At 39.6% G+C, this 144,179-nt stretch overlaps 6 protein-coding genes and 1 long non-coding RNA gene across 16 annotated transcripts in view; 3 read left to right on the forward strand and 4 right to left on the reverse strand.

The window, feature by feature from the left end:
* Window positions 1-19,292: 19,292 nt before the first annotated feature.
* chac2 (ChaC, cation transport regulator homolog 2 (E. coli)) lies at window positions 19,293-23,414 on the forward strand. Of its 5 annotated transcripts, none has more exons than XM_067576196.1 (4): window positions 19,298-19,431; window positions 20,357-20,392; window positions 20,595-20,718; window positions 22,850-23,414. In XM_067576196.1, exons 3-4 carry the CDS (start codon window positions 20,599-20,601, stop codon window positions 23,243-23,245), a joined length of 516 nt encoding a protein of 171 aa, XP_067432297.1. In that variant the 5' UTR covers window positions 19,298-19,431; window positions 20,357-20,392; window positions 20,595-20,598; the 3' UTR covers window positions 23,246-23,414. The 5 variants fall into 5 exon arrangements, 4 of the variants coding, with proteins under 4 accessions (XP_067432297.1, XP_067432296.1, XP_067432295.1 ...); XM_067576195.1 differs by having other exon boundaries at window positions 20,598-20,718; XM_067576197.1 differs by lacking the exon at window positions 19,298-19,431 and adding an exon at window positions 19,689-19,705 and having other exon boundaries at window positions 20,598-20,718.
* An 875-nt stretch (window positions 23,415-24,289) lies between these two features.
* psme4b (proteasome activator subunit 4b) lies at window positions 24,290-65,126 on the reverse strand. The gene is given in 48 exon segments (XM_067576187.1): window positions 24,290-25,169; window positions 28,272-28,405; window positions 28,627-28,765; window positions 30,448-30,603; window positions 31,908-32,036; window positions 32,237-32,322; window positions 33,657-33,859; window positions 34,100-34,149; window positions 34,152-34,233; window positions 34,448-34,539; window positions 35,663-35,767; window positions 35,878-36,030; window positions 36,807-36,932; window positions 37,030-37,096; window positions 37,572-37,725; window positions 38,087-38,168; window positions 38,965-39,094; window positions 39,487-39,540; window positions 39,675-39,811; window positions 39,911-40,120; window positions 41,979-42,110; window positions 42,318-42,413; window positions 42,533-42,595; window positions 42,689-42,787; window positions 42,897-42,952; window positions 43,064-43,120; window positions 43,258-43,313; window positions 43,414-43,509; window positions 43,835-43,992; window positions 45,757-45,960; window positions 46,809-46,876; window positions 48,201-48,270; window positions 48,674-48,772; window positions 49,290-49,440; window positions 49,678-49,742; window positions 50,367-50,456; window positions 50,836-51,022; window positions 51,378-51,464; window positions 52,978-53,156; window positions 53,472-53,564; window positions 53,662-53,784; window positions 53,878-53,952; window positions 54,547-54,610; window positions 55,437-55,586; window positions 55,805-55,849; window positions 58,903-59,019; window positions 61,475-61,615; window positions 62,336-65,126. Coding segments are annotated over 48 exon segments (5,448 nt in total). The 5' UTR covers window positions 62,539-65,126; the 3' UTR covers window positions 24,290-25,034.
* A 632-nt stretch (window positions 65,127-65,758) lies between these two features.
* LOC137171963 (thrombospondin-2-like) lies at window positions 65,759-79,646 on the forward strand. Of its 2 annotated transcripts, XM_067576188.1 has the most exons (22): window positions 65,759-65,867; window positions 66,034-66,293; window positions 66,418-66,483; window positions 66,645-66,781; window positions 67,458-68,222; window positions 69,203-69,296; window positions 69,389-69,553; window positions 69,865-70,041; window positions 70,126-70,299; window positions 70,611-70,741; window positions 72,707-72,841; window positions 72,941-73,159; window positions 73,271-73,378; window positions 73,492-73,651; window positions 74,195-74,313; window positions 74,392-74,626; window positions 74,975-75,202; window positions 75,310-75,440; window positions 75,784-75,924; window positions 76,106-76,203; window positions 78,394-78,533; window positions 78,663-79,646. In XM_067576188.1, exons 2-22 carry the CDS (start codon window positions 66,131-66,133, stop codon window positions 78,668-78,670), a joined length of 3,594 nt encoding a protein of 1,197 aa, XP_067432289.1. In that variant the 5' UTR covers window positions 65,759-65,867; window positions 66,034-66,130; the 3' UTR covers window positions 78,671-79,646. The 2 variants fall into 2 exon arrangements, with proteins under 2 accessions (XP_067432289.1, XP_067432290.1); XM_067576189.1 differs by lacking the exon at window positions 65,759-65,867 and having other exon boundaries at window positions 65,910-66,284.
* Window positions 79,647-79,775: 129 nt separating this feature from the next.
* LOC137171965 (potassium channel subfamily K member 1-like) lies at window positions 79,776-85,550 on the forward strand. The gene is made up of 3 exons (XM_067576193.1): window positions 79,776-80,796; window positions 83,020-83,424; window positions 84,374-85,550. The coding sequence occupies exons 1-3, from the start codon at window positions 80,445-80,447 to the stop codon at window positions 84,673-84,675; spliced, it is 1,059 nt and encodes a 352-aa protein (XP_067432294.1). The 5' UTR covers window positions 79,776-80,444; the 3' UTR covers window positions 84,676-85,550.
* A 224-nt stretch (window positions 85,551-85,774) lies between these two features.
* Window positions 85,775-103,788, reverse strand: entpd1 (ectonucleoside triphosphate diphosphohydrolase 1). 3 transcript variants are annotated; one of them, XM_067576190.1, is made up of 10 exons: window positions 103,612-103,788; window positions 95,704-95,831; window positions 95,122-95,239; window positions 92,903-93,053; window positions 92,393-92,552; window positions 92,068-92,271; window positions 91,626-91,883; window positions 90,633-90,746; window positions 90,353-90,490; window positions 85,775-86,366 (listed from the first exon to the last, which is right to left on the reverse strand). In XM_067576190.1, exons 1-10 carry the CDS (start codon window positions 103,625-103,627, stop codon window positions 86,160-86,162), a joined length of 1,494 nt encoding a protein of 497 aa, XP_067432291.1. In that variant the 5' UTR covers window positions 103,628-103,788; the 3' UTR covers window positions 85,775-86,159. The 3 variants fall into 3 exon arrangements, with proteins under 3 accessions (XP_067432291.1, XP_067432292.1, XP_067432293.1); XM_067576191.1 differs by lacking the exon at window positions 103,612-103,788 and adding an exon at window positions 103,466-103,553; XM_067576192.1 differs by lacking the exon at window positions 103,612-103,788 and adding an exon at window positions 96,984-97,103.
* An 11,463-nt stretch (window positions 103,789-115,251) lies between these two features.
* LOC137172406 (uncharacterized) lies at window positions 115,252-119,252 on the reverse strand. Its single transcript, XR_010924972.1, has 2 exons — window positions 117,787-119,252; window positions 115,252-117,437 (listed from the first exon to the last, which is right to left on the reverse strand). It is a non-coding gene; the product is annotated as an uncharacterized lncRNA (long non-coding RNA).
* A 9,058-nt stretch (window positions 119,253-128,310) lies between these two features.
* ptprea (protein tyrosine phosphatase receptor type Ea) overlaps window positions 128,311-144,179 on the reverse strand; it is a 53,051-nt gene continuing 37,182 nt past the window's right edge. Inside the window, exons 3-21 of one of the 3 annotated variants that reach the window (XM_067575704.1) lie at window positions 139,665-139,742; window positions 138,951-139,044; window positions 138,421-138,494; window positions 136,644-136,780; window positions 135,777-135,867; window positions 135,115-135,191; window positions 134,731-134,767; window positions 134,541-134,638; window positions 133,670-133,789; window positions 133,209-133,372; window positions 132,752-132,887; window positions 132,399-132,548; window positions 131,310-131,403; window positions 130,984-131,060; window positions 130,720-130,854; window positions 130,372-130,497; window positions 129,648-129,799; window positions 129,390-129,525; window positions 128,311-129,224 (exon numbers count right to left, since the gene is read on the reverse strand). In XM_067575704.1, the coding sequence (XP_067431805.1) occupies window positions 129,150-129,224; window positions 129,390-129,525; window positions 129,648-129,799; window positions 130,372-130,497; window positions 130,720-130,854; window positions 130,984-131,060; window positions 131,310-131,403; window positions 132,399-132,548; window positions 132,752-132,887; window positions 133,209-133,372; window positions 133,670-133,789; window positions 134,541-134,638; window positions 134,731-134,767; window positions 135,115-135,191; window positions 135,777-135,867; window positions 136,644-136,780; window positions 138,421-138,494; window positions 138,951-139,044; window positions 139,665-139,737 (2,046 nt within the window). In that variant the 5' untranslated portion in view covers window positions 139,738-139,742 and the 3' untranslated portion in view covers window positions 128,311-129,149. Of the gene's footprint in view, window positions 129,225-129,389; window positions 129,526-129,647; window positions 129,800-130,371; window positions 130,498-130,719; window positions 130,855-130,983; window positions 131,061-131,309; window positions 131,404-132,398; window positions 132,549-132,751; window positions 132,888-133,208; window positions 133,373-133,669; window positions 133,790-134,540; window positions 134,639-134,730; window positions 134,768-135,114; window positions 135,192-135,776; window positions 135,868-136,643; window positions 136,781-138,420; window positions 138,495-138,639; window positions 138,798-138,950; window positions 139,048-139,664; window positions 139,743-144,179 lie in introns of those variants that run through there. The other 2 variants (XM_067575703.1, XM_067575705.1) reach the window with 2 other exon arrangements.

Genomic DNA, 144,179 nt, shown 5'->3' on the forward strand with positions numbered 1-144,179 from the left:
CGGACACCCCTGTCCTCATACTTTTAAGTACTATTTTTCATGGTTCAAGCTAGGCCTCTTAGTTCCAATTAAGAGAAAATCTTAATGTGACATGATTTTTAGACAGTAGTGTGTTTCCAACTTTGTGGCAACAGATTAAAGGACAGGTTCACTATAGGCAGGTACCCAAATGAACATTGACACATGTTTACAATGCTGTAATCATTCCTGTTGTTCACCCTGACAATTAAGAGATCTCTTTATGATGCACCCTCAGTCTAAGTGATGAGGGACACAATCCACAGTTGTTTTGTGCAAAGATGTATTTAAAAGCTTACCTGAAGCTAATATGAAGCTTCAGCCATCCAAACAAGTCATATCATGTCAATATCTTTCAAAGTTACTGTCGTTCTAGTGCTGAGTTCCCTCTTTTTGTTATGATATCCAGTTTATTTAACTAACTCAGACAGCTGAAGCCTTATATTATCTTTAGATAAACTTTAAAATACATTTTTGCTCAAAATGAGCAAAAAATGAGCAAAAATCTGGCTCAAAATGAGCAAAAATATAGATTGGATTTTGTCCCCCATCACTTAAATTGTAAGTGCATTATAAGGGTATGAACTGGAGGAATGATTACAGTGAGCAAAAACTGTTTCAGTATTCATTTGGGCACCTGACTATTGTTTTAAGACAGATTTGATAAACTGAGAACCTATCCTTTAAGGTACGCCCCCCTGTTTCTACATGACAATCCCTCCCATGCACATAGCCAGGTCCATGAAGAAACAGTTTTTCAATTTGATGTGGACAAACAGATCTCATCCATATTCAACACCTCTGTGAGATGAACTGTAACTCAGACTGGGGGCCAGGTCTTATCACCCAACATCAGCACTGAACCTCACTAATGTACTTGTGGCTGAATGGGAGCAAATCCCTGCAGCCAGTTAGCCATTAAATGTATAAGACCTGATTGAGGTTTGTGATTTGTGTGTGTGTGTGTAACGAATCCCCTTCATTTGATCCCTGTTAGGTACATCTTTCTTCAGGCAGTCGGACAATCAGATACGGGTGTTATGTTCAAGTGTCCACATACTTTTGGTCATGTAGTGTATTTACATTCATGCTATATTGCTACGTGTACAAATTTCGTAAATATGCTGTACACACAAACCTGTGCAAGATCAGCAGCAAACACACACATGCAGATACACACACAAACACACACACACACACACACACACACACACACACACACACACACACAGGGCTGTTTTCCAGCCTGTCCCAGTGAGGCACTCCAGCTGTGTTGAGCCCAGCTCAGAGGTGCTCTCCCTGGGCTCCGTGGGCCAGCTGCTGCTGCTTCACTTTCTCTCTCTTTCTTTCTCTCTTTCTCTATCCATCTATATCTGTCTGTCTATGACTAGCCAGCACAGCTGCTTTACTCTGTTTACTCTGCTTTACTGCTCACCTTCATCGAGTGCTGTAGCTGAATGACGTAGAATAGTAGAGCTGAAAAATTCGCAACCGAAGGCTAAGGCCTCCTTTAAAAAGAACAACCGTGACCTGATCGTAGATGTTGATTCGAGATGCACTCTGCAAGAACGATAAATAGAATGGCATTTTATCTTAGTGATGTGCAGCTGTCAACTGCACAAACATACATTATTCCTGTCTTTGTACAGGAGTTGTCATCTTTATCTGTGTGTGTTTGCAGGGAATTGTACAATCTGTATCAGCTGTTGGGTGCTATAAGATATCTGCTTAGGTACATATTTACTCCAGCAAGGCAGGCAACTAGTAGAGAGGGAATTTTAATGGCTGAGCTACAGTATATCTGTATGACCACACAGCTGGAACATGAAACAGATATTCAACAGATATTAAAGCAAACTGGGATGACCACTGAGAGCAGTACTGGGATGAAGAGGGGAGGTCTGTGCATGCAGTTCTGCACACGGTTTTGTGTGCGTTCTTATGTGTGAGGGGGGTGTTAGAAACAGAAGAAGGGAGACAGAGACAGGGAGGAGGAGGTGGAGTTACTATGGAAACTATCTCAGCATCAGCACCTGGTTTCCCATTGGACTGACCACCACCACCACCACTCCTCATAGCTCTCCAAACTGTACTCCTCTCTTGCCTCCTCCCCATTCTCTCTCTCTCTTCCCCCATCCCCAGGCCAAGCTGACCTTTTGGACCAAATGGCATTATCAAATAATAACGTTCTTCCATCTCTTCCCAGTGAAATGAAAAACACCAGGGAAATTTTTGGTAGAAACACATCTTTTCAGTGTAGAGGACGAACATGCACAAACAGAAGGTAAAATTCACATGTACAAGATATTATTATCTGCTCTGACAGAATGAATGTCACATTTAACACAGTAAGATATTCTAAACTAAAAAATTTTGCAAAAATATGGATCTTATCAGGTAATTTTTTTCCGTTATTGATCAATAAATGTGTTCTTTTCTTCAAATGTGAAGAATCTGCCAGTGCAGAAAGATTATCCCAGAGAATTTTCAAGCGAAAATTGTAAGTATCTTGAAAGAAGAAAGTGCAAAATCACAGCATTACAATCAAGAAGAAAATACACTTGACAAAAACATTTTATGACTCAATAATGAGACAAAAAATACTTGATCATGTATGAACATGATTTTAAGATATTCTAAAATACAGCATATTCACATTTGGGGAAAAAATAGCCACTCTGGGAAAGCGATTATTAAATTACAGCAAAACTCCTTAATGGATATCCTTTGTGGCCTTTGTTGGAGTAACCGAGGCCATAATTATCTGCAATAATTCTAAAAGACTGAGCAGTGAACTTCAGGTAACTGTTGTTTTTCAAATGGTTTTTGGAATGAAACTTCTTTGTAGCCGATTAAGATATAAACGAGCAAAATGGTCAGGCATAATGGAGGCCTGATCCAGCATGCTGCAGAGCAGGTTATCTGTTTCTACAAGAGCCATCAAGGCGTGATGTGATGCATCATCAGTCTGTAAGAGGCACAGGAAAATGCATTATACCATGAGCATTTTAAATTGCTGCGACTCTATCAGCCAGCATTAACCGTGACAGATATGGGCCGCCTCTGATTGCATTAGTCTTTATTGAATGATGAAGCGGAGGAACTCCATTCTGTACATTCCTCCAACCATGTTTGCTCTTCCTCTGCCTCTCCTCACTTCCTCTCTCCCTTCCTCTCTCTGACAGGCTGACAGCAGGCAGTGACCCCTGACTCTTTGCCTACTCAGCAGAGAGAAGGTCACTGTGTATGTGTGTCTGGGTGTGTATAGATATTTTCTTTATATATGTGTGCGTGTGTGCAGGAGCGCTTGTGCAGGGGGTAATATGTGTCTGAACTGCCAGCAGAGAGAATATACAGCCAAAAATAAAAACTCATCTGTCAGCATCCAGTGTGTGTGTGTTTGAGTTTGTGTTTGTGTGCCCATATTTTTGTGCTTGCATTTATGTCAGTTTGTGCTACAGTGTTTGGAGCTGAGCTTGAGACGATGAGGTTTACCTAGTTTGTGCTGTGAATGGTGACAAACGAGGCAGAGGGGGGTGAGGAAGGGAGGAGCTGAAGTGCCACATGCAGAGAAATGTCAGGTTTTTAAAGGTGATATGATATAAACAGTAGAATTATGTATGTAGAAGACTTTGTATTTCAATTTAAACACAGTATTTACAAGTGCAGTGAGAGCATATGATTAGAAGGGTGTCATATGAGTCAGAAAGACACCCCTGCTGTCATTCCTACAGGGAGGGTGGTCTTTGTGTAGATACAAATGTGTGTATCTCTGTGCATGCGCATAAGTGAGTTAGTGTGTGTACGTGAGTGTGTTTGACAGGCAACCACCCTTTTCTAAATGAGATTAAATGGGAGGTTTGTCTCTAATCGTGTTGTAATGAGTTTCTGTGTAGCTCATACATTTACTAATTCTACTTGCCAATAGTGCAAACAGCCACGTGCGCATGTGTGTATACGTGTGTGTGTATGTGTGTGTCTCTGTGTGTGAGGTGGGAGAGGTCACCTCCCTGCAATCTTACTCTCATTTATAACAATAGCGCTGACCTGTCCTCATCAAAGGATTGCAATTTCTAAACACAAACAACATTATGTGCGCAAACATGCACACACGGACACCTACACACGTGCGCGGGCACGCACACACACTCAGGCACGCGAGCGAATGCACAGTCCATCTGCGTATGGATCTGTGTGTCATTAGAACTCTCAACAGGCATTAGCATTGATCATCTGACCAGCAGATGGAGAGTGACCGACAAGGACCAAACAAAGCCCGACTGATTGGGTGTGTGTGTGTGTGTGTGTGCACAGAGGTGGGTGAAGAGACTGAATGAGAGGAGGGGAGGAGTGTGTGTGTCAGGGTGGGCTTGCTTACATGTGTGGCCAAATGGGGGAAAAAAAACTCAAGATCTATAGGTCATTACAATCCTCACAGTACTGATTTACCTTTGTGCGTGTGTGTGTGTGTGTACATGTGCAAATCTTCGTGTGAGTCTGTGCACATCAGAATGACCATAAATCTTGACCTGTGTGCTGCTGCAGGTTGTCATGGCAATGCAGCCACTCACAGCCTGCGGCACTCTATGCCCTACAGTAAGGGGTCAGGGGTCAGCAGTTTTGTGCAGTAGAACAGACTTTCAGAGCGGATAATGAACAGGGAAGCCAGTAACAAGGAACACATTGTTGCCTATTAGATATATATATATATATATATATATACATACATACATATATACACACACACACACACACACACACACACACACACACACACACACACATATATATATATATATATAGATATATATATATATATATATATATATAGATATATATAGATAGATATAGATATAGATATAGATAGATAGATAGATAGGTAGATGGATAGAAAAGAAAAGAAATACAAGTAGTATTCTAAATAAAAATAAGTAGAATAAAAAAAGAATTTTAAATAGATAGCTATTGCTATTAATGTGCAAATGAAATGTAAAATGTCCATTGCCACTCAGTGGATGAGTCTCCCTTCTAGGCACAGAGGGGAGTCATTGTAGATGCTATTACGGTGGGCAGGAATGACCTCCTGTAACGGTCCTTGTTGCAGCAGAGCTGAAGGAGCCTCTGACTGAGGACCCTCTGTGGTGGTGTGGTGTGTAGGGGTGTGTAGTGTTGTCCATTATGTTGAGCAACTTGTGTAACAACCTTCTCTCCACAACCAACTCTAAGGACTCTAGAGCAGTCCACAGCACAGAGCCCGCCTTCTTTATCAACCTTATAACCATACCTTTAACCTTTGAACTTTTACTTTGTGCCCTCCAAAATGTCATAATAACTGCACAGCACGCAAGAAGTACACTCCATCGCCCAACTGCCTGAAGCTACATGTACCTCACAGAGCAAAGATAGAATTAAATAGAGTGGATACACCTGCATACCTGATCAAACATACTGCACAGTTCACACGCACACAAATCATGAGTGAACATCTCAAACACCATATGGCCAAAGGTATGCAAACACCCAAACATGTCAGATAGACATTTTGACATGCCACAGCAGGTGTAAATGACAAATTCAGTTTCAGGGTTCTGGTATTGAGTATGCTGGCACACTGTCACACTGTCATGGCTTACTGGGACACTTTGTTTCGTTAATGTCATTAGTAACACCTGTGCTTTTCCTGCTATGACAACACAAAATGTCTGCTGTGAAAAAAAATGCCTGCTGTTGAAAATATCATTCCCAAACCATGGGCATTATTATGCAGCTGTATCAGCCTCCACAGGAGCATTAGCGAGGATGGGCACTGGCTCGCAGAGTTCCGGTTCATCTCAAAGGTGTTGGATGGGGTCGAGGTCAGGGCTCTGTGCAGACTAGAATAACTCAGAAAACCATTTATTTATGGTCCTCGCTTTATGCATGGGGGCACCGTCATGTTGAAACAGGAAAAGGCCTCCCCCGAAACTGTCACCACAAAGTTGGAAGCACACTATCGTCTAAAATATCACTCTATGCTGTAGCAGAATTGTAGAACAATTGAGGGAAAAAAAACGCAGACCAAAAATACACACAATATTGATTATTTATATGATTATACACAGGAAGTGCCCCATTTGTGTGCGGGTGCAGGTATGTGCACTATGCGCACAGGCCATAGTGGAGCAGGGGCAGCATGAATTTGGAAGTGTGAGCGGGGAGAGGAGGGTTACTATGACAACAGGAGGGGGGGGGGGTGTTCCAGGTGACAGTGAGATCGTTGAGATGCTAATTGTCCATTTTCAATCCTCCATAAAGTTTAACAGCCACTCTGCCTCCACATGTTATTCTAACTCAGTCACAGAGTATACCTCTGGGATGTACAGCTATTCCTCTGTCTCTTCCCTCCCTCCCTCTTTTTCCTTTATAATGACACCCCATCCTCCCTTCACACCCCTTCATTTCCTCCTCCTTCCTCCTGCCATCACTGGCAGGGAGGGGGAGACTGTGTAAATATCATAGACGATGTGGAGCATATGTGTTCATCTCTCAAGAGGCCAACCAACACCTGATCATCAGACTCTCTTTCCATCCATCCCTCTCACACTCTTGTTTCATTCGCCTCGTCCTTGCTCTCCTCCCCTCTCCTTCTTTATGCCCATCTCCCCTCTCCTCATTTCCTCCTGTCCAAATTCATCTCCCTCCAAGTTCCCTCTCCATTTTTTTCCCCCTCCTCCCACTCATTCCCTGCTGTTTATCTCTACCGCCGCTCCCTCCCAATGCAGTGCGTTTAACCACTTTGTTCCCCTTTAAGATAAAGATAATTAAATCAGCAGCTAAATGAGAGAGAGCGTGCTGCTGGCGTCACCATGGTAGCGCTTTGATGTTCTATTTCAGCGCGATAGTATCAACATCAACTCATCAGTCCCAAACTACTGTTGCACAACCTCACACACAATTACACACATATGCACGATTCATGCATTCACACCCCACATTCCTCCCACTCCCTCACACCTTCTCACCCTTCTCTTACAGTACACACAAAGACAGATTTGACATGCTAAGCTCTACTGTCTTAGGGTCTTATTTCCTGTCATCCAACCACAGCATTCTTTACTGTTGATCTCACCCACTTCTCTTCCCTCTTTCCTTCTCTCTCCAGACTCTCCATCCCTCTCTCTTTTCTAATCTTATGCTGCTCTCTCTCTCTCTCTCTCTCTCTCTCTCTCTCTCTCTCTCTCTCTCTCTCTTTCTCTCTCCCGCCTCCTTCCTCCTGATCAGCAGGTTGCTAGGCAACTGTGCTCCATTGATCTAGAGGAGCACGATGACAAGCTCCCATAACTGTCATGAAAACACACACGCACACACATACACACACATCACATAAACACACACATAGTTACTGGAGATGTCTAGTAGCACCTTTAGAATGAAGGCGTCCTCGCTTATCTGATAAGGACAAGGAACGGGAGGAGAGAAGGAGGAGGGACAGAGTGATACAAATGACAGAAAAGGAGGAGGAGGAGGAGGAGGAGAGAACGGCTCTTTATGTTGCATACCTACTCATACCCTCCCTCCCCTGTATCCATTCTCGTTCCCTATTTCTTCCTTTGGCTCTCACATGTAACCCTTGCCATCCCTGGAAAACAATTACTTTCTCTAGTGGCCTGGCTGAATTTCTGATCTGACCCATCACACAGTCATTGCCACCTCATCATCGCAAGCTACAAACTGGTTCCTCTCCATTTGTGCCTCAGCCTCAGTACTTATTACACGCGCTGTCACAATAAAATTAAACAAAAGAGGAGATAGTGGTGAAAGAAATGGAGGTAGAGTTTGTAAATGGTGATAAGTGGTGGTCGGCTGTGGTGTAAAATGTACACATTTTCATTTACAGATAATGCAAATGTCAATATGTGCTTAAATACTTGATGCATTCACTCATAAAGCATGTCACAAAGGACGTTTCAGTGAGGAAAACTGCCTTGGACTAATCAACACTCAGTTGTATTTTCTGGTTTCAAGGTATTAAGACAGAAGTTAAGTAAACTGGAGAGAATTCTAATCAAATGCAGTGCATTGCATTGATTCTAATCAATGCAATAAGATTAGTTTACATAGATTTTTAAATCAATATGTTAAATGAAATAGTCCTAAATTGTTCAAAGGAATAGTTCCACAGTTTTGGAAATACGCAACAGTTAGATGAGAACATCAGCACTGTCACATTTGTCTGTTTAATATGAAGCTACAACCAGGAGCAGTTAGCTTACAATGAAGATGAAACAGCTCTGTCCAAAGTTTAAAAAAAATCTACCATCTAATACCTCTAATACTCACTAATTAACACATTATCCTCTCGTCTAACTCTCAGCATGAAAGTGGATAAACGTATTTCCCAAAAATATCAAAAATGTGATTGTTTTTCTTAGAAAGCAGTCTACAGTGTTAATATTCTCAGGGCATTCAAAAGTAGGTGATGCAAAATGATGTTACAATCAGCTGAGTTGAAAACACAACATCAACATTTCAAATCACTGGAATGACAGTCAGCTAGATCAGTGAAAGGGGAAATGTATCAATTTTTCATCATTATAGTAGCTGATTACTAATTTAAAAAGAACATAAATCATTTGAAGATAGTCTTCATTTAAAAAGAAAACACACAATCCCAAAGAATCGAATTACATGAAAAATACAACAAGACAATTAGTCTACTATACTCCCGGGTGAGGATTTGTATTAAATGTATGGCCATGAATAAGGAACTTACCATGAACTCTATGAGCTATGATTTCCTTTCATTACTTCCAGTGCTTTATCAATGTCATGTTATTGTGTTCATTGTGTGCTTTGTGCTATATATTGTAGTCAGTAGTACAAAGACTAGATGCACTATTATCTGGTCTATTATTTCAGCTTTTTACATGCTCTCTACTCTATGCAGTTGAGACAAAGTATAAAATGAAATGTACTGATGACATTATTAAAGCTGCAACTAACAATTGTTTTCAATGTTGATTAATCTGTCTATTATTTTCTTTATTAATCAATTCGTTTAAACCATAAAATGTCCATAAAATGTCAGAAAATGGTGAAAAATCTCAATCACTGTTTCTCAAAGCCCAAGGGCATAACCTTGAATATCTTCTTTTGTCCAAACCAACAGTACACCAAATATTCACACTTGAAAAGCTAGAATCACAGAATTTTCTTAAAAAATGACTCCAAATGATTAAATTGATTACCAAAATAGTTGGAGATTAATTCAATAGTTGGCAACTAATCGATAAATTGACTAATTGTTGCAGTTCTAGAAATAATACTGACTTGCTCATCTTTCCCAGACCACTTTATCATAAGGATTTGGGGCACACATGCAAAAAAATAAATAAATAAAAAAAATTGGTGCTTTTTCTATCCCACAGTTGGGAACAACAAATGATTGAAGTAAAGGCTCGCATCTGTAAAATCAAAGCAACTGCATATGAAGGTCATGCAACTGACCATCATTCGGGTGCAATACTTTTATACTGTATATCCTGAACATATGGAGCCCTTGAGTACTGTATACTGCGAATCAATCCTGCAGATTAAACACAAAAATGCAATTTTTTTTCACTGAGGCTCTTCACAAGACTGAGGTATAGAAGGAAGAACAGGTCACCTTATCAGTAAAGCAGACTAAAAGTAGGATCTCAAGATGAAAATGTGAGGAAGGGAAGAAAAGAAGTTAGCATGAGATGTGGATCTATAGGGCAAAAAAAGAATATAACAGATGATTTAGCTTAATCATATTAACTTACTTACTGTGAATGAAAGAATAGACACACAAGGAGATACAAAACATGGACCTTCTTCTGGAGGTGGGAAAGAACTTTCAAGGAATACATTGCAGAAATTCTGGTAACTTCTTTAGTGGAGAAAGTGGACACATCAACAAAGAGAGAGCATAGCAATGAATGCTCTTTGAATGAATTAGAGAGAAGACAGAAAAAATATTTTAATCTAATATTGGGGGAGAAACAGGAGTTTATAATTTGATGTAGGGAGACAAAAGGACAAAATCGCCATTCAAGATGCCTCTATGGGCCATCTGCAAAATTTGCTCTAATGAATTACTTGATTCAGAGGAGACGGTATAAATTATCTTGATGACATTATGATCTGTGAGTAAATTAGATTAATGACTGATTTGATTTCGAGCTCTAAAGTAGTCCCTCTGTTAAAAGGTCAGCATAAGAACTGCAGACAACAATATTTATAGCAAAAAAAAAAAAAAAAGAAATTGTTCTTTTCTGCGGCTACCACCAGCTAGTCTGTCAACTGTCCAGAGCAAAATGTTCTGTCTCCAGCCAGAATGACAGATTCCTTTTCATCATATCAAGTCACTCCTCCTCACCTGCCAAGCTCAACATATTCATTGACAGCACAATTTTTCTTCGTCAGCTTCACACTGTTCTCCGCTTTTAAATTCAACACATTGTTAAGATCAGAAAAGGAATAAAATGGAAAATGAAAGAAAGTCTTCGTGAATCCCCAGTGTCTTACAACTCTTCATCTTAGTTCTCCTCCCCCACTCCAGTTCCCTCTCTGACTTCAGTACAGACTCCAGCAGCTTTATGCTGGCTCTTCTCCAGCAATTATCTGGTTGGTTCCACTCTGACGCAACTCAGACTCCACTCATCGTCTTCTTCGTCATCAGCTCCTGCTTCCTCAGTAAAAGCGAGACTCCCTCTCTAACATCAACTCCTACTCATCTCCAGAATGGGCATCAGCTCAAGCTATGCTCAAAAATGTCTCTGGCATTGGCTCAATCTCAGCTCCATCTCCTCGGTGACTCTTCGGCCAGATTGGCACCAACACTGACTCTGCTCTGATATGGCTATGACTCCACTTTGGCCCTGAGTCCATTTTAACTCCATGCCAACTCTGCTCCAGCTTTGGCATTCACTCATCTCTGCTCTTAAACCTCAAGACCCAAGCCTGCCCTCTTTCCAAGCCAAAAGCTGTGACAGCACAGTGGTAAGACTTTATTTTTCTTCCCGAAGTTCTGCCTGAATAGTTAACAGTGATGCAGCCGGCTCCATGCTCAATTTTTAGCCACTCTGGCAGCATGGCTCTAGGGAGGGCAATTTCAGTCCGCCACTTCTTTGGTTCAGACTAAAATATCCCATAAAAAATTTGTAAAGACATTCATGGTCCCCAGGAGATGAATTCTGATGACTTTGGGAATCCCCTGACTTTTCCTCTTGCACCACCATGAGGTTGACACTCTTGTTTTTGGTGAAATGTCTCTACAACTATTGAATGACTTGCCATGAAATTTGATACAGATGTTCATGTTCCCCTTTAGGATGAATTGTAATAACTTTGGTGATCCCTTAAAGGACATAGCAGGTGATTTTCTATATTTTTCTTATTGTCAACAAATCTCATGTGCAGAGCCAAACCAGCAGTGAATTTATCTCTAATGTTGTGTGTGCATCCAAAGCCAGATATATTGTATTCCTCTGTGCAGTGTTCATCAGCTGTTGTCCAAAAACTGATGAGAAACATGTGAATGAGCCAAACTGTTGCACTGGGTAAGGGCACTGGGCACAGTAGTTTGTTTAGAAATGGCTCCAAATACTAATAATAGCGATCACATTTTCAGTCTCCGGAGAGTAGTTTCTTGTATGGCAGATGCCACTGAGCATGCACAGGAACACGGTTCTGTTTACAAAGCTCTGCTAGCTCGTTGTGCTTCTTGACTTTGTACTACATTTTAAACATAACTTCAGAGTAACTCATACTTTTAATGGGACAAAAAGACAAAAGACAAAAAAAAAAGTTAATTGCACAGTTGTGCCAACCCAGATCTGTATCGTAACTTCTGCCACTTGTCTGCAGTTAATTTATTTATCTTTTCATGAAGTAGCCTTACATTTTTAAGCCCATGGGTCACTGCAAATTGTGTTGTGGATTCTGCTACATTGTGCCATCTGTTCCCCACATAGATCATTTTAAACAGGACAATCCTGCAGCCAGACAAGGACCATGCACAACAACCAAAAGGACTCCTTTCTGATCAGTCTCCTATAACACTTCATGGTTCTCACTCAAACATGCTGATAAAGTTATAGACTTTGGTTAAGCTTAGGGAAGCTTTAAGTATTAGTTTCCATTGCCGTGACTGGACTTAAGCCTTATTTATCCCTTCAGCAATGTCAGTTCCAAGTGAGGAATATCCATCTTTGTAGTTACTCACCACATAGAAGTGGTGGAAGAATGAAAACAGGAAGAATGAAAACAAAAGTTGGATGATTGGACACTTAACACAAGTTTCCAAAGGTCTCAGTGATCACAATTTAGACCCGATGAGGAAAAGTGGCCCGTGGTTCATTTTTGTAAAACAGATTAAGATCAGCAGTAATCTAATTTAGGTGTATAAAAGCCTAATTTTTAAGAAAATGAATATTACTGATTAAGCTGATATTACTGGAGATATTACTCTCTTCTTAGTGGTGCAGAAAACTAAACATAAAGGACTCCATATCGCATCTGCTTCTTTCATTTTATTGTCAGCATCTCAGTCAAAAGACCCTTCTCAAGGTTCAGAGTTAAAATCAAATTCTGAATGTATTAACAGAAGCGTATCATTATGGGGATGTTTGAATGTTTTGCTTTGGTTGCTGATAACATTTATCATCTGCGAAACTTTCTATTTTATCATCATTTCTATTATTACATCCACAATGTTTGAAGACAGAGGAACAATATCAGTCATGCCAGTGTGAATGTGGTACTCATTGTGTTATTCTAATTAGTCAATGCCTGTGCTGGTCCAACATTTTTTACAAATTAACTAGATTTTTGCAGTCTCGGGGTAGAAATGGAGTCAAAATAGATAACACTGACTTGCTAATAATGACTCCCTTATCTTACAGTCCTTCACATCACCATTATTAGTTGTTAAACCCAGAATAGATTCACATTCTCATGCAAGTAAAACAGCACTGATAGATGTGGCTGCATTCACCGAGCCTGTATTTGAGCCTGTAAGAGAAATCTCAGGAGTCATCTGAGCAGTTCAGGATCAAACAGTCTGAGACCTCGTTGCCCAAAATGGCCCACTCAACTCAGCTCTCTACATATAGCGGTCTTTTATGGCTCAGCTGGAAAATTCCTCACTATGGCTGCTGAGATGGAGGTCAGAGGATCAAGAGCTTTTTTGTGTCCGACCACTGATGCTAGAGTGAGTCAATATGTAGGAGATCTACGAAGATGCCATTTCATTCAAAACCCCACCCAAACTGCACGCCACCTTTCCAGTAACCAGACGCCACCTTCTCTCTCGTCTGTTCTCTGTAATGCTATAGCTACCTACTTCCTATGGCGTACTGCTTCATGCTTGTGCATGCATGATTAGTCCACTACCTCAGTGATGCTGATGATGTTGATGATGATGATGATGATGATAATGATACAGAGACTGTGACAATTATTAATATTGAGGGGCTGATATAATTTGTTAATGATTATGAAAAGTCAATGTTTATTCAGCGTACCTTTAACTATCATCTAACCTAACCATATATATTGAAGGTTAAGAAAGAGGCCTAGGGTCACATGGTTTCTGAACGTCTTAGAAGAGAAAACAACACTCCTCAGGAATGTTAGTTTCTGTTGACTTAAAGCTATAATGTACAGAATTGTGTGAAGGACCTTATGGAAAACATATGTGTCATTGACTCTATGCCAAATGGATGTATGGCAAGAACTTTGAGTGTTCCAGATGTTGTGGGTGGACCATATAAGGGATTACAACCTGTTTTCCTCTGTCTATCATTCCTTGCTGTATTCTGTATGCTGTGACAATAAGTGAACCAGGCCTGATATAATAAATAATTGAAGACAGTTACGTAGTGGATCTCGAATTATGCTTCGGATGAGCAGAAATCACCTTCATTAACAACACTCCCTCATAAAGGCATAAGGGCCGTACATTATATTTGTAGCGATAATTTGCTGATGTCTTGGGGGGTTACGGTGGATATTTACTTGTCTATGTAAACTGTTGAATGTTTCTGTGGCATATTGTATATTTTTACATTTAACTGTGTGTTTTTATGCTTTCCCATTTTGGACAAATAATAAAATTGAACTTGAACTACTGTTTGTTATTGATGTTCCTTTTGACAGTTATTTATATTTTGATATATAGTCCAATACTAGACAAATATTCCATCAGCTTCTTCATTTTAGTCTAGTTATCCAGGTTGAGTAAGGTAAAAACAGTTTCTCCAGCTGCTCCCAGGTCTTTGAACAGCTTCTTCCTTTGAAGTGAGTAATTCTTGCACTGGATGAGGATGTGTCTTACTGTCTCTCCACACTCACATTTGCCATCCGGATGTTTCCCAATCAGAGCCAACCCACTCCTAAGCCCACGATGCCCTAAACCTGGTTATGACAACTAAATCTTTCCTTTTGCGGGCAAAATTATGTTCTGCTTTTTCCACTGTTTTCTGTATTGTAAAGTAAGACCTCTCCTTCTTTTCTTTTACCCATATATTCTGCCATAATTCTTCCACTGACTTGTTTATGACTGAAGTGTATTCTGAGAGTCCATATTGTTGGGCAATTTCTACTCTATCCTCATGAGCAGCATTCTTTGCAAAGTAATCTGCTTCCTCATTTCCCTCCACACCCATGTGTACTGGTATCCAAACAAAATCCCACCTCACACCCTGCCTTGTGAATTCTGTATACCGTTTGATAAATCTCTGTCAAGATATCAGGTCTGAACTTGGATTTGCTTTCTCTCATTGTAGTTAAAGCTGCTATGACTGAGTTTTCTGGTTTTTTGTCCTCTACCCAACAAAGTGCCCAGAATATTCCCAGCATCTCTGCTGTGAATACTGAAATATGATCTGAAATTCTATGTCCGTTTTTAATTCTTAACTCAGGAATAGTTACTCCAAATGCCACTCTCACACTCTCTGGATCCTTTGATCCATCATTAATCTGTAAATATGAACTCCATTCTTGTTGCAGATGAGATTTAACTTCCTTGACTATGTCTCCTGATAACTTTTGTTATTATTCAGTATGCATAGATCAAGTTTAGGTTCTCGTATTAGCCATGATGGTACAACTGACCAACAGACTAGATTTTTAGCTTATTTCCAAAGTTTCAAAGTAATCTACTTACATTTTAAGGGAGGTGGTTGAATTTCTATCCAATCAGCACTAACCAGCTGGGTAGTGCACAATGTCAAATTGGGTCTTGGGTCGCTCTGCGCTGTGGACTGGGTCGCGTACAATGTCCACTGGGTGGCAGAGCAGGATGACTGGATAGGTGGTGTCTGGTAACTGGATAGGCAGTGTAAAGTTTGGGTGGGGAATTGAATGACGTGGCTCTCCGTAAAACGTTGCAGTAAAACAACTAAGTATTGGAGATTAGTCAGCAGAACCTGCAGGTGGATGGTGGAAAAATAAAAAGTAGTTTTCTAAGTGAACGAATCTCTTTAAAGCTGAACCAGAAGTGGAAGAGCAGGTTAAGTAGACAAAGACCATATAGCCTTAAAAGCACCAGCTGAAAGAAATCACCAGTGGCACATTTTCTCATTATGAGCAATAACAAGGAATAAATTTAGTAGGCTGGCTGGTATTGAACAGAACCTCTAATATAGCCTTCAACCTGCCAGGCATAGACAGATTACCACATGGGCAAAGTGGCCACGTGCCCAGGGCCCTGGAGCCAATGTGGGCCCTTAGCCTTAAGATTTATTGTTATCTATTATTATCTATGTGTAAAGTATTTTTGTTTTTTTTTTTAAATATTGGAGTAAATGTGATTTTGAAAATGTAGGATGATTATGACATTGTTTGACTGTTTTGTAAATTAGCCAAATAAATCAGAAACGTGCGCTTAGCGGATCGGAAAAGCGTTAAGTCAATAAAGAAAAAGAAGCTAAAGATGCTGCTTTTCTACAACAAATACCTTCTATTTCAACATTTTTCACCAAAAAACAGGTCGAAGGTGATGGTGTTACTGTTAGCAGCTGTGACCTGGATGTACTATTTCCGTGTGCAGGTAGGGGTCTGTGGCGAGTTTGTGTCCAGGGCCCATGGTCATGATAATCCGTCCATGCTGCCAGGTAGCCTTGAGTGGAACAGACAAACTAAGAAGATGTTCTAGATGTTGAAAGCTCCATTCAGCGATGCACAATGTAAGTGCATAAAAGAGAATACGGTCTAAAATACAAAAGACTGAGAGATACAGACATATTCTCTTGGATTTTTGTTCTCAACAAGAGAACCCACCTAAAGTGGGGAAAGACATCAGAAAGAAAGATTTAAATAGACAGTGGGGAGCATCAAAAATTGTCAAATGTTGTTGAGTAAAATGCGGACTTACCTAAATGAAAGGGGGCTAGTGCAAATGAGAAAAACAAAGAAGAAGATGGTTGAATCTTGGTCGCCTCCCTAATGAATAAACAAGACTCTGCACAGGAGGAGAGCAAGGTTTGGGAACAGCTCTGGAGTTGGAGAAGGAACACAAAGAGGAGGAGGAGCACAGGGAAAATAGACTGAGAGGATGTACCCGTCAGAGAGGAAGAAGCCCTGGGAGAATATAAATTAATGTAACATGTATGGGGAATCGTAAAAAAAAAAAGAGAGTGCTGTACAAGTTGGCTGTTGGAGGAAGACATAAGGGGAAAGCCACCTATATACAGCACTGATTTTTTTTAAAATAATGACTTATTTGATTTGGTATGATTATCATGTTGATACAGTGACTCTTTTGATTACATCAGGAATGAGGAAAAGTGGATTACACTAGATTTAATGTGGATTTGTGAAGTCATATAATTGCTTATGGTCTGTATTAAAATTGAAAGCTACAGACTTGTCTTACAAAGAATTTCTATTTCTCTTAATGCTACAGAAGTATTCATTCCACTTGAGTTATCTTCATTTTTACTGCAACATCTTTGTTTACCATCTTCCAAACAAGAGATAACGAATTTGCCAAATTCACCAAGTGAAGGCACATACTGCATGTTTTTTCAACAGAGCAAATAAAACATTTGTTATCATAAAAAACAACATTTTTCTTAGAAAACAAATATGCTGCACAGCAATTGTTTGTCATTATCATAAAATAAATGCCAGAAATAGCAGAAAAAGACAATATTTCCCAAAAATGTGTTCCTCAGAGATGAATACTGCATAAAAGATATGCTCAGGGGACAGTTTTTAAGCTGTTTGTGGTGTTGATCCACATAGGAATTAGTTTAACAATTATGTGAACATTATGTTTAAGATATTTGAAGCAGGATTTAGTTGCCAACATCAGTAAATACACTGCTGTGTAACTCTGTAGAGATTTATAGTTAATATAAATAGTTCATTTTTTCACAATAGGGAACATGTATTTGAACAGTCTGCATTTACAGAACAACCTGCTTTAAATAACAGGAAGTGTAATGATTGTAGCTCAGGCAACACATATGAGGTGGAAACCACAGATTTCGAGAGCAGTGAGTAGTATTTTTTTTCATTTACTGCATGCACACATTTACACACTGCCTGCTGTCAGCCAGAGAGCACCTTCACTGCAGCACACGAGGTTAAGGTGCCTTCAAGGAGTGCACCTTTATGGCAGATGTTTCCTCTGCAACATTTTCCAGCCCGGCTCAGTGGATTTCAACTACAGATCTGCCTCTCCAAACTCGAGGCTGGTATGTTACATAAATACTTTGCTGACTAGCTGCTCTCAGAGGCAGTAGAATGAGCGTGGCTGCTGTTCATGGAGCTGACGTTACAGGCCAGACTGTTGCTGTCCACTTTATTTGGTTCTGAATCACTGCTCACACAGCATACATGAGGAGCATGTTATTTGAGAAAATACACAATGAGGATACACTGTGGGAAATAGAAACTCAGCACCCTCTGGTGTCAGGATGCAAGCCCATATTCCTTAAATGATCTGTCCCAGTTTGTGTTTTGAGCACATGTATTTTCCTAAATAGAAAATAATTGCAAAAAAAACACAAGTACACATAAAATGAAAAATAAACTATATCAAAGTTATCCCATAAGAAGTTTTAGGGGCTTATGATGTATTAATTAATAGGTCAAGGAGAAGAAAAAGAGAATAACATTCTGTCTGACACTAAAATCAGTCTATTTTTTCCACAAGAGGACAAAGCCACATAAACAAATATATTATTCATTAATGTATTATGACTTTTAAAAATTTTTTAATTAACGTGATATTATTCTTTTTTCTGTCAGTTACTATAAAGTACATACAGTAGTTTGTGGAAAACAACTGTGCTTTTAATAGAAACTTAAATAGGTAAATATTTGTTAGATAAAAACATTCCAGTTCACTGACATAAACATCAAGTATAGTACAGTAAACAGTAAAAATCTTTATACAGCACTATGCTTATAGAAAAGTCATGGCCACTTGCTTAATAAAGAAAAAATCTATTACCGGAGTGGAAAAGTTTATCTTTGATAAAACCAGGCATTCCTGTGTTACACAATGAATCTTATACTTGTAATTGGTAAATTCCACATACATAAGGCAAGATTCTCTATGTCATATATGTTTTTCTGGTTGAATTTAATATATACATATATACTTTAAGACTTATGACAAACAAGGAAAGTACTTGGTATTGATGTATTATGAAGAATTATTTTCTGTGTCCCCTTGATTAACTTCATGTTGTCTTTCATTATTATTATTGTTTATTTACTGTTTTTGGATATTACTTGATTATGTTGTAGGGATATAATAAGTGTTAAATATTACTCCATTTATTTTTCATCTATTTCACACATTTCTTATATTTTATTCCCTTGACATATAATTATGTTTTGCACCATGATATTTTGAATTGCACAAGAATGCACATTTAAATGCTGAATATCTGTAAGTTCATGATGTTCAATTTTTTTTATTTTATTTTTTTAAAAGCATGTTTCTATTAATATAAAATGCTATGGAGAACATACATTAGACATATACATTATTAATTACTGAATTACCACTACATAGTTTATATTATTAAAATATGCTAAATGGCGGGCATTTACGGTTTGCTATATATTTTTTTCTCCTAGGAACTCGATGTCATGTCCCGTCCTACTAAGCCTCTGATTGGCCTATCCTGATATTCTTACCTCAAATCTAACCAATCTCACTCCTCATGACTAAACCCAACCAAGGAAGGCAACGAGTATTAGCCAATCAGAGGCAGAGTAGGGCGGGACATGACTTCGCCTTCCTAGGACAAAATATTTGACAAGTCGTTGAACGGCATTGTGCGTGCTTACGTCAGCCGGAGAGATGACTTGACAACCTTGTCCTACCACAGAGGGAGCAGTTATGACCGTGTGATACCACCATTCAGCACCAGTACACTGTCACAGGTGAACATGTCTGTCATTATAATACTATAACTATCGTTGTTACCTGGTTGTCAGACAGAAAAAGGTGCCAGTCAGTCCAACTGTAACCGTCCTTGTTTAAACCGTCACGGAAACGTTAGCGCGCACCGGTTAGCTCGTCATGTGGGTTTTCGGTTACGGGTCCCTGATATGGAAAGTGGATTTTCCTTATGAGGAGAAAAGAATTGGTTACATTAAAGGCTTCAGCCGTCGGTTTTGGCAGGGCAGTACCGACCACCGGGGAGTACCGGGTAAAGTAAGTATACGTTATTGGCTTTGGGACCAACAGTATAGCGGCCTTTAAACAAAAATACATTATAGTGATTCACTGGTGCCATACAGTGGATTCAGTGGAGCTTCTTAACGGGGCAAGCATGATGAAAGAAGTGCTCTGAATGTGCAAGATAACATTATAAATAAACAAAAAGTTCTTGGGACATTTCTGAATTCTAGTTAATTGCAGCAGGGAGAGTAACTTGCTGTGAAGACACATCACATTTCCACCCCAAAAAAAGACGGATACAGTAGGTTTAATTCATTTTCCTACTCGATTGTCTCCTGTAGAGTTGAGTACAAAAGTTAAGGAAAGAGAGGAAAGAGGAAAGGGAAGTTGTAGAAAGTTGTCACTTAGGCCTACAAGTCATTATTCATCTGTTAAAAAGAGCTCAAACAGCAGCTCATTGTGGTGTTACTCTCCAGCTATAACTTTAATGTTTTAGAATATTATTGTGATTTATAGTATGTAGCTTATAATATTCCCATAACATTTCCTAAAAGACCATAGTCTGTTTTGATTATATTTGCGTAGTATCCCTCTACAATTTTAATTATGACACTTCTACATAACCCGCATGTATTTATGTGTTTGAGCCTGTTTCAAATTTCTTGTTATGCTTGTATTTTACAGCCTGGCCGGGTTGTGACACTGGTGGAGGACCCCGAGGTAAGACGAAGCTTTCCGAAACCCAAAAATATTCAGTTTATAATGATATAACACAGAGAAAAGCAACAAATCCTCCCACTAGAGAAACTAGAACCAGCAAATGTTTGATGTGTTTGCTTGACAAATGACCAAAATGGTTAATTGTTAATCCAAATTGTTGATGATTAATTTTCTGTTAATCTGAATCGACTAATTGTATCAGTAGAATGGCTGGAGTTTTACTGAAAGTTAACCTGACGCGCCAGATGATTTCTCACACAGAACCATCTGAGAAGTCGTCCTTGGAAACCGTTTGGAAAAGGGCAGACACTTTCAAAAAATACTTGGCAAGTGATTCATTATCATCGTCTATCACAAGCTAACTTCTCTCTGTCGTCACACCTAAACTGCGCATGTAGCTGCCAGTAGTCCCTCATAGGACGCTTATTTGTCCGATCCAATCTTGGCTCAGACACAAGCTCATAACTTGAAGCCTTACAAGATAGATTCTTGTGTGATCCTGTGATTTTGCAAATCCAGCTGCATCGCAAGGTAATAAGCTCTACTCTGTAAAATGTCACATACTGTATATGTCCAATATACGTCCATCCTATATGCAAAAAGAACCAAAGGAACATTTCTAACAAACATCAAGGTGTGTTATAAATAAGGTCTACACACTTTATCCACCCTTTTCCTTGAATATATATCTTTCCTCACCTGCTAAAATGACATAAATCATTATAATATTACGTAATTTGACAGTTGCTATCAGTGTGGTGTTTTTATTGCCAGTGGAAAAGCAAACATTACACTTAATTTAAACACTATTAACAGATTATAATCACGTTAAGGTCATTATTCACCTACTTTGTTATTTATTGCTGTACAATTGGGTGTAATTAAGAGCAAACTTGCAGCGTGGAGGCCAGCAAACCAACAGCGTCACTAAGTTATATTTACTTATATGCTTTTTCAAAGCGTCTGGAGATAAATGATTCTTTACTAAAGCATAAACGCTGCCTGTGCTGAAGAGATTCAGCTCTGATTTGGATTTTCATAGGGTTACTTTACTGGCACACGCTGAGCAACACAGTTGAAACAAAGGAAAGGACGATGCATTGTATTGTGACCTTGGATGAGAGAAAATTTTGTTGCAGTTGATGGGGAAGATATAAAGAGATGGGGAGTGCGTCTTGTGATGTAAGGCTGTCGAACATGATAAGAATGTACAAAATATGCATTTAGAGGTGACTGATGAGTACGACTTTGAATGTAAATGTCTTTCTTTTGTAGTCACAGGTTATGATCATAACGAGTGTCAATACGAACAGTAGCAGGGTTGCAACTTCAGTCATTCTTTGGATTATTTTCCTGATTAATCGATTAATTGGTTGGTCTATAAAATGTCAGAAAAAAGTGAAAAATGCTTATCACAGTTGCCAAAAGTCTAAAGTGATGTCTTCTTCAGTGTTTTGTCCCAAACCCAAAGATATTCATTTTACAATGATATGAAACAGAGAAATGCAGCAAATCCTCAAGCTGGAACTAGAGAATTTTGCCAGAAAATGTACTTAATCAGATAATCAGTTGTCAAAATTAAAGTCCATTCATTTTTTAACTAAAGGATTAACCAACTTCTTGTTCTTCTTCAGTGTTATGAACACAGTACACCCATTTTACTTTACAGCTGAAACGAATAGTCAACAGAAAATTGGGTGACAATAAATTGACTGTTGATTATTCATGCATGTCATTGATCAAGTGAAAAACATTTACAGCCTTTCAAATGTGAGGATTTGCTGCTTTTCTCTCTTTTATATCATCATAATGTTGGGTTTTGGACTGTTTGTCAGACAAAATGATCAACTGGAAGATGTCACTTTGGGCTCTGAGAAATACTGATTAACATTTTTCCCAATTTATGACATTTTAAAACAGCTTTACATTTATATACTAATAGTTTATGGCGTACACTATTACCAATATTACCAGTAGATTAAAGTAGGGCTGCAAATAAAGATTTATTTCATTATCGATTAATCTGTTGATTATTTTCTCCTTTATTCGATTAGTTGTTTGATCCATAAAATATCAGAAAATGGTGAAACATGTCAATCCCAACGTCCCAAAGACCAAGATGATGTTGTCAAATGTCGAGTTTTGTCCCGACCAACAGTCCACAATGCAAAGATATTCAGTTTACTTGAAAATACAAAAGAAACCAGAAAATATTCACATTTGAGAAGCTGGAATTAGAGAATTTGGACATTTTTTTCTTAAAAAATGACTCCAAATGATTAATCGATTATGGAAATAGTTGGTCATTAGTTTAATAGTTGACAACTAATCAACTAATTGACTAACCGTTGCAGTTCTAGATTAAAGGGATTCCAGCTTTCTGTGCAGAGTTCATCACTCTGCGTTATTTCCTACAAATGTCGATCTACCTGTTTTTCCTCTTTCGCTGACATTCAGGGGTGTGTTTGGGGCGTTGCTTACAAGCTGCCGACGGGCCGGGAGCAGGAAGTGAAGAGCTACCTCGACTACCGAGAAAAAGGTGGTTACCAGGTCATTGCGGTGACCTTTCACCCCCGTCCACCACTCACTCCCCCGCCCAGCCAGACGCTGCTCTACATCGGTTCTCAGGACAACCCAAACTACCTCGGCCCCGCCCCTCTGGAGGAGATAGCCAACCAGATCGTCAGCTCCACCGGCCCGAGCGGACAGAACACTGAATATCTGTTTCAGCTGGCTGATGCTGTGAGGACAATTCTGCCCGAGGATTCAGACTCCCACCTGTTTTCTCTAGAAACTTTAGTGAAGGAAAGACTACAACGTACGCAGAAACACTCACGCACTCAAACAGATTGAACAGTGATTTGATAAAGAAAACACGTCAAATAATCTCAGGGTTTAAGATACGTGTGGAGGAAATCAGGATATTTCGGGTACAGAAAATGTGTTGACAAAGTCTGTTTTATCCCTGTTAGTGTTACACTGCAAAAATTGCATTAAAGTACAAAACGTGTAGAAAGAGCAATATTATCTCAGTATATTACTTCTTTTTTTTTTACATTACAGTAAAACTTTACATGGATTTGATGATGTTGTTAGGATGCAAAAAAACACAACGCTCTGTTTCACCTTGGCTCACAAACAATATCAAAATATCTCATTTGGATGTGACTGTTTTCACCTTGCTCATGTCTTTTAGCCATGCCGCTAACATTGCTAAAAAACATGAGCAAGGTGAACTTGGGATGTAATTCTGTTGTTCGGTTTGACAGTCCACCACTTCTTAAAAAAGATTTTTATCACAATTCTTTCCAAAGCTGCTTGTCTAAACTGATAATCCTGCTTTGGTGAATACCCTCTATCCTTCTTCCTGATTAAAACCAAATTCCATGGTAGGTATCATCATAATACCGCTGCTAACACGCAATCACACAGTACACCCACACAAGTACACCTTGTTTATTCTAAACTGTACTTTCCTTGTGTGAGTACTTGTACCTATTGGTGCCGTTATGCCTCCTTTCATCCTGCCAGCATATGTCTCAGCTCAGACAACTTATCAAAGTCAACAGCATTGCATCAGAAAAAATCAACATGTCTTTCAAAAAAAAAACCCACACACATACTGTATATCAAGTTGTAACCAGTTAACAGTGTTTATAGGCAGAAGTCTGTAGTGATAGCATCTGTACAGGATAACATACAATGTCATGTAGAGAGAAACATTTCAATGTTTGAGCTCTGTCTCTGTGCTGAACATAAGCTGCTGTGGAAAGCTACAGTATGTATGTGAAACGGATATGCACAGAAACACTGCAGGTACTGTACATGATCAGTCAACCATGGCAAATATTTAGCACACCGCACTCACACTTCTTCCTCTAAAATAACATACACCTCTTCACAAATGATGCAGTGAGTTTATTTTGCAGGTAAAAACTATCAGTGCTGAGCTACTGTATAATACAACACAGTGGGTTGTATAGAGATATGATATAATGTTATTACATCATGTTATACATCTTTATGACTTTTTATAGGCTTATATATACGTAGCAGTGTCATATACATGTATATCAGTCGTATAATTTATAACATTTTTATTATATTGTGTGTTATGCATTACCTTACAACTGTAGAGTTACAGTAGTATAGAGCTATGTATGCCATTTTTCATATTAATATTGCATATTTATATTCATCATATATTTTCTTGCATTTAATAAAATGGCCAGTCCCACCCTTTAAAATATTTAAAAATCTTCTAGTGAAATAGTGTTTTTGAGAAATAGTGACCTGAAAAGATAAAACTCTTTTATTCTAAAACAGAAAGTACACCTAGAGGGTGGTTATCTCTAAAGTAAAGTGGCCACCTTTGGGGCTGTTGAACTGCTTGGTGAAACAAAACAAACACACCAAGTAAGTTAAATATTTGAGACCATTTTGCCCAGGACTGCTTTCCTGCTGGGTTTTACTGAAGGCCAACATTGACACGTGAGGTTTCAGAGGCCGCTGCCACATTATCAAACATTATTTTACAGAGGACTGGTAGACTATAGAGTTCCCAACAGTGTTGATGGTGTAATTATTGTTCTATGGTGTTGATCAGTCAGTCTATAGAGGACCTGGAAAGGCAGCTGTCTGTCTAGGCGTAGTAACAGGGCGACACCAGCAGGTCTGTGAGCACCAGCAACTGGTCGTCAGTAAAGCACTGCCGATGCTCCTGCCAGTTATCATGGTGAGTACGCCTGAACTCTGACAGGGTCTTCTTCACCGTCATCTTGGAAGAAACAAAACATAAGTCGTTACTTACTCACTGGAAAAAAATATTATCATGAATGAATTCAGTTTTTTGTGTCGTGCATACAAGTACGCCAACAATTCATACAAGAATGCTGCACACACATTCTCAAAGAAAACCATTTCAATGTCAACGAAAATCACAAACCAGTGACAAAAACCTTCAATATATAATACTGGAGAGATCAGAAGAAACACACATTTAAAAGCCCATCTTGCCTTCTGTTAGAAAACTTAAATAAACTTAAATAAACTTAACAAAACTAAACAGACTTTCCAATCCAGAATATTTCAGACTATACTGAATATCATAATATGTACAGTATAAAAGTACAAATTACACAACTTCCTGAATATTTTTGAATCTACTCACCTCAATAGCTACAATAAGAAAACCAAACTTTTGCATATATATATGCAATATATATATATATATATATATAACATGCATATATGTATGCATACATGTTTTTCTTCAAACTTGAGTAAAACTTGATTTTGAATGGAATTCAACTCACACTACAATACAAATAATTGTTATAGATAGAATACAGCATATCAGCCTCTTCAGAGACTGAGTGGAGCTCTTTTATATATAGATCCTTTATTTAAAGTGGTAAAAGTCTCATTGAGATTAAAATCTCTTTCCCAAAAGTGATCTGACCAAGAGAGCAGCATAAACATCGTTACAACAATAAACACAAACAATAAAACAGACAAACACTACTGTCACACACTACAAACGAGGGAACACACTATCCAGTTAATGTCCTTTTGTCGAGAACCAATTCAATTAACCCCGCAGTAAACTACTGCAATAAAGCAGATGTTGATATTTCTTCATTGCTTCATTTGTTTTGAGGAAGGGAAAAAAGTAAGGAGCTGATAACAAACCTCAATAACATCCGCTATCTATTCTTACAAAGTGATATACCTTTAAAGTTTAATAGTGGAACTAGAAAAAAGCTGAGTATGACTTGCAAAGTAAATAGTTCCACTGCCACAGTGTAAATGCAGTGTAAAATCCAATAGCAGCTGACAATCTTTGCAGCCACAGTCTCGTTTGTTTACACTGATTAAAAACTAATGAAGCAGTAATTATTTATTGGTGTTTAAATGCCACAATGTAACAATTTAAATAAGAAATCATTTAAAGTGGAGCAAGTTTGGAGTGAAAAGTTAGCATGGTTCAACAAGGACACAAAACAGGGAATTAAACTGATGATCACTATAACTAAGTGTGTGCTCATGACTTACAGTACATTCATTTTATATTATGGCCTTCTGATAAAATTAGCTTAGATTAGGAAGAAGGATTGAGCGCCTCTGGCTAGACAACAAAGACTGACTTTGCTTACAGATGAGTTAGTTTGCCTGAAGAAACAAAAGCCACATTTTGACCGCAGGAACTTTCTCCAGGTACTAAGAACCTTTTGAGGAACTCAGTTCTTCTACCTGCATTTCCACCAGAGGAACCAGGTCTAAATTAAATTAAGTTAAATTCCAGGGAGACTGTTTTATCCCCTAAAAAGTCCCTGCTTTGGGGGCAAAGTTTGCAGGGATGACCATTGCTGATTGGTCAAACACACAGTGCAGCTGCTTCAACTTGTGTGCCACTTCATTCATAAAACAAGGAAGTACTCTCGTATCTATTGAGGACCAGTTTAGGACAAGGCCAGGACATTTCTTTTTCGTTTGTTAACCTTAAAAGTAAAGTAAGGCATAGTTGTCGGCTTCCCGGCTCATTTTAAAAAAAGAGCGAGAGAAAAAATGAGATAGATAGTGCGAGCGAGCTGAGAGCACCAGCGAACGAGAGAGAAAGAGAGAGAGACAGAGCGGCGGTGTTCAAGAACAAAGCAGTGAATGAGAAAAATAAAACATTATTTTCTGATTGTTTCACGGCGGTTATGTTCTAAAGCAGAAAAAAACACTTGACAGATGATTTACTGTGGAGACAGATACTCTTACTTTCAGTTTCATTTAATTTCATCTCATTCAGTTCTGTTTTCCTCCTCTGCGTTTCTCCTTTTCATTCATTCATTACATCCAACTCATGCAGCAGTAAATACAAAGAAAAGGACAAATTCTCATGTGTTAAAGGACCAGTGTGTAGGATTTAGTAACATCTAGCGCTGAGGTTGCAACTGAATACCCCCCCATCCTCCTTCTCCCCTTCCAAATGTGTAGTAGAGCCTACGGTGGCCGCGAAACTAATGAAAAACGCGAAAGGCCTTCTCTAGAGCCAGTGTTTGTTTTGTCCGTTCTGGGCTACTGTAGAAACATGGTGGTGCAACATGGTGGCCTCCATGGAAGAGGACCTGCTCCCTCTATAGATATAAAGGGCTCACTATAAGGTAACAAGAACACAACAATTCTTATTTTCATGGTTTATACACTAAATAAAACATACTTAAGTTCTGCTAGATGCCACTAAATTCTCCTCACTGCACCTTTAATACTGCATCTCAAATGCTGCCATCATGAGTCTAATTTGCATGACCTACCTGGTTCCTCAGATGCAGTGGAAACGCAAACAGGACTGCACTACAGGGATTTAAAGTTCAAAGTTTAGTCCCTGAGATTAGTTCCTCTGGATCCAAAGTACCTGGAACTTTCGGTGGAAACGGGGGCTTAAGATAAGTATCCCTTCTTATTGTACACTAAATCTGTTTTTACATAGAATTTGCACGACAGATATTCACTCCAGTAGCCTTTATAATAGACTTTGTAATTCATCTACATGCATATATATATAGTTTTTTACTGTATTCCATTGTATTTTCTTTCTCATCTTTCACTTTGCAACAGGAGAAGCACTAAATTATCATCATCATTGGCTCCCCATCACTGTAATGTATTATTCAGACTCTGCACAACGGATTACATTGTATGTCTTCTTCATGCCTGAAGTAAGACCAAAGACACAATTTTCTCCTCAATTGGACAATGAAATTGTATTCTTTCAGCTCACACTGTGTTGAGCTAGATGTTTGTATATGAGTGGTTATGTGTGTGTGCTAAAGTGTGTGTGTATATGAGTGTGTGTGTGTGTGTGTGTGTGTGTATGCATGTATGTGTGTACCTCGATAGGCTGTGGGTCGTTGAGATGGTCACTCAGGTCCATCAGTATATGAGGCATCCAGTCTGGAACATCGTAGGGGCTTGACAGGATGCACGCACTGAGGCCGAGCACTCCAGCATGGCGCCGCACTAAGTCTGCACACGCACACACGCACACACACACACACATACACACATACACACACACAAATACAGTTAAAATGGGCCTTAAAATTTTCAAGGTTCACAATTCCCCTGGGATAAGAAAGGGTAATAGGGCAAGTATTACTGTGATTGCCTCACTTTGTGATTGTGACATGCACGTAATTGTGTGTGTGTGTGTGTGCGCGCGTGCGTGTGTGTGTGTGTGTGTGTACCCGTGGAGGCCAGCTCTCCTCTGGCCTTGGGGAGGCGAGTCTGACTCAGCGTCTGGAGCTGTGTCTGCAGACTGGAGTCCAGGGGGAAGAACTGGCACTGCAGTAAACCACTGAGGGTGGTGCCTGCCATGTCCCTCACCTACGGGGAGAAAGGGGGAGGGGGAAGGGAGGGACAGCGAGGAGAGAGAGGAAGAGTCAGAATTTAAGAAAAGAGACCTGCGAAGATCAGATGCGACAAATTAAAGATGCAGTGGAAAGCACGAGGCAGTTTTAGGGTGAGAAACGCATACACAATTTATTAAAAGAGCTGAGTGAAAGGAGATCGGGGGAAAAGCAAGGTAAACGGGACAGAGATGAGCAGAGGAGGAGGAGGAGGAGGAGGGGAAGGAAGGATAGATGCAGAGTTGAGCTGAGGTAAATATCACTTGCAGAACACCACTGCCTTCCTGCAACCCTTTGCATAAATTATGAATAAGCACTGAGTGACTGTTGATGCATTGAAATAGACAATGCTACACAGAGCTGTACACTTGCAAAGTTTACAAAATATTAAGAGAAGCAACTGCTTTTATATTTCAGACAAAACAGGTGCAGCCCAGTGCTTATTGATTGCCACCTGTACAGCCAGATCGATAGAAAGAGACAGGTTAAAGAAGGTTTTAAAAGCACTGAGACAAGTGAGACATGGATTGTTCAAAAGATGTAGCTCCATATTAAGAGGGACTGCTGTGTCCTGAGCAGCAGCAGTAAATTTGATTTTATTGCATTCAATAATCAATTAATAACCAGTGGAAACCGCTTATAGTGATCACATCTGTCTGGGTCAAATTGATCACCATAAGCAGATGATTATTATAATTGATTTTTCTTTTTCTTTTTCTTTATTTGTCATGCAGTTACCATCTAATTGACATTATTGAATATAAAGCTTTGCTATTTACTGAATTTTATTGACTGTTTCATAACGCAGCTGTTTCAAACGCTTGTTGTCGTTTCGCTGCTGCATCTTGCTGCAGTTTCGCTGCTGCATCCCGTTGGCTCATTTTTGGCAGTTTGTCATAATCTTCAAGGAGACTACGTTTTTCATTGAGAGAAAAATGACTTCCTTTTTCCTGTCATGATTTCAATGTGCATGCAGCACCAGCCACGGGTAACCAGCCGGAAGCAGACGGGTTATCGCGAGGCAATAATGGTGACAATAAGTGCTGCTAAGTACATACATAAGAATTACTGTAGTTTTAAAACATTTTTTCCATATGTTGTCATGTATGAAAAGACCCAAAAGAACACTGTAAGCAGACTACTTGATTACTATAAGCAAATGATTTAAACAGCATTTGTACAGGAATGATTCTGCCTGAGCTTATTGATCCATATAAGTGGTTGATCACTGTAACTGTAATCACTATAAGCGTTTCCACTGTAATTTAAATAAAATTGGTCAGTCTATACACTCAAACTAACATATTATATTTTATTACCATCATATATTAAACACACTTATGATGATGTTTTGATTTTAGATCTCTAAAATGACATTTAGCTAAGGAGTGCAAGATAGTCACAGTGCTTTATCAACATTCCTATAACCACAGAAGAAGAAGAAATGCACCTGAATAGGGAAATAAATTAAGATGTGAGCAGTGAAGCAGAGGGTTATTTTCAAGCCATAACTGTGCATAGAAAAGAGGGATTATGATTTAGAGAGAAGAGACTGGGAGACAATAAATTGGCCATTTATAATCCTGTGACAATTACACTTTATAGAGTGGCAACGCCTGTGTAAAACCAGTGTTTGCTGCCTTTTTGTGCATTCATTACCTCAAGCTGTTCATCAAGCAGCAGCTGCATCACCAGCGTTCGGATGCGGAGCACCTCAGCAGGCACACTGAGCAGGGTAAATAAGTTGTAGAAAACCATGATCTGGAGGTAGGTCAGTACTGAGTAGCGTGCATGCCACGACCTGCTGCCTGCCATCTAAACAGGGGAAAGGGTAGAGAGACAGAGACAGATGGGATCGGGTTTTTATGGAGGCTCCAAAGTCCCAAAAGATATTGGGTTTTTTTTTTGCAATGTGTGCAAACAAAATATTAGGTTGAACGTGCACAAAATGCAGATATTTTGTTATACTGTGTATCAATTTATATACTTCTCTACCAGTTAATCAAGTTTTACGTCCACTGTTGAATGTCATACAATAAAAATCTTTCAGATCGAGCATAAAAACATGGGACTGTCCTCAGCAGATGCATATATTAATGGACAACAGGCACAGCTGATGCAAAGACTATGAAGATTTAGACCACGTCTTTACTTCATCCGTGATTAGTTACATGGTCCAGGGAGGGGAGGATGCATAGGCTTAGATGGATGTTTATGAAGTCCCGAGACAATGGCTTCAAAAGAAGTAGAAGAAGAAGAAAGAAGTAAGACTCTGAGCCGTATTGGATCCCAAGTGCTCTAGCGCACAGATGGCAACGACTTCACAGAAGACCGGATTTCTCAAAAGCACTGAATTATATCTGGCATGCCGACTCACAAGAAAACCTTTTGCTGTGTGTATTAATGAGTGTATTGATGGCTTCTTGCAGAGAATCATTTGGCTGAATGCCTACCAAACAAGCAGTCACCAGTACGCTGGGCGCTATAGTAGTGCTACAGAACAGAGGTGTACTTCTACAAGAATACATTAGAAATGTTAAGTAGCTATCCTAAACTTGTACAAACTTTTAAAAGAATAGTTTGACATTTTGGGAAATATGCTAATTCACTTTCTTGCTGAGAGATAGATGAAAAGACCGATACCACTCTCATATTACGATATAGTATCAATCTTCTCATCTAATTCTGGATGAGAAAGCAAGTATTTTTCAAAATGTTGAACTATTCACTCAAATAACAACATATTCCCTTCCCACAAGATAAAGAAAACATCCATCTTCAGGACTTTAGGGGCTCTGTAGGTTTGGGTGTAAAGGTGAAGCCAAGAAATGTTTTTGCACTGCTTTCACACGTTTCGATGAAATATAAAACTGTAGATAATGTGGTTAGTGGCGGAAAATTGGCACAAAAGCAACATTCGTGGCTTGTGGAGAGAACAGAAATTTCACAATCGAGGGGCCACTCACGTTCAAAACTCGAACATTACAAAGTAAGCAAATTTAAAACAGCACAGGTTGCTTTTATTCTAACAGCACTTTGGGCAGCATTAGACTCGCAACACTGACAGCGGACAGGTGGGGCAGTGTGTGTTTGTGTGTGTTCTTGTGTGCGCATAATACCTCTTCCAGCGCTGCCAGAACAAGAGGGATGTGCTCAGGATACAGCAGGCCCTGGGACATAAGAGAGAGACACGTGCGCGCATCCTGCTTCATCTCATCATAGCTCTCATCAATCTCCACCGGGGCAATCTGCAGGGAGAGGGAAACAGAGAGAGAGAGATGGAGAGAGGTAGGAAGACACAGAGCTACGCACCATTTTGAGTAAATGAAGAGAGAAATTGAGTTTAATGGGCAAGTAAGATTGAGTGGGTAATAATGCTGTGCTGGGACTTGCATGTATGTGTGTGTGTGTGTCCGACTTGCATGTATGTGTGTGTGTGTGTCCTTACCTTGAAGAGAAGAGGCAGGAGCTGTAGTTGCTGCTGAACTGGAGTGGTAAAAGTTCGCCCTGCACTCGCCATCAACCATTTCAAGACTGCAAATGGCACACAAACACACACAAACACACACATGCACACCAAAGGAGGAGATTTTGGGTTGACGCCAAAGAATAAAAACAACTGACTTGGCGCTGTGACCTTACTGCATTGCTCTGGTAATAAAACACAATCTATCATGATTTAGTATCTAATGATTTGGATAATTTCATAACTAGATATTTATCTGTATAATGGAGATTAGAGTAATAACAGAAACTGAAAGAGCAACAATGTGCAAATGTTAAGACAAGAAATGAGATCTAAATTCAGTCAAACGCAATCAGGCATCCCGCTATTAAAAACTAATGTAGGTATGAATAAATATCTGTTCCCAACTAACAAGAATTATATTTTCCAATAATTTTCTACTTTTAGAAACACACCTACTGCTTGACCTTGAGTAGCAAAATAAAAAAAATGAAAAGTAATCACATTTAAATGTTTGTTTTTTTAGCTTTTTTCTCCCAGCAAGTTACTGAAACCACCAAAATCCCCAAATTGTGTCCTCAGTGGTAGCTACGGCCTTGCTCACAGTACCTTTAATAGCATTTGGTCATTCAGATAGATTTGATTTCATATGCCCAGGTTTTAAAAATATCCATATCTCAGATTTCTGCTGCCACATCTTATTGGAAAGAGATCCTGCTGTCAGATTTTATAAATGAAATCTTTCAATGCCGTAAGCACCAACAATGAAAACCCACCTCCAAATCACCCTCATTGTATAAGGTCAGGGACAGAAATCTCAGTGGTAGATGTATTAAAACTTGGGCAAATAAAACCCAAAACTATCTGCATTTGGATAGAGAGCAGAGGTAAGTGAGGAATTTTTTTTTGTTGTAATTTGTATTAACTGACCCTTTAATTGGATATAACAAAAAATATTAAATGAGAATTTGCTGAAAAACAAACTGAACCCAATTTATTAAACTGCTACTGGGTCTTGTTTGTAATGAACATGAGTAATATAATATAATACAGATGACTGCACCGTGTGACCTGTACAAATGTTAATATTAGAGACACCCTCCCAAATATTGAGTTGACCTCCTTTACACAGCCCATAACTTCTTTTTTGAAAGACTTGAACACACATCCTTGAAATCCCCTTCATCTACACCTCACTACCTTTTAAAGTAGATTTAAAATGGTGAAATCAATAAGGGATTACAGCTTTCAGCCTGTTTTATCTGGCTTCTGCATGTCAGTCTATTTCATCAAGAGGACAAGCTGCCTTGGTATATATATTTTTCCCACAGCCACTGTCTATCCCTGGTCTACACCACGTCCATCCACCACACAGTTTACATGCTTGCATCCACATTCTGACCCGTCTTGAGCAGTTTGACAGCCTGGGTGCGCTCGTCCGTCTCCTGGGTGTTCTCCTCGTGGATATGGTTGTGGATCTCCAGTTCTGATGTGAGGGGCTTGAGTCGCTCTAGGACCCGAGTGACAAAGTCTGCCACGTGGGGGGAGGAGGTGGGCCTGGTGTGTGGCAGGGCCACGTCTATCATGAAGATATAGGTCAGGACACTGGAGAGAGAGAGAGAGAGAGAGGAGGAGAAGGAAACAAAGGGGGAAAAAAACAGAAAGAGGAGATGGAAAGAGTAAAAAAAAAAAAAAAAACAGAATAAGAGCAGTCCAGACAGATAGATTGAGATAAATAGAGGCTTAGAATTTAACAGCCCAAACAGTGCACACAGGTTAATTAGATTAACCTATTTAACCGTGATTATGTAATCCTGAAGAGATAACACCAAGTTGATTTGGTACCTGCCAATGCGCTCCCTGACATTCTTATACACCTGGGTGAGTTTGGGGCTCCAAGTAAGGCCAGCAGCCTGTGCAGCAGTTCAGATACTCTCCACTGCTGCTGGGCCAGACCACCTTGAAGCACATACAGCAAACTGACAGAGACAAAGAAAATGGGGGATGGAAGGATAGGATAGGAGGGGGGGGGGGGGGGGGGGGGGTTGGGGGGGGTCGTTGTGTTATTGCGGCATGTCAGCTTGCATCAGCTCAGGTTACTACTGCAGCTGAAATCAGAAACCTCTGAAATACTGTAGATGACATGAACACAGTCCTGTGTGTATAGATATTCATGTACACACATACACGTACCTGGCGTCTCTGAATGAGCCGCCCTCTCCGCTGAGCGGGCTCTCCATCAGCAGCTCAAGCAGCCAATGGAGTTTCCTAGGGTCCCGACCCTCCTATTGGACAACAGCCAATACAAAATAGGGTTATTTTTTCAGGTGGGCAACATATATTCATCCACTGAGCTGTGATTTGCAACTACTTTATGCACAGATTCCCATACTTTTACTTCCTATTTAAACAGAGAAAACTAGTTACTGGTTGAAAATAAGTCAGCAGTACAACCAGAAGGGAATGGTACAAGTATTTGTTGTGTGTTTCACAGTTTCTCCTTGAGGATTTTAAAAGGAGCAAAGCGGTTGATTTTCAACCAAATTATATGTCGTCCTCATTCAAATGTTATGTTTCTTGCTGCAATAATCCCTAATACAGGCAGCAATAGTTTGCAGTAAACACTGTCCTCCTGTGAAAAGCACAGTTTTATAAAATTGTCTGGTAAGGTTGCAGAGAAAAATGGTGAGAAAAGATTTGCGGCTGATTAACAAGACTAATCATCTACTGTACAGTGGTGCTTTGAACTTAATGCTAACACTAGCATGGCAACGCTAACAATGATGACAAAATGCAGATTCTAGAGGTTACCATGTTCACATCATAGTTTAGGGTGTTAGCATGCTAACATTTACTGATTAGCATTGAACATAAAGTACTGCTGAGGCATTCATTTTGCAGATCTCATAAACCAAAATTCTGACCTGATGATGGCATTAGAGGAAAAGTGAAGGAATTACCAAAGTTATTCATCTTGAGGGGAACATGAATGTGTGTACTAAATTTCATGGCACTCCATCCAAAAATTGTTGAGACACTCAAAACTACACATGTGAACCTCATGATGGCCTGAGAGAAAAGGTCTGGGAATCATTATGATTCATCCTTTCGGGAATCATAAATGTCTGTTCAATATTTTGTGTAAATCCATCAACTAGATGTTGAGATATTTCAGTCTGGACCAAAGTTGAGGACCGACAGATCAACACTGCCATCCCTGCAGAGTGTTTGAGCTGCAAATGGTGTTTTCAAAATCCAATTTTCACCCAAATGTTTGTTTTATTGATTTTTAAAAATCTGATCTTCACCATTTTTAGAAGGAAGATAAACATATAGATTCCCACATTTGTTTAATGAGCCCTAAACTATGGTGCGTAGGGTGTATTTATATGCATGTGAGCAACTCACACAGGCCGTAGCGATACAGGTGCCCCAGTCTGCGTAGGTTTCCACTGTGATGTTGGTTAATGCTGTCCTTATCAAAGGGCACAAAAGCTGCCATAACCTGTCCACCTGAACACACACACACACAATAATGAAAGTTTTTATTAATATTGACTTTTCTTATCAAAAAGTAGTGCAGTGTGTATATTTGTTGCTGAGTGTGTGTGTGTGTCCAGTACCTTGCTGAAACTCCAGAGTTTGCTGCCTCTGATTAGTCCTGCAGTAATCTCACACACACAGCGCTGGGAGCTCTCGTGGGGGTCGCTGGCGAGCTGCTCCAGGTGAGGCCATAGCAACGGCAGGAACACGTCTCCATAGTTACGAAACAGCCCCTGTCAATCAAACGTGAGCATGAGGGTTTGTTCGATGTGGGGGAACCAAGATTTTTTTTTTTTAACCAAAGAAGACAGATAAGTTGTTCATTTGACGCAAGTGTACTGTCAGCTGTCTGACGGAGAGCAATGAATTCCAGCTCTGTGGAGTTCAATTCAGCCTTGGCTAGAGGTGGGATGCTGTGTCACTTCTTTGTAAAACGTTTGCCAGATCGATTGAGGCTGAGAGTTTAACCTTAATCCCACTGTCTGGAGTCCCAGAGGTATACTTTTTGTCATATGTCACAGGTACTTTTATTCTATCATTCCAATTTTTCATGACTTTTGTCAACGAATTTGTTCCTAATGACTTCATATCATTGTTTTCTGTTTCTGTTTTAATTAGTGCTTTTTAAAAATACCAATGTACTGGGGTCCTGGGGGACCCCAGTCAAAAGCACCCAATTCCTGGTCCTAATTTAAAGATATAAAAATGAAAAGTAATTAAAAAATCACACACTTTCTAGGGAGGAGAGAGCTTTGAAGGCTTTGTGGAAAAACTGTATTTGGGATAAAAACTGAAATTAAAGAAAGTATATATTGTTTTACACAATATGCAAATTAACTGTAACTTTCCAAAAATAATGATAATCTGTTTTTTTCAGATTACATTAATTACATAAAAAAATAATGTTTTGAGAAGAAATAAGTTAACATTTTGCTAGTTTATTCTTGGGATCCCCAGTCGGAGGTCCTTGTATGTTAAATATATTGGTAGGATGAAGATTAAATTGCACCTTGAAAAGACAGAAGCGTCGTGGGTTAAAGCTGTCTTTTCCTTTCCGATCCTCCAGAGAGAGAAACTCTATCAGCTGGTCAATAAACTCCGGGTCAGAGAAATATTCAAAGATGATCTTTTCACCCTGATGTGACACACAAACAAACACCAGATGTGTAACAGTAATACTGAGGCATCACTGAGCAATTGTGTGCTTGCTACAGTACTGTATGTGCACACACCTCGCTCATCTCCTCATACGGGAGGTCATCTTTTGGCTTTTCAGAAGCTGCATAGATCATCATTTCTCTGAGAGGAGTGGGAGACAAAGAAGAGGCTGCTGTGATTTATAGATAACAGCAGAGAGAAAATATGGATAGACACATACTGTCTTAAAATGAGTAGCAAGGATAAATGAATGATTAAAAAGTCAGTTAGTCAGCAAGCCGTCCGCATGCCGTCACAGCCAGCCAGACAGCCAGCCAGCCCTCCACCTATACATCAATTCCTCTATCTAGGCCAGGCAGTAAGTCGTTCAGTCAGCGTTATCTAGGCCAGGCCGTGACAGGAAGTCACTTCACCCCCCTGCTAGTTATCCAGCCACCCAGATCAGTCATCCAGCAGTTAATCACACATAAAGTTAGCCACAAAGCCACAAAGACAAGCATCAAATCAACCCGGCAGTTAAGTCAATCAACTATTTAGCTCCATCCAAGCAAGCAGTTAATCAGCTTTCCACATTCTAAATCCACCAGCTAAACGCTAAGTCAGTCATTCTCTTTACCTCGGCCATGAATAGTAGCCCCAGTGTGTTTTTTCCACATATTGCAGAGAATCCCAATGCTCCTGACTAAGAGGTAGGTTGCTGCTGTCGTACTGCAGCCAGCGATTCCCCTCGCGATCCCCTATACACACACCCTCTGGATCCTCTATACCACCTAAACACACAAAACAAATACATTAAAAGTCATTTGTCTCAAGTTTTGAGTCTCATTTGTATGTGAGCGAGTGTTTTTTGGTCTTTCTCCACTGTTGGAAAGTTGGCCCATTCCTAGACAAAGAAAATCGGTAGGAAAGATTCTTTCATTTCAAGCAATTTATCTTTTAACAGAAAGCAAATGTAGATTCTGATCTTATTGCTCACTCAACGGGAAATTACCACAAAATTAGTTTGTATATGATGATATTTTAATTAAAGTTAGAACTGCTAATGCTGGAATTTCCTATAAATTAAACAAGAACTAAACATAAGAGTTGTATATATGATTGTTTATTGTGTGTTTATACTTGTATACTCACTAATATCTGATGGTTTCACTAACACTTTCTGTATTGGTCGTTTCAGCTGTTTCAGGATAGCAGCCATTGCTAAAATCGCCACCTAAGACAGAGAGAAAAAGCAACATATGAGAGAGGTTTGCCAACTTTTTTCCTCTTCTTAACTGTTGGTGTGGAGGTTCTGAGCCCAGAGTTGATGCCATGTAGTAACACATTTATATCTACACCTAAAAATAGTACACTTTAGATAGAGCCACAAACAAACACAGCTGCTACTCCACCAATGTTTTACCCATTATAGCAGAATATGCACAGTTCAGTCTCAGTTCTACATTATTCTCTGTCATTGCTGCGATACTCTTTAATATATTGCTGCTGTTTTTAATCATACTTAGTTCTTTAGCTACTCATACTTGCACTTTTTTCCACTGGCCTCTTTGAGATTTGCCTATTTGCTGCCGTCAGTTTTACGTCTGTATTGTTGTGTTGTCTATGTAATGCATTAATTTTGCACCCTGGCCCAACAGACAACTGTATACTTGTATATGGGTAAAGGACAATAAACTTGAACTTGACACTACCTGTGGCCCAAATCAATACAACATAAATATTCTATGCAGATTCTGAGTATGTAGTGTGTTCACACAGAAAAATGAAAAAAAAAATTGAGTATACTCAAAAAACCAGTATGTGTAATACAATGCACATAATATTAAATCTTTAGAGCTTTAGACGTTTTGCTTTCTCTTTATGAAGTTGTGACAATGTCCTAGATTGACATCCAAAATATAAAAATGGTGGAAAGGTCCTATATGTTACTGGAAACTGTTCTACCGTTCATCGATACTTAAATCCAAACAAACACAAACTCAGACAGACATACACATACGACCACAGACCTTGCGTATGCTGATGGAGTCATGTATGAGGCTCTGTGTGAAGTAGAGGACAGCATCGGGGGGCAGTGGGTGATCGTCCCTCAGGAGGAGAGACAACAGGTCTGCGGCCATGTGCTCAAACTTCCAGGGCCTGATTCACAAACATACATGCAACGCACAAGCATACGTGCATTAGGAGCATTAGAATAATAACCCTTGTCGGTGATTGACTGAGAAGTTTTATTACTGTGGCAGAAATAGCAATGCATAATTCATATTGTAATGTAGTGTCTTTTTTCATTAACATTCATGTTGTATTGGTTTCTTTATTTATATCACTGGCAGGGACTATAGGAGGAGCAAAGTTTTATCAGCACATTCACAGCTGCTACTGGTTGTTATTAATGAATGACCTTTTAGAAACATAATGCACACCGTATGAAATACCATAACTAATGGTACTGTATGCTGATATTTTTTATATGCATTTGCATAGCAACTACATATACATGTAACACATATACAGATGGAGGGAAAACCTACAGCTCTCTGTCTTCAAGGCAATCCAAGAGGTCATTGACCAGCTTCTCATATTTCCTGGACAAAAGAAAAGCAGACTGTATTAGTATGTGTTCTAGCTCTTCTGTGCCCTTGAAAAAGACTAAGAAGGTATTGAAAATGAATGAATGAATGAATAACAACAGCTATTATAATCCAGTTTATATTCCTACCTTGCAGTGACCACGTTTCTGATTCTCTGACGTTGAAGCCCCTCCTTCAGCTCCTCTATGGAGGGTGCCTCCAAACAAGGTGTGGGATTTTCAGACTGCATGATTTGATTGGCTATCTCTACACAGTTTTCCGATACCTAGAGGTGGGGGCGGACAAGAGGAGCAGTACACAGCAGGTGATTAAAAACAGATCAGATGAGGGTAGTGAATTGACTGTTAATGGTCGTGTTGCTCACAGTAAAATAGATCCCGATGGTGTCGTGCTGGCGATGGATCCTGTCAGTTATGTCGTCAAGCAGGTGACCAATGGAGGGCTTCTCCAGGGTCATGGAGGGCGACAGGCCACAGCGGACCAGAGCAGGCCACACCTCTCCTACACATTCCCAATCCCTCGCACTAGCCTGACAAACACCGCTATGCACACCCAGCAGGCAGTACAGGGCACCCTGTGTGCACACATACAGGATAAGGACACATGACAGATGATATATGGTGGTATAAACATCTGAAGCACAGGCAAATGAACAGTCATGTGCTGCGGCTGAATTAGAGACCGGATCCTGCACAATCTGCATTTCTAGACCAAATATGTCAGGAGGGGCTGACAAGACCAGTCTCATTTTAAAGGATCTTCCAAATGCATGCAGAGAAATGTAGCCTTTTGTTTGAAACTGAAGGACAGAGACGGTGTATCTTTGCAGCTCAAATAATCTACAAAGTACCGGTCATTTGTTAATTGGAGCATTCAGGCATTCAGACATCAAATATTTCACTTGAATGAGACCAATTAAAATGCCACAGCAGGATGTAAATGATAGAAACCACACATAAACGCCATTGTTCTTGTTAGCAGAATGGACATCAAGTTAATTCAATTACAGAGCGTGAAAAATGGAGGTTACATGGACATGTCCACCATTAAACACTGTTTGCTAGTTGTCCGTCATGTCTTATATTTTACCACCAGTAAAAATTAAGGTCAACTTCCTGGTGGTAAATCCTTGGTGGTAAATATTTGACTTTATGAGCTATGAGTGTCTGTGAGGGTAGACTGTCTCATCTGGAAAAAAAACACATTGTCCAAATTATCCAATCTGCTTTTCATCAAGTTTAGGTAAGTTTGACAAGCTCATTGGCTGGTTCTCATACTTAAAATGATTTATGTTGTAAAAGTGAAACAGGCAATAAATCATAAATCATGAACAGGTGGGTTGCACAGTTATATTTTGCAATAGCAAACAGCCAAGAAGCTTTAGCAAGTTTAGAAAGAAACTGTACTGTAATCTTACACACATTTTAACACTCAGGCTAAATAGCCAACTGTAGAATTCACAAATTACATGAGCACTCACAAATTTTCCTCTTGAAGGGGGAAACTTTCTCTGCGTTCACTTTTAATCTGAGTTTAAGACGTGTACGCACAAGAAGGATTTTGTGACATTACAGCTACTTTTGAAGCCAATTGTGGTCCATTATGCAACTCCCACAGATGTGGTTCTGGAAATATCCAGCACACATACGCTGTCAATGGAAACATTGTGTGTAGTACGTAGTTAAACTTTTGAAAGGAAAAAAACATTTCCATATTACATTCTTACTTCGTACGTTCTTGTTTTTTTTCAAAGAGGGAGAAGTAAGTGTAGTTTTAAACACAATTAACTACGTAATTTATTATTTTTATTATATAAGTTCTTATCATTTGTAACTACATCATTTTTGTGAAAAAACAATATCAAACATAAATTATTTATTGAAAGCTGAGAATTTATGTCTTAAAACCTGTCTAGAGGAGACCTTTAAAAGCCAATTTGTAGAAATTTCAAAAAAGTTCCTGCACACCATAAGGTCTTAGTGAAGAAATAATAACCATATAATACCAAAGTAAAACCAGATACCCTGTGAATGGATGGTGCTGTTTGCATGGAGCTGTTTGTTTGTATGAATTTTACCCGCTGAAGGGCTGAGGACTGAAATGGGATTCTTAGGCTTTCTTTTCAAGTTGAAAGTGAGTTTTTGAAAAATGTATTCACTCTCTGCAGACCTCCAGGCTATGAGCAGGAGTGTAAGGAGAGAGAAGGTCAACAATATAGGATGGGGCAAGCACTATGTCAGGCGTGTGTCTTAAAAACAAGCTGTAAAACAGTGTAAAATAAATGCTGTGGGCCACAGATAACCAACGTAGGGCGGCCAGGATGGGAGAAATGTGCTTTGGTGGCAGTACGTATGTAGTACATACTGAAGACAAGGTTTTGGACTACCCTCAAGTACCACGGACAGTGACCACCATGCGTGTGTGTGTAGTACCTTGAACTGCTGTTGTGTCCCAGTGGTGTGTTGTGGTGAGACCAGTTGTAGGATTCTGGGAATCAAGTCTCTGTAGGAGAAGCTATAGGTTCCCAGTGCGATCGTCAGCACATTCTGGGCCCTGCTACGCACCTGCAAGGACACACACACACACATACATACACACACACACATACATACACACAGATGCACATACTTACACTCTCAATTAATTTCTATTTCACTAGAGATATTTATGTTAATGCCGTAAGGAAACTGGGAACCAGCAGATGTTCTGAAAGGTTCTTTCTTGTTAAAACAACAGGCTGAATTAATTAATGTGTGTTGTGTTGGTTTTACCTGGCTGTAAGTGCTGGTTGACAGCAGCAGCAGATCACAGAGCAGCTCCTGATGAACTACTTTATATTCACTGCCCTCAACCACCAGCTTCCTCATCTATCAACACAGAAAAACAGTTTTCAAATATTATAAAAACACCAACATTTCATTCTGTGTGCATGTGATTGAAGCTACATCTGTGCCCCTGCAGGAAGTGCATGTGTTTTTAACCTCACCTCATGCTGGAGCAAAACCCGGTCAATGAGCAGTGCTCTAATGTGCTGCTTTTTCCCATGAAGCTGTGGAGGGAGAGGCGACATACTTAAATCACGCTTAAAGTGACGTAGTGAAACTGACAACAATCAGCAGCCTTGTTCGCTTTTCCAACTCACCCTGTTTTCCATTGACTTCTTGACAAGAGTGAAGCTTTTCCAGCGTGAGTCAAATTCCTTCTTGTGAGTTCCTCGGAAAAACATGAGGTCACTGATGATCTGCATTCGGACAAAGGGCTTTGTTAAAACCTTCGCTGGTCAACCACAGGATAGAATAATAACAACAATCTCATTCAAATCACAAACTACAAGGCCAGGGACGTGGCACCTTAATGATGACGAATAGTGACTTTGTATCATCCTCCGAGTGCTCCAAGATGTGATCTGGTTGGCAAAATGAGGATATGGTTAAACTGTGCATTATGATTACATTCTAAACAGAGTGAGTGGTTAGGAGCTGGAGTGTTGTGAAGTTACAGTAAAATCTTCACTCACGTAGCAGCAGTCTCATGGTTTGGCAGATGGACTCTCTGTAGTTCTCCCGTGAATCATCTGGAGGGGAGGAGACACACAGAAGTCCCATATGGATACAGAGTGCGGGATGAGCGGCCTTATCGCCCACTGAAACCATTGGGAGAGCATCTACTTGTGTATGTTTGTATGTGCTTGTTTGCTTGCGCTTTTCTTACCGTACTCGACACCTATATGCAGCTTGATCTCCCCAAGATTCACCATAGAGGGCACGCTGAGGAGAAGCGAAAATGTAAGAAGCGAAACGTGACAAGCCTGCATAAAAAAAATGTGTGTTTCTGTAAACAGTATGAGTGTGTAGCCGCAGGACTCACAGGTCAGATACGTGTGGTCCATCCAGAGGGGGCAGCATGCTTCCAGCTCCGAGAAGGCAATGCTGCACAACAGCAAGGCTCTGCAACAGCTCCTCCCTGTGAATCAGGTCAGACATTACAGACCTTTCATAGTTGTGTGTGCATGTGTGTGTGTGTGTGTGTTATGAATTCACTTGGTCTGTAATGGCGTTTCAGCACTCTGAGGCGGCTAAACTCAACTTCTCCCCCTTTTAAGCTCTTGATTAGGCATCTTCAAAAGCATCACGACATATTAAAAACAGATGTTATATTTCAGGTTTTATTTTTGGCCCTGCACACATCTCATTTATCACTAATGAAAGGCTACAGTTTTCTTTGTTGTTTTTAGTGTGTGTGCCTGATTACATCCAGAAATGGAGAAATGAGAAAAACGGCAGCACACCTGCTCATTGGCTGATCTCCAGAGACGTGGCCCTTGATTCGCTCTAGCTCAGGGTGCAGGAGGCGGGACAGCAGCTGGAAAACAAAGTTCTCCTCCTCCTGACTTGGCACGTGCCAACACACACCCAAGGCTGCCACATCTCCAGCTCTGCCCCAGTCCTGGAGAAGAACGAGAGAGAGAGGGAGAAGTTTTCTCAGAAAGTTATAGAGAGAGTGAGAGAGAGAGCTGCAGTTCTTCCACTGGAACAACTGGCAAGAAAACCAGCACAACCAGTCCACCGCAAAACCACAGATCTTTGACTCTAAATAACTGAGGAAAGAAAACAAATCACACAACAAACTGATCCTCTGTCAGCAGATGAATCCAACTAGCAAAATACAGAGAAATGAAAAAAATATGCAAAATAAAGAATGAGTGACCATAAACTGCAGATCAAAAGAGGGCGGCATTTGAAACTTTCGAAAGCAGCAGGGGAACATAGCTGTAATTACCGCCACCTATACATCATAACATAAACACACTTCCCCTGCCCAAATGTACAAAAACATCACAAATGATGCCAAGGTTTTACAAAAACTATCCCAGAAAAGCTTTTCTCTCAAGTGATGACAGAAATACTGCAGGGCAAGCAGCTGAACTCTCCTGCTGCCGCAAAGTAGAAAAAGACAGAATAGAAATCATCTTTGAACTTGCATTTAGCAGCCTTAAAGCAAGATTATACAACTTGTGCTTGTGCTACTTTTACACTATTTTTTCATAACCTGTTGGGCAATCATAGTTTAGTAGGAGGGATCAAGTGTGGCAATGTCACCTTCCTTTCTGCATTCAAGGAAAATAGTAACACCTGTACAAACTGACGTAAGAGTATGAACAGAAATAACAACTCTTAAATCAACATGTTTCTTTGATTAATGTAAAAAATGGCTCCTAGCAACTGTGTTTTGAACTAAAAATAGAAACAAAATAAACTCCCCGCCAAAGAAATCACGCTTAATGAACAACAGAACACTTCAGTCTAATTATCTCACGAACAGTGTCTGCTGTTTAACAAAATGTTACTTATGCTCACTTTATCACTGCATAATGTGTGGTGTATAATTTTGTAACATATAGAGTTGTCAAGTAAGTAAGTGGTTCCCAGTCTTTTTTGGCTCATGATCCATCAAAATGAAGAAATGTCTACTTGTAAACCCTGATTACAAGTTAGTATGTATGTGTGAACATGAGTTGTGAGCAGTTCATCCAAAGTGTTTTTTCCTTCTCAGACTGCTTGTGTTGAAGAGTTTTTACAGGCTTGAAGAGATAAAATATTCAATATTTCACAACAAAAAAGCAAAACAAATCATAATATAACCCTATAAGATTCATCTTGTGACCATTTATTTTCTTTCAGTGAGTAGATATTGTTGTTATCACTTTTGTCTTTCTTTTCCCTTATCTACTATTCCCCTCTCTGTACAGTATACTTTACCAACACAAGGTGTTTACTTGTTATGCAGAGAAAGCAACAGAAAGAGAGACAGTGACAGAGACAGAGAGGTATTAGCCAATGCATGGTCTGGCACTGTAGCAATTTAATTATCATTTGATAAATGTTTTCTAAATTACATTTAAATAACCAAACCTGTAACATCCAATTTAATTAAACTGCGAGAGACAAAGAGCAGTTTTAAAGGTTTCACTTGTGGCATTTTGTGTTTCCAAGAAACCTCATTGTTTCCTGTTGCAGACTAGATACTGTAATAGCTCTGTTAACAGCCAATTTGCACCAGAGGAGGTTAGAAAATAAATTATAGTTGAAGCTATGTGGTTACAATCAAGTAAGTAGATTTAACTAGTGTTAGTTTGTTAGATGAAATAATGGTGGTCGTTGTTTTGTCTCGTTAAGTGCCATAAAGCACTGAAGCACTATGTGTGTTTACCCGTATAGGGAGGTCAGTATCAAACCCTCCAGAGGTGCTGCGGTACTCGGTGGGATAGATGAGGGACAGCGACCGGAGTGTGTGCTCCAGCAAACTGCAGGCGAGTGTGTATGCCCGTTTACAGCGCAGACGCACGCATACACCCAGGATCCGCTCTAGGTCCCCTTGGTATTTTAACAGCTGTTCACCATCCACACGGGTTACCTAAAAACAACACACATACATACACACACACACAAGCATATGCATGCACACAAACACACACACACCGACACGGGCAATTCAGCGGAGAGTTGTGTCTTAAATATTGAGGTTCTCTTGTAAATCACAGCATCTGGCTCACTCCCACTCGCATTACACTCCCAGGAGTAATAAAACAAAACAGAAAGGGTATCAATACGTTCTGGTTAACGAGAAAGCTCTTTGATATTTATGACATTGCGGGGGAGCACACTGCAAAAAATGTCATTGGTTATAATTTTTTTCTCATACAATATCACAATAATGGACTTATTCTTTAAAACAAGTAGGGCAGCAACTAACGATTATTTTCATTATTGATTAATCGATTAGTTTGGCCTATAAAATGTCAGAAAATGGTGAAAAATGTTGTGTCACTGTTTCCCAAAGACCAAAGTGACGCCATGTTTTGTCTACAACAGTCCACAACCCAAAGATATTCAGTTTACTGTCATAGAGGACTATGGAAACTAGAAAATATTCACATTTGAGAAGTTGGAATCAGAGAATTTGGATTTTTTTTCTTAAAAAATGAATTAATTCAATAGTTGGCAACTAATCGATTAATCGACTAATTGTTGCAGCTCCAAAAACAAGTGAAAATATTTGTCTGTTGCATGCATTTCAGGTATTTCAGTGTATTATATTGCAGTGAGGAAATGACTGACAAAACTGACAAGAAATTGATCTGTAATGGAATAAAGCAAATGTGCCACTGGATGTGTAGAGATAAAGTAGGTGAAATAATTTTGTCAGATGAAATATTTTTTAGAGTGTTGAAGCCCTTGGGATGCGATAGATCCTTGTCTCACCTCGGAGAGCAGCTGGAGATTCCACAACAGCTCCTTATCCAGCTCCTCTTCACTCTGCAACTCCTCATCTACACACACATTAAGAGGCTGAGTTATGTACTGTACTGCTCACCTGACAGGCTGACCTTCTTTTGCCGAATTTTGGGGTCATTCCAGTCTGCGATATTTTGGATGGCGAAGTCATAACCCGCCCTACTCTGCCTCTGATTGGCTTATCCTGATATTTTTACCCTAACCCTAATTAATCTCACTCCTCACGCATAACCTAACCAACCCAACCGATGAAGGAAATGAGTACTAGCCAATCAGAGGCAAAGTAGGTCGGGTCATGACTGAAAAACTGACAATATCTCTCTGTTAGTCAGTCCACCTCTTTGATCAAGACTGAAACCATGTGATGGATTACCATGAACTGTTGTACAGACATTCACGGTCCCCAGAGGATGATTCATACTGATTTGGTGATCCCCTGACTTTTCCTCTAGCGCCTCATTGACATTTGCGGCTAACCGAAAGATTGAACTGTCTCAGTTATTGAACTACTGCATTGAATGGATTGTCATGAAACTTCATGGAGACATTCATGTCCCCCTCAGGATGAATTGTAATAACTTTGGGAACCCCTTCACTTTCATATTGTGCCATCATCAGGTTAAAATTTTAATTTGTCAGTTATGAGCAAATACCTGCAAAACTAATTACACTACCTCATCTGTGCTTTGTGTTTAGTGCTAATTAGCAAATGTTAGCATTCTAAACTGATGGTGAACATGGTTAACATTACACCTGCTAAGCATCATGACATGAACATGTCAGCGCTGTCATTGTGAGCATGCTAATGTTAGCCGTTAGCATGGCTGTAGACTATTGTGTATAATGTGTGTGTAATAAGTGATAATTCCATAAATTTGAATGTTTTCATGACAATACAAAAAAACACACACAAAGGCTATACAAGTACATAAATTCTGGCTGAGTCACCACATAATTCACATTTTTTTGTTAGTGTCAAAAATCAATGCTTTCTTTTTGTTCCACTTCACCATCGCTTTTTAACCAAATGCTAGAAGATTATTGCTAGGCAGAAAAATATCTGATGAACAATTATCACTGATTGGTTTAAAATTTCCCTTCTTTTGTAAATGACATTTTTTTTAATAATGACTCAATAATGAACACTGGCATTGTGTTATATATCCAACCTGAAGAATGAAGATTTATCTTTACTGTGCAAACTGCAGGTTTCATTTAGCAATGAATAAACTTGTGAATGAACATGTTCAAAGCTATAATAAGCCTGTAGAGGCCTCCTACAGTTTTCATGCAAACACACTACTGTTGTATCTACTCTACACACTAGTCTTTTTAACACACACACAGTGTGGTACTGACTGTCAGTAATGTGGAAAATGACGCTGCAGCAGTGAGGGACGAACAGACGGAGAGACTCAGCGGGATGACACTGCAAACACACACACACACACACACACACACACACACACACACACACACACACACACACGTGCACACAAGCACACATTTAGATGCCATGCCAAGCATGCAGAACATAACACCAGTAAAAACGCATTCCTCCAAAAGCAAAGTGAAAGTGAAAAAAAAAACTGAGACTGAGAAAAATAACACACAGTAAAACAAGTAAAATATGTAACTACAGTATGACATGTAAGTAGAGGGGTCAAATGAACAGAAAAAGAAAAAAACAGTTGTACAAAATGCAAAATTATATATCAAGGCCTTATCAGGTTGTATTTTCATATATAATATATAATATATATACTATATATTCTTGATAAAAGAAAGATTCTTGAAAGATAAAACACACTACCTGATAAATACACACATACCTTTGCTGCTGCTCTGCACATGTCAGCCACCATCCTGCCTGAGACACATGTCTCAAAGATGTTGGAGGTGGCAAAATTATACACCTTCTGCAACGCCACCTAACATAAAGGTAAAGTTTGTCAAGATCAGACATATCATGTGTTTCTGTTCAAATTTGATTCACACATTGTACATTATTGAAAGGTTTGACATTAAGACAACTATATGGGTTTTGTTTTGTTCTCAATTAACCATAATTGATAATGTACTTCTGATTGATTCAAATGTTGCTAAATCCTGATTGGTGCTCAGAAGTATGTGACATCACCCTTTTCCAACTAAGCTCTGATCATTTCAAACCAGAAACCACCACTAAAACTCTTCCAACTATGGCAGAAAATGTCGTGTTGATGTAGGAGTCTTCTAAAATGTGTTTTCAGGTTAACAGTCTGTAGGAGAAACTGATTAACAAGCTGTGCTCAGTTACGGCCAGATCACATTGAGAATTAGAGCTTATGATTAAAGATAAATGAGCTTAACTAAAGAGAGTTGTTACCTTTAAGATGAGGACGTACTTGTGAGTGTGTTTGTGTGTATGTGTGCGTATGTGTGTGTGTGTTTGTGTGTGTGTGCTACCTTGTATATTTCTGTGGAGCACTGCGTTAGGATGGTGCTAACAGTGGAGGACAAGCCCAGCTCCACCAGGCTCTCCAGATGAGTCTGGGTATCCGTCTCTGTCTCGTCTCTTGTCTGTTCAAGGGTGCTGCTGTCTATCAGAGCAAAACACCTGCACGAGTACAAATACGCACGAATACATACTGAACTGTAAGCACACACTTGTACACTTGTCAGCAATGAAAATGTCAACTGCACAAACCCAGTTTTATCATCAAAAAGAAGACTGAAAAGGCTGTTTTTTCACAGCTAGCATAACCGTTGATGCAGACCGGTGAATTTCAAACAGAAAGTATGTTGACAACGTGGCTTTATTAATTGACAGTTTAACTTGTTAATTAGACTTTACCTGTCCAGAAACTGGAGAACGAAGTCTTCAAACTCTCCTGAAGCAAAACACAGATCTTTCTCAGTCTGAGATGAAGAAAGAAAGAAGATTAGTTAGTTATTTGTATGAGTAATCTTCTGTTTATGTCTCTGTATGTGAGCTGGTTTTATCCCAAATAGAGAAGAAACCATTTCAGTGGAATAGTTCAACTTGAAAAAAAAACTTTACATATTCTTTCTTGCTGGGAGTTGAATGAGACAATTGATACCACTCTCATGTGTATCTGTAACATACTGTATGAAGTAGGAGCCAGTAGACGGTTAGCTTAGCTTAGCTTAGCATGCAGACAGGAAGTGGGGGGAACAGCTATCCGTGCACTGGCAACCACAAAGTGACAAAAAGTTTACACTTTGTTAAATTGATTAGTGAACATTAGAGCAGCTGGTAGGCAGATTTTGTTACCTTTGGACAGTGCCAGGCTAACTGGCTGTGTATTTTCTGTACAAACATTAGAGTGGTATTAATCTTGTCTAACTCTCGAGAAGAAAGCAAATAAAGGTATTTGCCAGAAACCAGTCCTCCAACAAAAAAAGGAAATATCTTTAAATTATTAATGACAAGTTTTTCAATACTTTTGCTTAAAATGTTGCAGATATTGTGTTTATTTAAGCTCTGTTGTGACTGAATTGTTTATGTGTGTTGGTAAGTACCTCTGTGAGATCACTGTGTCGAGAGGGAGCAGATGAACAATCCACTAAAGGCACCAGAGTGGTGAAGGTGGTGATGAACTGGAATGTTATCTGGGCAGAGGGAAACAAAAAGAAACCAATCCATTTACATCATCTGATGTGATCACAGCCTGAGTTACATAACCAAGCAGATGTTGGTGGAATACCTGTTTTCAAATGTATTAATTCATTGTGACGTGATGGATTAATGTAGTCTGGAGACAATGAGCACACCAAAAGAGAAATCCAATCCATTTTGCAATCCAAGCAGAAACTGAAGACTGAGCCAAGGTAATTACGAGTTCTTCAAATTGAGATATTCATTCTACTTTCAGGAATTATTAATAGGACAGACCAAAGTACGCGGGAAGGGAATTTAATCAGTGAGAGCTGCATTGTCTACTTGTCTAACAATTCTTCTTCATTGCTAATCAACACAACCATTACTCACCATGCACTTGCTGAAGTCGTTGGGGTCCACCCCTGGCAGAGAGCCCATGAGCAACGGGAGCACGTGCGCACGGCCCTCTGGGTAATGGTTGTTAGGGGAAACCAGGCTGCGAGCCATGCCGATCATGCAGCTGAGAGTGGCGGTGAGGGTGTGCGGCTCCGTCAGGGTCTCCATCGCTGCATAGGTCCTGTTACACACAAGATACGAGGAGGTAAATAACAGAATGAGTGGTTTCTTATGCTTTTTATTCATATTTGAGTATATCTATAAGACTTTAAAGTGGACATAACATGCTTGTTGTGATTTACTGTTATGACATTGGATGTCTATATTAAGGAGATGGCCAATCAGAACAGAGTGGGCTCATTGGGAAAGGGGCCTCAAAGACATAGGCGCTCAAACAGCCTGTTTCAGACAGAGGCTGAACTGAGGGGCTGCAAAAGTGCTAGTCTAAGATAAATAACATTTTTTTTGTACATAATATGTGGGCATCCAATTTAAGAATATTTTATTATCAGCAGATATCCCAAACACACACTTACTTCTCAAGTACAGGTGGAATGGCGAGTTCTGGTGTGAGGAGAGCCAGGTTCTGTAGAGCGTAGGCTGCATCTGTACTGCCGGTTTTACTGCAAAACACCAGAAGAGGGCAGATGAACACACAGCAACATGCAGAACGGCATCAACAACAACAACAACACACAAACACACACACACACACACACAAACAGATAATCACAGGTGACCTGTCTTTGTGCGGATTAGCTCTTAAGGCCAAGCATGTACAGTGACTGCGCTCGCCAGTATGACACAGTAGTCTAGTCTTGTTAGGTAACTGACTGGCAGTGATTCAAATGCTCAGTGTTTGTTTGTTTTTTACAGGGTTACAACGTATCAAACGTAGTTTTGGTGATTTACATGCCAAGTGTAGACTTGTAGGTTAAAACTGAGCTAAATTTAGCTGAAAAGTTAACATTTTTGATAATTATAATCATTGTTTCACCTGCATTTCACGTTATATTATGTCATTATTTCAACATGAAATGTCCTGACTACACACTGATATAAAGTAGTTGAAATCCTATTGAAATAACTACTTAAAAACCTTTTCTTTTTCCTTTTATAAGCAAATTTGGCCCAGTTTTAACCTATGCTGCGATTGATTTAGCTGATTTGCAGCTCAAAAGACTGACCCACCAATTACCAAATAACTGGGAGGATTTTAGTGGCTGTGATAATTGTCTGGAATAATAACATTATTGTTGAGATAAAACCGGTAAGCGGGAGGTGGAAAACCAAATACGTAGTCAGGATCTTTTTGTGAGATCGTATAAACCAAAATTCTGGTTCAACAGATGGAGGTCTGGAGAAATTTTGGTCATTAAACGTGGGTTGACAAGACCACTTGGCTCTGACTGTGCAACAGAATGCTCACACCTACCTCCACAATGGCACTTATGGTTTCTATTTCTGCCTGAGTAGAAAAAGTTTCTATCGGCCTTCCCACTTAGTGTACCATAAGGTTGGCTTGTGTTGTCTCTGTTTTAAAATGTCATTTTACATTAGGAACAACTATTGTCACAGAACGGCATCTCTTAACAAGTATTATTATTTATTTATTTACTGGGCTTCTGTTAATCTCTCTTCTCTTTTATTTTCTTCTATTGTTGTGATTTTACTTTTTCACTATTTAATTTTCTGCTATGCTGCATCAATATTTAATGCAGAATTTTTTTTTTATGCTCCTGTTTTCAAGGGCTCTTATGTCGTCTTACTACTTTGTACATCTTAGTTCAAAAGTGCTCTCTAAAAATAAATAAATGATTTATGGTGAATTACTGTGTTGTTACTATAGAGATCCAACTGATCAAGGTTAAACTATGGGAGTAGTTTTAGTTCATTATTGTATAACCATCATGTCAAGCTCATCATGTAACATCAAGTCCTCTTGCTGTGTCTATGTACAGATATTTTTATTTAAATGCATATATGAATACATCATACATGTATACATATGCCTATGTGCAGAGTTTGTTCATTAGATGTATAAATATATGTGCAACATATTTATATTCCTACATTTTATGGTTACAACACAGGATGATGTTGATATTATGACTAACTACTACCGAAGTGCAGTACCTGAACATGGCCAGTAGGGCAGCTCCAATGAGGCTGCGCGTGAACTCCTGCAAGTCTGCGTCCGTCAGCCTCTGACATTCAGGAACCAGTGTGATCCAGCTGGGAACAGCGTGACGTTCCCGATGCACGCGGCGCACAACACTTGCCGGCAGGCGCTGAAGCAACCGCATTAGTCGAGACTGCAGAGACACACACACACACACACACACATGCACACGCACGCATTCAACATTAGCATTATGACCCAGAAACACATTCACACAGTCTACCACAAACAGATCTGTGATATCGTTTCTCTGGAAGTTATGCGTTTTATTATTGTGTTGTTAGTGTGAGGAAAGCCAGCCAAGTACTGAACGACAGGTTATAAATCAAACAAGCGTGACAGCAACAGGCTGAAAATGCATTTACAACCTGCTCTGAGTGTGTGCATGAGTGTGTGTGTGCGTGTGTGTGAGTGAGAGAGAGAGATAGAGAGAGAGAGCGAGACTTACCTGCCAGCGACCATGATTGGATGGATGGTAGAAGGAGGCAATACTGTTAAAGAGGCAGGTCAGCTCCTTCTGTGCAGGATTTCCTGGCCCACCCTGCAGGTTTAAAATCAGATAATAACCATAATTAAGCAGCAATAAAAATATGTTTTTGTGATGTATTTTTATAAGACAAACTCTAAAATGTGTGTACCAGTAGGGCTGTGATCCACAACACCAAGTGACCTATGTCATAGGAGTTGGTAAGATAGCGTGGTGCCACCATCTGACTGACCCCAACTGGAAGGTTCAGACTGCGCAGGATCCTGGTGAAGATCTACACACACACACAGACACACACACACACAATGGAGAGTTTAACCAATGACAGACACACTTACATAACCACATAATTCTGCTAATGACTCACCGTGGGAATATAAGGGGTCCAGTCCACATAGCCAATGTTATCGTTGGCGAGACGAGCGAACAGGTTCACTAGGTGCTGCAAGACAACATAAAATAAAACAATCACTGGGAGGACAAAGAACATTCCCAGAAGTGAAGGCTGTCATTCCAAGAATTAAATATAACCACTTTAACAAAAAAAAAAAAGATGTTCAGGAAGAGAGGAAGTGTGTACAGCCAGGCTGCTTTGGACCAGGAGGTTCAATGAACGCAGGGCAGAGGCACAAATGGAAAATCTTATCTGTACACCGGCTGGAAATCGTCAATACGTTAATAATATTTCAACATTTCAATCATTGCCATTGGGAAATGTAAGAAAGTGTGTCATTTCAAATTACTTGGAAATGGAAAGCTACATGATTCATTGCTCCATAATTTAAAAAAACATTTTTAAAAATCCACCAGATTTATAAGATTTGAAGGGTGGAATTTCATTAGTTTCAACTTAATGTAACTTTGATGTTGCATAAAGACTTAAACTTTCCTGCCAGTCAGCACTAGGTGTCACATTATTTAACATAAGGGTCAGAAAATACCTGAAATATTCTGAGTGTGTGTGTGTGTGTGTGTGTGTGTGTGTGTGTGTGTGTGTGTGTGTGTGTGCGTGTGTGCATGTGCGTGCGCAGCTCACCCCCTCCCAGCTCGGTTGATTTTGCACTGACACCCAAAGAGTCATTAATTCATCAAACCACAACCTGAAAGCACACACGAACAAAAAAAACCAGCATTATATTCACACCCACTGACACACACATACACACACACATACACACACACACCTGAGGCTACCATCGAATTCCCCTCATCTATCTCCCATTCCCCAAAATATGAACCCACTCACTCCCCTGTAGATTCTGGAGGAGCGAGAGAAAGACCGAAATGGAAAAATAGAGTATTAAAGATGATGTATTGTGGAAACTGTGCGGAAACTGCTGATGAATCCAAGACTAAATCCAGACAAATAGCTTGCGAAAGAGTGAATACACTGAAGATCGCTGTGAAGAGGCTTGGTAGTTGGAACACAGTCGTGAAGGGAACAGAGAGAGAGAGAGAGAGAGAGAGAGAGAGAGAGAAAGAGGGGCAAAGGTTTTCCAAGAAATCAAAATATTAGCAAAACAAGTAGAGTGGAACCACTGCTAATGCAAGAGGAACATTATTTATTGAGGCTTTCAGGTGCAAAGGTATAAATGGTTACAGAGCCTGAAAATGTGGTTTTTACAAGACTGCACACTCAAGGCAATGCAGTTGGAAGGAATACAGCAAGGTAACAAGACCCAACCAAATTAGCTGATGAAAATATTGAGAGGAAAAAGGTTTAGTTTCCTTCACAGGAACAAAAAAATGCAACGTATTTGAGCTTTTTCTGCTGGCAGAGATGGATCTATAAATAAATAAGGAGCACTTTTGCTAAAACTTTATCAACCTTTTGTGTTAGCTCTGGCTCCGGAATGCTGCACTTGGCGTTTAATCTTGTTTCTAAACAGAAAGTGCGCGAGGAGCAATTCAACTTGGCCCACTTACCGGAAGCCCTGACTGTGCTCCTCTGGGGGCATGATAGTGGGAAGAAATAGCTCCATGTTGCTGATGGCCTTCTGCATGACCATGTCAAACACGCACAGCAGGGGGCGCCACTCTTCCAGCATCTCCTTGGTGGATGATGCAGGGAAATACCTGGGAAATTCACAACAACACACACACACACACACACACACACACACAAGCACATAAACACAGAGCACAGACAGACATGAGTGTAAATAGATGCAGACAAGCAAATACAGCTGAAGATACAAACACACACACTGATCAACAGCAAACAGCTCAACTGAAGATCAAAGCAGTACATTATCCGGTGCACAAATTACATGATCACACAGGATGAGACTTACAGTCTGCAGCTTTTGATCAAAGCCTTCAAAATGTGGTCCACTGAGCTGAAAACAAGCAGAGAGAGGAAGTGTGTGAGCGTGTTTGTGTTCTGCTTTAACTGTCTTGTGAGAGCCACATGTCCCTGCCAGTACTTTTGGGTTGCAACAAACAATTGATTTAATCATCAATAAATCAATGATCAAAATAATTTAGTCTGTAATATATCAAAAAAAGTGCATATAAAAAGTTCCTAGAGCCAAAGGTGACACCTTAATATAGCTAGTTTTATCTGACCGGCCCAAAACCCAAAGATAATCAGCTTAGAGTGATATAAAACCAGAGACAGCTTGACATCTTTTCTTGATAACTGACTTAAAATAAATTTTGGTAACACTTTCTATGACGACCGTGTCTATAAAGCATTATAAACTTATACTTATAATGCTTATAGCACTGTATAATCATAGTTATAAGCACTCATTAATATTCATAATCCTTTATAATAATAATCATAACACATTATAAAGCATTTTATAATGACTTATAAGATCAAATATCATAATATTTCATGATATTTTTTGCAAGGATCATAGTGTATTATAACTCTCATAGTTATAATACCATATAATCATTTTATAATGCATTATAATCACTGTCATAATGCATAGTTGTTTACAGATTGTACTGGGCTGTACATAGATTTGGGATAGTTGTTTATAAATTGCATGTATGAGTTTATGGATGAGTAGTTGAGGAAGGAGTAGGAATAAATAAGTGTGTACTTTTTCCTACTCCTTTTCGAACGTGTAATGTTTAATTTGTGTTGTTTATGAGAAGTTGTTTATCGAGGTTTATTGTTTGTTTCATTTTATTGTTATTCTTGATTTGTTTTTATCTGTTTTTTATTTGCACATGTTTGAAATAAAATCGGCTAACTAACTAACTATTACAATGTGATTATAAGTTACTCTAAGTGGTCATTGTTTGCTTTCGGCAAAGTGAGAAAAATATCATTATATCTATGTGTAGTGAAGGAGGGTCCAACAGGCGTTGAACCCCTCTCTCCCAGACCACAGACAGCTGTGCTAACCAGTCTGCCAAATGTTTAATCCATTGGCCAACGGAGTGCAGCGCGTCATCCGTCATCAGTCATCCATGGTCATTACTCTCTAGCGGGCACTGCCCTGCACCGTGACACTATGCAAGAACAACACACAAAGCCTTATAAAATGTATTTGTTTAACAGGTCATAATAGAAATTGAGCGCTCCGATTTGACACGACTTTTTGATGATAAACAACTGACTGACGGACAATTGCGTGTCACTAATGTAATGTTTTCCCAAACAACTCATTCTGAACACTAAATTGATTCAAATTATAGATAATAACTGAAATCTGCGTTTTTACAGATTTATAACCTTTGATAAATAGAAGCAGATCCGATCAATTTGCTGTATGCTTGACTGTGTATCTGTGTGTATCTTTGTCTTGCATGAACTGTTGGGGAGTGGTTACCATGGTTACCTGCTGGAGTAAAGACTCTAAACATCTGTGAGAAGTTGACAGTTGGTCAAACTCCACCTCATGAGAGAAACAGTTCCTATGCTCATAATTTGAGAATGGCAATATGAGCTCAGAAAAACAAGTAGCATTGTCTCTGAAAAGTATATTACACTGAATAATATTGCTGTATTGTTTGTTTATAATTCAGAAGCATTATATTTCCTGGTCCTCAAAATGAATGGAAGTGAATGGGCAGTCTGACACCTGTGAGGAATAAGTGGTGTTGACAGCAGATGACAGCGACAGCAGCAGTTCTTAGTTTATGACTTTAGACTTTGGAGGAAAGACTGCTCATTTTTGAAAAATTATACTAAAGTGAGATATCACTTTGGATATTGAGACTTACCAAGTGTCAACACCAGTGCATGGTTTGCACCTGTTTTTTAAGGAGTTATTTAAGGAGTCACTTTAATGTTTGTTGACTTTTGTTGAACGTTTACATAAAAGTAAAATGTACAGCTACAGGTAAAGTAGAAATGTTTCAGGTATTATCTACAATTGGACTCAATTGAGTCTTTTGATTGAGTTTTTTGGGGAAACATTACATTAGTGAAATGTGAATGTCCATCAGTCAGTTGTCTGAAGTTGGAGCAGTCAATTTCTGTTATGACCTGTTAAACAAATGAATTAATTTTACAACATTTTGTGTGTTGTTCTTGCATATTGTCATGGTGCCCGCTAGACAGTAATGAGCACGGATGACTAGATGTTCTGGCCCTTGGCCAACAGATTAAACCTTTGGCTGACTAGTTAGCACAGCTGTCCGTAGTCTGGGAGACCGGGGGAATCCTCTTTCGCCACACATAGATTTGATGATATTTTTCTCATTTTATTTAAAGCAAACAATGACCATTTACAGTGACTTACAACCACTTTGTAATGTATTATATCTGCCTGTACCTCAGGACTTTCATTACTTTACTTAAAGCACCAAATGACCATTTATAGTAACTTATAATCACATTATAATGCATCATAACAGTGATTATAATGTATTACAACTATGAGAATTATAATATACTATGATCCTTGCAAAAAAATGTCAGCGAGTGACCAGCAGTTATAAAATATTATGATGCTTTATTATGTGTTATGATTATTGTTATCAAGCATTGTGAATATTTATGAGTGCTTATAATTATCACTATATATTATTATGATTATAACACATTATTAGTATGTTTATAATAAATTACAGACATGGGCATCATACAAAGTGTTTTTTAACCTATTCATTGTGGGACGTTTCACTGAGAGCCAGTTTGGGGAATAAACCAGCAACCTTCTGATCAATTTTTTTTTTTTTTACATATTTCAATTTGGCATATTTTCTTACTAAACTATCAAGAGAAAACTGTTTACTTGTGGATTTAGGGTTTGGAATAGAAAAGCAATAGAGCTACAGTTAATGCAGATTGGTATTTAGGATAAAGTTTGGGTAGGAACAATAAAATAAACAATAAAATAACAATAAAATAAAAAAACAGTTAAATGAATAGGAAGTACATAGAAACAAGTACAGTGTTATAACTTCTCATATAAAAAACACATACTTGGGGAACCAGACGAGTCCAAGGTGCTCAGTTTTGGAGTAGATGATCCTGTCGTACAGATCGTAGAGTGGTCGCCATGGCAACTCTAGGTCATCCCTTGACAGCAGTTCCTTCTTCCTGTTTGAAAAAGGAAGTTTATCATCAATTATTTAACCTATTTATAAGGATTTTTGCAGGACTTCAGGCGAATTCGTTGAAATTCAAGCCTTTGAAAAATTCCCTACTCAGAACAAAATGACGGTAATAATGTTACACTGAAGTGAAACACTGCAGGGTGTCTGAAGGCGTCTGTAATTGTGGGAAAATTACTCACTACCTTGCAGGCTGCGCTAAAAATGAGGCCTGCCAAGTTGCAGACATGTCTGCAAACATAACGCCATGAGTCTTTTAATTCAGTAAAGCATAACTGGATTAACAGCTGCAGGCATTAGTCATTTGCAGGTGCAGACTCAGCTGATTAAAAATATTCACAACACAAACCCATAGGGAAAAATTAGGAAGAATTAACATCTGAAAGTAGACAGAACCGGATTTCTGCTAACCAATCACACAATAAAGTTATCTTTTTTTATGATTCTTGACTTCTCAAACAACATGTTAAGCTTTTAGATCACTAGTTTACTTTGTAAGTGCTTTAAAGCAGAGCAGGTTTTTAATTTTCCTGAGAAACTTTCACGAACCTTCTCTTGACTGCGTTACTTAGTTCTTTGTTAAATTGCCATTTTTATGTGCTTTATATACTGGAATAAACTCCACAGAAAGGTTAAAAGCCCCCGCAGTGGGGAATATGCACAATTTCCACAGCCTTGGATTCCTCTTGTCTGCTCCTCTCTCAATCATCTAACAACTATAAAACAGACTCTCATTGGGGAGATTTGAAAAAATGAAGGCAAGAAGAGACAATCGGGGAAACGATGGTGAAATGCGAGGGATGGAAAAAAAAAAGAAGCCTATTGAGACCTGATGCGTGATGTCGAGTATCAAATTTATCTCTCAGCTGTGAGACCTTGCACTTAATATACGGTTAGCCTAGATCTTTCTCTTTTCATCCAACGGACAAGACAAACGACATCTACATTATGATGTTGTTTTTGTGATGGATGTAAAAATCGTGGAAACAACGGGAGACAAATGGGAAGTGATGAATGTGACCGTCTCGGAGAATACGCTGCAGTCGCTGGAGTAGTGACAGATCTGATTTGAGAGACAAAAGCGAGGGAGTCACGCTATAGGTCAGGACTTAAAAAGTAATAAATGCACCGTGAAGCCAACACACTTTATTGTCCTTGTTTTTATCTATGTGAGTGCGTGTCTGCTTGAGTGCACATGTCTCCGTGCATGTGTGTGCGTGCGTGTATCCACTCCCTTAAAACTAATTATGACTTTATAGACTATTTTATATGATGTCATATTGTTATTTGTATCCATAACATGCACGTGTTATATTGTTATAGCCTCATAAACTGTCATTTTCACTCCATCACTGACAAAATCAGAGATTTGGGCATCAATTCAGAAGCTAATATCGTTGTCCATGTAGACCGAAAGGTGTAGCAAAACTTTAGTGTTGCCAGATGTGTATTTTGTTGATATAAATCATCAGACATGAAAGGAATATCACAATGACACCACTGTTGCTTTTAACCCACAATACCACATGAATGTACTAGTTGCTGTGTGCTTATTTGTTTGTTTGTCTGGTAACAGGATATCTAGAAAAACATATAAACAGAGTTCAATGAAATCTGGTAGAAATTTATCCCATGGAACAAGCAACAAAAGACTTTGGGTCTGATTTGGATTAGTCTAGGTTAGTTTTTTCTTTTTTGAAATTCCTTTTCAATGATACCATTACACTTCATTCTGATGCAGGTCCAGACCTAACATTTTCTATAACTGAAATAATAAATTTAGAGGATTACGCAGCCACCACTCTCCGGGTGCTTTCTAAATTACTCTTATTTTTCTTTCTTAACTCTGCGGGTTGTCCAAAGCTCCACATGGCAGGGCTCCAAATAGCGGAGAGGTAAGTGAAAAATCCACTTTAACACGTCATGTGACTTGACATCAGTATACCACTTATGGCACACTGATGTTTACCCACTGGGCCGCTCCGTGATCTCATTATTAAGGGCAGAAAAGGTAACGGCTCTGACGCTGGTCAGTCCAGTTTTCTAGTCAAAAGCTCTCACTGTTTATGTACAAAAAAAATGTTATTCTGGCTTTCTGTCATGTTTTCTTAATTATTTTAATGTTCTGTACAGAGTAGTGCCTCCATAAATCCGGCAGCAGAGTAACCCAGACATTCTTCTCCCCAGCCACATCCTCCAGTTCCTCCTGGGGGATCCCAAGGCATTCCTAGACCAGATGGGATATATAGTCCCTCTGGTGTGATCTGGGTCTGCCCAGGGGGTCCACAGGGAGGCGCCTGATCAGATGCCTGAACCACCTCAACTTGCTCTTTTTAAAGCAAAGGAACTGCGGTTCTACTCTGAGCTCTTCATCTTGTCCCTAAGGATGAGGAGCTCAGATATCTCATATGTGCGTGTGTGTGTTTATGTGTCAAACCCACTTGAGAAGCTGAATGAGCAGCCTGGCGTAACTCTGCATCATGTAGGGCTCCAGGTTCGGCAGCGTGACCAACTCATAGAGCAGCTTAATGAAGAGAATATGGTCCTCTTTGCTGAACCTCCGGCCGTACAGCTTCAGAAACCTGAGGGTGAGAGGTGAGGGGTGAGAGGTGACCATCAGCGAGCAGCTGATCGCTTCCTGCTTCCTTCGTCTGACCCACATTCTCAAATACACAGCTACAAAGCCTCGGTGGGATGAGAGGTGACACACACTTGTCTAATATAACTAACCTCATTGAATTTGAGCAAATGCCAAGTAAGCAAAGTAAATTAAAAGTCTTTATTTAAAGTTAAAGGGGGCAGAAGATGATGGCCTGATGCTCTCTAGGCAGACAGGGTAGCTTGGGGAAGGTCTGTAACACCACGAAGGTCTCTGCTTTAAATATGACTGATACTTTTTGTGGCGCTTTGTTCCTCATTTTTTGAAGTATTGAGTGTGTGTGTTGTACCCTTTTAAAAATAAACATTACAGCTGTGTCCAACTGTAAGGAAATGCAGCCACATGGTAATCTAATAAAACAGTCCTGCAACTAATATTAGGCTAGTGCACATTTGTGAAGCTTATTAATTTTGTTTTTGTTGTTATTGTGCCAGAGAGGTATTTATGCAACTCAAGGTTTCAGAGTTTTATGGTTGCATTATTGACTTAATATGTCAATCCAATACAATGGTCTCAAAATAACTGTCTGAATGAGCTGATATATTATGAAATCATTATGTTAATAAATAGGAAATGTGCTCATTAACAAATTACGGGTTAAGCTGTCTTACTGTATATCCAGAGGACAATTTTCAACACTTACGAGAAGAGCTTCCTGGACCAGAAAGCGACCCCGGGCCACAGTTCTCTGACGAGGACAGCTCTGGACAGGTTCGCTTTGATGTCCGCCAACAGTTCCGTGGCCTCCCGGTCCAACCGGTCGGAATAAGGCAGCAGGTCGTTATACACGATCTCCTTCTGAGGTGTGAACACGGACGGGTCAGCCATATCTCCATCCACAGTCATAGTCGGGTCACTTTTCTGTTTACGGCGCGCGTAAAAAACAGAGCAAAGTAAAACGTTCCTCTTTATTTAATGAATGTTGTACTGCTTGGAAATGCTCTGCCGAAGTTAGAGGGCATAATCTGCTGTGTCCAGCAAGCAGGGCGGAAGGCAGGCGATCACAGGGGAAAGTGTGTCACGCTAATTGAGCTGTGCAAAGCCCTGACAGCGGAGAGGGCCGGTGTTAGTTGTGCCTGCCCGCAGGGAACTGCATGCGCCAGGCGGGAGCGCGCACAGCCAGAGGGAACACTACCAGACATTGTAATGACTTTTAAGGCCAAAGTACTGTTTAAAAACGATATAATCTTGTTTGTCAGGTTCATCAATGACGATAAATGATATTTTAAAGTCATCAGTGTTTTATTAGACTCAGTAGCTAGCACTCCCTTAATAAGATTGGTCTGAAATTTACAAGGTTTCATTGATGAATCTCTTAATATTTTTAGGACGAATTCTTAGAATAGGATTTCAGATACTTATACTAAAATGAGGCTTTTAAATGCAAAAAACGAATGTGGAGTGTCAAATTCACTCTGTCATAGTCGATCAAATAAATTATGTGCTGATTAAACCATTTAATTCCTGTCAAACTTTTATTAGAAGTGTCATTACTAAGTGTTAAGGGATGCATGCATTATTCTCGGCAGAACTAATTGCCCCTGCCGAGTAATGCATTCCGTATTATTTCAGCTTAGGTCATTATTAGCTAAATGTGTGAAATTCACACTGTCAAGCCAAAACAGCCCAAAATATTTGCTGGTGACACCATTTGATTAATAAAGTTACAGCGCAGGTGCAGGTTATTACATGACGAGAACTGCATCCTCTCTTTTCTGAAACCAGGCGAGTGTTACAAGTAGACTCTGACATTCACAATGTCGAGCTAGAACGACCCATTATATGAACTTATAACAAGGTTTGATCCTAAAGTGTCTGAAAAGAAACTTAAGAGGAAGAATATCTGGAATCCAATGCACAGTTAAAAACACATCGACAGTACTGACAGATTAATCAAGGAAACCTTGTAGCCTAAATTTAGGACCAATCATCATAGAAATGCCACTACTACTGAGTCTAATAAAACATTGATGACTCTAAACGTTCAGAAACTATTTGTCATCATTGATGAACCTGTCAAAGAAGATCACATCGTTTTTAAACAGTACCTTGCCTTAAAAATCATTATGGTAGTTTTCCCTGTAACTGTGCGCGCTCCCGTGAGGCGCATCCAATTTTCTGCGGACCTCTGACCTCTGCGCAAGTTCCGCTTTGACCTACAATAACAAGACGCTGCGTCACCTCTAATTGAACATTTCGAGCAGTGGTGGCCGTGACGCGCGACACAGGCGGTCGAGTTAAATGACGAGCCCACAGGTTGCTACTGGGTGCATTACTGTGAATTCAGACTTTGATTTCAGCACCAGTGAGACTAATGAGAAAAGGCTTTGATATGTGAAGGCTTTCATCGTGTATGCTTTCTGGGAAATGGGCAAGGAGGAAATCCGAAAGCATCATTCTGGACTACAAATCCCAGAGGCGCTGTGTGCGTGTGTGCGTGGTGCGAGCTAATCTGCAGAATATTAGGATGATCTGATAAATGGATTAATGTCCCTCTGCTGTTCTACTGACCCACTCTGACTGTTGCAGGGATAAACAAGGGGCTGCACTGTCTATCCGGTGCATTTAGTGAATCAGCATCTACCTACCTACCTACCTACCTACCTACCAATCTATCTATCTATCTATCTATCTATCTATCTATCTATCTATCTATCTATCTATCTGCCTTTATGTTTTGGCTGCATGCCACTTTACCTGTGTGCTGAAATGTGCCAATAGATAAATAAATTCACAGTCCCTAACAAGTCCCGCTCATATTATCTATGCCTTTTTGTCTCTCTTATGACACTTTTGTCCCCGACCTTCTCCATTCTTATGTTACTGTGTGCACCCTTCCATGTAAATCCTTTTACTTTAAGCCCATGTAATTCTCTGACCACTCCACGCTTAGAGTGGTGCGGCAATTGCAGGATATTGTCTGGGTGAGTTTGCTGCTCACAGCTAGGGCTTAGAGTATAATGCAAAGGCCCTTTGAGTTGTCTGGTCTGGATACTTGAAGAAATGGGGCAATTGCTGCAACTCCACCTCAGCCTTTTCTTAAGCCGCCTGATTGCATAAAGTGCTCTGTTTCTCAACCCCACCTCAGTCTCACTGGCTACAGCCTGTGATGGCCATGCAACCTTCAATCAGTTTAACCTTTCTGAGACAGTGAGGGCGATGCCCTCTTTAAAACTATTTTCTCTCTATAAACACAGGGGAAAACAGACTTTGAGAGAGATCCCAGAACAGAATGTGCCTTCCACACGACAGGGCAGTCAGTCCAAGGGTGTCCAAAGTGGTCTTTGCGAAGTAATCTCACCCAAGTCTTTACCCTTTACTGTATATCCCCTCAGATCTTTATTACTTTTGGGCTTTTCTGCCTCTCAGAGCAGTGAGAGCACCTGCTTTTGCTGCCTCGGCTGTTGAACCACTTCCACGAAGAAACATGGTATCTGTTCCTATTTGCTCTTCGTTGTGATGTTTCTAGGTGTCTGTAAATAGAGATTTTGTTGGAATATTGTGTGTGTGTGTGTGTGTGTGTGTGTGTGTGTGTGTGTGTGTGTGTTTGTATGGGCACAGGCGCTTGCATGTGTGTGCCTGCGTGTGTGCACACATCTGTAAGATTCATTATTCCACAAGTGGAGTCCACAGATGGAAAATGTGATTCAGGATGATGATGCCTCTTTGACTCAGCAGGGAGAAGCCCGAACAGAAAGAGAGAGGGAGGAAAGTGATGGAGAAAAAAGAAAGAGGGAAAGAGAGAGAAAGGAAAGAGATGATGATCCCAATGGAAGTACATGTTTTTGTATTCCGTCCGCCTGCTCATCTTTAGCTCATGATCTGAGCTTCTGCAGACATTTAAAAAAAAAAATCAGTCCTAAGAAACAAACACACACATCAAGTCTTTCATTTTCACCAGGGATTCATGGTGATGCCAGTTCTCTCACTCCTAAAATATTGGAAAACTCAGGCAGCCAATGGGTGTGTGTGTGTGTGTGTGTATGTGTGTGAGTCGGTGCATGTTTTCGTGTGTGTCTCAGTTTGGAGAGTGAAGAGTGTAAATGATGTGTCTGGGAAACCTGCATCCAAACGTCAACACACACACACACACAGACACGCACACACAAGTTCCTTCCATCCAGCTGGGTTTCTCGCTGGGAGATATGCAGCCCAGTTCATCGCCAGACAGACGGGTAATATATGGCCCCCGCTCCTGCCTCACTCACTCACACACACGCACGCACGCACACACACACACACACCCACACACACACACACTCACTCACACTCAAACAAATACATAACCACATTAGAACTTTCTACAGAACTAACAGAGCTGTCCACATGTTCTTCACTCAGATTTCTCTCTCACCGACTTCTTCCCTATTTTATTCGGATGCTTTAAAGACAAATTACTGAGGAAGTTGTGCTGGTGATCCTCACACCGGATGCCAGGATGGGGAAGGAAACAAGGAGACGAGGAAATACTGTAAGGAAGAGGGAAAGGACACAGACATTCCATCACAGCCCCTGTGGAGCTGCAGCGGGGACAAGCTTACCAGCCATGATTTCTAATCGTGGAGAGAGGCAGAGCAGCGAGGAGTACGCAGGTATGCAAGGTTAATTCCCCCTTATCTTCTTCTTCTATCTCTTTGGCAGCAGTCCTGCTTGTAATGTGTGGTGGTGGTGTAGCATGGTTGCTGTATTTCATGGCGACTACACATGTGATTTATGTGTGAACAGGAATGAGTCCGCTGAGAGGTTTCCCCTGGCTTATGATACTCCTCTATGCAGCAGCTGTGTGCACAGGTACCACAGATGTGCATTTGCTCATGCACACATGGACACACATAAGATAACTGTATTCAAATATACTGTATGTATGCATACAGTTTCTCCTTCTATTTCACTAAACACAGACTCAGTATAAGATCTGACACAGACCACACACACTTGTGCCTCCTCTGCAGGTGTGGGTGGTGCAGAGGTCGACAACAAGTCACCAGCAGTATGTCGTCATCCATGTGAGGAACTGGTGGAGTTGCTCACTGAGATCCACGGCTTGCGTATTGTTACCAGCAGCCTGCTTGAAGATCTGGAGAGAGTAGTAAGACACATACATGCACATGTGTCATCTGCATGTTGGAATTTGTTTGTTGTGTTTAACTTTCTGATGCAACATTTAGATTGATATGGCACAAGCAGGAAATTGGATTTCAGATGAGAATTTAAAGAATTTACTTTTACGAGAAGTGTGCTCTTCTTTTCTTTAAAAGGAAGGAGTTTTAAACATTTAAAGATGGCCAGTAAAAGGTGTTAAGTGTAACATTTTAACATTGGTTAAATATTGTGAAATTCACAACCCACGCATTTTTGTTGTGGTCATAAACAAATGAACAATGAGAAAACTGTCCACCAGCCTCTGCAGCGCACTTTACATTGCACTTGATTGGGTTGAGTTTTGTGGGGAAAGCTGTGTAACAAACCAGAAACAAAGTGACTCTTCTTCCAGTGCAAATGGAACAAGTAGCAACATCCTTTTTCTGGCAGGAAGATCTGTGGTTTGTGGTAAATATCCTCGTAATTTTGGAAAAAAACAAGCTGAAAGAATACAATCAGTGTTAGAATTTTGGCTGCTATTCATCTCGCAACCGTTCTAGCCTAGGTCTCTGAGTACTAATAGCGGGTAAATCTAAATAAAGTATGTATAAATAAATAAAATACAGTTTTCCTGGCAATTATTTTAATGTTTTGAAGTGCTACATATGTTTTTGTGTTTTCAGTCAAAAGAAAATGAAGAGATGCGCATATCTTTGGCTGAGCTTAGCAACAGCAGCAGCAGCAGCAGCAGCAGCCGCAGCCACAGCAGCGGCAGAGGCGGAGGCGGTGGTGGTGGCGGCAGTGACGATGGCCGTGGCCTTGGCGATGGCCGTGGCCGTGGAGGTGGCGATGGTCGTGGTGGTGGCGATGGCCGTGGTGATGGCCGTGGCCGTGGCGATGGCCGTGGCCGTGGTGATGGCCATGGCCGTGGTGATGGCCGTGGCGATGGCCATGGCCGTGGTGATGGCCGCGGCCGTGGCGATGGCCGTGGCCGTGGTGATGGCCGTGGCCGTGGTGATGGCCGTGGCGATGGCCATGGCCATGGCCGTGGCGATGGCCGTGGCCGTGGCAATGGCCGTAGCCGTGGCCATGGCGATGGCCATGGTCATGGCGATGGTGATGGTGATGGTGATGTTGATGGCGATGGCTATGACTATGGCGATGGTGATGGCTATGGCGATGGCGATGGCTATGGCGATGGCGATGGCTATGGCCATGGCCGGGGCCGTGGCCGCGGCCGGGGCCGTAGCAATGGTCATGGCCGTGGCGATGGTGATGGCGATGGTGATGACTATGGTTATGGCTATGGCTATGGCTATGACGATGGCGGTGACGGTGACGACAATGATCTTGACGGAGACGGGGAGATCTGGTGCGTGCAGGATGGACGAATGTACGAGCAGGGGGAGCATTGGGAGGTTGACAGCTGCACCTCCTGTACCTGCCAGGTCTGTGTTGAACAAAACTTTTTGCTTGCTTGTGTTTCCTGGGAAACCGCCATGCAAGTCTCTGACTGAATGGAATATCTATCACAGATAGATCTCAGCATCACCTGCATTATTTTAAGTTAGATAATAAATCCTCTCAAGTCCCCATGGTTGTGACTAAAGTCTGACTTGACTCCAAGTCTTGTGTTTTATTTATCTAAATTAATAAAATCTTTTGACTTGGACTTGACTGCTGTGAGATTTGACTTACATGATACTTGATACTCTAAAGACTTGACTGACTTGAGTATAGACTTTTATTGATAACAGAGACTTGAGAGCCTTAACATTTAAGTCTCAAGTTTGACCTGGTAGTAAACCCCCAAAAATCTCAAGTCCAAGTCCAAAATTCATGCTATATCTGTTTAATCCAAAAACAACAACAACAAAGAAAAAACAAATGTAAAATCATCAAGTTGTGGTTTTACAATTTCCTTGATTTGGCAGATTTCTTCCTGTTGACAGAGCCAGGCTAGCTGTTTTCCCCTGATTCCAATCCTGTGCTAAGCTAACGGCCTTCTGGCTGTAGCTTCGTATTAAACGGACAGACATGAGAGTGGTTTTGGCAAAAGAGCAAATAAGTATATTTTCCAGAATGTTGAACTGTAGCTTTAAAATGTGTTTACCAGTTGGGGAGATACCTAAGTTTCACTTGTATCCACTGTAGTTTTATTTATTTCCAGAGCTGCATTTGTTAGTCTACTTTTATTTTTTTGTGCTTTCTTCATCCTCCTCTCTGTGTCTGTTTCTCTTTATAAAATGTCATTAGTATTGTCAAGGATGGCTTGAGGGAGTAGATTTATTATGAGTCATGACAGCATACCATTCCTCTGGAAGGATCGGCATATAGTAAAACATCTGGCTCAAACTAACATGGTCTGACTAATACTATTGTTTCAAAATCTAAATGTGTGAACGCTGGTCACTCTTTCCTTCACCAGGATGGGAAAGTGGTGTGTCAGCAGGTATCGTGCCCTCCTGTATCCTGCATCAATCCGACCTTTATTGATGAGGAGTGCTGCCCTGTCTGTCTCAGTGAGTTATGATTTAGTGCTGACAAAGTGTGCTAATATGACAAAATTCAATAGACGCATATCAATGGTCAATGTTTGTGTATGTATTTAAAGATAACGGAGATGGTTGGTCCCAGTGGTCTGAGTGGACAGACTGTTCGGTCACTTGTGGGCGTGGAGGTCAGCAAAGGGGCCGATCCTGCAATAGCATCATGCCACCCTGCTCTGGCCCGTCAGTTCAAACCCGCAGCTGCATGTCAATGAAGTGTGAACGCAAGGGTAGGACGTCACTCTGCATGTCTGATCTGTGACATGTCTTGACTTAATTTGTTTTTTTTTTTTTTTATTGATTGAGCACAGCTGGTCCAAGGGAACAAATTGAATATTCCTCAAAGAGCAAAAATAGGGAACTGCATACACATGGATTTTAGAGATTGCTATCATAATTGAAACCATGTTGTTTTACTTCTTTAAATGTACACACAGTATGGAACTGTGGTGGTGGTCCATGTTGAATTCTACTCAGAGACTTTTCCAGGCTTCCATGCAAAAAAATGGAGCTTTTCTGTATGTTCTTGTTCCATGTCTAGCACGTGCTAACGGGAACTGGGGCCATTGGTCTCCTTGGTCTGCGTGTACAACCACATGTGGAGAGGGTAACATCACACGCGTCCGTCTGTGCAACAATCCTCCGCCACAGAAGGGGGGCAGAGCGTGCACAGGCGGCGCCAAGGAGAAAAAATCTTGCAACAATACACTCTGCCCCAGTGAGTACACAAGCACAAATGTACATGCATGTTACACTGGTAGTACTTAACTGACTTACTGGTGAATGGTTTGTCTTTGTGTAGTTGCTGGAGGCTGGACAACGTGGTCCGAATGGTCACAGTGCTCACAGTCATGTGGGGGAGGCCTTTTAAGTCGCCAGCGGGAGTGCTCGAACCCTGCCCCTCAGCATGGCGGGAAGCCGTGTGCTGGAGATGCTATGGACTATGAAGCATGTAACAAACAAGAATGTCCCTTAGGTAAACCATAACCCAGTCCAAAAACCTTAAACTATAGGTATGTACATCCCAACTGTGTAAGCAGATATACTGGGAGTAGGCTAAGCCTCACATCCACGGATAAAAAGTAATCCTATTTTATTGGAAGAAACATATTTTCAGGATTAAAAAATAATACAGTGTTTATTCTGCCTTTTATTAAATTATAGAGGCTTAGAACAGAACAGACAAATTATTTAAATATACATTTCCTCAAACTGACCCAATTTTGGACAATCTGATTTGTGCAAAAGACTCATTAACCTTATATGCATATTTGTATGTGTTTCCAGACATGTGTTTGATGTCAAACCCATGCTTCCCTGGGGTGGAATGCACATCATATAGCGATGGATCATGGGAATGTGGAAGCTGTCCATTGGGTTTATATGGCAATGGCACTCACTGTGAGGATGAGAATGAGGTAATAAGGGCTGGTCCTGAATGATACATGATATCAGCCTTATAATGGCCTGATGTCACAGATGTGGGGCGTTGGGAACGACTGTTTATTGATTCATGATAGTGGAAGTCAACCCAGGCCTTAAAAAGTCCAGACATAAAGATCAGCGTGCCAAACGTTCCCTCCTCTGGCCTAGTTTGACATGTACAGATGTGGCCGAAATTCTTGGTACTCTTACATTTTCTTAAAACAATGCACCATTCGCCCTGAACAGTGTTGAAATTAAAAGATATCTTGTTATCAATGCATGTCCATGTTTGGTTTGCAGTGGAACAAAACAAAAAAGTTGTGAAAATAACTGAATTCACGCTTATTTCACAAAGACATTCTAAAATAGCCTGGACAAAATTAGTGGTACCCTTTAGAAGTTGTAGGAAATAATTGCTTTGTAATAATACTTTAAGCAGACTATTGTGTTTTAATTAGTATCACAGGTGTTTTCAATCTTATAATCACTCATGCAGCCAGTTTAAAAGGAGAAAATTACTCTCTCTTACTCTTTGTTGTTTTTTCTGCTGCTGTGTGCATCACATTGAACATGGAAAACAGAAGGAAAACTAGAGAGTGGTCTGATGACATTAGAAAAACATAATAGCCAAGCGTGGTCAATGTCAAGGTTACAAGAGCATCTCCAAAGAGCTTGATGTTCCTGTGACCACTGTTGCCAATATTATTAAGAAGTTTAAGGCCAATGGAACTGTAGCCAGCATCTCTGGACGTGGTCGCAAGAGGAAAATTGGCCCGAGATTGAACAGAAGGATTGCTCGAATAGTCGAGAAAGAACCAAGAAAAACTTCAATACAGATCCAAGCTGATCTTCAAGTTCAAGGTACAATAGTTTCAAGTCACACCATCCGTCACTGTCTGCATGAATATGGGCTCCGTGGTAGAAGACCCAAGAAGACCTCACTTCTATGAGGAAGACACAAAAAAGCCAGACTGGACTTTGCCAAAATGCATATTGACAAGCCACAGTCCTTCTGGGAGAATGTGCTTTGGACAGATGAAACAAAATTAGGGTTTCACAGTTTTCACAGCAACCTTGTGTTTACAGAAGAAAAAATTAAGCCTTCAAAGAAAAGAACACCATGCCTACCGTGAAACATGGAGGAGGCTCAGTGATGTTTTGGGGTTGCTTTGCTGAATCTGCTTGAATCTTAGCAGGGCACAATGAAATCAGAAGACTATCAAGGCATTTTGGAGCGAAACATACATCCCAGTGTCAGAAAGCTGTATCTTAGTCACAGATCATGGGTCTTCCAGCAGGATAATGACCCCAAACATACACCAAAAAGCACGCAAGAGTCGATGAGAAGAAAACATTGGACCGTCCTGAAGTGACCTGCTGTGAGTTCTGATCTGAATCCCATTGAACATCTGTGGAAACAGCTGAAACTTGCAGTTGGGAGTCAGCGCCCATCAAACCTGAGAGAACTGGAGCAGTTTGCTCAAGAAGAGTGGGCTGAACTGCCAGTGGAGAAGTGTAGAAACTTTATTCAGAGTTACAGAAAGTGCTATACTGCAATTATTGCCTCCAAACGCTGTGCTACAAAAATATTAAGTTAAGGGTTCCAAGATTTTTGACCATGCCGTTTTCATTTTTTTATTGTATTAAATATGTTGTAAATCAAAAGTTTCAGTTATATTCAATGTGACATAAAGAATTATGTATACCATATACTTCTCAGTTTCAACTTAATACAGAGACAATTTAGTTTTTTTTAAAAAAGGTGCAAGGGTCCCAATATTTTCAGCCACGTATGTATCTTGATCATCTTGTATGTGATTATGTCAGACGGGCTGACAAAGTGATCTTCTTTTAAGACAAAAATATTGTGTAGTCTGGCAAAGAGTTCCTCCTTTACACAACACCTGTAACACCTTTTTACGATATGCTGAACATGGTTAATCCCTCTATCTCTGCAGTGTGAAGTGGAGGGTGTGTGTGTTACAGAGTGTGTGAACACAGACCCTGGGTTCTACTGTCTGCCCTGTCCTCCTCGCTATAAAGGCACCCAGCCGTTTGGCCTTGGACTGGAGGAAGCCCAAAAAATCAAGCAGGCATGTATTCGCATTTTCCTCTGTATGAACTACTTTCATTTGCTTTGAACTACAATTAAGAACCACTTTTGGATTCTCAAAGAACTGCTCTGGTTGTAGGTGTGTGAGCCACACAATCCTTGCAAAGACAAAACACACACCTGCCACAAGTATGCTGAGTGTGTTTACCTGGGCCTGCAATCTGAAGTCTTGTACAAGTGTTTATGTGCTGTCGGGTTTGTGGGCGATGGCTTCGTGTGTGGTGAAGACGCTGATCTGGATGGCTGGCCCAACTACAAACTGACCTGCAAAAAGAATGCAACCTATCACTGTCAAAAGGTTAAAAAACAAAATATAACAAAAATAAATCATCTTAAACACTGAAGTGTTTATTGCTAAGACCTGTTCTGGTTGGATGTTATTCCACTAAACTGTTGTGACTGGCTGCAGGATAATTGCCCCATGCTGCCAAACTCTGGACAGGAAGACCTGGACAAGGACGGACAGGGAGATGCCTGTGATCCTGATGACGACAATGATGACATCCTAGATGAGAGGGTGAGACTGCGGCTCAGACATTGAGTAACTTTGAGGGTAACATGATTGAAAACAGCTGAATATTCATATCCCCTCTGTGTATGTGTGCACTAATATACATTTGTTTGGCATAGGACAACTGCCCACTGGTGTACAACCCTAGGCAGTTTGACTCTGACAGGGACGGGGTCGGGGACCGCTGTGACAACTGTCCGTTTGATAGCAACCCACTGCAGACGGACACTGATGACAACGGAGAGGGAGACGCCTGCAGCATTGACATTGATGGAGATGGTGAGAGCTACTCATTAAATGTCTATGTTTTTTATGGCCCTAAACTGTGGAACACCCTCCCCTTGGTACTTTTAAAAAAGAAATTAAAGACCTATCTTTTTTTAATTTGGCTTTTAAATTTATGTTTAATCAAAAAAAAAAAAAAAAAAATTACTTATTGTTATTCTTTATTTTTTATTTTAGTTTTTGGTCTAGCTTTATTTTTGATCTTGTCTTGTAAAACACTTTGGGCTGCATCTTTGTATGAAAGGTGCTATACAAATAAAGTATTATTATTATTATTATTTTCACAGAATGCCATAATTATGCAATGACAGATAGCTCAACTAAAATTATCACTTTTAGATATCCGTGGGGTTCCAAAAATATGTTTTATATTTGTATCTATCACAGCTGAAACTATGAGATATACTTACCTAAACACAGTCTTGATTTATATAGGTTGCCATGTCTTGTTTTTATGTGTAATAAAAGTGTAAAAGCAACACACAATGCAATTTATCTGTTGTCTATCTGAGTGTGTGTGTGTCCCTCTTTCTCCAGAGGTTCTGAATGACCGTGACAACTGTCCCTTAATCTACAACACTGACCAGAGAGACACAGACATGGATGGCGTTGGAGACCAGTGTGACAACTGCCCCCTTCTAAACAACCCAATGCAGGTATAGAAAAACACATACAACTCCATATTGTGTGCACATAAATATTGCCAGCGTGTAATCGTGTATGTGTGTTTACAGCTCGACTCTGACAGTGACCTGGTGGGAGACATGTGCGACGACAATGACGACATCGACGAGGACGGCCACCAAAACTCTCTAGACAACTGTCCCTACATCCCCAATAGCAACCAGGCTGACCATGACAATGATGGGAAGGGAGACGAGTGTGACCATGACGACGACAACGATGGTATCCCTGACGACAGGGACAACTGCAGACTGGTTCCCAACAGGGACCAGCTGGACTCAAATGGTCAGTGTGAGAGTTTCTCTCAATTTTAGCTGAGAATATCTCTGATATAAAAAATATGCAAGGAGAAGTATTTTGTACAATTTATGATAAATGGATTTTGCAGTCATGCAGGAAAATCTTGTCACTATCAGTCCAGTATACTCCCACTGGTCTAGGTCATGTCATTGTTGGATATGCAACATAAACCGTTTATGGCTCTCGGTAGAGTGATCAATCATGAATGATTGTTTAATCTATCCACCATCAGGACAGGACTTTCTCACTACATTTGCACATTATCAGGTCGTTTATTTCATTCTTGGCAAAAAAATTCCAGGATGTCACAATGTTACATTCTGTCTCTCACAGGTGATGGCAGTGGAGACTCATGCTTTGAAGACTTTGACAATGACAGTATTCCAGATGCGTTGGATCCCTGTCCACTGAACCAGGACATCGGGTCTACAGACTTCAGGAAGTTTCAGGTAGTTTTGTTGGACCCTAAAGGCACCACACAGTCTGACCCTCTCTGGGTGATCCGCAGCCAGGGCACTGAGCTACTGCAGACGGCCAACTCGGATCCTGGCATCGCTTTAGGTGAGAAAAACCATAAAAAATCGAATCCCATTCAAAGTATAATGAAAATCGTCAGAAAAAAAGAGAAAGGAAAAAAAGAAAAACAAATGTTTCCTTCGCTTAAACAGGATATGACAAGTTCAGTGCAGTAGACTTCAGTGTGACGTTTTATGTGAACACCGACCGAGATGACGACTACGCAGGCATTGTGTTCGCTTACCAGTCCAGTCGACGCTTCTATGTTGTCATGTGGAAACAGGTGAGGCATGAATGCTGGAAGTTTATGATAACACCAACTGGTTTCACCAATGGAAGGAAAACATCGTCCTAAATTGCCTTTTAAACTTATAGTTCTGGGCTCAAATCAAAGGTTTTAATCCTCCTGATATATTTTCAAAAATCTCCTTGACCATATTAATTTATACCAGAGTTCTCACTGGCAAAACATGAAACAGTACATAAAAAAAGAAAAGACTTCACAACCATGTCTTCTTTTGTACAGTGACAGTCCTCTTCAGCCATCTACCAATGTATACATAAATCCAAACTCTCTGACTCTGACTCTCTTTTATCCTTCATATCCTTTCATTCGATGACAACAGGTATCACAGGGCTACTGGGAAAAGAGGCCGTCCAAAGCATTTGCCACAGCTGGAGTCTCCATTAAATTGGTCAATTCCACCACAGGACCAGGGGAGTATTTACGCAACGCTCTGTGGCACACCGGAAACACCAGACACCAGGCACGAATCAGTGACTTAATATGTTTTGTCCGTTATTACACACTACATCTCTCATTCACACAGATAAATCTTCCAAACAACCTTCTACAGACCATCCGATGTTACATTGCCTGTGTAAAAATCAGACACAAATACAGTATTCTTGTCTGCCCTGAATTCTGTGTTTTTCTATCCGTCTCAGGTCAGAACACTGTGGCATGACCCCAATAAAATTGGCTGGAAGGACTTCACAGCTTACCGCATCCACCTCATCCACAGACCCAAAACTGGGTTCATCAGGTATGAAGTCTGAGATAGTTACAAACACGAGAACTGATAACCAGTATGAAGTTCAGAGTATCGTCACTTGGCTGGTTTTCCTCTTAACGGCCTGGATTCATATTTTCATGTTGAGCTGTTAAAAACCACAAATGGATGAGGATCATGTAAATCACCCGACTTCTAAAGTTACAAAAACAAAGATTTGTGGACTTCCGTAGTATAAGAACACTACTCCCTAGTAGAAATAACTCAACATTAGCAGCAACCTTTCACTTTTAAATTACAGTTAAACATTTGATATTAATGGCTTGGCTTTTAGAATATCATATCAGTGTTTTGGCCCATTTACTACATTACTCTACACTACTCTATTGGTATAAAAATATTCCACTAATTTTTAAGCAGCCACTGCTTCCCCCTTCATGTCTGTACAGTATGGAAATCAACTTTCAAAGACTTCAGATTTGTTTGAGACTGGTGAACATCAGCTAAACATCAACTGAAAATATGTTACCTTGAAATAAGTAAAAGCAGACATAATGCTCTCCGGAGACCACCAATTTACCATAGTGTCTGCATGTTGATTTTCAAATGATATTTTATGAAATGAATGGAGACAAATTTCTGGATGAAAGGTAAAAAAAAAAGAAAATTCAAAACTCTAAAACACAAAAGAACAATAGCAACATTTTAAAGTAAATGTGATTTGTACAAAATTCTTTAAGACATAGAAAAAACACTGGTATGTTCCATTGAATCACACATTCAGGGCTCAGTTGTTCACTCTCTGTGCTACAGTTCATGAAGGCTTTAGTGGAGAAATAGTATGTGCTAAATAACTTCTTAAATCTGTGAAAATCACATTCAATGCCACCACTGAAGGAGATTTTTCACCCTCAGATGTTCTTACGCTCCAGTATATATCATAAATCACTGAGAGTTATTTTGTGATAACAGTTTAATTCACTTTTTCGTTGTACCCAGTTCTCCTCAACCTGTCACATCTACTTCTACTTAGTTGTACTTTTCACTAATGGACTTTCAAACTCCCCCAGGCAACGAGAACTTTGTGCTCTGTGTTGTTTATGTGCAGACTGAGAGAACATCACTGCCTTAGTAAGGTTTTCATGCTGAGAAAAGGTGAGGGAAAAGAAAGCTGTGTGAAGCCCAGTTGTTCAAATTACAAAGGTACTCTTAAAGAAGGCTATCTTTGAAAATGTCAGCGACGGCTGCATTGCATTCTGGGTGCTGAATGATTGTAGGATGACTGTGTGCTTATTGAATGTCGGTTTGCACTTGCTCTTTGATAGTGAAGGACAGACGCATTATATTTTGGATAGTTGCTACAAAACTCCATTGTAGCAGCCTTGAATGTATCTCATATGACGTCATGTCCTCAGTGTTATCCACAGCAATAAAGAGTAAAATATGGAATAGAAAGGAAAATAAGCTACTAAACAACAAACTTGACCCAGACGTGTAGGGTACATTGCCATTAGTAGAGGAAGATGTATTCAGATCCCTTACATAAAGACTAGAATCAATATATTTTATAACAACATATCAATTGACAATGTGTAATGCAAGGAGTGTTGATGAACCTACAGAGTTTTAAAGCAAGTTTCAGCTCATAGCTGTCAAGCCCACAAGTTTACTGTTTTGATTCCCTCTCACCGCTCTCATTTTGTCATTTTCAAAACCAAACGGACACAGTTAGCAACTAGCTTGTGGACATGGTGAAGTATTTAGCAGATAAAGAGCCAAATATTTCCCTCAGGAGTTGACAAAGATCCAAAACAGAGCTAAAAGAAATTCAATATTGGATTTACATTCACCAGGTGGACAGAAACACGACTCCAAATGAATAATAATGTTGCTCCGTAACTGCTGGATGTGTAAATAAGCAACTGTTTGCTAACAAGTATATATAGTATTCAATATATCAACTAAAAAGTGGAGTGTGTAGAATTAAGTGGCGTCTAGTGGATGTGTAGGTTCGCCTACACGCCCTAGATGCTACTAAAACCTACACACTGCACCTTTAAAAGGTGATGATATTTCATTGTTGTGTGTGTTATGTAGAAACAAGTTACAGATACTTGTTTCTGTTGCCCCCAAGGTACCCACATTATAGCTGCGTCTATGGTAAAACACACAATTGATGCTGCTGTGTATGAAGACGTTAGCGGTGTTGTATTTCCACTGCAGGGTGGTGGTGTATGAGGGCAGGGAACTTTTGTCCGACTCGGGGGCTGTGTACGACCATACCCTGGCTGGAGGCAGACTGGGGCTGTTTGTCTTCTCTCAGGAACACGTCCTTTTCTCAGATCTCAAATATGAGTGCAGAGGTAAGACATCCTGTCAACACTTTTTGCTCTGACTAGTCATTGCTGTGCGCTTGTCCTGCAATGTTTGTAAATCAGTTCCTCTTGTAACCATATCTGTGACCTCTTTTTTTTTTCTTTTTTTGTTCTCAGATAACTGAATTATTTTTGCTGGGATGTTCAGAAAAACTCTACAACAAGCCGTCAGAGATCAACATTACTTTCAGAAAATACATCAGAGAGAGAGAGAGAAAGAGAGATGAAGCTGGCCTTTAAACTGCCAAGACTATCAATTAGTGACCATCATCTATCTATCAGCTTTTTATGCAACAGTATTGATTTCAGGCTGCTTTCATTCGCTGTACACTACTGACAGCATCTCTAATGACAGTAACTTCTTGTTCCTTTTCATTTGCTTCTCACTATGGTTGTAAATAATTATTTATTGCCAGATACCAGAAATGGAAGGGAGAGATGAATTGATGATGGCGTAAGTAGAGCACTGTGCAGATGTCTGGTAACTTATCAATAAAATACTTTTTTTTTTTCAATGTTTTTTTTTCCTTTTCTGATGACGCCAGCTCATTAGCCTACACATGCGGTTGTGGAAACATGGTCTCTAGCACCCTCTAGTGGTGAAAGTAATACTTACAAATACTGAGTGGGAGGGATGAAACTGGACTGACAGGTTAATTGAGGTTGACAAAGCAAATAAGAATTTGATTGATTGTTCTTAAACAGTGACACTAGATGAATTATGAAATATCTGACATGTGTTCATATATATGAAAATACTCATATTTGATTAATGATTTGAGTCTCATAGCCTATTTTCTTTCAAAAAAAAAAAAAGTTTAATTACCTAACTAAGACTTATTAAAATTACATCTACTCCTTCTGCCTCATTGAAAAATACAGTGTTTCCACGTCGCTTTTTTAAAAGTTGCATACTGAACATTCGGCATCCAAACTAGTTGTGATGTCACAAATCATGCTCTTACATACACAAAAACTGAGATTTAAAGATCCCCTCCAGACATGTTGTAAGATATAAAATACTGTGCATGGAATAATATGTGTCTGATATGTTTTTTTCCACAAAAAAGTCCAATTACATCATTAAAATCCTTTTTCTAATCTCCTTTTTCTCGCTCATTTAAAAATTCAGAATCTGATCAAAAGCACAAAAGCCGTGTCCCCATTTGGTAAAATGATGATTTTTGGGTCAATAGTTGAGGTTATGTTAAAGGTTAGGGCAGTAAGCAGTGGTTAGGGTTAGAGTAAGTCTGCAAGAAATTAATGTAAGTCTATGTAATGTCCCCAAAAGTGACCATGATGTGATAAATATATATATGTGTGTGTGTGTGTGTGTGTGTGTGTGTGTGTGTGTGTGTGTGTGTGTGTGTGTGTGTAGGTCATTCACTGTCCCTCGGGTTAATTTTGAGACGTTATTAAGCTCTTTGAAATCTGAAACTAGAGTTGAACTTGTTCCTTCTTTCATTGTTTTGAACTTATTCCACTCTTTTTATTCTGTAGCTTTGAATCAGCTTTGTGTGTGTGTGTTGTTTTTTTCTCCATAAAACTGTGTAACTGATTTAAAATGCAAACACAACGACTAAATCTGGGTCTTCAAATATATTTGACCTTAAGTCGGAGAAAAATCCTTGTAATCCTGTAATAATGCAAAACACAAAACCTGTTAAACCGGTTGGAAGGGGGAAGTGCACGAGCAGATACCTGGCCCGGTGAACGAGCAACGTCACCACCGCCCGCATCCACTGAGATGGAAAGAATGAGGAAGACGAGTTCCCTTACCGGGTAGAAAGGATAGAGGTCATTACCAAGAAAACAGGCTTTCTGTTGAGTTAACTGTAACTGGTTACGCGTATTAAAGTGAAATAAAGTTCGATAAAACAAGTTGTGGAAACTGGAGCGATGGCGCGCGGTTGTACGGGGGGCTGGTGTGCTCGGTTTGTGGAGCGACACCAGTCAGCGCTGAATTTTGCGCTGTTGGTCACCGGATACATCCTGTATCTCATAATCGGCGCCGGCATCTTCTCCGCCATCGAGCTGCCTTACGAGCACCAGCTTCGCCAGGAGCTGAAAGCCGCCCGGCGGGACTTCCTGGACAACAACACCTGTGTGTCCGACGCGCACCTGGAGGAGCTGCTGATCCGCGCGCTGGAGGCCAGTAACTATGGAGTATCCTTGCTCGGTAACGACACCAGCAACAACTGGGACTTTGTGTCCTCCCTGTTCTTCACCAGCACTGTGCTGACCACCACAGGTGAGGACACAGGTGTTCAGACACTGTAACAGTAACAGGGAAAGTATTGTATGCTTGAGAACCACTGTTTTAAACTGGCAAAGTGGGAGCACTGACCTGCGAGTGTGCATTTAATCTGACTATTTTGGTATTTATTTGTTGGACTTTCCAATTAGTCACGATTTATAAATTGCTTTCTTAGTTGTAACTAATGGCTTCATAGCTAAAAAAAAAAAAAAAAAACACCCCAGACATTTCCAAAAATATAAAACACTACTGAAAAATAATGTGTAGGCCTATCTAATAGTTTTCCCACAAAAAAGTTCAATAATCTACTTACACCTTTTGGGTTGCCTGGTTGTGAAAAATAAACCCTCTGGCTGGTGTTTATCCTTATCTGTTTGTTAATAATGCAGTTATAAATGTTGGTAATCTATTCATAAATACTTATGGGTTTCAAAGCCATCAGTTATACATGTTATCCTCCACAGGTTTTTCTGGAAGTGGTCAGTTAGAGAGTCCTCTTAGTGAATTAAAGAGTGAAAAATGATGCAGAGGAAATTTTCACAATCTGGCAACCAAAAAGTTGTTCTTGTTCCTGACTTATAAAGAATTTGTAATTGATTTAATAACCAGTGATAAAGTCATCCGTTACAACTTAAAAACGACTTTATTAATGGAGACTTATTAGAAAGTGGTTTTGTTACGTTTTATTTTCCATCATGAGGAGGAATCAACAAGTAAATGACTAATGGGAATTCAAACCCATGAAGCTCTATTAACACATACAGTAGTTAAACTGTGACTTCTGCTAAAAGGAACACATTAAAATCCATGTGTGCATACTAACTTCCACACCAGGTGCTCAAGCTGTAAAGACAAAAAGAAGATAATTACACCTTGAGGTGGACGTGCAGTCCACGCCTTTACTTGCAGAGTTTACCAACCTTTATGTAAACAGTGTCACGGCTCTTGTCAATCAGACGTATTTGTCTGACGAAATAAATTGTAACCATTGAATGTAAAAAAAAATATGGACGTAGTCACTGTGACGTCACCCATTGGTTTGCGAACTTCTGTTTTGAAGTCTCGATTGTAGCGATAATGGTAGCGATTTGAACATCGCCACCTTGGATTTGGCCGTCACCATGTTTGATTTTTGGAGCCAGAAGTGACCATATTTGAGAGGGTGGAGCTGACCATAGCGCTAGCTGCTTGCTTGGTTGGCACGGTACATTTAAAATCCATGGTTAACAGTGATAATGCTAACGCTAATTGTCGTTAGCGAAAAACACACCTGAAACCGTTAAAACAAAATGTACTCACCGGAAAAACTGATCGTCCGACTCATTGATGGGTCTTTTATTATAACCAAAGGCGGGACAAGACTTTTTTAGGCGACCACAATGTTACAATTAACTTTAATGAAATGAAAACACACTGTGAAATAGCAGCAGCTACGCCCATACGCAATGGTTACGTTACGTAAGCAACGTTGTCGCCGTGGTGGCGACTTTTCAATTACAACGTAGCTGCGCCCTAAAGTATACGCTGCTTTATCGTCTGTTTTACTCTAAATGGGGCCATAATTTACGAAATGAACATCATGCTGTATTGAAGAAGACTTGAAACTAGCAATTGAGACCATAAACTCATTAGGAAACAGTTTACTGAGGAAATAAATTAAGAGAGAACTAGGGACATTTTGTCATAGACGTCCATATAATCGGACTTCTTTTTGCAGCCAGTGGAGTCGCCCCCTGATGGCCATTAGATAGAATGCAGGTTTTTGGCACTTCCGCATTGCCTTCATTTTTCAGCCCCAGAGATTGCCGCTTGATTGTAATATTTACTTCCTACACTGTGCACTCATACTTGCAGGGAAATGACAGCTATTTTTTTTACTTACAACTAAGACGAAGTAAACCATCATACAAATTCTGTCAAAGAGGCCAACCTGGGATGCATGCTATGAAAGTAACTAACCCTAACCCTGGCCCTCACATACAGTATTATATCATACATTGTTATAAAGATTATTCATTTAGCCTATTATTTATTTATGGAGTTAAGATCAAGTCTGTCCTGGATTGAAATTGTCTTACAAGAGGACACGTTTCTGTTGAATGAACTTCTTTCTTTCTAATTATTGTTTGACAGGAGGAAAGTGACCTTTAGAAGAGCCCCACCTGTAATTATTCCCCTGTAATTAAGGCTGTGCTGCATTTTTGGGTGTGTTTTCAGGTTATGGCCACACTGCTCCTCTCTCAGATGAAGGGAAGGCTTTCTGTATCTTCTACTCCCTCTTTGGCATCCCTGTTACCCTCTTCTTCCTCTCTGTCGTGGTGCAGAAGGTTGTGGCCCTGGTGACCCGACGTCCAGTGTCCTACTTCCACCACCGCTGGGCCATGTCTAAGTCAAAGCTAGCCACTATCCATGCCACTTGCCTTGCCATCATCATGACCCTGTTCCTCCTCATCATCCCTGCTTGGATCTTTGTCAGTCTGGAGAAGGACTGGAACTATCTTGAGTCTCTGTATTTCTGTTTCATCTCTCTGACAACCATTGGCCTTGGCGATTATGTCCCAGGAGAGACCCACAGTAAAGAGGCCATCCCACATCCACAGCTCTACAGACTGGCTATTACAGGTGAGTAGGGGACAGAATACACTGTCATCGCTGTCAGGTGAAAGCCTTGTATCTCCAAACAAGATTGAGAGTACTAGCAGCTCCTTGAGGCTGAACTTAAGGTTTCAGTTTCACAAATATGATGATTTAATGCTTTGTAAAACATGAAAGCAAACCTAAAATGTTTGGGTTTTGGGATTAATCAGCACTAAACACAAAATACAGCTGAAGATGAGGTAAAATTCATCACTTTTACTGGTATTTGTTTATGAACAATGTATTGGACAAACAAAAATTTTGGTCTCATGATGGCGCAAGATGAAAAGTCAGTAGATTACCAAAATCATTAGAATACATCACCTGGGAACCAATAGTGTGCCAGTCCTTACAGTAGATGTTGAGATATTTTTCTGCATAAGCAAGGTGGTGCAAGAAGAAAAGTCACCTAAGTCATTGGGATTCATCCTCTGGGCCCCATGAATGTCTAACAAAGTTCATCCAATGGTTGCTGAGATATTTCATTCTGATCCAAGATGAGCGTAAGACTGACATTGCCATTCCCAGAGCCACACTGCTAGCATGGTTCAAAAGCAAAGGAAAGTCAAAGAATAACAGAAATGTTCTTTTTTATTCCTTTAATCATGTTGAGGTGTATTGACCCCCACGCTGAGAACCACTGCCGTAGAGGACCATGTGATCCTTTAACTGAAATTACAATTTACAAATCACAAAGTGTAAAGTACAAATGTTCACTGATCATTGATAATATGTTCAGTGTTACCATTGTATCTTTTCTGATTAACAGGGTTACACAAAGAAATGACGGCTCACTGCTACACCCTTCATTCAGGGACCAAGCCTTGGTTTGATTTTATTAGTCACACTGTACTAGTGTTTGTTTCCTCATGTTGCCATTGTGTGTGTGTGTGTGTGTGTGTGTGTGTGTGTGTGTGTGTGTTTACTCTTCCAGTCTACTTGCTGCTGGGCTTGGTGTGTGTACTGGTGGTCATGGAGACGTTCTGCGAGCTTCCCCAGATGAGACGCCTCAGACAGAGGTTCTGCCAAGAAAACGTGCGGGAGCTGGACTCTGAGACCACCAAAATCATCGAACGGGATCAATTGAGCGACCAGCTGACTGACCCCACGGATCACGTGACAGATCACCTACCGGTCATCCCATCTGTGTCAGAACAGGCTGCCTCCCTGCGGCAGGACAAGTTGCCACCTTACAGTCCAGCATCAGGACTTTCTGTTAATGGAAAACCGAGGTGACAGATTGGGCTGTCAGGGAGTATATCTGATTTACATTGTTCAAAAGGGACTGGTCTATGCACTTTTGCTCTATATGTGGCTGCTCAGGACATACTTGCTTGGACCTCTAACAAAACATAAGTGTATAAGCAGTCTAAGTCACTTAATCATCTAAAAAGTGATTTCTTTCTGCCATTGCCAACACCAACAGACATTTGGTGGACTAAAAGCAGGAACCACCCACAGATTATCAGAATGGCATTGTTTTCTTGTTCTCCCCTGTTGCTCCATTCCCGGCAGATAAGAGCTGGATCTGTGACACAGAGGAAGGGCTGGGCCCACAAACGGATGGGAACTCCACAAGTTTCCACTTCCCGCCAAAAGTCTGGATGCAGTAATTCCAAAGCGGCACAGTCTGCTCTAGAGGATTTCACACTCGCTTTTAGCACATTATATAATCTATGGCAGTATTTGCATAGGAAATGTGCCTTCTTGGAAGCACTAAAACACTACCAAGAGAATCAGAGGTACCATCAGTTGGCCTATTGTACGGTACAATGTTTCCAAGAAGATGATCAAGATATAAAGGAATAAACATGTTTTTCTTCCTGGTTGCTTGAAGGTGATGATCGCTATGCAGCTCCGGATGACAACATGCTGAAATATTTAATTGTTATAACTGTAATGCAATGTGCCTTTTAATCACTAGAGGGCAGCACTTTCATTCTCTTTACACATTTACATGAGGTTGCCAAGAGTTTAAGTCTCATGCTTATGGGAGTATTTCTTAAAAATGTAATTGAGTGGCAAGAATATGTCATTGTACAACTAAGGGTGAGGGAACATATTGTAGAAAATACTAGTTTAAAAAAATAAATTGTAGTTTTTTAATTATATCCCAGTTTACAAGAGTTTTTTTACTCACTAACAAAGCAGTGGAAAATTCATAAGAATCAAAAAACATTATATATATTACTTGTCCTCCAAAGATCATTTTGCTGTTTTCATTATCATTTTGTGGTTTATGACAGCTCCTTTTCATAAAAAACAATCTGGACAAAGTGCAAATACATCATTTATACATATTTTTACAAATTACAAATGACAAGTGAACCATACATTATATATAAACTTGGGTTATTTTATTTATACAGTAGCATATTCACATCATAATTCAAGACACATACATGCAGACTTATGTTGGTACACACACTCAAGCACACATTCTAATGCCCATTCAAACTTCAACACACACTCACTCATTCACTCACTCACTCATAGAAATTGTCCTTCAACCAGAGAAGCAGAGCGAATCCCCCAGAGAGAGAAAGCATTTGTCCTTCTCTAATATCCATACAAGCAGGTATTGACTTTTGACCTCCCCACAAAGGCTAGGAAGTGACAAGTTGACTTTCTTTTCACCAATTGGTAGAATAACACCCACACCAACACTGACACATACACATTCCCTCCCTGGCGTCATTCATACATTTCTGTGTGTGTGTTTATATTATCTGTGGCTGCTTAGAGCGACAAGGCCAGAGAGGGCGCAGGCTGAGGATGAAGAGGAGGAACAGCAGTATTGCGATAATGGTGACGATGGAGACGTAGCCGGCGTGGGGCAGAAGGGGCGAGTCAGGAGCCTCGGCTGGAATCATGTTGGTCAGATTCAACATGTAGCCCAGTGTCCAGCCTGCATCACTGCCTTTTATCTTAAAACAACACAGGAGGAGGAAAAACTCAGAATCTATACAGAGGAAATCTGAAGCTGTTCTGGCAGCTCTTGATACTTTATTTTGGTTTTAGACTAGACTTCTATTTAAAGATGTTTTGACACACATTGAAGACATATAACCATAGGCAAAGGTTAAGTTTGCTTTTAAATTGATAAAACATTGAAAAACTAGCACCGACTTTGACTTTCTATGTGTACAAAAATATTAAACCTAGGGGTTTAATATTGAATACACACCTACTGTAGATGTACACTAATCGCATGCATGCACACAGGAACATTTCAAGTTCATTTGACTGAAGCATTAATTGTACTGTAACTGGAATAAATCTAGGCCTGAGTTTTTCACATTCCTCCTAAATTTGCACTTGCAGGTGCAAATATTCTTTATCTTAGACCCAACCCTTACCCTAATCTTAATTATTTTTTTATCATGCAATAAACTGCACACACTGATACCATAGCAGGTTTCATTGCACAACAACATAGACAGAAATTTACATTACAACACATTATCATAGCTTATACAGAGCATACAAGGAGTGTGCTGGGTTGGACAGAGCAAATGCCAACAGTTTTATAACTCATATCACTGTACAAGCACATTGTGTTACATACATTGATTATTTTATTATATTCTGTCATACACTAAGTGGCAAGGCTGCTGAGGGATTGTTAAGGAATCTGCTCCCAAGATAATAGAGCATAGACTTTTCAACTACTTGGCTAATCAGTGATGGTTTATCTGTTTACACCAGAGAAACACTTTGCAATCTTGATGGCATTCAATGGATTGAAGAGGCAAAACCTTTGAGGGCAATTGTTTGTTTGGATTCAAGTTGATCACTAGCCAGTTTGAAATACAGCCAATCAAGCGCAGCTTACCAGATATTTTGATAGAAGTACAACAAACATCATAATGAATTCAAATGATGGGACTCAATGTATGATATTCTTATGGATACCAGCACATAATTTAATGAAAGGAAATTAATTAGCTGATAAATTTACCACACTGATAGAACAGTAAACTTTAGTAAGACAGAAATGAAGGGTGTATTTAAGTATAGATTGAAGGAAAGGTGGCAGAAGCAGTAGGAGGAAGAGAGAATGAGGCGATGATTTTATAGGATTCATAAAAAAGAAGAAGCAGGAGAGAAGAGACAATGATATCCAAGTTCAGATTTGGTCAGCACATTATTCAAAATAGAGAAAGGTTAATACAGAAAGATGTTACTTTTGTGGAGAAAAAGAGACTTTAGAACACTTGATGCTTCAAAGTTCAGGAGATGAATGTTACATTTCTTTCATTATCTTAGAGGAACAAATCTGATAAAGAAGACATGGTAGTTTGTGTGTTTGTTTTTTAAATTGTAATTCATTATTGTTATTAATAATAATGAGTCCTGAACCACACTCCTTACCGGTGGCTGTAATGCACCATTTCATTGTTTTCCAACTACCAAACAACATCGAGAGGAAGAAGAATTTACTTGGCAACCACAAAACTAGTAGAGTCCAAAGTCCAGTCCAGTGCTCCACCTGTTTTATAACTGTGTTGTCATTAATATCTTCTGGGAAAGGTCATATAAGTGGCTGGCCACCAAAAATGTGATTTTCAATATGTTAACATCAAATTTGTTTTTTATGCTAAACAAATAATTGGAATATTTATGTAAAAACATTTTGATAATAGCTAAATTTAATACACATACATGTAGATATTTGATGGTCACCCCAAAGTTCTCAGCCTTGGAAAATGGTTTGAGACTTTATTTTAAATCACTAAGAAAACTACAGTATAAAAATGCCTGAAGACTATATGAACAGATGGCAGTAGGCTATATGTTATGTAGCCTAAGCCTAAGGAAATGTATTTATTTTACTTTGTTATATTTGTGTTAAGTTGCTGCTGCTTGGATTATTTCTTGTATATTTTATACAGATGCAATGACTGTATGTAAATAAACAAACAAAAAAACAAAAAAACTCCAGGTGGCTGTAATGCAAGAGAAGAAGAAGAAGAAGAAGAAGAAGAAGAAGAAGAAGAGGAAGAAGTAGTGCTGTCCAGTCATATTCATGTAGGTGTACAGAGTAGCATTTTCAACCTGACATTAATCTTGTTGCTACTGCTGTGTTGATATGATATTCATACCAACACTGTGGCCCAGCAGGCTACCTTAGCCTTGCTGTTGATATGAGTTATTTTGATTTATTGCCTCTCATGCTTGTGGGTAATGATATACAGTTGACTGTTAAGTTTGCCATGACACTGCTGAATCACATGCTATAATTTGCATTGGTAATAACTGAGACATAATTTCAAGAAGCAGACAGTTGAGCTCATTTCTTGATGCTTGGAACTTGGAAGTTTGGCACATTAAACCCTACTTTCTAGCTTTTAGGGCTGCAGTTTATGACTCTTTTTATTGTTGCTGTTTTATAGTTTATTGTTTGCTTATTTATTACTAATGTTTTGCTGTGTCCTATTACTCTGCATGGCTTGCGCACTGTCTTTGTGGCATCTGTTGTCTTCTGTCTGTAATTTTTAGATCACTTCATTGGCTTAAAGGACTGCAGTGATAATGTGTCTTGTCCTTAAAAATAAATAAATAAATACATTAATGAAAGAATAAAATTTTCATTACTAATTATTGGTGGGTCTATATAAAAAACAAAATAACAAAAATTGTGAAAAAATGCCACTCACAATTTCGATTCTTAGAACAGTTGACAAATTCCTGTCGATCAACTAATCAATTAATTTTTGCAGCTCTTTTGCTTTAATGTCCCAATTTAGTGAATTGTCGATAGCCTAATCCTGTTATGGGCTGAAATGGTTTTGGTTATTGCTTTGTTTTTTTCCTGATTGTGTGGATGTTGTTTGGGGGTTCCCCATTGCCTTGCAGAAGCTGTGGCTCGGGAGGAAGAGCTTGTTGTCCAATAATCGCAGGGTCGTAGGTTTGATCCCCAGCTCCTCTACTTCCCATGTTGAGCATGTTGTGCCTGAACAGGACACTAAAACCCAAATTCCTCCTGATGGCCAAAGCAGCGCCCTGTATGGCAGCTTTGCTGCAATTTGTCCGTTAAAAAGTACTATTAAAGTGCAGTCCATTTACTATTCCAGGGTTGTCTTCCTCACATTATTTCACATAATTTTAGCTAATGTTGGCCTCATGGACACAATAAAGGATAATTAGGCACATTCATAATTCCTCTTCATAGATCTAAGCACCTGATATTTAAAGCAGTTTAAAGCTTAATTTTTCTTTATATCATATGTTTTTTTCTTTTGCTATTTAGCTTGCATCTAACAGCTACAGTAGTATACACTGAGTTGAAGAATATTTCCCTTGTATGAAGAAACTATTATCTTGCTGTATGATCATCTATCTCAAATAAGAAGTGGTAGCATTTACAGGAAATTACGACATGCTTGCTGCTTCAGATAAGTTAGATACTTTCAATGTTGAATATTTAGATACTGTTAGTATCTTGCTTATCTGCATCTTGCCAGAAGGTTGTCTCTGAGCTTTAACATTGATGAGAAGGACTTTGCTGTTTTCAAGAAGGGTGAGTGGCACTGGCTCGGCTGTTTTGAGGGGTCTTATCTGCTCCTTGCCATTACTTATTAAACAGAGAACATATGTGTCATATGTTTTGGGGGAGTAGTTTTCCCAGCAGAATTCTTTGAGAGCTCCCTCAAAGAGGAGGGCCTTTTTCAAATCTAGTTGCATAACCATGTGCTGTACATGGTCAATGTCTTGGCAAGGACCAGTCAAAATCCCTCACTTTGCAAAAACATCTTCACTCTCAACATCTAAAGCTCAAAAAGATCCTCACAAAGATAAAAATAGCCTACAAATGTGCACACACACACACTCACACAGAGTATAGTGAAGGTCAATATAGGATATGGCTTGAACAGGGAGATAAGAAGGGAGTGGACTGTGATCTACTGACCTTCTTGATGAATTTTATGTTTGAGTAAGTCTCCGAGGTGAAGTTGTATCCTTCTGTCAGCAGGGTGACGATGTATGTGCCGGAGAAACAGTACTCAGCCAAATACTTCACTTTTACTTTTGGATGCTGCTGCTTTATCTGTTCAAGTAGTTCAAATGCAACGATAACATCAATGTACAGCCTAAGCAAGAGAACACAGATAAGACACAAAAGTGCACAAATATAGCTGGAAAATGTATTTTTGTGAGTGTGTAAGTGACACATAAATATGCCCTCCAACCTGCTGCCAAGGGGTAGCGCAGTAGTCTGCTAGCTTTTGCTTGACAGTTTCCAGATGGATGGATGTATCAGTCAGATTGAGGAAGTTCATCACAAAGTAGTAGGCAGAGAAAGCCTAGAGTGAGGGGTGTGGGGAGAAAAAGAGATGATGCAAAAAGGAAATTAACTTGTCCTCCTGTCTTTAGCAAATGAAGTAAACAATTTATTAATACTCAATTCTAATTATTTACCACATCAGGCCTTTTTCTGGCCTCACTGACTCTGATGTCTTTGTTTTGCAAGACACTGTGACAAACAGAATAGTTGTATATAGCCATGCAGTTACAGTAGTTTTGGCTTTATTTAGTCAATAAATCACCAGTAACATCTCTTGCCAAGAAAAGTATCCACATTGTTCTGAAAAACACACAAACCTCTCTGTAAACACTTTTTATGGGAACTATTTCTTCAGTAGAGAAGTGCTCACACAGTGAGGTCTGTGGATGTACTAGAGTAACTGGGACACGATTTCTATAGAGAGATCTTCAGCTGAATTTTTCATATGCATGTTTACAATGCTATGAATGCCACAAACAAAATATTATTCACCTCCACTATAGAATTTGCAGAAATCTCAAAGATGGATAAAATAAAAACAAATGTATCTGCATGGCTTATTACCACTAAAGGTATCAGAAAATGTAATATGTGGGTGAACCTAATCTAATGGTAAATCACTTTAACATTGAATTTCATATTTTATCATATTCTAATGCATCAGGATCAGGAACATTTGGGTGAACAAGTAGCACTCACTACTCCAACCATCAATTATTAGAAAGGCAAGTCACGCACAAGACTGAAGTTGCTCAGTGGCCTGTGGTTGTTACAGATTGAAACTGAAAGATCTGTATGTTGTATAATCCCTGCGTGCTGTTTCTGTAACCCTCCAAACAACACACAGTGTATCATAGGTCACTGATGTATGCTGATAAATAAACGCTGACAACATTACCCCAAATGGCCCCTGCAAAACTGGCTGGAAGACCCCGTTGAAAGAGCATCGGCTGTATTTGCAGTCAGTAAAGTTGAAGACTCTTTTGACAGCTTTCTGGCATTCTAGGAAGTTTCCTGTCCCCTTGTGATCGAAGGATTCAGGAGCATTTTGGGGTTTCCTGTTTGACACGCAGGGGCTGTCATAAAGGGCCGTGTAGTTCTTTGTCTCATTGTAACCAGGGTGGAAACAAGGATCTAATACTGTTTCTGGACCTGACTAGGAGAGAGAGCAAGATAGAGAGGGAGACAGAGAGAGGAAGCTAATTGAATCTGAAGTCAGCTTGAAGTCAGTACCTTTTAGCACATTACTATCTCTCTCAAAGTTATTAAATTATTAAATCTTGAATCATCTGATTAGAATAGATTTGAACAATCCATTAATGTTGACAGAAGAAGTTTACCTGAGTCTGGTATGCCAGCGTCATTTTTAACACTTGGTCTTTCCCGTAACACAGGAAGCTGTTTGTGTACAGATTATAATCATTTCCATAGAGTCGGAATGTCACAGAGTTGCTAGGTGACTCTGAGCCATCATAATTATCAGAAACAAAGCTAATCTGAGTGGAGGCCCCACCAAGGTCAAGAGCTCCTGTGGTTTCCAAACCCTGCAGCACAGACAAAAAGGCATTGAAGTGCACAGCAAGAACATCCTGACTGACGCACACAAAGCACATTTGAATGTGGACATATTTGCATGAACATGCATGCAGACATACATGTGCAGACCTGTTTGAGGCGATCATCCAAGTAGTTGACTGTCACCCAGCCGAAGGCTCCCTCTTCCTGACCACTGAGGAGCCTCGCTCCTTGATAGGAAAAGGGGAACTTTTGCAGGGCCTCTGCCACGGCTTGAAAGACCTTGTCTGACGCCGAGCGGTTCTCAATACTACATGCACACACACAACACAAATTTATTAGAGTGATTCACATCCATATGTCAAATCAATACACCAGCGCATAAATGATAAATAGACTAAATCGTATACAATAGACTTGACAGTAACATATGCACTGCTCTGGCAGTAAAGTTCATGTGGAGATAAATCACGAATAAGCACATGGAAAAAGGATACAGATAGCAGCACTTTGACTGCCAGTGCAAACACAATTACAGAGTTAGGGATATGGTCACAACAATGTCAGCATGAAAAGGCATTCTGTATTATGTTTTCTTCTGGAGGCATGCCTGATGTGTGATTATATATGTGGGGTTGTGTGTGTACATGTGTGCTGTACTTTAGCAATCTCATTCCAGCAGTAGCTCCCAGATAAAGAGGGGTCTCCTGGTGTCTTTTTACAGGGACATGCTCCATGGCCTCCCGCATGCATGCACTCAGAGAATCCCCTGCTTTCCACGGAGTGGACGCGTAGCTGGAGATACCCAGACCTGTAATAAGAACCAAAATGTCAAGAGGAAGGTGAAGTCATGCCACCTAAATTTAGCTGCCATAAAACATAATAAGAGCCTTCTGTTCAGAGATGCTGGCCTGCTAGAGAATGGAAGGTCATCTGTACAAAATCATGAAGTGGCAAGGAAATTTGCTGAGGAGAAGAAAGCTTGGTGAAGATGTTATCATGGTCTTCTCGTAAGCATGCATGATGCTGGTACTCAACCCTGAAAGTTCTCCTTTGTATTTTCCTAGTGGCCACTTGTAGAGTCTGAGGGTATCACTGATTAGATACCCTCCCTACTTGAGAAAAGGTACACATGTTACACACTTGGCTGGCTTAACAGTAAAGGAAAGAGTAACAGGGTAGATACTAATGGGTTTAAATTCAAATGATTGATAAGGTGAGGAGTCTGTGGGAGTCCTCTGTCTGTGACTTATGAGAGCCCTCTACTGTAACCTTTGATTATGATTTAAATTAAATGAAGATGGACTCAGAACAGTGTGCTAAAGCAGTAGTTAAATCAACTTGCAGAAGGGAAGCAAGCAAGAGTCCGTTTGAAAGACCTGTCTATTATATGGTGTGTGTTCAAACATGCTTTAATAATTCAGCAAGAACAACTGATTGCATAAGAAAGGCGCTCTGAGGCTGGGGCGCTCTAGCTCCAGGACAAAACAAAATATAACTTTACCTAAACACATACATACATACTAATGGCTTTATTAATGATTCATAAAGCAATTGTTAATGTTATATAGACTAGTAATTGGAAATGTGGAAAATTGCTGCAGGTGTGAAAATCTCTTTGGCTGGTTTATATCCTTCTTCAACATAACATTCTTTGTATTTACAGCTAAAGCTCTTTAGTTCATCAGAAAGACCCATCCAATGACTGTTTGACCACTTAGTTTCTGGGAAAAAGCAGCAGAACATTCAGACCAAAATCCAGTCATTAAGAACATATAAACATTTACAACTCCAGACTTCATGACATATTTTAAAGCTTAACGCAATGCCTTTTACTCGGCTTATCAAGAAGTGAGTAATTCATGGGGAGTCACGGGTTGCTCACTTTATAATGGGCCATCAGGTTTGCAGCCAAAATAAAAGTAAGTCATTAATAAAAGCATTTTCCAATACAATAACCCCGGTCTGGAGTTGTAAATGTCAATATGTTTTTAATAGGAAGACTTTGATTACAGATGCCCTGCAGCTCTTTTACAGAACGTAAGCCATTTAGAGCTGAAACATTTACTTGAACTGAATACTTGATCAAAATTAATCACCAACTACTTTGATGAATGAATCATTTATCATTTAAGTCAGTTTTAAAGCAAAAATAGCAACCATTCTCTTGTTTCATTTTCTCTGATGAGGATGAGGATGAGGATTTACTGCTTCTCTCTGTTTTATATAATTGTTAACAATTTTGTCCGACCAACAGTCCAAAACTCCCCAAAATTCAAAGACATTTAAAGATGTCACCATGGACTTTAGGAAATCGTGATGGGCATTTTCCACTGTATTATGGCACTTTACTGACCTAGTGATTAGCCAAATAATTAAGAAATAAATCAGATTAACTGATTATGAAAAAATATAGTTAGTTGTGGCCAGATAAGAGGATCAAGCAAAAATGCTGCAGAAGGATATACACCAAGCAAAGGAAATCTGGAAACCTAAAAGTTTTTCATATAAGTGGCTTATTTCTGATCTATCAATGACCAATAAATTATTTAATAACCATCAATGAAGCCATTCATTACAATGTGTTAACCCGGTTAAGTATTTCTGATTAGAAAGTGGTATCAAGTTCTATTACAAGCATACTGTATGTCAGTATTTACCCATGAAGACATTTCATCAGTACAAGCAAATATACTTATATAGATGTTCTAGTGTTGCAGAATTAACATATTTATTTACAATTAACAAACTAAGTGAAGTATATGAGTATATATGAACATTCTTACATACTTCATTAACTTAAATATTTGGCTTAATGTGCATGCACTTAGAAGTGAGGGCTAAGTATGTTTTTACATGACACATTGTGTAGTGTATACCTTTAACTTTGCAGGAATGCATCTGTTCAGCTCTGCCAGTGTCGTTATCCTTCTCTGCTGGCCACTGATAGATATACAGAGCTGTGTGGGAGGATCCAGCATCCAGCACGATCCCATACTGATGTGGAGACAGAGTGAAGAATTCCAGCTCAGCGCACAGTGAAATAAATTCTACATGAGTGCCATCCAAACTGACTGATTATATGTTCAGTATAAAGATGTAGGTTATAGTCTACTGACAAACTTCCCAGTATATACAGTATATGTGCAGAGAAATTTAGTTTAATGCTGAAACAAATTAGTTAAACAGCTCCTTAGACACTGTAATCAATAACAGTATTATCTGCTATGTAAGACTCATAGCAGATAAGGGTTTATGAGGAAAAGAAGTGGTGATTTAATATCTTTATCAACATCCACTGGCCTTATTTGGTAGTTTTTAGAACCAGTTGTACAGATTGAGGTCATATTGACAAGAGACCATATTTGGCTTGTGGACTTTGGACAGACATCCCACTGTAAAGCAGCGACCTCCCACACAGAGTACAGGCTCCAATATTTTACTCTTTCCCTCCACCATACCTTGTACTTTTGGGGTAGTGGCTTGTTCTGCAAAACTGCTACCGTCACCAAGGTAACAATCGCTATGACGCCAATCACAGTGATGATGATGGTCACAGGCGATTGCCAGGGGTTCTTCTCTTTCATCTCTGAGAGCGGGGGTGGAAAGACAGACAGATAGGAAGGAGAGGCGAGAGGGAAGCCGTGGTAGAAAAGGGGAAGATGGGGACACATTGGAGAGAGAGGAAGAGGTGTGTGTTAGCCAGACTTGCATCCAGATGTGAGTGATGTCACACCATGAGAGAGTGTTTGTGTGGGGGTGCCTGGAATGTTTAATTGTGTTGTTTTGTAACCAAGGACTACAGATGGATCTCCGATTTGGTGTGTCTGAACTCGTGCCAAGCTGCTCATTGATTCTAGTGAGGTTGTTATTTCAGTCGCAGCATGCTTAAGGGGTATTCCCTTCCTCCAACATCACCAAAGTATTTAGCTAATGCTGAAAGATCGACAGATTTCCACTTTGGAAAATGATTACAAGGAAACTTGTTTCACAAACATTATTGTGGAAATACATGAAGTGTTTATACAACCCAAGAGAACAATTGGCTTCAATGAAGAAGATTTGTATGATAATTCCACGGAAATGTTGACACATTATGATGATGGCAATGAGTCAATGTTAGCCAACAGTAATTAATAATTTCAACATCTTCTTAAGTTGTTACTGTATTTTAAAACCTGTATTTGGTTGCTGTGTCTGCTCATACTTTGTTTTGGTTTCCATTCCTTCCTAAGTACTTGAGTTTCCACTGCTACTAACTGGATTTGAAACATGCACACAGATCTGCACAGGTGCTATTTTAGATAATATGCACTTATATATTCACTTTTTATAAAGGGACAAAAAAAAGAGCGTAACAGGTTGCATGTATTCACAAGGCTATTGTAATGCAAAAGACTGAACAAGATACCGGCATGAATTGTAAAACACACATACACGCGTCTGTTTGATTATCACCAAGGTAAGTAAACTGGCAGACACTATCCAGGTGCGCATGACAGCTGGCAACACAAGTATTGTTGAAACTGACCTGACTGTACAGTACACATTTGATGAGGACATACAAAGGCACAAACACACACAGCTGCTTTTCTGTTGCGCTGTATCAGCAGGACCTACAGCTGTGATAGTAGCACAAACTTGACCTTTGTCTGCTTTAGGAAAACGCAAAAAGACTGAAGATTAAAGCATATTAAAGCAGAGAGTCAGTGGTGAACGGAGAGCGGAAGAGAGCACTTACCTCTGTTGTCTACTTCAATGAACTTACCACTGATGGGGGAGGGAGAGGGACAGCGAGAGATAGAGGGAGAGAGAGAGAGAGAGAGAGAGAGAGAGGGAGGGGGAAGGGAGAAGGAAAAAAATGGGGAGGACAGGAAGAAGAGAGAATGGACAGAGGGAGGTAGCAGAGTGATAAGATGAAGTGAGTTATTTTCCGTTGTAGCCGGACAGAGGATTAGAATAGAGGTCTATGTGTGTGTGTGTGTGTGTGTGTGTGTTTGAGTATTTCTGGTGGAGCAGTTCTGAAGCACAGAGTTTGGCATTTCCTCCCCAAGCTGGGGCAGCCGGTCACTATGGAGACACAGTTAAAAGTGTGTTTGTACGCGTCACAGCACTCTTGTGTGCATGTGAACCCCTTAAAAGGGACTCTCTCTTTCTCTGTGAACTAATGAGAGTCACTCTCCAAAGCACTACTCTCTCCCTCTCTCTGTTCATTCTGTGGGTTGTGTAGGAGGGGAAGTGGGGACTCCCTTGTTTAGCTGCTTTTTTATTACAGGCAGGCTGTGATGTCATCTCTGTGACGGATCGGAATCCCCTGCTTGTCTCTTAGACCGTTAGTGTGTGTATGTGTGTGTGTGTGCGCGCGCGTGTGTGTGTGTTAGAAGAATAAGGGCTGCTGTAAAGCAAGTGTGTGTGTGTGCAGACCCAAAACATGACTTGCCTGCAAATTTGTTGATCCATTCACAGATTCATTCCCTTATTCCCCTCTGATTCAACACACTTTGCAAATACACTTACAATATATTTAAACACGCACAAGAGAATAACCGTCAACTTGTCATTTATATCACTTCTCTACTAACTTTCCTCTCTGGAGAGAGATGTGTGACTCAAAACCTCCCACATTAAGGAAGTACAACCATACACAAACATTCAGCCACCACAAAGTATCTTGTAACTGTTTGACATTGTCAAGGAAACAACCAAAGTTTATTGCTATGATTGTTCTTTTTAAACATTACCCAGGCACTAGCATCCAGAGACAGTGTGACTATTTATTGATTTATTCACTGTGGATTCTGTCAATCTTTTTAGCATGAGCATTGGAAATTACTGCCACACTGATTAATCTCTTTGTGGACTTTTAGACTTTAATTATTTTTAACAAATGACACAAAATACTGCCACAATGGTCACAATTAATTTTTTAAAGCACAGTGAGAGACAAATTGTACAAATTGAATGTATGAAAGAGAGAGAGAGGCATGTGACAGATCTCCAGCTGCTTTAGGCACAAATGTGACCCTTGACATGACTGACTCTCTGACATTTGGACCCCTTCAGATGTCAGCCATAGACCTAGAAAAATACAAAAACATGTGTGTTGTACATTGTCACTATAGCTTCTAAATGGACGGTTCATAATTGGATTCAGATTCAGTGCCCATCTCCAATTTTTCCAGATAATGGAATCCAAAAAATCCAAATCTGGCCAAAGCAGAGAGGGGATGGTCCTGAGCAAGGAGAAACAACTACACTACCAGGCGTGACTTGAAACATCTGCCAGTGAAATTAACAAGCCCCATAACATTCCTGTTTTTAAGCAACAATACCTCCGTAAGGCATGTCTGCATTGGCCTCGGTTTCCAATTCTTAATGGATGTTCCTCTCTGCTGCTTAATTGCTAAACCTGCAATAGTCATGGGTGGTCTGGAGTAGTAGGAGTAATAGTGTCCAGTGGACTAAATTGTGTTTTAGAAGCTTTTTTTGTGAAACTTTCTATCTCAAAAAGTTAATAAAACTCAAAATTTGAAGGACTGTCTAAATATTTGTGTTTTGAGCCGAACGTAAGGTTCAACTTTAGATCAAAATTTCAACATGTTTTGCCAACTAATCTTTTGTTTCTCCTTGAGTCTGAGTTGCACACAGTGAGAATTCTTAATATATCTGCCAAGATTGTTGTGTACACTAAAGCCATGAAAGCTAGTTAATGATGCTAATATTTAAAACTGTAGTTGAAAGAATGACAAAACTGATTAACAACTCAGTATTTCCAAAGAAGTTTGCTCAACTTTTTTTTTTACATGCATGAGTAACACACTTGGAAACATGAAAAGATTTTGTCAGCGAACGCAAAATAGACATGGACAGCTTTTATATAAAAGTACCCACACTGGTGTCAGCCATCAAAAGGTAAAACAGTGCCAGCCTGACTGGAGGTCCAACCACTAACCAAGACTGTCTGAGCTACAGTACATAATACAAGCCCAGCATCTTGCTTCAGTAGGATTATGGGATAAATCAAACATTTCCTCGACAGAGTGCAATCGCAGTGAAGCAAGAATATAACTACATGTGATTTCCACAGATGTTAACTTGTTTTACAACATCTTCACATGCCTTGATTTTTATATACTCATTAACTATAGTTGCTGTCTAGCACATCTAAAATGTATGAGAACATCTGCTGTTTGAAGTAAACAAGCCTTGGCATAAATGAAGATTCCATTAATGACATCTTGCTCCGATTACAGAACCCTTGTTTTATTATCGTATAAACCAAAGTCTAAGAGGGAAGTGGTAACAGTAAAGCTGTAAAGGTGCCCGGGTCTGACCTGAACCTCACCCTATCCTTCCAGTTACTGCCCAATTTAAGTCTCTCTTTAATTTGCTTTCGGATTAAAAGAGGGAGCCACTCTTTCACATTATGTGCAATCACTTACTGATGACAATGCTGTTTGGCAGCCGACTAAACACAAACACACATGTTGAGACAGAAAACAGAGCTTACCTGAGCAGCAGATTAAGTGCATGAAATCATAAAGGAACTCTATTGGAGCATCAACACGGTCACAACACAGGCTCTCAGGCTACAAAAACACACAAGGTTTGCACTTTTGTGCTTGAGGAATTTTATTGACATTTCCTAATGATCACAACCACATGCCTTACCCATATCATTAGCATATGCTCAACCTAAAGCTAGTCTGTTTTTAATTCTTGAACAGCTACATGATGGAATAAGGACAAAATGTCCTCACTTTCCAAAACTATCGGCGCGTGCAATCTCTTATTCACAGGCACACTGATTTGCACACACACACACACACACACACACACACACACACACAAAACACATATACACGCCATTCCAGACTTGCACACACCACAGTGTTTCCATTTCAGACCCTTGTGTAAACACAAATGTAGTGTTAAGGTGAGGCTAGATTGGTTCAGACAACAACATGAGGAAAGACAGTGCACTGGGAATGAGAGAGCACAGAGAAATCGAAGTGGAAAAGAGGAGAGAAGAGAAGGAAAGACAACAGTATAACATCTGTTATCACTCATTGTATCTGTCTGAGTCTTTTTTAAGAGCTTAATGAAATAATTTATGAGTTAAAGAGATTTTTAGTGAGCTAAGTTAAATAAAGAGTCTGTGCTTTAATGAACGTTTACATCAGGAAGTAGGAAGTTAACAAAAAGGAGAAAACGATGAGCACCCCCGCAGGAGGACTTGATATTTAACATTAACATCTGTTGCCTGGTGTAGGATAAGTGTTTGTTTAGATTAGCAGCATTCAGATCATTCACCTACAAAAACAATGTTCAACAACTCTGACATGTAAAATAATATTCACAGTGCAAAGCCATTTTGGCTGCCTAACACACACATTCTTCAATTCTCATGATGAGCACTGACTGCATTCATTCCATAATCCCTAAAATAAAATTGAATCCTCACTACTCATCAATCATCATGTTAATATAAATCTAACACAGATGAAATTGATTCTAAATTAGGCTAAGTAGGACATTAGACCAGACGAAGTGATGTCATCCTCACTTTGAAGTCCAAAGTTCAAACTGTGTTAACAATAAAACGTCGATAGCTACACACACAGACACAAACACCGGCCCCCTCACACAGACAGAAAGGCTAAGATACAGAGTTCGGCTTAATCTCCTCCATCTTCCCACAAAAAAGCACACAGGTACGGAGTTTATAATGGCAGTATGTCGAAGCCCTGCCAGGTCCTTGTTTATTTTTCTTATGACATATGACACATCGGAGTCTCCACCCCTGTTGATAGGAAACTTTGCACTCATAAATCTCTCAAGACAAAGAGATACAGAGAGGAACAGAAAGAGGAATAGGGATAAAGGGAGGGCGTTTTGAATCAGCAGATACAGAGAGGGTTATTACTTTACGTTCTCTGATGAGTCAAGGGGTGACACAGCTGGGGATCGACTGTGTGGTTTTATAATGATGGGAAGACGAGACAACAATGTCCCTTTAAGGCATGTCTTAAAGTTGTTGTGCCGCTTTGGTGGTTAGGCCCTAACAAGTCCTAAGCCTTTGAGTGGACAGGTACATGCACATTGTAGAGGTAACAGATGTGTTAAATAGGTGTAATCACAGTACTTTGCCTAATTCCAGTGGTGAAACAAGTGTTAAAATCCTGACTACAGTGGATAATTTTAAATGTAAACAGGTTTCGACTGCAAAACGCAATCGAGCATCTAAAGTAAAAGTACTCATTAGAGTAACAACAAGAGTAAACATTGTGTTTCCACATTTCTCAAGATTTACGATCAGAAGGAAGGAAACGAGGAAAGGTGAAATAACAGATGCAAAGACGATAAGAAGGAGGGAAAGATTTAATGACGTAAGGAAAGAAGGAAATACAAAAGGAGGGAAACAATAGGAATACATAAAGGCGATAGTGATATTTTAAACAAATGTTTTGAATGTTAATCTGCAAAGTAATTACAATTTTCCTCTGAAATGTGGAGGAAACTTCAAAAATCTCACACCAATACACTATGGAGTTGCTCACATGTTCAAACCTGGAGGCATGACCTAATGCACAAGATCTTCCAGTAAATAGCAGTGCTGTAGAATGATGGATATGAAGCACTTACTGTATTTGGTCAGTTTAATTCTGGTACTTAATTACTTGAAAGTAAATGGACACACATGCATGTACACTCACAAAAGTCAAGATAATATCTATCTTCCCCATGGATAAACACATCCATCGTTGCAACACAGTTGTGCCTCAGTACACAGCGTCCTTGAGTTGTCGTTGCAACTTCCACTAAATAAGGCAAACCCTTATTTGTCTTAAACAATGAAGGAGCCGACAATACTCACTCAGCAGCCCTATAAATACTCTTGTTCAAGAAGCTATTGTAAAACAGCACCGTCTGCCTTTTTTTCTGTAAAAAGGGGAACCTCTGGCAGCGTCATATGATGAGAAAGGAGAGGAAACGACCCTGCCCTCTGCTGTCGCTCTGCTTGCCATAGGGAAGTGGTCTGTTGTTACTGGTGTTCAGTCCAGTGTGACCTCGCCGACAGGACACACTGACACTAACCCTGGGCTGAGCTGGTATACCCTGACCTTCAGCAGAGAAAAAAAACAGGAACTATTGCACTTTCCATTGTGTAAATCATCTTGCTGAACATCTTGGTTGGAATGAATATAATAGCCCCAAATGTAAGAGAGAGAGAGAGAAATGTACCTCAACTGATAAGTTATCAGTCACTGAACATAAACAAATTGACATTTGTATACATTTCTTGGGGATTGTCCAAACATTCTTGAATTCAAAATGGGTTACGTAAAGGGTGAAGTCACCCAAATTACAAAAGAACACTTTCACTTGACTTTAGCGGTGTTTTGCCATGCAGACAGTTTTGGTTTTTATCCACATTTCCTGCTCAATAATAAGTAGAGGTGAATGAAATTTTATTTGTGGCATTTAAATAATACTTTTACTAAAAATCCAAAAAATCTAGCGAGCACCACAAATGAAATTCTATTCACCTCCATTGTAATGGGCTAGAGACAGAGACATACTGTATATCTTAAAACATCAGGACATAACATCAAAACTATTTGCATGGCATATTATATATATATATATTTGTAATTTAGGTGAACTGACTTCAATCCAGAGAGTCACTGATACCTGAGTAGCCTAAAACAAACCATATAGGTTTAAATAATATTTGGCACAGTGAAGCTCTGCTCTTATTCTAAACATCAATGACTTGTCAACAAATGCAGTTCCCATTCTGGGTCATACGGATCACGACAACATGATTCTGAAACAACACAATTATTAGATCATCTTATCAGATATATTGACAACTTTAATCAACTACTGTCAAACGCATTCACTTATTCAGATAACATTCCTCTCATTCACATGCACTTTCCATGATAAACTACCATAAACCTCACATGATCTTAAGAGTGTGTGTGCCACTGTGTTTATCTTCAGCAACTTAATCAAACGGACCTTCATCCACCTGCTAACTCCCACTTGAACGCACGCGCACACACACACACACACATAGAGACACCTGCTTAATGCCTCCCGTACGCACACTCAGGCATATGCTAAGGAAAAGTCACACACACCTGCCCCACACTGCTACACAGCTGCTACATGCAGTAAAGCAAGTCACACAGTTGGAAGAGAACACACACTCACCTGATACTCAACATATAGACTGCTGTTTCTTCCTGCTGCTGAATACACTGAGTGAGAGGGATTTCCTGTTCTTGTGTGTGCATGCACGTGTGTGTATTTGTATTTGTGTGTCTGTGTGTGTGTACCAGTCATGGCAGTACACCTACCTCTTTGTGCAGACATGGGTTCTTTCTCAGCAGCAACACAATGCTCTTTCTATTCTTTGCCCCTCTCCCTCTCTCTCCTCTCTCACACTCTTTCTCTCTAACCCTCTGTCTTCCTCTCTCTCTCTCTCTCTGGTAATACAGCTCTGTGCTTGGTCTAACGTTTTTCAGCACCTCCTTTCACATACACTCGCTTTATTAGGAGAAGCTGAGCTTCCCTCCTCCCTCCTGCTCAGCCCCCTCCCCTCGTTCCCTGGCGCCTTTAGCTTTGTCTTCTATTTACCCCTTTCTTATCCTCTCTCCCTACACCTTTGTCACTCTCATTGCCGCTGTCACTCATTTTCTCGTTTACCCAATTTCTGCTTCTCCCAACTCTCCCGTACTCCTCCACTGGTGTCTTTAAAAAAAATCATTTTCCTTCTGCCTCTCTTTCTTTGCCATCTTCTCTGTCTTGTAAAATTGGGTCAAACATGAAAGCAGTGTTAGATCTGGATGAGAGCTGGAGCTGAAGCTGCGAGGAAATTAGATAAAAAAAAGCAGTGGGTGAACTCAACCTCCTGCTTAAATCCTTGATACTCAGCACTCTCATTTTATCAATATAATTTTAACTCTGTGTAAATTAATTGGTGTCTTAATGGCTTTACTGAAGTCTTTAACCTCAAATGCAATACCTATAAAATTAACACAAAGGGGCATTATGTACGATTTCTACATGCAGAGCAGCATGACGCTTTCAGTTCAGGAAGACCTTGAGTCCATGGCCATGGCATGAATACTGCTACCTGTGTGTTGTGTGTGTACAGACTGCTTTTGTGTGTGTTTGTTATACTCTTTCACCAAGGCGTAAAAACAAAGCCTTGCCTGTTTTTGGAGCCACAGTCGCAGGAGAGAGAGTCCAATTCAAATTCACACACTAGGGTGCACTTTAACCAAGGCAATAAAACACCACTCCTCTGAAAAAAATCTGTCACCATCTGAAGATTACAGTTAATATATGGGTGTGATCAGTATGCATGCTAGTGTGTATAGAGCAATCAGTACAAGTGGTATTGGGGGAATGCTTTGGTATTGGGGGAATGCTTTGGGGGTTTTTTTTAGATTCGGACCACAGACGGAGGTATTATTTTGCTTAGAGCTTTTGCAGTGATAGAAGACAAGCACACATGGTTATGACAACAGTAATCCCCATTTAATGATATTCTAAATGTCATGTAGATCATTTCCTTCGAGATGGCAGTAATTTGCTTTTGTTCAGCTTGAATCTGTAAACGCTCAGTCACTCTGTCACTAAATATGAAAATCATCATTAGTCATGGTAAATATCTATCTATCCAGTGGTGTGCACAAGGGGGAGGGCAGGGGGGGGGGTTACTGCTTCTGTTTTTCATGCTCTAAGCATCAAAGTCCAAGTACCCTCATGTCCCCTCTAGTCGTCCAAATTTCCCTCTGCTCTGTCCAAGTACATCTCTAGTTAGAGCAGGCGTCCCCTCTGTGCTGATCTGGTTGGCCCAAGTGCTGCTCTGATGAGCCCAAGAGTCCTTTAGGTCTGCCCAATTGTCCCTGCAGTCTGGCTAATTGGCCTTTGGCCGATCCAAGTTGCTGCTAAGTGGCCACCTGGTTGCTTAAAGGAATAATTTGACATCTCAAGAAATTTACATTTTATAGCGTTTGTTTAATCTGTACAAAACCCGAAGTGCAAAAAAGTCGTTATCTGCTGGACTGTTTCTTGGCCCAGCACAGTAAATTCCTGTGATTGCCTGGCAACCTCATGCTAACAAGATTCTAGGGATATATGAGATACAACGTGTTAATTAGTGAGCTTTACCGCCAAGACCGAACAAATGCGAACAAATCGTGCAACATCGCCCGTCTGCCACTTCTTGCTCGTCGCTATGGGTGTGTTGATACTGGTTAACAAGGATGCTGTGATATTTAGGTCACAGTGTCAACAAGGAAAGACCATTGTCTATGTTTCCTGGTAGTATTTGAGTTATGTTTTCAGCCTGTCAGCATTTCAATTACAAGCATTTTTATATAAACACATCTCTGAAAATTTGCGCTGCTTTGTGCCAAGTAGCATTTCTTTTGTTCTTGTCCGTGTAATCTGGTCGGGAAGGGTTGTATATATTTCCATAGCTTCCTAGTCCACCATCAGTTTCGCTGCATCACTTTTGGGCAAATTTTGTCCCAATTTCCATAAAATAGAATTTTTTCCATTTTTTCCCACCGCTGGTCATTCCCACATCACCAGGAATCCTACAATGCCTTACGAACCCATTCGCTCGTCTTCCATGGAAAATGAATGGGGGCAAACTTCACGTCACCTTGAGTTGGTCTTCATTCTTAGAGGAGCTGATGGGTTTTGTTACCTTTGGACAGAGCCAGACTTGACATTTTTTCATAACTCAAGAGTTTTAAAATGTACTTTTCCAATAGATAATAAATGAACAACAGGTAACAGAACAAACAGCAAAAAACAAAACAAATCTGGGCGCATTGAAGTACCACATAAATACAACATAAATAGAGAAACACATTTTCATCATAAAAATAAGAATATTTACTTCCTGTTATGTTCCTTTATTTATATGTATAAAAAAATGAGACCAAACTTCAAACCAAAATGAGGCTTTGACCCTTTAATTGCCAATAGAGCCTTCTAGCTGTAGCTTCATATTTATGTAAAGACATGAGAGGTATCAAAAATGTCCAATGTCAGTGGTATACACCGACTCTCTGTCTTAGTTGTGTCTATATTTTTAACACAACCTAATTAGTTTTGAACATTGCAATCATTGCTTACTATCTATTGGTACGACTTTATTTATCACATATGTATATCTAAATAATTGCTGATTGTGAACTAATTCTGCGAACTAATTTAAATTAATTTGATTTCACCACAACTCACAGAGAAAACAAAATTTATCAGTCTAATTGCTTTCTTTTTCTTTTGAACACTTTTCATCAAATTACTTCATTGGGTGTGTTTCCATGATTTTCCTGGACCTCCTCTTGATTTCCTAAGAACATTTAAACATTTTGAAATTGTTTCCTTGTAGGCTTTGATGATGAATGAATTTGGCTTAAGTGGGTACACTTAAGCTGAATTAAACTGTCAATGAAACATTGCTGGTGCTTACTGACATATTTACTTTATGAGACTCACCCCTTTTTGTTCTTCAAATGTAAATACAAGAGGTTTACGGAGCATTTAACAGAGGTTTTTTTTACTAAGTAGGTTCCTGTAGTACCAGGAACATGTCATATATATTTGACAAATGCCATTTTTTTCTCCAATGTGACACATGTACTGTAATGTTTGAGTATGAGGTAACTTCATTGCATGATAAATATAAAAGATAAGCTCAAAATGATTTACCCCAGAGTTCAGGAGGTTTGCTATTCAGTCAAGTCAAAGTCAACCAACCCAAACAACCCAAACATGTCAAAAATAAGCACAATACCATGAATAATTACAAAGACACTCACAAACTAAAAATGCATGTATCCTAAATTTAAGAGTCAAGTAGCCTTAAAATGCCAGAACAATGTTTTACACACTCTTTAGTCAACACCATGACAAACGAAAACAGAACAACAAGAGAGATCTGAAAACAAATTGCTGAACCTGTTGGGCGCACATGTGTAAGAAATGTGACTGAGTTCTTTCGCTCTTTCCTTTCACAATTCTCCATGTTTCCTCATTTTATCGCTTACTGATGCAACAACTTGTAGTTCCTCAGAACAATAAAACTATAAACTGACACAGACAGGCCAGAAGAGCAGACAGGAACTGAAAGGGTTGCAAGGCAAGGCTAATGGCGTTCGTTGGACCAAATACTCAATCAACAGTAACTGACACAAGACAATCAATAAACCAATATTTACATTCTATGGCCCCTCTCTCAACTGGCACTCAGAGGGCTTTTAGTTAGAGGGCAATTGTTTAATGAAATATGCCCACAATAACAACATTTCATGTTAGTTGTCATCAGCTATGCTGACCACTTAAAAAGGAACACTTTACATAATTCAGTACATATCTGGTCACTTAATAACATCAACAAGCTGCATAGTCAGGATATGTTCTGTTTTTGTTTTATTTTGTTTACTGAATGAGGCTTTGTTGATGTTTTAAATTCAATAGACTATATTTATTATAAAGCTGTATGTTGAAAATATACCAACATCAGAAGTGCTATTGTTAAACTGTGGTGGCTTTGGTCAAATGGTGTACAATTTAATAATATTTGTTAATTTAATTTAAAAAAAACAAACAATGGAGACATTTTTCTTGGCACCAACATTTCTCTCACTTAGAAATGGGAGGCAAACCTTAAAACCTTAACCTTTTTAAAAGCACAGAGGTCATTTTATGCAGAGGCTTAAAGGGTTTGGTTTGGCTAAGGAAGTATCAATTCAGTGTTACATATTGTAGCTGCTTCTCTGTCACAGTCTCAAGTCATAGTCAAGAATGACAACTCTACTGCTCAAGAGAGTTGACAGCTGGGCCAGGTTGTTTATAAAGCATCTCTGCTATGCCAGTGCTTGTGTTTTCTCCCTTGATGACACATGCATCAAAGACACGTGCCAACATGTTTGTTTTTTTTTATTTCTCTCCTCCGGTCAGGGACCTCTGACTCTGCAGTGTCAGTCCTCTGCCTTACAGTCTGCATCCTGATGCTGTTCGGCTATTGAACCAAGATGCACAAACAACTCTCTTGAACTGCCAGTAAGCGCTCTCATCATGCACTACCACTGGATGTTGCCCTGAGGGACACTTCCTCCATTATAGTTTAGTTTACTCTAGTTTAGTTTAGTTTAGTTTAACTGGCACTAAAGAGCAACATTTACATTTCAGCTTGTCCTTGGTATATAAACCGCAAGAATTACACATGGATGCATTTTTCATGACAGTATCCAACAGAGACAAAACATGCAATTAGTGTATAACAACACTTGAAAGCAAAATAAAGAATGGAACAAAATGACATGAGAAAAATACAAATGAAACATTTGAATTTCACACCACAACAAACTGGATCGGTCAAGAGCTTAACATCAACAGGACAATTGTTCCCCTCTTTTGAATATCTAGATAATATAATATAATAATATAAACTATATACTATAAACTATAACTTATATAGCACTTTTCTCAACAGTTACAAAACGTTTAACAGAAAGAAGAAAGAACTGAAAAACAGCAATTAAGAACAAAAGAAGAACTGACATCATAAAACAAAGGCGAATAAAATGAAGTTACACAAAAATATAAATTGTTGAAAGTGGGATAATAAAACACAGCAACATATCAAACATTGATAAAAGCTTTCCACCGATAAATTACTGTTTTAAGAAGAGATTTAAAAGTCACTAAAGATGTCACCTGTCTGATCTCAATAGGCAGATTGTTCCACAGTTTGGGGGCTCTAACTCTCTAACAGCAAAGGCCTGGTCATATTTGGTCAATAGCCGAGATCTAGGAATAACCAGAAGAGCCCCGTCCACTAATCTAAGTGAACGCCCAGGCACACAGGGGGTCGTAAGTCCTCGATGTAATTTGGAGAAAGGCAATTTAATGCTTTAAAAGTGATCAGTGGAATTTTAAAATCAATATGGAATGTAACAGGCAGCTAGTGTCAGCTGGCAAGTACTGGAGTAATATGTTCATATCTCTCAGTGCCGGTTAAAATCCGGGCAGCAGTGTTTTGTACCAGTTAGAGTCGGTGAAGGCAGCTCTGACTGATGCCGGCATGAACTGCATTGCAGTAGTCGGTCAGTTAAATAAATACATGTATGACCCAATGTAAAAAAGCACTAAGCTGAGAAGGATGACTGAACAACATTTTTCACTTTAGCATCAAAACATAGAACAAGATTTCTGCCGGCCTGTTTAATATTTTTGGTCAGGGAGCCAAGCTTACTCTACGGGATGAATATCATATCATATTTCGAAACTGAAAAGGGAGCTTTGTAATGTTGAAACTCAGTGAATAAAAAAGGTTTTGCAAGATTGAAACTAAGTTTTGAAGGCTTGCATAGTTTTGAAAGGTCAATTCTCTGCAAACATTATTTTAAATTTAAGTTTCCATTTTCAGTTTCAAATGTGTCACTGTTCTTCCAGTGTATTAGTTTGTTTTCCAGGTATGAAACCTTGTAAATGGTGATCTGGAAACTGGTGCGCATATTTTGGGAAAAAAGTTTTGAAACGTTGAAACTTGAGTTTCGAAAGAATTTTCTTGAAACTTTTGCGGATGTGAATTGGCATTTGTATTGCAGACTGCTCTTTCAGAGCCGACACCCACTTTTCAGATATTTTCCCACCCGCATTCCACAAAGACTCACCCTACTCTGCCTTCATCGGTTACGTTGATCAGGTTTAGGCATGAGGAGTGAGATGGTTAGGGTTAAGGTAAGAATATCAGGGTCAGAGCCAATGAGAGGCAGAATAGGGGTGGGTCTTCAAAGAAGTCGGGGAAAAAATTACACAATGTGCCTGACATGATCTTGTGCCCTGGGATCTTGGAGGCAGATGCATTTGCTCTTAACCTATTGTTTGCTCTCTGCTGAAGTACAGTCCAATCACATGTTGTATTTACCGAGTTTACCGAGGGTTGACAGACTGCTCCGCCAATGGCTGATGTACACAGGATACACACAGGATGCATGGTGTTCTGTGCTATGGAGTACAAAAAATTACATAAACATAAATAAATAAATTTTGGTAATGATAAAGGTCTTAATTAAATGTCTTGAATTTATTTCTACATTTCCATACATCAGCTTTTATTTAGGATAGTTCCGTATTTCTACATTTATTTATTTATGTATTTCTACATTTCTTCATTTATAGACAGGTCTCTGTGAAACGTCATCACAGAAAGCAGCAGAAAGCAGCAGAAAGCAACACTTTTCACGGCACATCTAGCAGAGCCAAACTCCACAGCAAAGATGACAAGGAGTTGTTGTGCAGCAAACTGCATCAGCCACAAAAAAGATGGATGGAAAATGTTCAGTATTCTGAGGAGATCACATGCCTCTGCTAAGAACAGGAGATTATGGATCCAGCTCATTAAAAGGGTGGATCAGCCCCACAGGCAAAACTATGGCAGATCCTCTTGAATCCTCTGAAGGTATGAGCAAGCCATACTATTTAGTGTGTGTTTGTGCTGGTTGGTTGGTGGGTGGAGCTGGCTGCTTCTTGTGAAGTGTTGCACATGAAGAGTTATGAAGTAATGGTTCTCACTTTTGTGTTGTAAATGATGATGGGGGATGATGGAAATGAGATGGACCAACTCAACCTGCAGTACAACCAGCTCTGCGATGGCTATGAAGCTGTGATAAGAGAACTGAGGGCCACACAGGAAGCGAATACAAATCTGAAGGAGCAGCTTAAAGGTTCCATATGTAGAATTGTGACGCAATGTGCATGTATTAATCATTTTTTATTGCCAATGAGCGAATGAGTAGTAATGTTATGTAAAAAAATGAGACCTTCCCTGACTTTCTTGGTTGTCTGTGGACTGATTTCTATGTTAAGGCCCCACGCTGGATTTTCCGCAAAAATGCCTTGCCTCTCTCCCGCTAATGTCAACAAACGACCAGCATGACAACACAACAAAAACAGTGGTATCCGACTAGAAACGCCTGGCAGATTTCACAACAACCCCACAATGACAAGTTAACATTATTTCCTCAACAAAGGATCAGAAAACAAGCTCCCGAGCCATAGCAGAACATAACTTACCCCTTTCGTTTTCCCTATTGGTAGTCCAAAGTTGTAGTAAGCACACATTTCGAAACAAGACGGCAGTTTGTCACTCCCCCACCACAGCTCATTGCTGCCCAGCCACAGCCAGTTGCTCCCCGGTCGCAGTTCGTTTCACACGGTCACGGTCACAACGTGTTGCTATCTGACCACAACACGTTTCTCTCTGGCCACAGCATGTTGCTGCCTGACCACAGCTCGCTGTTGCTCGGCTACAGTGTGTTGCTCCTCAACCTCAGCTCATTGCTTGTGTCGAGCCTCTAAGCCTCTCATCGGTTGGGAGTTCTTGATGCATGAACTGACTTGTTTTAAATGAGTTTAAAATGCAATCTAATATCTAACATAATTCAATCAAGTGTTTTCAACAACAACAAATGTGAACGATTAATAAACCAAATGAACACATATCTAACATTTCTGTCTTGAGTTTTTTCTTGCTTGTGAATTTTGAGTATTATCTCCAGTGTTTGCAGAACTGCAGGTGCACTTCTTTCCATACATTATTTGAATATATTTGTAATGTTAGTGAAAGTGTTAGCAGCGGTCTGTGCACTTGATCATTTTCCCAAAGCTAGGCCTTTTGCAGTACAGACATTTGATCTCTTCAGCCAGGTGGGGGTCTTTGCAGCGGCAAATAAGTTCTGGAAGGAGGTGGTCCATGAAAACATGAAATCACAGAATCCATTTGACAAACATACATCTATAGTTGAATCTATGTGTAATAGCGGTGGGTAGGTCACAAAGGATGCATCAGACTCTGACCCCTGTAATCCCTCCTTGTACAGACACTTAATCTCCAACGTGCCTGTTCCACCCCAGCCACAGGAGAATATGGCTCATCTGCTTTCACTGTTAGACCCTCTGCTTTTGGATTAAAGTTCATGTGTTTCTTCTTCATTTCTGTTTGGTCACACTGGCGTGCAGTATCTTCTATTTGTCTTCCCCACATGACAGCTGGAACAGTGAGATCTCTGGATTTATACTTCATTAACTGTTTAACAGCACTTTCAACTGACTGACTCCTTGCTATTAATAACCCTGTGAAAGCTACTGCCCGTTTTACGTCTCTGTGTATGTTTCCTGTTGTGCACTTTACCTGCTATTTAGTCACATCCTGTAGGAGTTCCAGTCTGTTAGTTGTGCATTGTGTTCTCATTTTGCCATAGCTGGTTTCGTACTTCTCCTCAAGGTCAGCTGACGACAGGTCACTAGCAGATGGGTCATACATAGCTGTCAGGGGCTCAAGGAGTTCATATTCTTTTTCTGATGCTGTATCTGTGTCAGACTCTGCAGCTGTGTTGATGGGTACTAACAGAGCAGTGTTTGGATTTATGTGTGTTTTCCAGAGCCTGGAGATCTTCAGCTAGCTCCATTTAGCTAAATATTTATTTGTATAGCAAACTTAGTGGGGCAGTTTCATTCAGAGGGGCCGTTTTCAGAAAGATATTTTAGACTGGTTTGTATTGTTGGGCCAGTCTGCTCATAGATCTCTATATATAAAGCAAGGAATCTTGGTCTGTATGTATGTATGTATGTGTGTTTGTCCTTTGCATATCTCAAAAACCGATCTACTTCATACCTGGTGGATGTATTGCTGAGGACCCAAGAAAATGCAGTGTCAAGTGTGAAGTTGTTTGGATTATTTATCTGAACTTCTAATCCATTATGAACCCTCCAGACTGCTCAGGTCAGCTGGCTCGGGATTACTTAAATCTAAAAGTGGCCGTGCTGCTTTTAGTTACTATGCTGCCAAACTTTAGAACAAAATGACAGAAGACCTGGGACTAGAAACAGGGCTGAGAATTTTTAAATCTAAACTCAAGACCTATCTTTTTACAGTTGCCTTTAACTAATTTATTTATTTATTATTTGTTGCTTACATACTTACGTTTCCATTGTTTTAATGTTTAATGATTTCTAGCTGTTTGTCTGTGCATTTTGATGTCCTTGTTCTTGTCTTGTTTTTCTGCATTTCCATGGAACACTTTAGTTGCCTTGTTCAGGATAAGGTGCAATATATAAATAAATCTGCCTTGTCTTGCCTTGGATGAGTGGTTCTCGAGAAATACATAAAAGGACCTCATAAACGAGGTTGATTTACTTCTTCCTCTGCCCTTGAAGTCAATGAGCGGAAATACAGATCTGCCACTGCAACCCACATTGTGGTTGGAGGAGGGATTACATCCGTAGTGTTAATGTGTTGAAGAAGTTTAAGAGACCTAAACTCTACTATTGAAATGTTCACTGTGAACAAAACTTGGCATGTACGTTCCAAGAATTACTGCAGGATGTTTCAGACATGTTTTGAACTGGCATGGCAGTTCATCTAACTAAAAAGCAAGGAATCTCTGTCTGTCTATATGTGTGTGTGTGTGTGTGTGTGTGTGTTCTTTGCATATCTTGGGAACCGTTCATCCAACTGACTGCAGATCCCAAAGCAACCCAGAGGACACTGTCAATTATTTTACATTTGCCTAAGGAAACTATCCTGAGCCTGTCTGAAGAATTAGCAGAAGTACTGAGCTCTAACACATTAAAAAGCCACAGCAACACAGCTCTGCTACATTTTGGCACTGCGTTGAGATTCTATGCAACAGGAAGTTTCCTAAATATCTAGTTCCTCAACTGTGTTGCCTGTCGGCCCAGATCAATTCATGACTTGTAAATCTTCAAAAAAAAAATTCCCAGTTGTTGTGGCTTCCTGCTGTTTTGCACTTTAATATGATGCTGTTTGCATGAAACTGTGTACTTCTGCTTATGCAGAGGATGTCAATTGAGTAGGAAGTCCTTCACTGTGGCCAGAGACAAATTTGCATACACACTGCTACAAGAATGTGGCCATATGTCAGTGCGTCTTGGGTGCATTCACACCTGTACTTAGAGCTGACCACTTGTGATTGGTTCACCCAAGATGCATGTTAATGCCAGGTGTGAACAGGACCACTGTGTTGCCTGCCTCCCCCTCCATTCAATTACATAAAGAAACTAAATAAGTAACAAATATAATATTGTCTCAGTTTATTTTTTTTAACTTAGGTGTTACAATAAAATATTTTGTTAATTTTCTCACAAGACAATTAATATACGTTATTCTGATGACTTAAATAATTACTCAATTAAAACCACAATAACAATGGGCAATTGAGCATTAACATAGAAAACTCTTGATATAATGTGACAAAAAGAAATATAGCACTGCACTCTCAATGAAGTTCATGTTAAAACTCATCTGAATTACAGAGACTACTGGTATTATAAGTAGACAACTTATGTATTCCTCCGTCAACTGCATCTCCAACTTCAATTTATCTTGCTGAAGCTTTAAGACCTTGATTTCAAGCAGCAATTTTCTTTCTTCAAGTTAGAGATTTTGGTGTTGTTTGTTTAGCGTTATAGACAGAGTCGCACTTGTTCCCTCTGACACTGAAGGGCAGACCTCTGTGCTCAGACGAGCTGCAGCTGACTCTCTCAGTGTTGCCAGATGTACGATAATTATTGTATTTGTATGACAATTTTGCCCTCTGTACGATGTACGATCAATAATGCCAAAAGTCCTATAATGTATATAATAATTTGATCATTTTGTGACACTTAGTTGTTGTAATCAGTCTTGGCAATCTCATTTTAATTCATTTCCTGACACGATCAGGATAGTAAAATATGGATCCTACGTCTGTGTTTACGCATCTCTTCTCGAGTGACATCTTTCCAGCCAATCATGCTTGTTGTGATGATGAACGTGACTCACAAGCAAGGCTATCGTTCTCCTGCCAGTGTTTGCACAAATGATAGCTTTCTGCGTCATCCATGTGAAAAAAAAGTAGAGAAAATGAGTGCGGATAAGGTAAGCATGTTGTTTATTTAATTCCCTTTTTCTTTAAACAATGTGGCTAGACTTATAGGTGGTGTCAGAAGGTCACTTATTTGATGTCTTGGTTATGACTCACATACAACAATTATTTTATGACTCTGGTATGATACTTTAAATTTCCTCATCTGGCAGCGCTGCTCTGTCTCCCCATCTCTTGTCCCCCCTCCTCTCTGATCACTTGGCTCCATTTCTCCTGCTCCTGCTTCTCCTCCTCAGACCTGCCAAATCTCCCATTTTTCCTGGGTTTCTCCCTTATTTTCAACCTCCTCTCCCGCTGTGCTCCCGTTTTGTTGTCTCTCCCAGGAAACTCCCATAATTTGTATGGCCCTCAACCTTTATTACGTATAATCGTCATACACATGGATCCATAAGTTTTGTATGTTTGTCTGACGTTACCCAAGTTACCAGATCACCTATAAGACACAATTTACACACAACGTACAATTTCAACCCAACTGTTACCACAACTCCATTCAAGTGGCGTGTGCACAGCTGCTTTCTGCACAGGCAGTCTTTCCTCCTGTCCACTGTCCTCCTCTGTCTGCTGCTGATGTGATTCACTGCCTGCAGGTGCCACTGTTAGAGCGGCTGCGTTGTCTCCAGGAGCTAAGTTTACAAGAATTTGCCAAATTTTAAAATACATGGCAAACTCAGATAAACAGTGAGGCTACATACAGGCTTTTGTGTTGTGGTGGATGGGATGGGACACTGCAGACAAAGCAGTTGAAAATATCGCTTTCTCTGCATGTTTATTCTTGTTGAAGAGGCGGTTTGTTTAAGTAATTATTGGCTTTTTACTCCGGTTTTGTTGCACTTAGAGTAACGAGCATAGTTGTCAGCAACTCCAGTAAAATGTTATCTTTCACTTCACCCCTGTACTTGCAGATGGTGTGCTTGCAAGCAGGGCCAAGGAACGCTCCACAGGGGCAGATCCAATCAATATTGGGTTTAATTTAGCCTAATTGTAAGAGCTTCATCTACATAAAGCAGATCCCCTTCTCTTTAGCATGGGTGATGGGTTGGCTGAGATTAGTGTCCCAGTGAAGATTCATGTTGCCATCCCAAGTATGCTGAAACAGTTGTAATTTTGTTCCAGACTTGTTGCTGCACCAGTACATTCCCTATAATATTGCTTTATCTGACTTGTTACCATGGTTAATGCTAATAAATAACTTATCTAACTAATCTATGTGGACTCTATGTGGCTAGCAAATAGCGGTTGCAACCTAATACCATGTCACAAATTACATGTGAGCAAAAAATTGATGTGCTATATGTGAATTAATAAAAACTTTCTTACCATCAACCAAACATTTACTTTCGTCCACCATATTTCTGTGTCAACTTTCAGCAAGTCAGCAATTCGTGTACCAAAATTTTCGCTGACTTTCCAAGTTGTTGTTCCAACTTGTTCATGTGAATTTTCCCAATCGGGAACTAATTTTTCCAATTATTCCGACACCACATGAATGTGCTATAAGACTTTCACAGTAATGCAGGTTGGTGATGCATTAGCCGGGGGAGGTTGGGGTCGCATACAATGTGAATTTGAATGTATATGTTGGGCTGGGATATTTGTATGTGCTGGAAGCATTAGCGAATCACACTAGCTATTAGCATTAGCAATTAGCATGTGTAATTCACAGTCTAATGTGTGTTAACAGACAGCATTAACGGCCATTTTGAGTCAGTTAAGTCTGTGAAATGTACACCCACCTTTGCTCAGTGTTGTTAGTAACATTGTACTGTGTCATGTAGGTGATGTTATTTGTGTTCAGAGTGTGTAAGAGTGAGAATATTGCTAGATAACAAGCAGTTCGCCAGCCAAGTAAAACCTTAGACTGTCTAGGTCATTCAGTAAATAGAGTTTAGAGGTGCAATGTGATGTTTTCAATTAGTTAAACTGAGTAAGAGACATTTATGGAACACAATGTAAATAGGAACAATATACTGGTATAAAAACAATAAACAAATGTTTTTGTAGGCTATTTGTTTTACAATATTGGAGACATCACTGTGCAACTCAAACATTATGTATAATAACTACACTGGGGATCACTAAACATAAAAAGAAAAGATGTAGGGTAAAAAAAACAAAACTAAACACTATTAAGAACACAATAAACACAGTGGTTCACACTGGCAGCTCACATCTCTGGTGTTTGGTCACGAAGCAGCAGTGCTCTTGAAAAACAGATAAACAGAAGATACACTGTAGAATTCCCCATTGAAAAATATTTCACAACAAGCAATCTCATATCCATGTCGTATGATATGTAATAAGCTTTTGTGCATAGTTGTCTGTTCAAAATGTGCTAACACTGACTACTTCTTGTCCGCAGATCATGCATATGAACTTGATTTAGCTAATGTTATCTTGCTACACCAGAGACATATATAAATAAGATAAAGACCGAAGAAAGTCATCATCATGTAACTTGGCAGACTAACGTTAGCTATTAAGCGTCACGTTACCGCACTGCAGATTTGTTGGATACAGTCAACGGCTAAAACACAAGAAAAATAAACTTACCAGTTTACCAATATGTTGGCTCGAACTTGCCGTGTCCCCAGGATAAATGGATGGCACAGCATTAGGCTTCAGTCCAGGTTTTGTGGCAAAACCCATCTGCTTTTGTGATAAATTTTCAAAACAGTGCTCTTGAAAAGGGCGACTCAAACCTGTGTTTTCACTGGAAGTCTGAGTGGGACATGACAATTTTTCCAAATAAACTGCACCCATTTCTCTTGATTTTTCAGATCCTTTGGTAATAAATGAAGGCTCACTGTTTCTCTTTTTGTAAATTTGCAGCCGAAAACAAAACACGTCTGCTATCGTTTTGAAAGTATTAAAACTTCAAATCAAAATTACGATAAGTAGCTAACAGCTGGCTTCAAAGTAGCTAACCGTTTCACCTACACATAATGATACATGAAGCACCTCTCTGTCTATTATGGGATTGGTTCCTTAGGTTTGTGACACATGAAATCCTGCCTGACTGAATCCATTTTTCGTTTTTTGAGACTGTCCTCGGTACACTGCAGTTTCAAAGCAGATATGCTCAGCCATGGCGTTGACTACTTATTTTGCTCTTGATATGTCGTATAACATTAGAAAAGCGCCACATGGACATGTTAACGAGATCAAAAACTTGATTTTCATCAGAAGGGGTCTTTAAATATTTAACTGCAATTTGACACTCACCGTTGATAAGCAGTGATATAACTGATTTATACTTAGTTAAACCACTCCACAGCTTAATGAAAGATACTTTTGAATATATTTACTCACAAACAGTTACTACCCTGTCTGCATGAAATAGGTAATATTTTAACTTTGAAAAATCTTGTGTTATACTGCTGTCCATCAACAGGCCCACATCCTGCAGTGAGGGGTAGCCACAGCAAGACCATAGCAGCAACACGGGACGCCTGAAGAGAGTGAAGCTTGATGCAGGGCTGAAGCAGAAGCTGCAGGACATCCACCAACTTTTCCGTAGATGAATATCATCCTCTCAGTCTGCCCAGCCAGCGGGAGACAGCGTAATGGCACCTGTGTTGGCGTGCTCAAGGGAGCATCAGCTTGTTCAGACAGAAGCATCCAGGGCTTGGCTGGGCCTTGGCTGCTGGGTATCAGTGTAATCCTTCACATGTTCCCTTTGTAAAATAAAGTTTAATTCTATACAATTTTGATGTGGTGTTTTATCTTTCATATTATACACTACTGATCTAAAAGTAAATCTAAAAAGCACCAGGACTGTGCAGTCACCACTTATCAGCTGTTAAAAGTAGATCATTATAAACCTTCATGAGGGCTGTCTCTGTGCTATAGCGAGCTCTAAAACCTGACTGAAAACTATTAAAAATATAATTACTATTCATTAAAGATATAAATTGAGTTGAAATGACTTTCTCAAGCACCTTAGATAAAAATGATCATTTAGAAAATGGTCTGTAATTACTGAGTAATACAAATTAGGCTTTTTCAGTAATGGTTGAATGACTGAATGTTTAATATAAATGGGAAAATTACCAGAAGTCAGAGAACAGTTAATAATCAAAAGAATGTTTTCAATAATCAAAAGAACAAAATAACCAACAGAGGGGAATATATCTTTAAAAAACTAGGAAATCATTTTATCTAGTACTGAGATGTTAATGGTTTGAAACTGGGAGAGTGAAGCAATATTATTGTTGAAGGTGGGTAGATTTCGTGGATCAGGTGAAATTTGAGACCAAATGCTCTCTATCTTCCCAATAAAAATGAGCAGCGAATTTCTCTGTAGTTAAATCACTTCTTGCTACTCATTGTGTGGATCTAACAGACTACACTATATCTTGTAATGTAACTGTGTCTTGCACTGACATGGGGGGGGGGGGGGGGGGGGGGGGGGGGGGGGGAATTTCGTGACATACTGTAGTTTGGAGCCCTGTTGTTAATTACTTTTTTAATGTGTTTGAAACCCATCAAAGTTTTTTATAATTGTGTTCATATGAATTATTGTTTGCTACTAGGAAGCTACATTAAAGCACTTCCTCATCAATAATGTTAACAAGGTGATAAAATATTGATGTTAACTCTGTAATTAGTAATTATAGGCCTGTGACAGATTTCCTTTCTCTTGGTAAGACAATGTCCTTGAGCAACTATTATAACTGTCATAACTGCATGTTTTCCAGTCAGTTTTTCATGCAAACTATTGCACAGTAAGCTTGTTAAAGAAGTTGATTGCTCTGAGTCAGCAAGATGCCAGTATGGTTACCGTCATGGTTCACTGGATTTGAACCAGTTGAATATTTTAGCTGTGGCCAATGTGGTTTATGTATCATTTGAAAGATAGTCACTAAACAAAATAACTGCGGTGTCTCACAGGGGTCAGTTTTAGGACCCTCTACAATTTAACTTTTATACTTTCTTTTAATTTAGATACACCCAAGAAAACTGTTATATATGTCATAATTCACCATCTTAATTTCACATGTTGGCATGCTAATATTTACTAATTAGCATTAAACACAAAATACAACTGAAGCGGATGGGAATGTCATTTATGTTGAATGTTAAGGGATCACCAAAGTTGTTAAAAATCATCTTGAAAGGGACATGAATGTTCATACTAAATTTCATGGGAATACATCCAGTAGTTTTTAAGTCATTTCATTAGCACCACTAATTTCAAGTGGAACTAAAAAAGTCAAGGGGATCACCAAAGTCATTAGGATTCATCCTCTGGGCAATATGAATATCTAAACTAAATTTAATGGAAATCCATCCAATAGTTCATGAGATATTTTCAGTTTTCATTGCAATATTTGCAGTTGACATTGCCATCCCTAGAGCCATTCTGCTTGTGTGGCTGTTTTAGGAAATTACTTAGCCTTTTAAAAAAAATAAAATTAAACATATGTTTATGGCTTATTTTCAAAGATGAAAACAAGCCAGTGGGATTAAGGCTTACACCCACATATAGGCTGGGGATTTCAGAAAGTAACATAAAAATATACATACAGTGAGAGTATAATCATCAGTGTTTAAATAGCATAATTTAAATAGTAGACGAGCTATGATTTTTTTGGCATTGGCATTTAACTGTTTTTTCTTTCCATCTACAATGTGTATTTAAAGATTTTGCTCCAAACCAAGCAGCTGGTTCATCAAAGCATCCACTTGATTTCCTGAAAAAGAAGCTTGAAAAGCACACTAGACTAGATGGAACAAGGAGGAATAGGATAACGCTTGTAATGCATTTTTAGGAGCATTGTGTCACATTAACGCCCCCAGTAAAAGCTGTCTGATTGAATTATGGTAAGTCTTAAAGCGTCTGTTGAGAATGTTTTCAGTGTAGCAAGATGCTATGCCCTGAAAGGGAGATGCAGGGAGTGGAAGGGAGGGTGAGAGAACAAATTTAACAACAACAACAAGTCATTACCAAGGCAGTGAAAACTCAAAGAATAGTGCAGTAGATAACGGCCAGACACCCAAAATAACAGGATCTCCGGTTCATTCTTAGGATATTAATGGGACCGCCTCCAAGTTCCACCCTGTGCCTGTCTCTTTTCATCAGCTACAACCACACTGAAGCAAGAGAAGAGAGTGTGGTTAAATGGTCACGCATATATCTTAGTAACATGCAACACTGATAAAAATTTGACTCTTGTATCTTTCTGTTCTTTTTTTCTCCTTCCCTTTTTGTGAATACAGGGGATTTTTAGGTTTTTACTTTGCTTGGCTCCCTGCATGGTAATGTGGGTCTATAGGTCCACCACCATGACCCTGACTGAAATATCTCAACTATTATTTGATGGATTTGCACAAAATGTTGTACACACATCTATGGTTCCCAGATGACTAATCCTAATGACTTAAAGGATATCCTGACTTTTCTTCTAGCACCACCATGAGGTTCACATCTGTGGTTTTGAGTGAAAGTATTGGATGTTATGAAACTTGGTTCCCCACACAGTAATTTTTAATAACTGTGGTGATCGCTTGACCTATCATTTAGTGCTATGAGATCAGTTTTAATTCGTCCAGTACTTTGGACATCAGTGTCTGCTGTACATTCCTATCAGCCTCTGCTGCACTTTGTGCTAATTAGCATGCTAACACGCAAACTAAGATGGTGTACATTGACATTGTGAGCATACTGTATTAGCATGCTGTTAGCATTTAGCTAAAAGGATCGCTGTGTCTGAGCTTCACAGAGCCACAAATTAAATGAAAAGATTGAATGAATCATTGAATTCCTTTAATTGACATTAATTAAATGGTCTAAACAACCGTCATTAGGTACATTTTTCAGCATCTCTGGCTACTTTAAAAAATGTAAAAGATGGATTCCACATGTTTGTAGTTCCAAATGCTAAATTCTCACATGTTTTTGGTTTTGGAGTCTTACTTTGTTCAGGAGATGGTGAAATGATGTTTTTGGATAACGTGATAATCTTGGCACTTGTGAAAAAACTTGTGTTTCACATACACTGTATGTAATCAGAAATTAGTTTCCCAAGCTACACATGAATGCATTTCAGGAGGGGGGTCAGAGCGCATACCACCCCTGCCAATAAATGAGCATGTTCCATATTATATTAGAAAGAAAATAGGAAGCCTTGTGAAAGAAAAAAATAGAAGTAGTTAGGGGTCAATGAAAATAAGAGAGTTGGATAGGGTTAATCCATAATTCATATGACCTCTTCACTTGTGCTGAACTTTTTTTGGCCTACAGCTCCTCCCGCTGTGGAGTGTTACCATGGTGCCGGGTCCCTGAGGAAGTGGAAATTGTCAACAAAGAGGCTTTTTGTCATTTGGGCTTTTCTGCAAGATAAGAAACAGGATTGTTTGGCAAAAATAGTTGAAATTTACTCCTCCTTGTTATTGACTGGTGGCAATCACATGGATGAAAGCTTTATGTAAGCACACATTTATATTTGGAAGTAGTAAAATTTTTTGTTCTGTTCATGTATCATTCGCAAAACAGTGTATTTAAGTGATTTTATGAAATATGTACAAGATGCAAAATTGATTTAAATACAATCACTCCACTGTTACAACCATCCCAGTGTACAAGGAAGGTTGTTACACATGCCAGGGACAGTTGTAACATGTCTAAAATATACATAATTAATCAATCAAATACTCAAAATGAAAAAGATAATTTATCATTCATGTTATTGTGACTATTCATTTCATTTTTTTAAATAATAATTACCTTTTTTCACACGACATAACAAAAAGAGGGGAAGCCGTCAAATTATAATGCAAGAAAATTATTTAATGGGTGCAGTACAAATCAGTTGCCTGCATCAGGTAGTTTCTGAGAAGGATTTCCTGCTCTGTGGAGAAAATCCTCTTGGGGCTCCAGTACCCTATTCTGCGAAATGATTTGGATCCCTCAGCCTCAGACTTTCCTGTGAAAACGGATTTGGCCACTCTTCTGACTGATTTGCCCTGTTTTATTTCATTCTTAAACCCCCTCCAGTGAAGGAAGTGGGACTCTCTTGTTGGTCTTCCTCTTTCTGATATTTGGCATGCTGTAAGCAAACATGTGTTTCCACATTAGCATCCAACTGATTGTCATTAACTTAGCATGTAATCTTGTCACACCCTGCCTGGACTTTGGGTGTTTTTTGGTCTTTTTTATGTTCTTGTGTTCTTTGGGGTCTCCTGGTTTGCACTTCTGTTTAGTCCTTGGGTTCATATAGGTTTTCTTGTTATATTTGGGTGGTGGGTTTGGACTGCCTTTTGTTGTTTAGCCTGGTGTGTTGTATACTTTAGTTTAGGTTCATGATGGTTCTTGGACAGGTTAGTGTGGGTTGTATTTAGAGTATTGTGTTTTCTGGGTTTTAGTTTTGTTACTGTGTTTCCCTTGTGTGTTCTTATACTCCTCCTCACCTGCCCTGCTTCACCCTTGTTAGCTCTGCTCTGTGTCTTCCCAACACCTGCCCTGTATCAGTCTCGTCAGCCCTGCCCTGCTTCCTGTGTTTCCCTCAGCCAATCACTCCCAGCCTGCCCTTGTGTCTCGTCACCTGTTCCCCATTCCCTGATTAGTTTAGTCTGTATTTAAGGTCTGGTTTTGAGTTGAGTTTTTGTTGGATCGTTTTGTGTTATCTTGTCCGCCAGTTCTGTTTGCCTGTACTTGACCATCCATTATTAAAAGAGATTTTCATCATATCTGCATTCCGGCCTCTGCATTTGGGTCCACTCCTGCTTCCCCACCTGACAAATCTAGTTTATGCAGGCCTTTAGGTTTTTGAAATATAAATGAATGCACTTGGTTCAGGGACAAGGCGTTACAACCGTCTCAGTATCACCAGCCATGTTTTCACCTCATGTGAATTAGCCTGACAGCTAGTTTGACACATGTTAGTCATTTCTATTTTTAGCTTACAAAACAATGATTTTAATGATAATTGTTTGGATTCCTACACATTTGATCTCAGGACAGTGTCCAAAAAATACAACCGACACTTTTGCTGGTAGCTTTCTCTGGGAGTTTCAAAAGTGGCTCCTTTTTTGTACGTTAGAAGACAATCTAATTGAGCATGTGCAGAGTGAGTGTAATCACTCTAACTTGTTTCTGATTGAAGGAATTCAAGTTTTTACAACCATCCCTTGTTACAATTGTCCCTGGTCTCCCCTGCTATTTTAAAGTCTAATCAGTTTCTGTAGGACTATCATACCAGTTTTTGGCACAGGAGAGATCATTTGTATTTATGTAAACAGAGCAGTGCCTGCTCATAATTTACCAATGTTCCCGAAATGCCTCACACACAGAATATCTGGAGACTACAGTGTTGAGTTGAGCTGAAGTTGATTGGATGAACTGTAGTGCCCTTTCAAAACGTTCCTGAGACTTCCTGCACTATGTCTTGAACATAAATACAAAGTTCCCACATGTGAGGAATGAGAATAGAGCTTAACTCTCTAAACTTTTTCAATTCATTCTCTATGGTAGTTCTTATCACCACAATGTGGGTTGCAGTGGCAGAGTGAGAGTGGCGCTGTCTGTATTTCCACTTGTTGACTCCACGTGCAGAAGAAGAAGCAGAAGCAATGTTGTTTATGAGATATTTCTATATATTTCTGAGAAATTACCTGAGAAATCGAGCACTTACACGTACACGTGCTTGCACGTACATGCCGAGTTATGTTCTCAATAATGTTACACAGTGCTTAAACATTTTTGTCATTAGCACTATGGATGTAATCCCACCTCTGACCACAGTGTGGCTTGCGATGGCAGCATGGTGCTGTCTGTATTTCTGTTCGTTAACTCCACGGGCAGAAGAAGAAGCAAATCAATGTTATTTATGAGGTATTTTTATATCTTTTTTGAGAACCGCTCATCCAAACAACTTCACACATCGACATTACACTTTCTCGTTTCCCCAGCAATCCAACCACCAGGTACGAAGAAGATCGGATGAACGGTTCTCAAGATATTCGAAGGACAAACTTACATACATACAGATACAGACAGACAGACAGATGTAGAGAGATAGGGAGATACAAAGCTTTTGATTTCAGTTCAACATCATTCTTTGTTTGCTTCGTAAAAACCAACTTATTTTACCATAAACAGTTAAGAATACTTAACAAAGGAATTATTCTCTATGTGAGGAATAAGAACTCACTCTGATTTCTCTTCAAAATAATGATCATTCATTTGAACTGGAGATCTGGTGAGCTCACGAGACAGATTCTGAGATTAGGTTCTGAATAGTTCATCTCTAAGCAATTACTAACTAAGTGTGTTTTAAGGTCATGCATATCTAATCTGAGTCAGGTTTTTTATAATGTCATTTAGGCGTTGCTGTATTATTCACCACCTATAAATCCACTTCAGCACTTTTCTCCCAATAATCATCACAGCAGTCTCTCTTTATGCTGTTCATTTTAAAGAGGCTGCAATAACCAAATTATGACTGGTAATTATGATGAGTAGTATCATCTCACAGAAACATGAATTCTATTTTTGGATGGATTTTTCCCTTTTAGATTTATAGACCTTCTCAGCTACATATAGATTGAGATGCACTGCCCCCTGTTGGATTAAACTATAACTAACACAGGTCAAGAAATGTGCCATTGTGCCTCAAATTATGTTACATAACCACTGCAACTCTTATCCAAATACTGATTGTAGGTGTAATTTTATGGAGCAATGTGGAGTAAACAGTTTCATAATTAACTCTATGAAGTGATACTGGCAATCCCCAATTCAAATTTAGAAAGGTTAGACCTTAAATCATTAATGTGAATCCATGATATCTTAATTTCATCAAAATCATTTAATAAGATTTGTCTTCAGTCTCTCTTCATTGAGCAGAACGGAAATGTGCAAACAGGAGTGTTGGAGACAGGAAAAACTGAGCCTCTTTGTTAGTTTGCATGTTTTGAATTAGTTTGAGGATTTTTGTTTTACTTTTGTTGTTTTTTTTTATTTATAGTACAGTCAGTTGTGGTTTTTTAACCAAATCGCCTTTAGTTATTGTGAATCTACTGTACCTTATTGTATTTCCTCTGTCCCTGCTAGTATTGAATCTTATGTTTCCATATTCTTGTTTGGTGTTCTTCCCCACTTCCCCATTATGGCTATTTCCAGCATTGATGAACAGACATGAGAGGAGAGGTAAAGAAGAGAAGGAAATAACTCAAACTGTAAAGATATTTTGAAACTTAATGGCAAAGCAAAGTTGAACTTAATGGCAGCTTACAGACTGAAATGACAGAGGTGAAATTATTAGTCAATGTATCAATTAGTCGATCGACAAAAGTATTTCACTATTTTGATAATGGAATTGTTTAAGTATATGATGTTAAACTGAATATCTTTAGGTTTTTAGAGTGTTTGTCATTTCAAACAATCAATTTGATGACATCATCTTAGGCTTTAGGAAGTTGTGATGGGCATACTTCAGTATTTTCTGACATTTTATTGATCAAATGAATTGAGAAAATAATAGATCAATCAATTATTCAAACAGTTAGTTGCAACCATGGCGTAGAGCAATAATAAGTAGAATCAGACATGATTCTGATGAACATTTTCATCCAGTTTCTGATCTCTGTATTAATATCTAACTAGATATTCAGAGTGAGAGCTCAAGCAGGTCACCTGGTTAAAAAGCAGCTTTGGTAACAAGGATGTTATGAGTTCAAAATAATCTTTTCTTATTTTATTTACAGTTGAACTAAAACTTAAGCAAGCCTGCCAGCAAATCACCGGATTTAGTTCCTCAAATGTGAGTACTGGTTGGCTTTCTCAGAACTGTAGTATAGGAAATGAAAAACAGGAAGTTTCAAGACGTCAGCTTGGGCTCATGGAAATGGTAATGGGCACTTTTCACTATTTTCTGACATTTTTCGGACCAAATGATTTGTCAATTAATGGTCATATTAAGAACCATAGGGTTACAAAGAGTGTATGCAGTGTGAATCGTATTCCATTAAGATGCGACTATAGTTGTACTGGGTTGAGCGGTCCTCAGTACATCTCCCCAAAGTTAAAAAGAACCATACGGACAGTATAAGTTGTTGCACATTGACACTGCGGCTAGAAAACGCATCTGAAAAAAACACTTCCACTGACCCCTAAAGCATTTTCAGATGAATTTAATATTGCAACTTGCATTTCAAAGACATTGAGAATCCAAAAAGGGATAGACCACCCACAGAGAGAGCAAAGGCAAAGAGCTGTAGCCTAAACACACCCTCTTCAATATTCTTAAAAGGAAGGCGTAGACAGAAAAGAAGCCATGGGAAAATCAGTTGTTTTGCTAAGTCAATTCTTCTTGTGCTGCACCTCACATCTCCCACAGACAGACAGCACACAAAACATGACCAATCACTTGACAGTTCCTTGCTCCTCACTTTCACAATGTTAGCACTTTGTAATGTAGTATTTACAAACAGATTGAACAAAACCACATGTTTCATTGAGGATTTAAAAGAGCTGGGTCAAGTTATTCCAAATGTTTGGTTAAATTTTGGAGTACCGGATGAATGGGGGTCGCTACTTCAGAAGAATTCCACCAAAAAGCTATTTTACATTCAGATACTTTCCAATTAATGCCTCGCCAATGAAACCGACACTCAATACTTTCTATGAAACATTCTGGTTCCTCATTTTGACCTGTGTGGCAAAACAAAACCCATGTATTCTAAAACATATAAAGTAAGAGAAAATCTTGATAATATGGAGTGTGTTTTTTGTTGTTGCTCTGGCGTTAAGCAGGCACTGAAGCACCACTTTTGTGTATTGTGGTTTTTACTATTACATGTCTCCTCTTGTGTTACAGTAACTGTGCATCTGACATAAGTTGTCATGAAAACATACTTGACAAAGTAGGTACTTGCTATAATGCAGTCAGTGATCACACTTACCTTTTTTTTTGGATGAACTTTAAATGTTCTGCTTTCATCTCAGGGTTGTTTTACTTTTCCATGTCTTAAAAAAGTACATATGGCACTGATTTGTGAACAATCTGTAATCTATAATACAAATAAAGCAATCATAAACATACTCTTGAATATTGCAGGTTCTTGGCAAAAGGCTTAGTTATATGTGCTTTTTAATGTGCAGTCATTTAAGCAAAATACTTTTTGCTGTCTACAGACAAAAGGCAGAATGTAGTAACGTTACATCCATGTTAAATGCAGCTGCAAACCACTTTTTGAGGTACAAAACCAGTTTAATGGTCTTTCACGACTCTAGTCGAACTGTGAAACCTCTGCCTGAATTCATGTTGGGTTGTCATCTTGGCTTCTGTTGCATTACTTTGTTTTCTGCATTATGGCTGAAGTGATGCTCTCTTGTTCTGACAGTATTTCCATTGGAAAGAGTATCATATTCGTTATGGACATGTAGCTTCAGGGCAATTAAAAATTTGGTTCAAAATCGCCTCTAATCTCAGATAGAAGTCATCAATAAATGAAAGAATGTACTCTAAAAAAAAAAAAAAAAAAGATAATCTTAACATTCCCGTAATGTTCTCCAAACTTAAGAATGGAATGTCATCATCAACACATAAATACATTTACAATAAGTACAACTTTTAAAAATATTACGTGGTCAATCCAAAATAACACTTACATGGACATTTAAAGTACAATATTATACAACAGAACTGAAATAAGAGACCAACTTTGAAACTACACTTCATGACAAAATAATTATCATACATGATGTGAAATATACATTATTAATCTAACTTTTTTCCATTTACAATTTTAATCCACTGAGATACAGTATATTACAGCGAGGATGGAGTTTTAGTTAATAGTAGGACAAGTGCATAGCAAAATAGATCATTTGACCAAGTTAAAGAAACACATAAAACTGACAAACCAGCTTTAGAAAACAACATTAAAAATCATGTTTAAGGCAAATCTCGTCATTTAAAATTGGCATAGTCTGAGAAAATGTCGACAAAGTCTTGTACCACCCTGTAGCAGAAGTCATATTGTTCCTGTGGGGAGAAAAAAAAAAACAGAAAAGACTGATTAGGTGGAAAATCAGTATTGGTTTCACCCAAGATAAAGCAAAACAGGAGATAAACAGAAGATAAACGACATTTTTAACATTTTTTAGTACTTTAACAGATTATTTAAGGTTCACTTCAGCTGATACTTACCACAGTTTGGACCATATGAGGCCTCTGCATGCGTAAACTCTTCACAGTTTGGAACACGTCCAGCAGGCCCTCCGCCTTGACTCGCTCCAAGATATTGCTCAGTGCAATGAACGTACCTGTTCGCCCTGCACCAGCACTGCAGCACACAAAGAGCATTAGAAATTAGTTAAAGCATCAACAGTGGCTTGCAAACATGACAACAGATATATTAAAAAAAAAAGGCCTGAATGTGTGCCTAAAAGAGTGATTTGAAGGTACCTGCAGTGTACGACGATGGGATGGTTCCCAGACTGCTGCTGCTGTCTCTGCACTGAGGCGATGATGTCGATCATGCCTTTCCCCTCGGCCGGGATGCCAATCTCCGGCCAGCCGTGGAAGTGGAAGTGCCTTATCACCCTTGTCTGCTTCTCCTTTGAGAGGAAATGCACAGACAGGCAAGAGATCATAATACCTTTCAAATATGATTTATTAGCAATATATGAAAGCATAATGGCAGGTGCAATGTCAGTGTAGGTTAAGTGTACGGTAGATGAGTGGTGGACTGGCAGGAATAAACTATTGAGCATCTGAGAGGTAATGTGGGTCGAATTTAATGAAATATATGAGATGGGAGGCTCTAACATTAATTTTCTTAAAGACATCCTGCCCAACACATTTCCTCTGGCAGACAAAAAGAGTTTTTTTGACTTCATTATGAGACAGTTACATCAGACCATGTGTAGCATTACAGCATGAGATACGACATTCTCTAAGGATTCATAAAACCCTATAAAAAAGTCACTTTTGCATTTTACCATGTCCAGGTATCAGTTCAGTTTTCAAATATTCACATATGAATGTAACTATAGGCTCCGCTCTCAAAGAGCTGCTTAGTGAAATTGCATGAATAGGGCCAATAAAAGTCCTTTTATCCTGACAGGCAAATGCAATGTGTCATTACTGCCTCACTAACAGCTGTATGATAATACGTTCATTTGCTTACCGGGATAAAGGTGAGTACCAAGTCTCGTAGACTGAAGGTGTCACATAAAGTGTCTCCCTTCAACTCTACTGTGTAATCTCCATAGGTGGCTGAGTCCTCTGTGGGCCAGTATTGGCAACATTTGTCCTGCAAAAACAGAGATAACTGTTTTGATCCCAGCAACAAGTCAATCAGAAGCAGCTTGATACATGAAATGTGTACATGAAATGCACAAACATGAACTGACATAAAATGTTTTGTCACAGATGCAAGATATCAGAACAGGGATGGTTTATGAATGCACTGTTGAAGTGTTTATTGGAGCAATCAATCATTGCTTACTTGCAGTCATCCCTTTTTGTAGCTTACCTGCTCCCTCTCCTGGAGCTCAGTGAGCATGACAATGGAGTGACATTTCCATTCCCACACCATTCTCCAGAAATCCTCCACTGTGTGTGTCAGTGGACCCTGGGTGGCAATGAAGTAGTCTTTCTGTCTGTAGCCCTGAGTCACAGAAAAATGCATGCAGTACTTTAGCTTTACAGGTCCGATAATGTGTGTAAATAGCATTAACACAGACTGTTGCAGACATGACAGAAAGAGGGAAAACATGAGGTAATAAAATCTGCTTACATCTATGAAAGATGCATTGATGTAATCGGTGAACTCCTGACCTCTTCTCATGGAGAGAATAACTCTGTTGAAATCATCTGAAACAGAAATAGAGCAGGAAACCCCTCATAACCATTTAGAATAGACCAGCTCAAAACCACACAGAATGTCAGGTCTAGACAGTGGCCTGTGCTATTCAATGCTGCAGAGTACAGGATTGAATAAACTCAGATCCTAAACATAGTCTAGACAATATTATCTTGAGGTCAACATCTGCCTCAAAATATTTGGCATCTTATCTAGTAGTTTTTGGTACTGTGGTTTTCCAGACATTCTTTCTTTCTTACATGGAATAATTTGCAGAACTCTGTTCTTCTTCATGTTGGCGGGAAGGTTCCCCGTTCTCATGTTCTCCTTCATTATTCGCATGTTGGTCAGTTTCTGGGGAGAAATCAAACAAAAAGTCAAAATGTTACAAACTTGCAAATGTTTACTGTCCTTTAACTTACAAATTAAATTAAAGAAATAAAACAAGTTACACAAAGCTCGACCGATAGTGGTATGGTCCTAATACATTGGCTGCGACATCCTCTTAAGCTTTTTTTCAGTTTTCCGTCACAAAAAATGTCTCTACTGAGTAAGAATTAAATTTTCAGGACTAACCCATTGTACTGTACCAAAATCTATCCAAAGGTGTTAAGGGTGGTGATATTCTATAATTTTAGAATTGTCAACAAATCCCATGAAAAGACTTAAACTAAAAAATAGTTGGTCCGTGTCATTACTTCCTGACTTCCCCAGTCTAGCTGTGGCTCAAAGGCCCAAGCCCATTGGTTCCAACTGAACTTAAAAAATGGGTCACAAATATATAGTTTTATTTTTAAAAGAGGCTCAGTAATATGACAAAAGATCTGGGCACTGTAGCTCTTAGCAAATGTCACTCAAACAAGAGCAAACGGTCCATTTCTTGCAAACCATTTGTTGTCACACGTATTGCTAGTGTGTATTTATAGCAGTGTGTGTAGCGCTCACAGGTTCACAGTAATGAAGGAACATGTTACCGAGTGCAATGATAATGTGTTTTTCATAGTTTTTGTACAACAATGGCGGTCTAAGGCACTGAGGAATAAGATACTGTGATTATGATTGATTATGGTGTTTTCATGGGATTTGTTGACAGTAAGAAAAGAACAGAAGACTTATCCCTTTAAACCAACTCTGATGGATATGAACTTTTCTTGATAAAAGTATTATTGAGTTTAAAATTTAAAAACAGTAATTCTGCAATAAAAAAAGATTCTCCTCTATATGGTATTTAGGTTGTGTTGGACTTTGAACTAAGGTCAATCCTCTGTCTTCAGTTTGGTGTGTAGCAGGCTTGATATTTTATCAAATGTGATCTGTTATGAGCAGGCATGTGAAATGAGGAGTCTTACCTTAAACTCCTCCTCCAGGCCGACCCGGTCACCATTTGTAAAGGTGTTGTGCAGTTTGTGCAGATGTCCTTCCAGAGACGACACGTCCAGCTCCGTGTCTCCATAGAGGTAGTATTCAAGCAGGGCCTGGTAGATGAATGAGTACTGCATCTGGGGTGAGAAGACACACACACACACACACACACGGATGAACACACACTATGTACAGGCACATTTGAACATTTATAGATGATAGAGGGAGGGTTAATTCACACTGTGAATGGAACACTATCACACGTTTCACATTAGCAAGCTATAATAATATGTTGCATGTCCGATGTGATAAAGACTTTTTTTTTTAGTGTCTTACTTACATCTGTCTGGATGAGCTGTGAGCGCTGTTCTCGTATCTTAGAGACGAATCCAAACACATCAATTTTCTGCTCTGCGTGCGTCATGTCTATCATGGCATCTATTACGATGAAGGTTCCTGTCCTGCCAACACCAGCACTGCAGATACACAAAACAAACCACAGACTGAATGAACCGCAAATCCTCAGCTGACACTTGCATGTTAATAGACAACAGGCAGGAAACAAAGGGACATCTGTGCCTATAAACACATGTATTGCTATAGTTATTCAAAATGTTTCCAGCCATAGCTGACAGATTCCTTTTCCAGCTGAGACAGAAAGCAGATTTAGGCCTAAATATATTTATCTCCATAGAAACAAAATAGATAATTAAAACCAAATTAAAAGTAATGTTCAGTCAAAAGCATGTTGATCCAAGTAAACAACATAACATTGAGTCCCATTAGCTTTCCGGTACCTGCAGTGGACCACAATGGGCCCAGAGAAGGGTGGATTCACCGCCTTGACCTTTTTGAGGAACTTGAGCATGCCGATGGGAGAGAAGGGAACTCCAAAATCAGGCCAGCTGGTGAAGTGGAGCTGGGTAACTAGCCGAGGAGTCTTAGCTGCATCGCTGGCTTGCTACAAGGCGACACAAACATGGACAGAAACACAGTTAGCAGTATCACAACACCTATGTAGCATAAATTATTGTTTTAACAAGAACCTCTATCAATTTAGCAAGAACTGTTGGTTAAGGATCTGAGCTGGAAATGTTCAGTTATATTTAATTCAGAGCTACTTAGAATTTTGACACTGTCTGGTTGGCTCATAACGAAAAGGGAACTACAACATCATGTGTTCAGATGTTTCACAAACATGTTTCTGTTGCCAATTTCTACACTGCACAAAAATGACATAGTAATGCTTGAAACTCACATATTGTATACAGAACTTGCGAATGGTGTAGTCCACCAGGACAGTGAAGTCTTCTACTGCCACCCTCACATTCCCATAGGTCCAACAGCCCTGATCTGGCCAGTACTGGTGACATTTGTCCTGGGGAGAGATGACAGCCATTATTTAATAGATTAAATACCCAAAGAGGAGTTGCTGTTCTGGAACGTATTCAAGGACTTTCTTTTCAAGAGACAAAGCAGTTCAAATGCATGACTTCAGCAAATGTGAGCTCTACTAAAGGCACACATGCTTCAATTTCACAGCCAGTCAGTCCAGATTAGTGTAAGTCAGAGGGGTGAAACTACTCAATATAAGACTTTGCAGGGTAATTATGATACTGCCTTCGAGGACTTTATTACACATTATGTAGCCATTGATTTCAACTCATCCACACGCTGATTTAAATCTTCACCAATTCTCTTTCTATTGATCTTTTTAGCCATTCTCTGTCTCTCCTTGTTCAGAGGTGCTCTGATTCACATGCAGGAAATACAAACTGTGCAATTATAGCAAAATAAATAAATAAATAAATAAATAAACAGATGTCAGAGGGGAGATTACAGGTGTGAAATGAATAGTCTAAATTAAACTGCATAGTATCACCTTTGACCATAACCGATGGAATCTATTCCAAACACTTTTCTCCTCAAATCTTTCTGTAATACGCCATTAATCCCTAAAGAGAAATTTGCGATTGTCCCTCCACCAGGAGCTCAGAGCAGAGAACTGCTTGGAGAAGCAAACACTGGAGCTGGTGGGAATGCACTTTAGCAGGGTGGATGAATCCATGCCTCTCATTCAGAGGAGCTGAGAAACATTTAAGAAATTAACTAGGCTGGAAATCACTCACTTCTTTCCTTTCCTTCAAATTTGTCAGCATGACAACAGTCGCCACTTTCTGCTCCCATATCATCCTCCAGAAATCTGCAACGGTGTCTTCCTTTGGACCTGAGAGACAAAAAAGTTCAATCACATGAAAAAAATCGAGGTATCATCATAATTATGTGACATATGTCATTCCAAAATGTAGCATATCTTACCTTGTGCTGCTATGAATTTGTTCTTTTCCGTGTAACCCTGTTAGAAAATCATGTTAAGTTAACTGAGAAGATAAAGCTCCAAAACAGACATTAATGGAAATTGTGATGAGATTGATTGGTCAACTGCTATTTCCAAGAATGAATGTTCACTTTTAACTTTCACATGAATGAGAAGTCATGAAAGAACTCCATGACAGCAAGGCAAACTCAACATCTGTCGAGGACAATCGTGTGATATGATTTAAAACTTCAGAACAGCTACTAATTAACCAATATTAAAGTTGTATTATGAAACTGTGAAGCTGAACATTCATGAGAGTCTAAGATAGTAATTCTTGCACCATGTTCATCCAAGTGATGAAATTTTTTTTAAACATAACTCACATCAATGTAAGACGCATTCACATAGTCTGAACAGGGATTTCCATCCAGCTGAGTCAACACCACTCTGGAATGATCGTCTGTTGGTGAAAATAGCATTGCAGGGTTGAAGGTGAAAAACAAAACAAAGAGTCTGTCACCACTCTCTGAATACACACTATTAGTGTGCAGGTAGATGAAAGAGGATCAAAAGAATAGTTTAACTTATTATGAAATATGCTTATTCCCTTTCTTGATGAGAGTTAGATGAGAATATTGATGCTTCAGCCACATACTGTAGTTACTGTTCAAATGGTCTTTTCATCTATCTCTGGGCAAGAAAGCAAATAATTGTATTTCCAAAAATGTCAACCTATTGCTTTAGGTATCACAATGCATAGGTAAATAAGAAAATTTACACAATTAAGTATTAGTGAGTCATGGAGGAGTGATAAAAACTGTAAAATTGTAGGAAAGGGTGAGACAGAGGTGTTACATTGTGAATTAGTACATAAGCAGTTGAAGAGGATCTACCGCAGGGGTGTAAAAATAAAGATTCATAAAGATACAGAGGCGTGCGCAAACACACACACTCACACATACACACACACACACACAGGAAACTGTGAGCTTTGGGTGTGAGTCAAACGAAAACCCAGTTCATACAGAACAGAAAGTACACTCACAGGGAAGGATGTTGGGGTATCTGTTCTTCTCCTTGTTGTCCTCCTTGTTGGCCTCCTCGTACGCCCCCTGGGCATGACCCCCTGGCAGGGACTGCATAACGAAAAAATAGACATTTCGTTTTTACATAACCTCACATGCTAAAAATCAGTCCGACAGGCTTACTTTCAATGGCTCACAGCCGGCACATTGTCTTCTGCTGTATGTGGGGCTTTGTTCAGCCTCGATGTAGGCACTTCCTCTGCTACCTACAGTAAACAGTCCATTAAAAAGCAGAGAACTTCAACTTCCTCTGTCTGTGCTGACAAACCATCCGATAAAACCAAACTTTTATGTTTAACTTGAACTGTGAGTCATCATTTGACTCAACCCTAAATCATTGTCAGAAATAGGCAAAGGGGTATTTTTCATATGCGTGAGTGTATGTGTACAGTATGTGTCATGGACAATGTGACACATATAACTCCAGTAGTTTTCCTGAATCAAAAATATACACACAAGTCATGGTCAGAAACTTCTGTCTTCACATGAACACATAGCAGTTGTCGTGGGAAAATCCTTTAAGTCCAATTTTGGAGGCAAAAAACACTCCGACCTCTTGGTTCAAAGTATACTTTTGACATTTTGGGAATGCAGAGCTACAAAACAATAATAACATAGGTTTTTTTATTATTTACAGTAATTGTTATTTACAAGATTTCACTCAACCAATATTTGAGCAATCCTACAAATCATGGGGTAGGTGCAGCACAACGACTCAGTACTTTAACCCTAGACACCTCCTGTAAATAGTACAGAATACAGAAGACTCTGACTCATGACCACATATTACTCCAGCCTCCAGGCGGAGAGGAGAGGAGGATGCTTACATTGTACTCCTCTCTGAAGAGCTTGCCATCGTCAGCCGAGCGGAGCCTGTACTCCTCCTCGAGGTGGTCCACTGGGATGGGGAAGTAGGTCTTAGAAGCTGAAGGGGATCTGGGCAGAAGGACCACCGTCTGTTGCTCTGTGAGGAGATCAGACAGTCAGTGGGTTTATCATCCCTGCTGGACTGAGTTTAAAGTTTGTCATGAAGAAAATTACTGATTTAACTTTTCAAATCAGGTTAGTAATTTACAGTTGTACTAATAAACTAAGTTCATTTTGTAGTTATGTTTTGCTTTATTAAATAACTAGTTCAGATAAATAATTATAAAAACAGGATTGGGTTTATTTTCCATAATCAGCTTGTAGAGGAATTTCAGTAACAGCTCAAAAATTAAAATGATTACCAAACTGACTGGTTTAAAATCTTACATGTTGTTGTTAACATGTTGTTGTTAACATGTTGGTGGGTGTTTGCCGTTTGATATCACAATGAAGTAAAAACAGGCGCCAAGTATTCAGTGATCACCAAACATCAACAAGTGTTAGAGAGCCAAAGGACCCCAGGGAAAAGCCACTTACAGCAAGCACCCTGTGGAAACCTTATAAATCTTACAAGCACCCGACTACAGTATGCATTCAGTTAGCACTTGCAATTTGAAAAATGTAGGTCAAAAGAGTGCTGGGAGAGTGTTAGTAACATGAGGTTCCTGATTCTGCTACCCTATATACCTGACCTGGTGACACAGTGGTGTATAACGACTCAGTACTGTATCCAAACTCTAAAACACAACATATATCACATCAAAAACACACATGTACAAGATCAGAACAGTAAAGCAATACTGTGAGAAAAATGCTATTTGAATAATTTTGACAACATCATGTTCATACAACCACATACGACACTTTTGTTTTCAGCTTTATGAATAAAAAAAATGTAACTTGTACCATAATTAGTACGTCAATTTCAATCAAACAGTGTAAGAATGTGTATGTTTAATCATTTCTTTATAAGAACTGTCTTACAGCAAGACATTTTTCAAATCTGAAAAAACCTCTACTTCCTGAACTTATTTAAGATTAAATCTGAACTACTCAACTACTTACAACTACAGTAAAATATTACAGACAAAATGAACTATAACATCACTCATGAAAAAGTGTGTCACGTTTACAATCACTGTAATCAGCAACTCAGCGAATACCTTGATATTTATTGACCATTTGAAATGACCTGACCTTTTGAGTGTTTTCCAGCCACATCCTACTTTAAATTCCAATCTACACGAATACAACCTACTCTGTACATTCCACTGTAATGTTAGATAAGAAAATACTTCCTAAAGGAACCCTCACAGGTCCTTGAACTATTGTTGTCCAAATAGTTGTTATCATACTTCACACAAAGCAGCTCTTATTGAAAATGATGCAACTCAAAGCTCAGTTAAAACTGTTCTCATCTTTGCACCAGTAATGTGAGAAAAAAATGAACATGTCATGTCAAAGTGCTATAAGACGTAGTGATCATCAACACAGTTTTGTTCTTACCCACAGGAAGCCAAACACAACCACAAGGAAGTAACAGGACAATCTGCACATACAATAACAAAGTTGAAGCCTCCTTTACACCTCCTACTGTCTGTCTTAACCGCTTTCTTTTTCCTTGCCTCATGTCTCTGTGCGTCTCCTTTCTTTCATTTGACTGTCAGCCCGTTGCTCTCACAATCTACAATCTGTGCGGCCATTACAACAATGTCCAATTCACAATAATAATGTTACCTTGTTCTTCCAGGATGCCATTTGGTATCTTCTTGTCAACTGTTGTGACGACTGCTTTTCTCTGGTTTTTTAACCTGCCAGGAGAAAATACAATGAAATGAGAAAAACACATTGCACAAACCATAGACTGAGATGATTTCATGGTAAAATAAGTTCGACTTCATGTGTAATCACAAGTAAAAATCTAAATAGCTGAGAACAAAAATCTATTCATCCTACCATCTGAAGCTTGAGAGGCTATTCTTTCTCATTAGCTGACGTCTTGGAAAGACAGCTCACTAGTCCGAATAGGGTTCAGAATTTAGTCTTAACTCCCTTCTGCTGCCTGTGTAGGTCCACTGTCACCGCCTGTTCTCTTCTCACTCAGACAAGCATGAGAGGGAGTCAACTAGCAGCACTTCCTGACTGGGCTCCGCCTCAGTGACTAAAGGAGGAAGCGTTTGTCACCCTGAGCTCTGCCCCAGAGCCTGGCTCACAGCCAGTCAGCAAGGGCAAGGGGAGGGGGCGAGGTGAGGCGGGTGAGTCTTTACCTGAGGAAGTACCAGGTTAGCAGTGCGAAGATGAGCAGCAGCAGGGACAGGACCAGCACGGTGGGGAGGATGTGGTTGTTTTGGGATGTAACGCCTTCTGAGGAAGAAGGAGAGGCAGGGCCAGGGGTCAAGGAGCACCGTCAACAAAGAAGCAGGAAGAGGGGGCAAGGACAATATATGTGCATATGTTTGTGTGTGCAAATGCTTGGCTGCATTTATGTGTCTGAGCCAAGTGTTTATTGCATGAACTGATAAAGCTAAATCAATACTTGGTTCAGCAAAGCACCTCCCATCCTATTCTGGATACAAGCCTGATTTAATAACTGGCTTCAGCAGTATTTTGTCTACAGAGATAAGTATCAGCTCATTTTGTCCTGTCGGTATGTCTAACACAAAATGAGAGGCTCTAAGAATGGAGACTCAGCCAAGAGTCACAGCCAAACAGCCAGCTATTAGCTGTGTTTATAAAGACACACAATAAGCCATAAATTACTGTCCAGGGCTGCTGAGGTTCATTGTGATCCGGTAATAACAAGGCTGTAAAAAAGGCTATTATCAAGCAGATGCATGCTCTGCAGAAGATACATAATAATCATATCTCAGGGAAAAGTGATGACTGCAGTGGGCAGTGATGGGATTTGTTTGCTATTGCAAATTGTTCAGTGTTGTTCAGTCTCACATGTTGAGGTGCATTACTCTTGTTATTGTTCTTACCTTGTGTATGGTTGCCATTGCTGGTGGAATTGGATGTTGTCGTGGTTGCCACCAAAAACAGAAGTGGAACCATTGTGACTGCAGAAAAACAAAATGAAGACGGATATTAAATTTAGTGCCAGACATGTTTGCAAAGTCAAGATTCATGAGAACATGGCCGCTGGATAATATTGCCATTCATGGGAAACAAAAACTATTGACAGATCTAAGGCATATTTCTTTATTTGTGACTGCTTTCGGGAATGTGCTCATCGGTGCAAAGTTCATGGAGACACAATGGAACAACACAATCGTATCCTAGTCATTCATTACTCCTGTCATAAAACCCACAGTGTAATGCCAGACATGTCCACATGGAGGTGCAATACTCCAATATTTGAAAACAATGCTGGCCATGAGAACAGCTTCCTCGCCAACCCATTGAGAAAAAAAATGCTCTTATAAAGCATATGCTCATGCTTTAATCAGTATATTATCAGACTGAGCAAGAGAACTTGAGAAAATGCCTCTCAGAGCTGATAACAGCTGTTGTCCTTCATCTGTTTCTGTGACAGTGCCATGCTGAAAGAGTGTGTGATTTCCAGGATATAGCATGTGTAGAGTGTTAGTGTGCTATACTGTGTGTTAGAAATTACATATACACACACACACACACACATACAACATGTGTGCACACACATGCATGCCAACAAAAGGCCTGGATAATGTTGACATTGATCTACCAGTAAGTGCTTAAGCTAAGCTAAAGTGGATGGATCAGATCATAAGGAGCGAAATCTAGAGTCGGGAGGCAAGAAGCTTAACACCTACACCCTCATGCTCTGCTCTCTGTCACCCCCCCCTTTGATAAACATCACCCTACCACCAACACTCGTTCACATGCACACAAAGACATACAGAAGGCACGCACACACAAACACGCCAACACCCACAGCACCATGAGCTCCATCCAGAGCCCCTACACACAGCGACATCCAGGAGTCTCAGCGGAAAGACTCCTCATTTTCTCCTGGGAGAGGAATTCAGAAGAGGGAGTATAAAGGGGTATCTCTGATCGATTCTTATGTTTGAGCATTCAGAATGGGTTTCACATCACATTGATTTAAGCACCTCTTTTCTTTTTAAAGCTGTTGGTTAGATCTAAAAACCAATAAGCCTTGAGATGTTTGCAGTTTTAAAGCTGTTTTTTTTCCCCCCTCACATAAGCATAGTTGGAAGCAAAGTGCGACAACACAGAACTGCCATTACAACAGTGAAGCAGAGCACAGTGTGCTTTGTCTACTCAAGGCTGCAGGTGTGTGTGTATGTGTGTGTGTGTGTGTGTGTGTGTGTGTGTGGTGCTTTGCAGCTGCGGTGAAAAGAAAGCTCGGGCCAAGTGCATAGTCAATGAAGACACTGTGTGTTGAAGCCTCCACGCTGTGCCGCAGTGTCCTGTAATGTGTCCAGGCAGGACATCGGAGGAATGTGAAGGCAGCGGAGCAGAGACACTGACTGCAGCAAGGAGAGAGGGAGCAGAAGGTCCGGGTCAATAATATTTCCTGGAGCGATTAATAAACCCTGACATGTCAAGCCCCTGCTCCGTAGGGAAGACTGATGAGAGAATTCTAATGAGAGAAGAGAGGAGGCGTGATCCCCCGCTTCTCCAGTTCTCCTCCCTCTTCATCCCCCTCTTTAAGGCTCTCTCTGCAAATGTCACAAGCTTGCATGAGGGGGAGGATATTGAGCTGTGTTAGTACAGTGTGTGAATCCTCAGGGTAGACTGTGTGTAAGAAGTTTTTGTGATGTGGAAATACACTCACGGCACCGTTTGGGACTTTCTACTACACAAGCTGCATTGAATTTTATGTATGCTGCGTCTGTCTGTTTGTTTGTGTGTAATGATACAACAGGGACACCCAGCTCAGTGCTAAGAGCTAGCCTTAAGGCTGTGCCTTGTGGTTAAGTGTTGCTGCTTCTTGTAAGCATCCCTTAGTTCCTGCCTCCCTCTTCCCTCTCCATCACCTCTGGAGATCTCACCCTGTCACATTTTAGCCTACAACCCCTGCATGGCTCAACTGCTCCTGGGGGACCGCAGACTATACAACCACTGTTCTCCAGCTTTTCCCATCTTGTCATTGCAGTGGTCTCCAGCCCGAAGTCTTCAGCATCTCTAAGGATATCACCCCCTCTGAGCAACTTCCTTTCCACTGTCTTTGTGGGGAATGTCCCTCACATCACTATAAATAAACCTGCTCCCTAATCTCCAGAGTATCTCATCTCTTCTTCTTTATTTCCCCTCACTCAGCATAAATCAGCCTGGACCACAAGTCTCATATTAGACTATTACTATTAGTCATCATTCAGCTCGGGTCAGACTCTGGGCAAACAGCTATCACCACATTGTGTGCGCTCTCATCTGTGTATTGTCCTCTCTCCATTTAGCACTCAGCAGCTAGACACCAGCCATCAGCCATAATGAAAATAGGTCATGGGAGAAGTCAGCTCGGGGGAAGTTCTAAGGCGTCCTTATTTTCCGATACGAGACATTTGCAAGTAGCCTTGGGGAAGGGTATTGTCCTGCCCAACCAGACAACCCGTTATATTGGTGGTATGTGTGTCCCGAGTTACCCTGGCGTAGAGTTAGCGCTCCCTTATGGCGGGTCAGTGACTGTGTGAAGCCTTCAACTGTATTGGCAGTAACTGGGGTCCTATACAGACTGAATGTGATTAACTTAAACCATGACAGATATATATGGGATATTTTAAAAGTTTATCTTAATACAATACTCACATGCCCATATGCACACTGATGAAGTCATTAGTTAGTGTCATCATTCCTCCTCTCTACACTGGCTGTGAACAGATCTCTCTTATGCAATGTCAGAGATGGGGGACAAAAGCCACAGTCCTCATTTTGTGTTAAAATTCACAATAAAGTTCAGCTGAAGCTAATATGCTTTAGCAGTCTGAGTAAAAATAAAGTGGGCATCTTCCAAAGTTGTTTCCATCCACTGCTGTTTTGCAAATATTTGGAGATGGTTCATCAAGATTAACAGGTGGTGCTATTTTTCCAGTTGGGGTCATTAAACCATTTAAGAAGATGCAGGGGCAATGAGATGGTGTAATTAAAAGAGTGCCAGTCAAACCTCAAACAGTGAATAATAATGTAGAAAACATGATGAAAATATCACATTTCTGTTTGTTTCATGTATTCATTTGAGGAGTGTTACACTCTCCTCATCGCTCCACACAGATCTGATGTCTTTGTGTGCTGCGACTTTTCGTCTCTTCAGTTGAGCGGAAACATAAGTGAACATTTAAGTCACATGCTGACATGTATGTCATCGCTACCTATGTTTACATTGCACTTTGTCGCATTTTGCCGTTATTGATACCACCTCAGCTAATCATAAAATCTTTTTTGTGATATTTTGAGATTCCTCTGAATTTTTTGTGTTGTTTTGAGCACAAATTGAAAATGCTAATAGCAAACAGGTGGATGAAAATGAACCTAGTGTTTCCTTACTGAGCTACAGGAGAGACAGTAACAAAAAGACTATAACTTTGGTTGATACCTACGTGATTGAGCCAAAGCTTCATATCATGTCTCCCTGAAAAGGAATTTCTTCATTGCTACTATGGACAGGAGGAATGATTACAGCAACCAACAACTATTTTAATGAATATATGGGCATGCGACTTTTGTATTTAGACAGACATGAAAAAATCTGAAGCTATCCTTTAAGACTGCACTGAATAGCATACAATTCTGTACTTTTTCTGTTTAAGTGCTGCAAAAATATTCTAATTTACCGACTTTTAGTGGAATCGAATTGTGATGATACAACCATCGCCCAAATGAAAGATTCCAAGAAAACTGTGATTAAAAACAGAACAGAACAAAATGATCATTGAAAATTGTGGCAAACGACAATGGGGCTACAGCAATTTTCAGCAGGATTATTTCAAAATTCTACGCATCATATGATGATTTATTATGTGGTTTTGCATACAATTATAATATCAGAAAAGCATTTGTAATAACATTGTGAAATTGACTTTAATCATATGACCAAGCCCTGTTTCTGCCTACACAGAGTATGTGACAACACTTCAGCCACAGTTATGTGTTCATACTGCAGAAACCTCCAGCACCTGGTATGCACTGTATGAGTCACAGCTCTGTCTCCACTGATTACAACCTGCCACCAGAATACATGCATACCTCACAGCATGCAAACGAAAATGTGGGGAAACACACATGCACAGACATCAGCATGTCACATTACACACACACACAAAAGCAACACAGGATGCAAGCAGACCACTACAAGGCTTCTCTTTGCTTCTTAATCCCTGCTTCAGACATTAAAAAGGCAGTGAGGGAATTCTGACTCTTGTGTTGTTTATAGTCCCGGACCAAAAAGCTGATAGGTGTTTTCCCTGACAGCATTTTGTTTTGGAGGATGAGCTATCCCTCTCTGTGGACTTCTTTCTTGTGGTGTGTGTACACTCTCTGTCATTCTGTCAGTGTGG

The sequence above is a fragment of the Thunnus thynnus genome, chromosome 20, assembly GCF_963924715.1.
Source record: "Thunnus thynnus chromosome 20, fThuThy2.1, whole genome shotgun sequence".
In the NCBI taxonomy this organism is placed as follows: domain Eukaryota; kingdom Metazoa; phylum Chordata; class Actinopteri; order Scombriformes; family Scombridae; genus Thunnus; species Thunnus thynnus.

What these genes read in the sequence shown, in the direction of transcription:
- chac2 (XM_067576194.1), top strand. Translation starts at nt 19,571, where the DNA reads ATGTGGGTTTTCGGTTACGGGTCCCTGATATGGAAAGTGGATTTTCCT. An exon ending in ACCGGGGAGTACCGGGTAAA is followed by an intron (nt 19,706 to 20,356) that starts GTAAGTATACGT and finishes TGTATTTTACAG; the next exon opens with CCTGGCCGGGTTGTGACACT. An exon ending in CACTGGTGGAGGACCCCGAG is followed by an intron (nt 20,393 to 22,849) that starts GTAAGACGAAGC and finishes GCTGACATTCAG; the next exon opens with GGGTGTGTTTGGGGCGTTGC.
- LOC137171963 (XM_067576188.1), top strand. Translation starts at nt 66,131, where the DNA reads ATGGGGAAGGAAACAAGGAGACGAGGAAATACTGTAAGGAAGAGGGAA. An exon ending in CAAACAAGAATGTCCCTTAG is followed by an intron (nt 70,300 to 70,610) that starts GTAAACCATAAC and finishes ATGTGTTTCCAG; the next exon opens with ACATGTGTTTGATGTCAAAC. An exon ending in AAGCCCAAAAAATCAAGCAG is followed by an intron (nt 72,842 to 72,940) that starts GCATGTATTCGC and finishes CTCTGGTTGTAG; the next exon opens with GTGTGTGAGCCACACAATCC.
- LOC137171965 (XM_067576193.1), top strand. Translation starts at nt 80,445, where the DNA reads ATGGCGCGCGGTTGTACGGGGGGCTGGTGTGCTCGGTTTGTGGAGCGA. An exon ending in CACTGTGCTGACCACCACAG is followed by an intron (nt 80,797 to 83,019) that starts GTGAGGACACAG and finishes GTGTGTTTTCAG; the next exon opens with GTTATGGCCACACTGCTCCT. An exon ending in CTACAGACTGGCTATTACAG is followed by an intron (nt 83,425 to 84,373) that starts GTGAGTAGGGGA and finishes TTACTCTTCCAG; the next exon opens with TCTACTTGCTGCTGGGCTTG.
- entpd1 (XM_067576190.1), bottom strand. An exon ending in GCATTCCTGCAAAGTTAAAG is followed by an intron (nt 93,054 to 95,121) that starts GTATACACTACA and finishes TTCTTATTACAG; the next exon opens with GTCTGGGTATCTCCAGCTAC. An exon ending in TTTTGCAGGGGCCATTTGGG is followed by an intron (nt 90,747 to 91,625) that starts GTAATGTTGTCA and finishes CCCTCACTCTAG; the next exon opens with GCTTTCTCTGCCTACTACTT.